Source organism: Candoia aspera, chromosome 2 (genome assembly GCF_035149785.1).
Source record: "Candoia aspera isolate rCanAsp1 chromosome 2, rCanAsp1.hap2, whole genome shotgun sequence".
Classification (NCBI taxonomy): domain Eukaryota; kingdom Metazoa; phylum Chordata; class Lepidosauria; order Squamata; family Boidae; genus Candoia; species Candoia aspera.
In genome coordinates this window covers 96945134-97064637 of record NC_086154.1, presented here as the reverse complement: position 1 = coordinate 97064637, position 119504 = coordinate 96945134, and the positions used below count along the sequence as shown (strand labels likewise).

At 39.5% G+C, this 119504-nt stretch overlaps 6 protein-coding genes and 1 non-coding gene across 11 annotated transcripts in view; 3 read left to right on the top strand and 4 right to left on the bottom strand.

The window, feature by feature from the left end:
• WDR83 (WD repeat domain 83) overlaps positions 1 to 5683 on the top strand; it is a 6690-nt gene extending 1007 nt beyond the window's left edge. The window contains exons 2-10 of one of the 2 annotated variants that reach the window (XM_063292486.1): positions 140 to 398; positions 733 to 853; positions 1440 to 1545; positions 2581 to 2629; positions 2718 to 2844; positions 3216 to 3283; positions 3753 to 3861; positions 4248 to 4362; positions 5178 to 5683. In XM_063292486.1, the coding sequence (XP_063148556.1) occupies positions 296 to 398; positions 733 to 853; positions 1440 to 1545; positions 2581 to 2629; positions 2718 to 2844; positions 3216 to 3283; positions 3753 to 3861; positions 4248 to 4362; positions 5178 to 5330 (951 nt within the window). In that variant the 5' untranslated portion in view covers positions 140 to 295 and the 3' untranslated portion in view covers positions 5331 to 5683. The remainder of the gene's footprint in view (positions 1 to 139; positions 399 to 732; positions 854 to 1439; positions 1546 to 2580; positions 2630 to 2717; positions 2845 to 3215; positions 3284 to 3752; positions 3862 to 4247; positions 4363 to 5177) is intronic. The other variant, XM_063292484.1, reaches the window with a different exon arrangement.
• An 11345-nt stretch (positions 5684 to 17028) lies between these two features.
• FBXW9 (F-box and WD repeat domain containing 9) lies at positions 17029 to 33557 on the bottom strand. The gene is made up of 11 exons (XM_063292500.1): positions 33415 to 33557; positions 31961 to 32392; positions 31167 to 31306; positions 29732 to 29860; positions 28709 to 28821; positions 22578 to 22669; positions 21513 to 21661; positions 18887 to 19000; positions 18685 to 18774; positions 17830 to 17895; positions 17029 to 17675 (listed from the first exon to the last, which is right to left on the bottom strand). Exons 2-11 carry the CDS (start codon positions 32388 to 32390, stop codon positions 17601 to 17603), a joined length of 1398 nt encoding a protein of 465 aa, XP_063148570.1. The 5' UTR covers positions 32391 to 32392; positions 33415 to 33557; the 3' UTR covers positions 17029 to 17600.
• A 1253-nt stretch (positions 33558 to 34810) lies between these two features.
• Positions 34811 to 74146, bottom strand: TNPO2 (transportin 2). Of its 4 annotated transcripts, none has more exons than XM_063292495.1 (25): positions 73961 to 74146; positions 71269 to 71384; positions 70648 to 70723; positions 68712 to 68861; positions 67438 to 67544; positions 66359 to 66492; positions 64027 to 64108; positions 62521 to 62643; positions 61838 to 61956; positions 60554 to 60614; positions 59387 to 59555; positions 58751 to 58903; positions 58370 to 58595; positions 57297 to 57468; positions 55208 to 55294; positions 54779 to 54886; positions 54075 to 54233; positions 52706 to 52793; positions 51523 to 51621; positions 49987 to 50082; positions 46875 to 46950; positions 45627 to 45726; positions 43687 to 43761; positions 37859 to 37989; positions 34811 to 37391 (listed from the first exon to the last, which is right to left on the bottom strand). In XM_063292495.1, exons 2-24 carry the CDS (start codon positions 71365 to 71367, stop codon positions 37882 to 37884), a joined length of 2667 nt encoding a protein of 888 aa, XP_063148565.1. In that variant the 5' UTR covers positions 71368 to 71384; positions 73961 to 74146; the 3' UTR covers positions 34811 to 37391; positions 37859 to 37881. The 4 variants fall into 4 exon arrangements, 3 of the variants coding, with proteins under 3 accessions (XP_063148565.1, XP_063148566.1, XP_063148564.1); XM_063292496.1 differs by having other exon boundaries at positions 73989 to 74146; XM_063292494.1 differs by lacking the exon at positions 73961 to 74146 and adding an exon at positions 73486 to 73714.
• LOC134492617 (small nucleolar RNA SNORD41) lies at positions 57627 to 57699 on the bottom strand. The gene has a single exon (XR_010067493.1). It is a non-coding gene; the product is annotated as a small nucleolar RNA SNORD41 (small nucleolar RNA).
• A 2957-nt stretch (positions 74147 to 77103) lies between the features above and the next one.
• On the top strand, positions 77104 to 92968 carry LOC134489686 (RING finger protein 11-like). The gene is made up of 4 exons (XM_063292502.1): positions 77104 to 77312; positions 81880 to 82049; positions 89467 to 89639; positions 91699 to 92968. The coding sequence occupies exons 1-3, from the start codon at positions 77181 to 77183 to the stop codon at positions 89636 to 89638; spliced, it is 474 nt and encodes a 157-aa protein (XP_063148572.1). The 5' UTR covers positions 77104 to 77180; the 3' UTR covers position 89639; positions 91699 to 92968.
• A 959-nt stretch (positions 92969 to 93927) lies between these two features.
• On the bottom strand, positions 93928 to 99100 carry TRIR (telomerase RNA component interacting RNase). The gene is made up of 3 exons (XM_063292503.1): positions 98810 to 99100; positions 96657 to 96734; positions 93928 to 96077 (listed from the first exon to the last, which is right to left on the bottom strand). The coding sequence occupies exons 1-3, from the start codon at positions 99065 to 99067 to the stop codon at positions 95970 to 95972; spliced, it is 444 nt and encodes a 147-aa protein (XP_063148573.1). The 5' UTR covers positions 99068 to 99100; the 3' UTR covers positions 93928 to 95969.
• A 334-nt stretch (positions 99101 to 99434) lies between these two features.
• On the top strand, positions 99435 to 115100 carry GET3 (guided entry of tail-anchored proteins factor 3, ATPase). The gene is made up of 7 exons (XM_063292501.1): positions 99435 to 99821; positions 101734 to 101881; positions 105953 to 106101; positions 107163 to 107313; positions 107695 to 107802; positions 112594 to 112791; positions 114132 to 115100. Exons 1-7 carry the CDS (start codon positions 99661 to 99663, stop codon positions 114261 to 114263), a joined length of 1047 nt encoding a protein of 348 aa, XP_063148571.1. The 5' UTR covers positions 99435 to 99660; the 3' UTR covers positions 114264 to 115100.
• The last annotated feature ends 4404 nt before the right edge of the window (positions 115101 to 119504 follow it).

Sequence of the window (119504 nt, the reverse complement as noted above, 5' to 3'; positions counted from 1 at the left end):
CTGTGTAACAAGTGTAGTCTAGATGTTTGACAGTTTACTAGATAGCCATTGACTGAAATGATCTATTTTGAAACAAAACTGGTTGCTTAAATAGTGATTGCAACTGACAAATATTTTCTTTGTGTCTCTTATTTTGCAGTAAGGTAGTGTAATTCCAGAGGCAACGAATTCCCAGAAGCAACATAGTCCTAACACAATCTGCATTAGGATATTCCTGATTCTAGAGATTTTGCTGTGGGTGTTCAGTATTATGCACATGGAAAAATCTTTTTAGTGATCAAGCTACGTCTGTGTTATGGCCTTTCCAGAACCCAAGCCCAAGAAGCCTGAGCTTCCCAAAAAATTGCTGGGCACACTAGAATGTAAACAAGGAGCTATAAGAGCAGTTAGATTCAATGGTGAGTGTATTTTTGATTCCATAAGATAGGAATAGTAGTTTTGAGTTATTAGAACTAGGGAAAACTGAGAAGCAAATTTATGTAAAAATAATAGTGTACAACTGTAAGCTTTTAGTAACTCATGAACAGATAAAGAAAACAGTTGTAATGATTGTGAAAAGATAGCTAGATGAGAGATGTATCTTGTTTGTTGGGTAAGAAAGTCTGAAATTGCAAAATGAACAGTGGAATCTGCATCATTCAAGAAGAAATGAAACAGACTGTTTTCTAGGGATTCCCTGGAATTTGCTCAAATAGATAGTGTATAATGAGGCTTGGCTTTTCTTTTTCCCAGTGGATGGAAATTACTGTCTCACCTGTGGCAGTGACAAGTCGCTCAAGCTTTGGAACCCACATAAAGGGACTCTCCTCAAGACGTATTGTGGCCATGGCTATGAAGTCCTAGATGCTGCAGGGTAAGAGCTAGGGGAGATGGATCAACTTTAGTAAAACAAACAAACAAACAAAAATTGCTGTGAAATACCTTAAGACAATTTAAGATAAATAGATGATGGTGAAGGGGGTCTACAAAAGATATTATTTTGCAAAATATAAATAGGTAAAATTCCACAATGAAATAAAAATATACTAAAAATAATCTTGACAATAACTACTCCATAATGTAATTGATAAAGCTAATTTATTTCAAAAATTCAGTATGAAATTAAACAATTTAAGTTATTACTCTTATATAAAACTGTTTCTATGAGGTTTTGGTAAGGAAAAAAAAAGAATGACACAATAATTATCCAGGAAATTCTACTCATTTGCCATATTTTTAAAATCTTGCCCACTCATTCAAACCTTTTTTTACTATCAAAATGACAGGAAACTTACATTTAAAAAACTTGAGAACCTCAGTATATGTTCTGCACTCACATATTACAATGGAAGACTTGCATATACAGCTCTTAAAAACAAAAGTACACTATTGATTTAGATGCTAAGGAAAGTTATTTCTCTTGCTTTTCCCATTCCCTTCTTTATCTCTGCTTTCCATAGATCATTTGATAACAGCCAACTTTGTTCATGTGGAGCAGACAAAACAGTTGTGCTGTGGGATGTTGCCACAGGCCAAGTGATTCGCAAGTTCCGTGGCCATGCAGGGGTAAGACATGTTTTGTCCTTTGAGATGCCTGGAAAATGGGAAGATTCATGTCTTTCTGAAACATGAATTTCTCTGAGTTTCCATCTTAGAGGATAACAGTAATGTGTTCTGCTTCTGAGAGCCTCAGAAGTCTTTTCAAGACTTACAAAGGGTTCATCTGCTCACTCAATGTACTTTAGTTGGATGATTAGGTCCTCTGTGCACAAAAGTCTTTGTCATGTGCCTGCAGCAATCTTTGGCCTGCTGTAGTATTTTAACTTTAGAATATGATTATGACAGCCTATTGATTGTTCTTTTCATGAGCATAGTTAAATGGAATATAAATAATATATTTCTGCTCAGTATACTTGTGTTTGTGTCTTATTGGAAAAATGTAAACCTGTAAACATGTGCACACCTGATACTGGGGCCAAGGATTATAGTGGGATTGGCAATAAGTAGGAGTGGTAAAAAACCTACAGTACCTGATGAAGAGAGTAGTTAAGGAAAAATATAATGCCTAATAGTTATGAAACTATGTAGGAGGTTTGACTAGCTGGGGTTAGGGATGAGATTACAGCTGTGCAAACATTTGAAGGATGCTTTGCAAGGTACATAGGTGTGAACAAAGCATCTCTCCTTGAAGTTGTTTTGTTTTACAGACAAAACTTCTGTGTCTGTTGGCAAATCAAAGTAGCTCTGAATGCATATGCATGCAATGACAACCAAGGAAAGATATTGAAGTAGTCATGCTGAACTTCCTGGTGGCAATGGTTGCTTCAACAGTTTGAGAAAGGATGCTTCATTCACACTAATGCATTTTGCTTTCAATTGCTTTGCACAGCTATGGATGAAATAATAATGGAGAGAAATGTCTGGAATTCCAGCTACTGCAAACGTTTGCAATACTTGAAATGAAGTGTTGAAGGACGGGGGAGTGGGAAGAGAGAATGTAGACTTGTACGCACTGTTCACTTCCAGGAATGGAAAGTCAGATATAACTCGGGAACAATAGCAATCCCTAATCTTTTTATATTTTCTTTTTCTACTGGACAGAAGGTAAATTGTGTCCAGTTCAATGAGGAGGCCACTGTAATTCTTTCAGGTAAGAAATCTTCTTGCCTTGCCTTACATGTTGCTTCTTGATTATTCATCCTAGCCTTTATTTAGCATGCATCTTTGCTTTCCTGCAGGTTCCATTGACTCCAGTGTCCGTTGCTGGGATTGCCGCTCACGCAGACCAGATCCTATCCAAATCTTGGATGAAGCCAAAGATGGCATCTCCAGTCTGAAAGTCTCAGACTATGAAATTCTTACAGGGTAAAGGATAGGATGAAGTTTGAATTGGAAGGGGTAAATTTGGTGCTTTGTTAAACCCAGAGTAGATCCTTTTAGAGAACATGTTAAATATTCTCAACCTTTCCATGTGTGCTTTCATTTTTTAAATAACTTTCTCCTTTTGGAACAGAATCTAAACCATGTGTCAGTTTCTGCTAAAAGATGAGAAGATTAAAGTATGGATTACTGTACTGGAAACTTTCAGAATTCCATAATCCAAACTCACTGATAAGCATGTGTTATGGTACAAGGACATGCATGTTTTGGTTTGAGAATGAGTATTTTTGAAGTGCATGGTTTGAGACTTCAGGGTCAGAGTATTCTCTTAACAGTGTTGCTGTGTTCTTTCCCAGTTCTGTGGATGGACGTGTCCGACGCTATGACCTCCGTGCTGGAGAGCTCTACTCAGACTACATTGGAAGTGAGTATCATATATGGAATATCTGCTAATCTGGTGAAGTGAGAACCACATTTTCCAAGATGTCGCTCCTGTTGTAGGATATAGTGCCTTTACCTGTCTTGTGCTTGACAAATAACTCACGTTTTTTCATCTTCTCTTTGGTAGATTTCCATCAGGTTCAAACTGAAAAGTGTCTGCAAGGATACCAATTGTATCTTCAGGCTCGCTTCCACATTTGGTGATTATGTGCCATCAAGTCACATAATCATTGTCACTGTCAACTCAGATTTTCTCCATGATGCATCCATACACTCTTAGACAATAGTTAGCACGTACTTGGCATAATCTCTGCAAACCACTATTCCTTCCTTTTTTCTTTTTGAGCAGATTCTGAAGGATTTTACCAAGTCTCTCTCTTCTTTATGCACATAGACCCTTATATCCACTGCTTGAAGCAATAACATCCAGCATTGCCACGTTTTCATTATAGGTCCCATTACCTGTGTATGTTTCAGCAAGGATGGGCAGTGTACACTGGCTGCTAGCTTGGATTCTACACTGCGATTGCTGGACAAGGATACAGGCGAGCTACTAGGAGAGTAAGCAAACACTTTTCATTAACTGTGATGCTTCCTTTAGCAGTTGGATTAAGATTGAATCCAGCTATTCCCAGTACAGAAGTATGAGTATGTGTTGAAGAGCAGGATGTAATTGCTTTAAATACACATAGATATTTTAAACATGCATAGACATTTTCCCTTAATTATTAAGTTAGAGAAAAAGATGTATTTATGCAATAGATTTTTATGTATATAGTAAAGATCTTCTGTGGCTATGAATCAGTTTGTTTCAAATTTTCTGTGTCCTTTTTTAAATTAACTTCCTACTTACCCAAGAATTGGTAGCAGCTTCAGGTACCTTACTAGGGAAAAGGGTTCTAAGATGGTCAGGAATAATTTCCTTGTTCTCCTAATTGTATCTCCAGCTACACCGGCCACAAGAATGTAACTTACAAGATGGACTGCTGCCTAAGTGAAAGAGACACACACATTGGGAGCTGCTCAGAGGATGGAAAAGCCTATTTCTGGGATCTGGTTGAGGTGAACAGGATTGGTTGGGAAAATCTAGGGCTTTCTTCTGAGGTAGTCATGTGACTTTTCAGTGAGCTGGTCATTGGGGCAGAACCAGAATTCTACTTGGTTGGACAATTTTTTCTAGAAACAAAGGAGGCAGCCCACCTTCTTTTCCCAGCACCCAGTAACCATCAGCAGGAAACATTAGACATCTAAATTGGGAGCAGGAATATCAGTTATTTTTATTGGTCTGTTTCATTTGGTCTTACTTAGTTGTTTAAATGGAATTACTTACAATATAAGCAGTAGAGTAGCAAAATCAATACAAGTTTTTAATCCAAGAGATAAATGACACTTGGCATAAGAGATCCAGGTATTATATCTGACGTTTATAAGTCGAGCATTTCTATGAAAATAGTTTATTTGGCTTGAAGCTAAGTGCAAGGCTTATATCAGTACAAGGTAAGCACTATTTATTTCTTTCCTGCCTGGTGAAGTTCTTGAGCCATGTAGCATTTCTTACTATTCAGCTAATTATCAAATGTGGACAATTTCTTCTTAATATTATTCATTTAAAATAACTGGCTTTGCTCTGTTCACCAGAATTTGCTGGAGATTTATCTTTCCTAGTCCCTTGTCCAATCCTCTTCTCTAAGCTCATGCTGGTTAATGAGAAGACACTGTCACAAGCAGTTGAAGGAAACTTACAACAGCCCTGGAAGCCAGCTATTCCCCATACTTGCCTATTTGGTGATGATAGTTGTGCAGATAATATATCTGTATGTAATCTCTGTCCTCTGTGGGTTTTGTGACCCATGTAAGTTTGTCCTTTTTTTCCCTAGGGCTCCCTTGTTCTGGTCTTGCCAGTGTGCAATACTGCTGTCCAGTCACTGTCCTTCCACCCAGCTGAAACCTGCCTGCTCACTGCTGCAGAGGGTCTTGTCCAGTGTTGGAGGGAAGAATCTTACACAGCTGAGGAAGGGGCACCTGCCTGACTAGCATTGCCTTCATTTGAGCAGGACTGCAGATGCAGGATTGTGGACATTTCTGACATACTTCTCTACAGCAGAGTACAGTTCTGTGTCCTTTGCCTTCAGGAGGAAGGATGGAGCATAGTTTGGACTCTACTTCTTCTGTAGAACCAGCCTGACTGAATGCCATCTGTAGGACAGGATCTCATCTTAGGGAAAATCCTTGCGCTTTCAGGACTTAAAAGTTTCCTTCCTTTAAGTGACAGTATTTTTTAATTCAGTCTATGTATTACAGCTGTTAGTCTGAGTAAAACATTCCTTTTTTTTAAATGGGGTGTTTCTGGATAAGAAGAAATTAAAATACAGTTTAAATTGTGTGTGGGCATTGTTTCGTTGTAAGCCTCTGGTTCATGTGCTTGAACTACATAAGCAAGCACTAATCTTAATTTTTCACTTGGACAAATACATTAATTAAAAGCATCACTGTAAGAAAATCTCAAAAAGAGAAGATCATTTTGCTTTCTGACCCTTAGATGTTTACCTGTTTAAGGATGAACAGGAAAAAACATTTTGATTGCTGATGTTCAGAAGTACTCAGGCACTGTTGGTCAAATCTGCTTGGTTAGTCAACTGCCACATGCATGTCTTTTTAACTTTGCATCTGAACTGGAAAAAATGTCTTGATGTCACAGATTGTTAATGACAATTATTGAAGAAAATGTCTTTAAAAGGTTGTTGTCTAGGAAAAGGGTGGATCAGCTGGAATGTGGCTTGAACCTTTCTAGGAAGCCCAACCTTCTTCAATAGCAATATAGCATTCTTAAATCAGGTGTTTCTGGATTAGAAGAAATGAAAAGGGTTACATACTGGGGGGCAGTGTGGAATTCAGGTTGAATTCCAGAAATGGAAGAGAATGGTGTGAACAGATCAAGCTACTGTTTTCCCGGGAACGTATTTGCTGCCTGTGGATTCAGACAACCAAAGCCAGAATTGTATATGTACTAAATAAATTAAAATTCTCCTTCCAGAATTACTACATTTCGAGACTTGCACCAGTTATGTAAATTAAGTAGAAACATATTTTTTTATTGTAGGAATGTATGACGTAGTGTCAAGAGGTATCTCCTCCCATGATTTCAAAATGTGGCTGTGGCTACCTGCATTTAAAAACGTGTTTTAACAGCCCACTCAGATGTTTAATTCAGAACTTAAACTATTGTTATGTGTTTGACATGCCTTTTGAGAAGATGGATCTCTTTACCTAGGCTACCTCTGCATTAAAGTTGGCTGAATTGTTTTTTCCTGCTTTTGTTTTCTTTTTTGTATATACTTTTTTGCTTTTGTTGTGTATTTATATCTTCCAAACTGCTCCAGGACGCTCTTCTATAGGAAGAAAAATAAAATTATAAGAAATAGATGTGTTCTTATTGAAGTGTTCAAATCTCATATTCATGCTACTCTCTGCTGCTCAAAAAGTACTTAGAAAGAGAACTGATCTCAGAGAAACCAGTCCAGCAACAAACTACTTAAGGTCACTATGGTATTTCTGCTTCAGCTATTGTGGTTGCTGTAATAATAACAAAAAAAGTTAAAATACCTAACATTCAGAGAAGAAGTCTTCCTTAATTTCATGCCTTTAAAATCCATTGAATTTACAGCTGTTACCATCCCCAGACACTATGACTAATCTGAAAGGCACCAGTTGAGGAAGGCTGATAGAGAAAAACTACAAAATGTAAAAGTATGCATCAAAATTGCACCACTATTATATCTAGGTTTTTTAATGCTAAATAATATTTATAGATGACTCTTTACTTCCGATAAGCTGAACAATATGCAGCAATCAGCTATGGCTGTGGGTGAGAAAAAAAATTCTATTGTGTGGTTCTCTAATTTCATAAATAAGATTACTGTGTAGAAAATACCAAATGCCCTCCAAAGCTGTTCTCTTGAAATGGTTTTACACGGAGTATCTTTTCCACCTCTACGTTAAAAAAAATGGCTACTTGCTTAAAGCAAATAAGCTTCATAGTTATGTAGGGATCCATCTCTGGTTGCTCATCTTCTACTAAATTTCTGAGGTTAATGCCACAGGTTGGCTCTTACGAATCCTAGTAGCTAATTGAACACAGGGAAAGGGATGGAATGCAATCTGAGTTACCCAACTGGGCAGTTTAGTCCTTGCATCATATCCTGTAGGGTCATGTGTTCTCCCATATTGTTTAAACTGACTTTACAGGTTTGGAAACCAAAACTCTGCTGCTGAGTCAGTGCATGATACCCAAAGGATTAGTTGGAACATAGGATAGTAGAAGGCGTGGCAGGGACAACAGGCATTCAATTAGTTTTTAAAAAACTCCCTCCACAGCACCGGCATGGTGACAGAGCTTCTACACTGTTGTTTTGATATCTCAGACTAGTCAGATCAGGCAAGGAAACAGGATGAAATCAACACACTCGGTTTCTCATGTCAAGAAAATGGCGGAGAACAGTGATGTAACATAGTATCCTTCAGCAGGACTGAATTCAGGTAGGGTCTCAGTGCTTTGGGCCCCTAGTATCGCCCTATGGCTCAAATAATATAAGTAATGGTTAATGGCAACTGCCCTCAGGAGCAATGGGCCTTCTAAAGTCACACTGACCGAGATTTGCATAACATGAAAACTGGTATTGTTCTAAGATTTTGTTTGTGGAGAGTAGGGAACTCTATCTAATTCAGGTTCTTCTACTTTGACTCTTCATTTAACACCAGGTGGATGAAGTAATCAGGAGCAAGAAGGGTATCAGTTCATTATTACGAGATAGGCCTTCTGTTCATGCCCTGATAAATGCTATTTTCATGTAGACATTTTGATATGTACATGCTAACAGCATTCAGAGGAATTCAAGATAATTGCAGAGACAAAGAGTGAAAATGTCATGATCACCGTTGCGATGCTTGTGACATCGCAACGGCTCGCATGACAATACAGGGAAATGGGTCCCTGGTGGATTAAGGCAAAGGCAACTATGAAACACAAAAGAAAGCAACAGGTGCAGGAAACTAAGTAACAACCGAGACCGGCGGCGCAGAAGACAGCGATACAAAGTTGCCAACAAGCAATTGACTAACAACAGGAGAGGCGCGCCCGAGCTGTCAAAGGATTAAGAGCCTGATCGCCCGGCAATGAATTACCGTTCAGGAAGGCGATCGAGGCGACGCCCGGGGTGCAAGGGGCTGAATGACCTCTCACCTGACAGGGACGAAACCGGTGGGACTCGTGGGACGCACCTGGAATAAGGTGGGGTGGAGCGCTGACTGGCGCGGGCTATTTAAATCCCGTTCCGGCGCGCTCCCCTCACTCTCAGCTTTTTAAAGGCATGCACTCTGTTCCTCAATAAAGCCAGAACCTAAGCCTACGCTAGCGTCTGTGTCTTTACTGGATCGCAGGCAGAGCCTGACAGAAAAACAGAGTAGAAGTAAAGATGAAAATGGAGTGGGGTGGTGGTTTTAGTTTAGAAAGAAGTATCTTTGTAAGATGCAGAATGTAAGGAAAGATGAATAGTTTCAGAAGACCAGGGGTTGCCATTCATACTCAAACGGTGAATGGGCTAATCTTTTTCTCTAGTTAATTACAGAAGTAACTAGACCTAAACTTGCCCTGTTCTCCAAAATCAGAAAATAAAGAGAATGTAAGACTATTTACCAAAAAGTAATCTTTTATCCTAGCCTGCAGCCCTCAGTGTCCTACCAAGATACAAGATAACTGTCAGGCTCCCCGATTAAAAGTTCACAGAACATCATGTCAGACTCGCATCCATCTTCCAGCAACCTGTGTCAACATGCGAATCAACCAGCAGGGAGGGGGAGCATGGTTGGAGTGGGAATCATCTTGTTTGGGCTAGCTGCTCCTTGCACCAAGGTCATCTAGGAAGAACCGTTACAGCCAGATGCTGGCACGAGGAGGAGGGACGCATACCTAAGAGGGCAGTGGGGGGGAACTTGAAGTTACTGTGATTTTAAAATGTAGAAATGCATGGGAAATTCCATTTGCAACTTTTTCTCTGTACTGAATGCTTCGCTTCATTAAATAGGTTTATAAGCAAAAGCTTATAATTGAGTGAATACTTGAGTGTTCCAGTCATCACATAAAGTTGCAAATCCTAAAACCTGTGACTCTATCTGGTTACTTTTGTACCCAGTTGAGTTGAGGAAAATGTCCAAAATGTCAGGACGGAGATTGAGAGAGTCCACACTCTTGGGAGACACTGACAAAACCATCCACTACACCAAAGGAGCAGAAGTGATGGGAGAGATGAGGAGGGACCCAGGGGGCAGCATAGCTGAAGAGCACCCCGAGGCACCAAAAGATTACATTGCAGAGTTAGAGACCAAGCTCATCACCCTAGATGTAACCCAAGAGCCCCAAGCCCCGGAGCCTTGGTACCCGACTAAGAGGCAGTCAGACTCAAGGGAGTCGGATTGGTCACCACGCAGAAAGCAAGACTGGATTGCGGGAGCTGAAGGTGGAACTGAACCAGGTCCACACCATCCCATCAATGCTTGGGTAAGGGTCCGACGACCTAGCTCCCTAGAGACTGAGAGTGAGAAGGGAGCTATGCCTCAGTGGATCCGAGGTTTGGAAGCCAGGATGTCAGCCATGGAAGAAATGCTGTAGCACATGTCAAAGGCCCTGGACTATTTGGTGAACCAACAGGAGTGTTGGCTTATCTCGATATCCTAATCTACACAGCAACAGAAAAAGAACATGTCAAATTGGTCAAAAAAGTTTTGTAAAAGCTGCAAGATGCCCAACTGTATGCCAAACTGGCTAAATCCTATGAAGAACGGCTAAAGGAACTAGGTATGTTGAGCTTAACAAAGAGAAGACTGAGGGGAGACATGATAGCAGTCTTCCAATACTTAAAGGGCTGTCACAGGGAAGAGGGTGCCAATTTATTCTCCATAGCACCTGAGGGTAGGACAAGAACCAATGGGTGGAAGCTTTTCAGAGGGCAACCTGGAAATAAGAATTTCCTGACAGTGAGAACTACTAAGCTTGCCTCCTGGAGTTGTGGGGGCTCCATTGCTGGAGGTTTTCAAGAAAAGATTGGACAACCATTTGTCTGAGATGCAAAGAATCCAAGGCAGAGGATTCCTGCCTTGAGCAGTGGATTGGACTAGAAGACCTCTAAGGTTCCTTCCAACCCTATAATTCCATGATTCCAGAATGAATTGTCAAACTGTGATAAGTCTTGCTATAGAGGTGAGCTTTAAACTGAGTTAAATGTTTGCTCTGTGGATAAATTAAGAGAAAGAGAAGTAATACATTTCTTTTTCAGAAGACACCAGTTCAAAACTGCCCATTCCTAGTCATGATATAGCTTCTTTCATCTGACAACCAAGATAGTGTCTAAAATGTCTTAATGCTATTATCTTCTGCTGCCATGCCAGCATATCTGTTCCACTGAGGAGGGCTTTGATATCAGCAGTCAGCTTAACCAGTTGCAGTTGGAGGTGCCAAGCATTAGAATAGCTGCTGGCTGCCGATGGACTGCAGAAGATACAGGTAATTACACATTATCATAAGCCTTCTAGGAATGAAGGTTTGAGAGAAACAATAGATTTCTCATCAAAAGATCCACATGAAGGAAACACCGGCCATTATAAGATGTGGACTAGGAAGCAGGCAAAGACTTCATGGGTAGAAATGCTGAATTTGTTTACTTAAATTTGCTTGGATTGGTTGGTTGAAAAATACTATTTCCTTTCTAGGAGAGAGAAAAATACTGTCAAGGCAGACAATAACTAGGAAAAAATAAGATTGTGGCACCAAAGAAACCAAAGGGTAACTATACCAAACATTATTTTTTCCTTCCAGACAGAAAGAGGGAGACAAAAAGAAAGGAGGAGGGGTATGTTTCAACCACATCACTAGGAATGATTAGTTGCTTTATTTTTCTCTCAAATCCTGGTTAATATGTTTTGCTGCTTACCCATGTCGTGTCTCTTTTCTCAGATCTATCCTATTTGTAATAAGGATAATATTCATATTTACTGCAACAATTCTATAAAGTAGGCATTATCTTCACACCATACTAGTCCTAATAACTCATGGAACAGCTGACCCAAAGCTTCTTGAGTTGTAGTATAAACTTCTAGTCCTACTCTGCTCTAGACTATGGTACTTTGAGTTTATTTGATGAAAGGTCAGAATGAAAGATGACTGTGATGCTTTTAAGATCCGTCATTCTAAAGAAGTGGAGGATTTCAACATGCACCATTTCTCCAACCAAGAATGGGTTTCTTTCTCCAACCTTAGTAGTAGTATAACTCAATTCTCTTGCTCTCCTTATAATTCTCCAAATTACTGCTTACTTGCCACAATATTGCCTAGGTTATGCCAAGAATGATCCACTCCTTAGTGGCATTGAGCCTCTAGTTTCCCTTCAGAAAAGAAAAAAAAAGTGCTTCCTTATGGAAAAAATCAGTTCCAAGTTCACATTAATTCAAACATATCTTTCTGGTCTTTATTTGCTGCTTTCTGCATTTAATAGAAAACAATTGTTTTCATGAATGTAAAACAATACACACTGTAAGAGGAAGACCTCATAAATGTACCAGGTCAGAGATAGTTTATTTATTTATTTATTAATCAAATTTATCACCGCCCATCTCCCAAAGGGACTCTGGGCGGTTTACAATAAAAGATAGATAAAAATATAAAACTATAAAACCCCATAATACAAATAGAATAAATAGAATAAAAACCTTGATGGTTAAAAGTTCTTTATGATTTGCAGGCAGAGCTGGGTCCTTCTAAGAAACTAACCATCCCCAGGAATGGCTACTCTCCCTCCCACCCCAGGCATAATTACAGAACCAGGTCTTTAGCTGTTTCCTAAAGTCCAGGAGGGAGGGAGCCAATCTCACTTCCGGGGGAAGGATATTCCAAAGGGCGGGTGCTATTGCAGAGAAGGCCCGCCTCCTGGACCCCGCCAGATGGAATTCTCTTGCAGACGGGGTCCGTAGCATGCCCTCTCTACAATTATTACCATACTAGATTATCCACTATATTCAGGGGAACAATACTTGTGAACTGTACTGGCCCATTCATTTTTTTTCTTCCTGAGTATTCTATTAAATCATACTGCTCATTAAATGAAGAGATTAGGAACAGGAAATGTAGTGCATGAATGTAACCCCATGTCATTTCTAAAACACTGCATGTTTAAAGACTGGATGAAATTTGACTCAAACCTGGAAGTATAAACACTGATAAACCTTAGACCCAGGAAGGGTGTGGGGGTGTGGGGGTGGGGAACAGGAATTTTATATTCTCTTCTATTGGGACAGGAATTTTAGCTGGCAAATGAAGTTGGCAAAGGGATGTTTGTCATCAATTAAACTTCTATTAAACATTCTATATACTTTCAGCCAGGTCCCACTCTAAAAAATCAGAATCCAATTTGGGGAATATTTGTTTACTGTCTGGAATCTACCCTACCATTTTGTAGTTTTTCAATCATTTTGGCAAATTCTGTGTACTTAGCAACACAGCCAAAGTTTTGTGCAAAAATTATTCTTAATGACTATATTTTAAGAAGCAATGCAGCACCACAAAGAAATGAATTAACATTCCCTTTGGACCTAACATATACTCCTACACAGACTTCCCCCTCAAAAACCTGTTGATAGAATAATTGGTTAAATCTTTTTTAAAAAAATAATTTTTATTGAAAGTTTTAAAAATAATAAAAGATAGTACAAACCAAATACAGGAGAGAGAGAGAAAGAAAAGAAAAATAATAGAAAGTGCAAGGAAAGAAAAAAGAGAGAAAAAGGAAAAAGACAAGAGAAATAGTTAAAGAAGTGACTGGAATCTTCATAGCAAGTACAGGCAAACTTAATACTTCTCTCCCCCTCCCACCCCAAGGTTGCATGCATGTATCTCTTCTTCCCATAGCCCATCCCTCATCCATTCACAAATCCATAAATCATTAACATTTTAGTCCAGTTGTCAGCAAAAAGTCTGTAAAGGGGTTCCAGAACTTCGTAATATCTTCTTTTAACACCAGTCAAACAAATAGGCTTTAAATTCCTTGCTGTTGCTTCTAACAATCTTCTTCTTCTTCTTCTTCTTCTTCATTATTATTATTATTATTATTATTATTAATTCAAATTTTTTGCCACTGCCCATCTCCCCCCACAAGAGGGACTCTGGGCGGTTTACAATAAAAACAATCAAAACAGCAATCATAAAATATAAATGCAAATGTATACGGTATAAATACAGTCATCACATATAAATATAAAATAAAAATAAAATCCAAGCGGCAGATGATCTAGCACAGTCCATGTGTGTGAGGAGCACTCTAAGGTGCCAGCCATCCCCAGGAGTAACTACGCCCCTCCCTGCCCCAAGCAAGGTGGCAGAGCCAAGTCTTCAGGTTCTTCCAGAAGGGCAGGAGCGATGGGGCTAGCCTCACCTCCGGGGGCAGAATGTTCCAGAGGGCGGGAGCTACTGCAGAGAAGGCCTGCTTCCTGGACCCTGCCAAATGGAATTATTTTACAGACGGGGTCCACAATGATCTCTCTGCATGATCGGATGGGACAGGTTGATGTAATGGGGATGAGGTGGTCGCTCAGGTAACCTGGACCCATGCCATGTAGGGCTTTAAAGGTGATAACCAGCACCTTGAATTGGACCCGGAAGCAGACTGGTACCCAATGCAGCTCATGCAGTAGGGGTGTTATATGTGCCAATCTAGGGGCACCAAAGATAACCTGTGTGGCTGCATTCTGGACCAGCTGTAGCTTCCAGATACTCTTCAAGGGTAGCCCCATGAAGAGTGCATTGCATTAGTCTATATAGGAGATAACAAGGGCATGAGTGACTGTTCGAAGGGCCTCCCGATCCAGGAAAGGGCGTAATTGGTGCACATCATGAAGCTGCACAAAGGCTCTCCTGGCCACGACTGCCACCTGCTCTTTGAGCAGGAGCCGTGAGTCCAGGAGGACCCCCAGATTATGCACCGGGTCTGTCTGGGGCAGTGCAACCCCATGCAGAACTAAAGATGACAATTTCCTGGATAGGGAGGAGCCTTAGTCTTTGATCCATTCAAATGCTGTTGTAGGTTTTGATCTTCCTTTTCTTTCTCCCATCTCTGAAGTTGCTTCAACGCTTTAACAACCCTCTTTTGTAAATCCATCAGGAAGTTATCCAGGTCATTATCTTGGCTTGTCATTTGTATTTCCACTTTAACTGCCATCTCCGTCTTGTAATCTTTATTTTCTAGTAAATCTGCATAAGTTCGTTTCACCTCTTCATCCTGTAGGTCTTTCAAAGCATTTTCTTTGATAACTTTCCTTTCTTCTTTTGTAAATAATACATTCCTATAAGTAAACATTATTTCGAACATTGTAGCTACAAGTCTCTGTCCCCATTCTTCAAAAGTGTCTAGAAATGACTCAAATTTCACGGCATTATCTTCATTTTGTACAATCCAATGCTTACTCTCCAATTCAAAAACAAGAGGCAGACTTTTTTCTTTTCCTGCCTCGAGTCTTTAGTCCCCTCTAGTGTCTAATTTCTGAAATCATAAAAGCTTGAATCTCTGTTGTTAGTTTGATAAGACAAAACAAAATGGTATTCCCATGAAGGTATTATTTATTAATTTAATTTCTGCCAAATTTTTAAGCAAAAGTCCTTAGGTTCCAAATTTTTCTGGCCCCTTAGTCCATTTATATCTTTCTTAAATTAAATTCTTATTTAGCTTTTTGCTGTTTGTTCCTATTTCTTAGTTCTTAAGCTTATAGTTAATTTTTCTTTTGTTCAAGAATGAAGGTAAACTCACCAGGTGGCTTTTCACTTGTCATTTTGAAGATCTCTAAGATCCTTAGTATAGTTAAATAGGTAACTTCCAAAAGTGATTAGAAAGTAAGGTTAGCAAACTCAGTGTCCTTTAAAAGGCTCCACCACGACTGAGAGCATGACAATTCCCTTTGTCTCTCAGCGCTCAAACCCATGGGAAACTGCTGTCCTGTGGTCTCCTGATGAGGAGCTGCCATTCAGAGCACAAGTGGATGTTTTCCTGTCCTCTCCTTATCCAGAGAGGTTCTGTGGGACTGGTCTACTTGCTGGTCCTTCAGTCTTTGCTGTGGTTGTCATCTCCGCTCAGTTGGAGACATGCTAGCTCACCATTCCTCACCCGGAAGTCAAAAATTGGTTACATCATATAGACAAAATATTATAGAAGTCTGGGGGGTGCTTTCTGGAGGAAGTCTGGTCTTGTCTTTATTTCAATTTAAGTGCTGCCTTACTCCAAACCAATGTTATGCGTATTGGGGGGGGGTAGCTTTTGTCACACCAATTCTGGGCGGTTCTTGTGGAGGGGGGGACTCAGACAGTGTGCTTTTCTATCTGCTTACTCAACAATAACTCCAGCTGGGCCTTATAAGTACTGCAGATCACATCATAAGTCCTGTACGTATTTCTGAAGGAATAATCTTTTTGGATTGTTTTCTGACTATACATTCTAATATCCACTCCTGCTTCAAAAAACCAGCAAACTGGAAATGAAGTGCTGAAGTTGTTGGGTTTTTGATGCAAAGGTAGAAATTGATGTGTCTGAGATGCTCACATGAAGTCAAGGGTATTTTATTATGGAATTATATATTAATTTTTATTTGCATTTTATATTTTACTACTGCAATTATTTCTGCTATCCATCCTGCAGATTATAATGTCCCTATTAAAGGTAAAGGTAAAGGTTTCCCTTGACGTAAAGTCCAGTCGTGTCCGACTCTAGGGGGCGGTGCTCATCTCCGTTTCAAAGCCTTGGAGCCGGCGTTGTCCATAGGACACTTCCGGGTCATGTGGCCAGCATGACTCACGGAACGCCGTTACCTTCCCGCCGAAGCGGTACCAATTAATCTACTCACATTTGCATGTTTTCGAACTGCTTGGTGTGCAGAAGCTGGGACGAGCAACGGGAGCTCACCCCGCCGCGCGGTTTCGAACCGCCGACCTTCCGATCGACAGCTCAGCGGTTTAACCCGCAGCGCCACCGCGTCCCTTTTAATGTCCCTATTACGTAGGAAAAAAAGAATGACACTGTCCAGCCCAGAGTTAGTGACATTTCTAATTCTGGCTGTAGTGCAGAAACAACAAGAATAAGAGGGAAGGATTTTAGCTCAACAATTTGCTTTTTTTAGATAATTCAAAAGCAAGTTTACGAGCATATATCCAAATGCATTCAAATTTAACCAATCCTTATATTTTTGCTTATAAAATGCCAAAGACCTGACAAATAAATAAACGATAAATAAATACAACAATTGACATTTGTGTTGCACCCCAGTCTATATTCCAGATTCTCATATTATGCCAACCCATGGTTTACTTTAATCATGATGTACTGAACAAGCCTCAGGGACTAATTCAATAATGCTAGACTACAAACCATGCTTTACAGAATACTATGATATGGTTCATACACAACACTAAAACAAAATGAAGCAAGCCATGTGGCTTGGCTCCATATGTCATTGAAGAGATAGTTCATCTTGCTCAAAACCTGTCTTTGTTATAATTCAATACTGACAAAGCTGAAAAAATGACTATACAGTCAAAATTAGTCATATGATCTTGTTTGGTGGGTTCCATTTCTTAATTCTAAATGAAATCCCATAAAGAATCATGCTTTGCTTGCCAGGAGGGGGAAAAAAAGGCAACGTAACTCTTGATCAGCCATTATGGCAGAATATTTTTAATTAAATGTAAACATTCATCAGACCAGGTTAGCTGGATAGTCTTTTTAACTTTCACCCTCCCCTCTGCCCATAATTCACACCTTCATGCTTAGAGCTGTGCTTATACAGACACATCCATTCACCTGATAAGCCAGTGAGTTCTCAGCCATCAAGCCACAGAGAAGATGCTGCTCCTGTATGTTGAGCGGGGCAGACCTGCCTAAGGGACCAGAATATGTAAAGGGTACACACACATGTATGTGTTTCAGCCCCACAAGGTGAAATGAGAGAGGTGGCCAACAAGGAAGGGCTAGGTTAAGGTTAGGGTTCAAACTGAATCATATGATGATACACTAGCCTCCATGCAAGCCTCTCTGTTACCCCTACTGGGGCAAGCAAGGCTGAAGCTTCAACATTTGACTACTCAGCCCCAAAGAACATATTAAAAAAACCCAACAACTCAACAGACATCAGGACACTGGAACCTGTGAGGAAATAATCCAACACACTGTACTTGATGACCCTGTACTTGTGAGCACGGATCACTATGTGACTTGTCATCAAACACTGAGTTTCCAAACCTCCAGGGACAAACCACCTGAGGCAGCTACTGCCATATTTCCTTCAACACTGACCTGCAAAAGAAAGAAATAATAAATTGATGATAAGCAAAGCCAATTCCATTTGACCCAAAATAGCAATGACAACAGTGAATGGATCCCTCCCTTTTACAGCTGCAGCATCCCTTTCCTAGAACATCTACCAGCATCTCCATTATGCTGTCCTTACCCCATTTAGCACATAGCTGTGTGTCTGTGAGCAGATGACCTTTGGTGGATCTGTAGGAACATGGATCTGAAAGAAAAATCCAAGAGGTTTAAGCCTAAAAGGTATGAGAATTTAACAAATTGAAAAAAAAAACTTATTTTACTTTGCTATATGTAAAGTCCAGAGTCCCAAAAGTTTGGGCCAATGCAATTATCTGGTATAGGCAACTCCCCAAAACAATGGTCTATGAGACTGATAAAACTGGGGAGTGTGCAGTGAAGGAGCTCATCTGTATACAGTGGTATGGAAGCAAAGTGTGAATAGACCATGAAATGGCCTTTACCATATTTCATCATCCTTATCTGAAGCTTTATCTAAGCCCTAGTCCTGGTGAAATAATCCAAAAGTTTTGGATAATAGCTTAAGCTTCACGGCAACAAGGGACTCATTCCTACTTTACTTTTCAGGAAAATATTTTAAAAGATTGTGGAGAGATATAATTTTGCTGCCGCTGATTAAGTCTACAGTGGTGTTTTGTTCTGTTTTGTTTTGCTCCTCTGTCACAACTCTACCTGAACAATTCTTCCAGGCGAAAAAATAATTCAGTTATTTTTTAGATTTTATTTCTCACCAAGAGAGCACCAACAAAATGTATAAAGCATGCGTAAGAACTAAACAGGCTTGGAAATGTGTATTTTGTGAGAAATACGCATTTTCAAATATATTTCATATGACCTTGTGTGGATTAAAAACAAAGTAATGCAGAAACAAAAGAGAATTGACTTTCTGATGAGCCCATGTGAAACAGATATAGACTAGAAGTTCACTGAGCTGTTCGTTCCTAGTGGAGAACTTAGATATCACCACAACTCTTACACGGAGCGTCTTGTCAGTGGAAGTTGTATACAGTGCACCCAATGAGTGTTGGACTCCGGTGATCTGAGAGCGATGACCCACATCAAAATACTGAGGAGAGAAAAAGCAGTGAGACTTTGAATGAACAGAATTGTTTTATGTGTGGAAATTTGAGAAGAACCATATGTCTCTGTCTCTCCATGATCTAGCATCCCCACCATACCCGAATGTGTTGGAAACGCCCTCCGTTGTTCTCAAAGACATACAGCATTCCATGATTGTCTCCAGCCCATAGTTGAGAACCCTGGTACGACATGGCAAGTAGGTATGAGTCCAGCTGGGGAAAGAGATAAATATTATTGTTCAGTTCTGCATGACACCAGACACAGGCATGGAACATCACAATTCCCATGCTTAGGTGGTTTATTATAAAACCTTTATATAAAAGTAAGCTTTCATATAAATTTTGTCTCACGTAAATAAATTCTACCACTTCCTTCTTCCTTACCGTTATTAGAAAAATATTTGTGATAACTTTAATTCTATCCTATTTCCTCCTTTTTAACCCTTATGTTCCCATCTCCTATCTGATTCTCATCTTCTACTTCCTAGTACTGTTTATTAGCTTCGCATTATCTGTTATCTTACTAATATAATCTAGTTCTATACTTTTACACTAGCTATTCTTCTCTAACTTCCTATATTCTTACTGTATTCCTGCACTCTAATGTCTGTCTCTTTCTACCAGGCTTGTTCTGTTTTTCAGACTGGTGTCCAGGGCCTTCCTAATTGCCAGTGTCCTGCACCTCCTCCAACAGTTGCAGTATAATGGGTTTTCTTCTAGTGCTGACAGTTCTTTGAATCTCTTCTATTGTGGTTGCCAGCACTCTGGGCCTCTCTGTAGCAATTGCTGCTGCTTGCAATGTTCTACGTGTTCCTTCTGGACTGCTCAGTTGCTTGCTCCCCAGCTCTATCAGTATAACCTCTTTCTCATGGTTACGCTACCTATATGTATATTTGGCAGTCCATCCATGCCAAATATCTCTGATATCTCTGTTCTATGCCTCTAACATCTCCATAGCCTTCAGCTGTTTCATTCCTCAGTGTTCTCTGGCCTCCTCTCCAGGTCTCCCTCTTCCAACAACGGCCCCACCTCCATGTCACAGCCAGCTCCTTTTAAAGGCATGGCTCACCACAGTTTGCAGGGGGTCCTTCAAAAGGATAAAGGAAGGAGGAGAGCAGACATAGACATTTTCCCAGTTGTGCCCTCTTCTTTCCACAATTATCACAATCAGAAACAAGAAGCTTGCAGGAACGGATTTCTTTAGTAAGTAAAACAGAAAACTCAAGTAAGTAGCTTAAATCAACTATCTTACTTTGGAAAGTTATCTTGAGCCATTTGCAAATACAATTAAGGGGAGGAGCAAAATATTTTCCAACCTAAATATGAAATCCAGAAGACTTGGGACTAGCTTGACATGTAATCTGAATCGCAATCAATATTCCCTCTGAACTGTATGCATGTGCAGCCATCAAATGTCTGCACGGAAGACTACATCTCCTGCTTGCTGTCAAAAACAACATGCTAACAAAATGTGTTTTTGCAAGCGAGGAAGCAAAGGAAGGACAGAAATGGAGAGAGAGAGAAAAAATTAAAAGCGGGGGGGAGAGGGAGAGAGAGGAAGAGAAGAGGCTTCTGGCCTGGGAGTTAGGCTGAAGCTCACAGACCTGCTGCTGAACTCCAGGCCAAAGAGGGATGGAACAGCATCAGGAAAGAAAAGGGGAAGCAAAGGGGAAAGCAAGAAAGAGAAAGCCCACTTGGAGGCTTCTCACCCAGGAGCTAAGCCAAAGCCTGGGCACCTTCTGCTGGACTCCAAGCCAAAGGAGGAACAAGCAGTGGTAAAGGAAAAATGAACAAAGGGGAAAGCTAAGGAGAGAGAGAGAAAGAGGTAACTTTTTTTAAAAATAGTAATTTTGGGTGCTTATAAATATAAATCATGCACTTTTTTTGGAAATTGCTGCCCACCCCCCAGGTTGCCCAGGCCAACCCAAGTGCTACTCAGAAGACATCATGACTTGTGCATCTGCTTCCTGGCTTAGATGGAACACAGTTTAGAATCCACAGCACAATTTGTACTTCTAGACCTACAACAGAAATAAGTTTCAAGTGAACGATTTGTTTATCTGCTAGGTGCTTATCACTGAGCTTTGTAAGTTCAGTGCCTTGATAGTAGTTTTGGCACCTTGAATCAATTCTTGAGCAGCCCCCTGAGGCAGAGCAACTCCCATTTCCATTACGTATCAACCTTCTGGGGCTGAGCAAAATTATAGTTGCCAATGATTTATGAATTGAGACACAATTGCCAAGCTATAAGTAGCAAAAGCTGCAATTCGGAAACCAGCTTTAGTCTATAGTATTAGATCAGATTGTTGACTTAAAGCAAATGACAGATTTTAAATACAAAAGGATGGTTTAGACAAGAAATCCATGGTTTCATGTCTTGTCTAAATATAAATGATGTTATGATAAATGATACACTTTGGACAAAAAATACCTCCTGGTAAAATCTGACAGTAGTTGGAAACAGTCAAATACAGGCCCTAGTAAGCCCCTTTGCTTAAAAAAAAAAAGGCTTATTGAATAAAATAGCTTTCAACACCATTGGGCATCTGCACATCTATGTACATTCATCATGAGCCAGGATTTACGATTACAAGTATTCTGCCAATCTAGGGAAAAAAACATGAACAATTGTATGGAAAGGTTAAGGATTCAATTTTTCTTGCTTTTTCCATATAACTGTTGACTAGTCTTATCAAGAAAAAGAGATCAAAGTTAAGTAGCTCACCTGTAGCCTTTGAAGCACACTATTGGTCCGCCTGTCAAAACATACCAGCGTTCGATCCTCACTGCCAGAGATAATGAAGCGTTCGTCAGCAGCAAGGGATAGGACTGCACTGGAGTGAAGCTTGCGGCTCTTCACTAGGGCATGGGCAGCTGTGAGAGAGGGCCAAGAGATGCATCACAAGAGCCCAGTCACCTGCACAAGATAAATCTTATAAAATCGGTGGCTTGCTCAACTATAATCACACACACACACACGCCTTCTCATTGAGGTTTGCCCTTTCATTGTCAGAATAACTGCAAGGAGGAGAAAACGCAGAGCTTCCTCTAGGAACTCTCTGGCCAGCTCCTCCCTATTTTACCCCTCCTGACAAATCTGGGGACCTCTCCTCGATTGTATACAGAAAAGTAGCAGGAGTTACCCACCAGAACAATTCATATTATTATTATAAGCCAATCAGAGCAACCCCAAGCAATTAGAGTTGGGAATCACAATTCACTGCCCCCACCTAATTTAATTTTTTAACAAGATTATACTAATTTAAACAATAAATAAATGGGAAACTGGTATGCTGCAAAGCAAAGTAGTCATTTACAGGAATACTGTACCTCCAGGCTTTACATTGGCCCCAAGGAAACTAAAAATGGTGGATGTTTGCAAACATATCCCGAAATGGACCTTCCTTTCTAGAAAAAGATAACTGTATGCTAAAGGAATGGAAACATCCTGGGTGGCTAGTGAGAATGAGGGGAACAACCTCAATAGTTTGCTTTCTGGTAAATGAGTGTTTTGTGACTGGTTCATATGTCAGACATTTTGTGAATGCAAAGCCTTCTATGTGACAGTAATTATTTGGGAGAGCCCATAACATGGCTGCCTAGCTCTGGCATAGAAAATTTCAAATGTCTAGATGGATGGAATAATCCTTTTTTTTTTCTGACAGCTTGCTCTTGCTCCACAGAGATAAGAAGATGCTGACATATGCCTTAACTCCAGTGACAATGATTGTTTGAAAGCAGGCAGTGGCAGGCTAAGTCTCCAGAATTCAAAGGAACAACTGGCACTAACCTCGTGGATCATAGACTGTCACCTTCTTGTCATAAGTTCCTGTGACGAGAATGTCAGGCAGATAAGAAAGGCACAACACAGCTGCTTTCCCCCTAGAATCCAAAAGAAAATAATCAGGAGATTTGTCAAAAAGCATTTTTCATGTTCACACATTCAAGTCAGTAAATCTTTGCTCAGCCTTAGGCTTTCCATTATTTCTAGACTGACACAATTTATAACAGGAATTAGCTGGTTCCCATTTTGCTGCTTTCAATGTCTATCTATTTAGCATTATCTACTAGAACAGACAGGTGGAAAAGCAACAGAAAAAGCTTCACTCTGACACCTGCTGCAGCATCAGCTAACAATTCTGCCTGCCTAACCTTACTCCCTGTGGCTGCAAATCAGAGGGGTGGATAGAGGTCTTATTTATAGTATATGCTGAATTATAGAGAATCTTCACTTCAGTGGACTTATTGAGGAAAAAGAGTATGTAATTCATAAATACTGATTAAATACACACACACATACATACATACATACATACGAATGTCCGTTAAATATGAAACTTTGCTTAATAGACAAGAATGTCATCTTGGTGATTTGTGGCATTTGCCTAATGACTCCACTCAAATGCCATAAATTGATGCAGATGATGCAATCTGCACCATCTACATAATGATATAAGTCACTGTGGCAGAGTGCTGGAAAGTGTTTGGCCCGAGAGATCAGAAAAATCACACACCAGGCATTTCTATAAAAATAAATGTATTTACAGAAAGCACAAAAACATATTTTTACAAGCTTGTGCATTCACATGCGCTCAGAGAGGACTGGGAGGAAAGCTGTGCAGAAAGGAAACCGAAACTAACAAGCCCAGGGAGGCTGCCTCTCCAGGGCAATTAAAAGCTTTACATAATATGGTCATCTTTTCACACCCAAAACTAAGGATACTTAAGTTTGATCTTCTGACTCTGCCAGAGTGATTTGTTACCATAGTAACTTAATGGCTTGCTCCTTGCAAAAAACAAGGAAATGCCAACACTCCCCTTTGTTTTACTAAGGAGTAAGACACAAACCAATTTTCTTTGTCAACTCTGTATGTCTTGGTAGAGCAAGAGGTTTGGTTAAAATATCAGCAATCATATCTTTTGATTCACAATATTTTAACATTATTTCCCCTTTGGCTATCATGTCTTTGATATAGTGATATCTGATATCTTTATGTTTTGTCCTATTCTTACAAGCTTCAGATTTTGCCATTGCAATGCAAGCTTGATTATCCTCATAAACAGTTATAGGCTGGTTCACTTCCATGCTTACATTTTTAACAACTGTTTAAACCATACAACCTCGTTACAGGTTTGTGCTAGAGAATAAAACTCTGCTTCTGCAGTGGAAAGAGCAACAAGTGTTTGCTTTCTAGAATGCCAGCCTAAGCTTGACCCAGCAAATTGAATTAAAATCGCAGAAGTGGATTTCCTGACATCAGCTCCCCAGTCAGAATTGGCAAAAGCCTGCAATTTCTCTGTTCCACAGGCATTTAGCTTCGAGCAATAATTCTTTGTTCCATGTAAATACCTCATTAACCTCTTCAATGCTGCTTTTCCATTGGATGTAGGCTTCTCTACCTGTCTACTTAAAATGGCCACAGAATTTGAGATATCTGGGCGAGAGTGATTTGCATTGTACAGTAAACTTCCAAGTGCAGATCTATATTACTCTGCCTCAGTTAATCGAGTTTTCCTATTTCTTTCTGAAAATCTGGTATCATAGGAGTTGAGACTGGCTTACAGTCTTGCATATTAAAATCCTCCAGGAGCTTTTGAAACAGCTACCATCCTTCTCCCTGTGTAATTCCAAGCCTAGGTAATTTGTTACTGTTCCAAGGCTTTTTAATGTGAAATGGCTTTTCATGCAGGCTTCAAAATCAAGCCTTTGTTTTTCTGTTGATGTGAACAGCAGCAAATCATCAACATAAATGCACAGATACATTTTCAAAGCCAGGGGTTTGCTGCATGTATAATTTGTGGTCTAAATCACCATAGAGAAATGCAGGTTGGATGTCACAGTGATGAACTGACATTCTTTTGAGTGCAGCAATTTTTAACAGTAATCTAATTGATTCACCTTTAGTAACTGGTGCAAAAGTCTTGTCAAAGTCTAAATCTTTCCTTTGAGTGAACCCTTTTGCAACCAACCTTGCTTTATATTTTTGGATTTTGCCATCAGCATCCCTTTTCAGTTTGAAAACCCACCTACAACCTAGACAGCGTTCATTGGGAGGTAGATTTACCAGTTTCCATGTTTTATTTTCTTTCAAGGATGCTAATTCCTGTTGCTTGGCAGAATGCCAATTTCATGCACTCTCAGGTGATAAAGCATTCACTTGTTCTAAGGACTCAGGTTCTGTGAATATGTTAAAAGCCTTTACTGTTTCAGCCTGAAAATGTGATGGAGGAACGCCTTTATTACTCCTCTGAGATCTGCGAGGTAATACAGGGCTTAAGTTTTGACTCGTATCACTTTCCTGAGAAGCATCTGTCTCATCAGACAAATCTTCAGTTTGTTTTTCTAGCTTAATGTCCTCATCAGGCAAAAGATCACTATAAGCAAGTCCTTGCTGTTCTCTTGTAGTTAAATCAACTGGAGAGCTAGAATTTAATCTCCCCCAGTTTTGCTCAGCAAAAGAAGTGCTTTTGCTAATTATCTATTTCTCTCCCACTATGAACCTGTAGCTCCTTTGGTTTTGTTCATAGCCAACAAAGATGGCTTTCTTTGTTGTGGGGCCTCCTTTCCTTCTCTGTTGTTTTGGGATATGAACCCATGCAGTGCTACCAAACACTCTTAAGATGGTTTACCTTTGGTTTCACACCATAAAACAAGTGGAATAGAGTGTCCTGAATCACAGAATTATACAGTCTGTTTTGCACATAACAGGCAGTGGACATTGCCTCTGCCCAAAATCTGAACGATAACCTGGAATCTTTAAGCATGCATTTCATTGCATTTTGCAAGGTTCTGCCCTTTCTTTCAGCAACACCATTTTGTTGAGGGGTGTAAGGGTTAGAAAGAATTTGTTCTATTCCCTTTTCCGCTAGGAACCTTTTGAATCTCCTCCTCTATCACATTAGAGTGCAGATACAGGCCTCGGGAATTTTCCATTTGCCCATGTTAACAAAACTTTTGAATTTCTCAAATGCCTCATCTTTATGTTTTAAGATGTAGATAAATGTTATCTTGAGAAACATCAATTATGGTCATTGCATACCTTGCTTGGTCAAGACTTGGAGCAAAAGGACCAATAATGTCAGAGTGTACAATTTCCAAAGGTCTAGTTGTAACTCTGTCACTGTGCTTACTCACAGGATCTTTTTGAGTTTTGCATTCTTTGCAAACTACAGAATCTAAGTATCTGTCACAGGGTTTTATCTTTAGGTCAGCACACAGCTGTGGCATTTGTGCTATATACCTGAAATTAGCATGACCAAATCTCCTGTGCATCAGGTGTACACATTGGTCATGATATGGAGTGTTGCCAACTGCAGCTTTGCAGCTCGGCTTCCTTGCATTTTGCACAATGTACAAGGAGTCTTTTAACATACCAGTAGCACACAATTTACCATTTTTACGTATCTCTCAACCATTTTTCTTAAATGTTATACCCTGTTGCAGCCAATTGTGCCACAGATAAAAGGTTTGACTGTAGATATGGAACGTACAACACACCTTTCAGTTTCTCCCAAGCAGGATAAATAGAAGTCACCTTGTCCCATAATTTTGGTCACAGACCCATCAGCCAAAGACACACTTTGTCAGTTTTAGACATTGACACAAAAGAGCTTTTACAATTACATAAATGACAGTTGGCCCCAGAATCTAACACCCATACACCAGAATTACCCTTCTCAGCAACCTGTGCAATTTGGGTTGTCTGAAGAGCCTTCTTCTGTGTTGCCCTTGTTTTTCTTCTTCTCTGTCTTTCTGCTCTTGGGTCTCAAGGCACAGTCTTTTTGCAAATGTCCAGCTGAACCACAGTTGAAACATCGCTAGCTGGCTAGTGCTGTTGCCTCAGCTTCATTTCTCTTCTTTTCCCTTGCTTTCTGGTGCTGCATCTTTCCAGAAGAGATTGGGGGGGGGATCTTTCCTCTCCTTTCTCCTATTCAGCGAGTAGGCGCTGTGTTACATACAATGGGGTGAGGTCTGCTTCAGGCATAGCCTCCAGGGTACAAATCAGCGTGTCTCGTGTTTCATTCAGTGAGGACAGCAGGATATAGGATTTTGTGAGAGGTGTAAATTCCATTCCTCTCTCCTGCAACTCAACAAACAGCTGCTGAATATAATGCAGGTGCTCAGGAAGGCGATCTCCTTCTGCTAGGTAGGCTTTGTACAGCTTTCTTGTCAGGGTAACTTTACTCCCTGCTGTTGCCTTTACATACAAGTCTCTCAAAGCATCCCACAGCTGCTTTGCAGACTGCATACGTCGCACATGCACTAGCTGATTGTCTTCAACTCCCAAGATAATGGTGGCTCTAGCCCGCTCATCCTGTCTAAGCCATTCAGCACTGGGATTTTGGGGGGTTTGCTCACCAATTGGCATCCAAAGATTCTCTCTGCAAAGATACATCTCCATCTTCAGGGCCCAGTTCAAGTAGTTGGTCTTTGATAGGCGCTCCAGAGGCATTGCTGAGGGCTGGGAGGCAGCCATGGCTTCTTCCTTCTTTTGCAAGTCACCTCAGCTGGCTTCTTTGTCCTGCAGACCGGCAGCGGCTGGAAAAACTCCAGGCGGCTCCAAGGAAAATCTTCACAGGTCTTTGCTACTTGCCTTTAAAAATGTGCATGTGGTGTGGAGCTGATCTCTCTGCTCTCTCTGGGGTTTTACTGGGCTGCTTACTGGGCCCATAACCTGTGGCAGAGTGCTGGAAAGCGTTTGGCCCAAGAGATCAGAAAAATCACACACCAGGCATTTCTATAAAAATAAATGTATTTACAGAAAGCACAAAAACGTATTTTTAGAAGCTTGTGCATTCACATGCGCTCAGAGAGGACTGGGAGGAAAGCTGTGTAGAAAGGAAACCGAAACTAACAAGCCCAGGCAAGCTGCTTCTCCAGGGCAATTAAAAGCTTTACCTAATATGGTCATCTTTTCACACCCAAAACTAAGGATACTTAAGTCTGACCTTCTGACTCTGCGAGAGTGATTTGTTACCATAGTAACTTAATGGCTTGCTCCTTGCAAAAAACAAGGAAATGCCAACAGTCACCACAACCTCCAACTCTCTGAATCCCAAGCCAGCATGGGTTATGCCAATGTGCGAATTCTTGAAATGTGAGATTAGAAAAGGTTGCACTGTTTTTACACAATGCGGTATTTATAGATATAATACATTTATGGACAATAACCTCCCTCCCTGTGGCAGGGTGAACTGCTGTGTATGAGAACTGAAATTTTCTTTGTAGAATTGTACCTATCCAAGTTAAAGATTTTTTTCCCCCTGAAACATCTCACAGCCAAGTACAAAGGGATGGGCACACAGACAGGGGAAAAAAATTCTATACTTTCTGGAAGCACCTGCAAGCTGGTACATATGCATATCAGAGATAAGGTATATAAGGTGAAGAAGAAAGAAGCTGAGAAGGCTTATTGTACATTATTGCACAATATTTACATTACTGTAAATGTAAACTGCAATAAATAAAATTTTAGTTGATCTTTTGGCTCTGTGTAGGTCTGCATCAGTTCCTATTCTTTCTCACCCTCTGATACTCCTTCAGAACCCTTTGTCTAGTGATACATTATATTGTTTCAATATGGTGATTATTATACAATGTTAATTGGAGATTATTAGTCTGGTCTTTTTAATAAATCCTTGTGAAATAACACAAGAAAAAGATAGATGAAGTTCTCTGACATCCTATATAACTCAAAACTGAATACTTGTAGTATTTTATGCCTTTTACCATAATCTGATGCTATTTTTAGGAAATAGGATGTTAAATCTCTCTATATTCCTGGGCCTGATTAAGGACTGATGCCAGTGCCTTTCCTCTCCAGTTATCATTACTGAAGCAATTTTGTTTCTTTGAATCCAATTTTGCCTTCTGCCATTTCGTCTTCTAAATAAATACAAGAGGATAAGAAGCAACAGTACCTGATTTCTCCAAACTGTTTCCCATCAGCCGCTATATCCCATAACTTCACTGTGCTGTCCCAGGAGCCTGAGCATACGCGGTTATCTCTTGCAGCCAGGGACCATACCCAACCCTAGGCGGTAAAAAAAAAAAAAAAAGAGCGACAAGATACATCACCATCCTTCAATTTTTAACAATACTGTGATGGCATGTATACATATGACAACTCCAGCTAATCCTTTTCAGTGACTACACACTTCAATAACAACAACAGCAAAACTATGAAAAACCTCTCATGCTTACAGTTAGGTCAAATTAACCTTTCCAGGTTAACCATAGAAATATCTTCTTCTGCTGATTCTTCATATTGCTTTATATAGCAAAATACCTGAAAAAAACTCTGGGCTTTCATTCCCTGAAGACAACCAATCTCCTGTTCTATATGAGATAAAATATAGTGGCTTAATAAACAGCCATAATTTTAGAACAGAAACACAGGTTCAATCTTGTATCACAATCCTTTGGCCTAGAAGACACTGTACTGAATCATCACAATCACAGAAGTGATCGCATTCCCCTCCTTTTCACTGGGAACAGTCACTCCCTGCTCAGAAGTTAGAGGAGGTTACAAGTTCTTCCAAAAACCATCTCTTTCCTGAAAAGGATAGGCCATATTTCTGCCAGGATAGCATGTACCTCATGTCTTCATAAGAACAATTTCCTTTGTAACCAGCCATAAAAAAACATGGGCCGTTTTAATTTTTTTCACAGTAAAAGACAAAGAAGGTACCAGGGAGCAATGAAGATTGTAAAGGGGGAAGGGTTAATGTTCAAAAGAGCGATGTACTGCTATTAAGTAGAAAATTCCCAAATCATGATGAGAGATGTCATACACATGTACATATCACACAGACAGAAAGCAGTTGTACTTTATTTTCTGGTTTAAACAGTGGAATGGGGGTTGGCTCTTAGGCAGATGGAAATTTGGGGGTTGATAATACAGGATTTCTGCGATTAATTTTAAACCTTATTTCTCCAGTTACCTTGTGTGTTCCATTGCGCTCTGTCCCCAGCGCCTTCACTAGAACCTTTTCTGGTGCTTTGCCCAGCTGCCTTAGATCCCACAAGTTGACATTTCTGTCTCGAGAGCCAGAAATACAGAGCTCCCCACCCTGGATAAGATAACAAAAATAACTGCTAATCAAAAATTGCAAGTCAGCGCCCCTTCTCTTTCAGAGTAGCATCACAAAGACAGCAAGCAAGCATCCAACTTCTTTTCAGTAAAAAGGAAAAATAACTGCTTATGCATATTCTCTGTCACTCATGCCCTGGTCACCTCCCAGATGAATTACTGTAACATGCTCTACATGGGGTTGCCCTTGAAGAGCATCCAGAAGCTACAGCTGGTGCAAAATGTGGCGGTATGGGCAGTTATGTGCGTCCCAAGATCAGCGCATGTTACATCTTTGTCCTCTGAGCTGCAATGGTTGCCAGTTTGCTTCTGGGTTCAATTCAAGGTGCTGGTTATGACCTATAAAGCCCTATAGGGCATGGGGCTGGGTTGTTTGAGGTACTGCCTCCCCCCCCAATTACATCTACCCACTCCGTCAGATCCGGCAGAAGGGACATGTTGTGGTTCCCGTCTACAAAGGAGTTCCATCTGACAGGACCCAGGAGGAGAGCCCTTTCTGCTGCAGTGCCCACCCTCTGGAACATCATGTCCCCTGAGGTCAGATTGGTCCCAGTCTTCTTGGCCTTTAGGAAGTCCCTGAAGTCATGTCTGTGCCATCAGGCATGAGGATCCAGTGGATGTGGGGAGCCTGCAAGATGGCTGCATTGCTTGTGAGCTTTGATTAGCACTCTCCTGCACTTTTATGGTGATCTATTGTTTAAATTGTTTTTCATTTTATTTATACAAGTTTGTTTTTTGCTGTTTTTACTTGTAAGCTGCCCGGAATCATGCAAGTGAGATAGGCGGCCATATAAATGGAAACAAACAAACAAACAACTAAAAAGCCATTGTGAAGACAATACCCGGAATGGTTTGACAAATATTTTAGCAGTAAACAATCAAGAATGAGAACAATGGGAGGGCAACAGTAGCAAACTACAAATACTTTTTAAAATTAAGTGATACACTAATGAAAGCTTATTTAAAAAAAATTAAAAGAAAAGAGCCACAGTTACCCTCTACTCAGCATTTAGATCAAAGAATCATTTCATGTAAAATGCTAACAAATACACAACCAGCTCCTATTATGACATCTGCAATTATAATGGAATATAACACCAAGGAAACTCTCCTAGTTGGCTGGATGAATTTTGCAAGTTACTTCTCAAAGTTTTGACAGAAAAACAAAACAAATGCAGAGTATTTTACAACACACTCCTTCTAACTAAACTTCAGTTGTTGAAGGACATACTTTATCAAAACAAAACTATATCAATAAAAGCAGCAAAGAGAAAAAAAGCTTTTACCTGAAGGAGCAGTACAGAATCAACAGAAGCAAAGTGCCCTTCAGTAAGGGAAAAGTACTCTGTGTTCCTGCCATTCTCTGCCCATTGTTGGAGGTGTTCCTCTAGTTCAATACAAGCAGTTGGCCAGTTAAAATCATCACCTGCCAATAGATAAAAGTGTAGAAAGAGAGAGTTTTTCCTTTACCTGGTACAAGAAAATAAATTAAGCAATGTAGAGAAGCTTATATATTTTATTTATCTTTATATAGTGTTTTATATAACGTTAAAATGATTTACAGAATTTAAACACCAAAAAAAGAAAGATACCAAGACACAAGATTTTTACATACAGAAAGCAGAAGTTGCAACACTGCAAAAAGGGCTTACGACCAATTCTAATATTCAATTTGGGAAATGATGAGATGTTATCTTTAAACTGTAAAGGACTCAGTACTATTAGCTCAAAGACAATATTACTGAGCTTAACTACAACGCTCCAAAAATGAAAGAAAAGGAAAATCCCAGTGAAGAAAGGCTAGGAAGGTATTTATTGATACTCCACCCAGAATATTTACAGCAATATTTACAAATTACAGCATTTGAAAAGTAGCTCATGGGTGTAACCCTCTATTCATTTTAGCTAGTGATATTCCCTCTTTTCAGACAAAGAAAAGGAAAACCTTTAGCTTCTTTCTTCCTCCCAACACCATCCACATTCAAATCACCAGTTCCACCCCTCCCTAAAAGCAAAAGTTAGAAGCTGCTTTTGAAAAACTAAAATATGGTCACCACAGTCGGAAAGAAAACCCACCCACCTTCTACAACTGGATAGCAGTTGCCAATTCTTTTTAACAAGCGAATTCTCCAAGTGACTTCATCTTGCACAATGTCCCTCAGTGTCCTGCAGACTAAAGGAAGGACATGCAAAACAAACCTGGCTTGCAGGTAGGAACAGATTTCTAAGATCAACTCTAGAGGAAGAGACAACAGCCCTGAAGTAGGTTCATCAATAACAGAAGGTTTTTTTAGTTCTAGAGGTGATCTGAGGTCTGATGTTCGGGCTCTACCACCTACTGAGAGTGACTCTGGAGGCAGACACTGGGTTGCCTGCCTGGACTGCCGTGAAGTTCCAAGAACACGCTCAATGTACTCCAGGGCCTGGGTATCTGGATCCCCTTTGCTTTCTGTGTCAGAGTCATTGTCAGAGCCATGATGTTCAGTAGAAGAACCTGGGATGGTTTCCATTGCTGCAAGAAGACAAGAAGCAAAGAATTCAGATAAGAAATGATAAAAATTGAGTCATACATTATTTTATTAGTAATATATATTTAAATTAATAATACAAAAGTTTTATGCAGAAACAGAGAAATTCTGAGTGCATGAATTATAGGTACTTTTAACTGAAATTTTTGGGTGAATATTTTTAAATGATGCTCAAGGTACAGAAATTATCTATTGGACATTCAGAGAATTCCTAGATAATTGACAAGAAGTTGAACTCCTGAATGACAAATGTAAAAAAAATCTTACTTGGTTTTCTCTCTTTTCAAATGACAGTGTTTACGGGTACAGAAAAGAATAGGATAACAAAAGTTGTTCCAATCCTGACTTCCAATCTTTCATCTGAAAATGAGAACAGAGTCCATGCAAATAAAACTGTCACAGTTTATCACAATGCTATTGTTCCCAATTACATCAGAAACGTTCTATTCGTACAAGTCCTATATGCAAAGCACAGTTCAGGGGGAGGAAAATGTGTATTCTGAAATGGCTATTATTTTTCCTAATGAATAAAACCAGAAGTATCCTAAGAGCTTCCAGAAAGAAGGAAGGATTATCCTTGGACACCACAGAAAGGCAGAGTACAAATCTCACAAAAGCAACTGCTTCTCTCTCACTTATTGTCACCAAAACTTAAAGCCGAATTTCCTATCTCGCTCTTCCCACGCACACACCCAAAAGACGATTCTGGCTGCTTTTTTGCTGTCCTCCTTTCGCTTCCTTCCCCAATACACGCTTATCATGCAGCTGTCCGAGAAATGCAGCAAGTGAACAATCCAGCCCTGCTGCCGAATGTAACTCCTCCGTTCAGGCAAAAATACCATACGAACAACGATCACGCCCGCCTTAGCGATGCTGAAAGCAGGGGAAGGTCTCCGTTCTGAAGATGCGGAGTTCGGCACTGTAAGAGCTTAATCCCAACACCGCCTCCTGTTTCCAGGCCCTTTGATCACAGCAGTGAACAAGCACTCCTAATCTTCGCGCCAACCTGCCTCAGCCGCTTCCACGGAAGGGAAGAACCAGCACCATCGATTTAAGGCTGCTTCTTCCTGACAGATCGCTCCTGACCGCGCCGCAACGCCTTCCCGCGTCCCGTCTCCAAGGAGCAGCCACTTCCGGCGCCAATTGATGACGCAACCGCGCTCCCGCCTCCCAGGAGCAGCCACTTCCGGCGCCAATTTGTAACGTAAAGCTCAGCTCTTTGAGGAGGCTGGCGCGTCCCCGGTTTCTGGGTACTAAGTTGGGAGTGTTTGCGTACACCAGTTTCCCAAGGTGGCAGCTTTTAAAGCGGTGGCCCTAAGGGATCTGCGAAAGCAAGGCTCGCTGAAGCGCTCTAGCAGCCTCAACCGTACTCCACTAGCGAAACCTAGTGGCAGTGTTTAGCAGGAACTCTTAAGGTCAGGACTGCTTTGTACCGTTTTAGAATACATGTACGAATAAATGGGCAAGATAATATAAATGTAGCATATTCAAGTATGTATTATAACGCTACAATCTGCAAATGTATGCATAAAGAATACCATCATTTTACTTTTGTTTAAACGAATAATACAACTGAAATGTTTTGGTAACCAAGCATTACACATGCATGACTACCGTCTAGTTTCAAAGGCCCTCGAGTATGAGGGACTAATTCACTGGATGTAAACACTTCTTGTCCAGAAGGATAAAGTACCAGAAAGACCTGGCAGTTGAATTGTGTGCATATGTAATCAAATAACAAATCTTTGTAGTGATTAGGTGAAGAGAAACAGTCTTCTCAGCAAAGGGGCTAGAGGCGCCTTAAGTACTGTATTAGTCAAGTTAAGGCACATTTAATACCTCATGTATGTCCAAGTAACAAGAGTTGCTACAACTTCCTCATATCAAGGACACAGCATGAGGCAGTTATTACCACCTCTAACTTCCCTCTCGTCTGAAAGCTTGAGGATTTGCATTAACCCAGTTATCTTACGAGCTCAGTGCAAAGTGCTAGTCGTCAATGCTAGAGGGGCTGCAGCAGCTTCAATACACTTAAATCTGTATTAGAAAAAAAAAATAATTTGGGTTTTTATGTAGTTTAGAATTCTAATTCATTACCCTGGTGCACCTTTAAAAAAGAGCACTTCATTCTACCAACAAATTGCATTATAATTTGAAAAGGCAAATCTTTCTACCAACAAACCAAAGTTACTTGAAGAAATAGCTTCCCCTTCCACAACAGAAGTACTGTCCTTTACAAGGCAGGCCAAAGGAAAAATTAATACAGATTGAGCATTAGGAAATACAGAATTCAGGAATCTTCAGTCTGGATGAATTTTTTGGACACTCTGAATCACTACATTGGAAAGTACAATGAAAGACTTGTAAGTTAAGATAAAGAAAGTGGTCAGAAGCAGGAAAACTGGAGTCACAGGAATTTTTTTAGTTGACAAAAAATTATACATAAAAATGAGAAAAATCTCATTAGAGCAAGGTGCAAGCAGCTGCTTCAACACTAGGTACACTGCAGTTCCACCATTGGAAACATTACGGCACATTTACAAATATACAAATCCAGGATTAACAAACAGGAGGCAATACTAGAAGCACTTGTACAAAAGACAAATTCCATTTCAAGAGGCAGTCAGGCCAAGTAGCTTAAACTTCACTGGATGAAGAGTTCACAGCCTTCTTTTCATATTCCTGGGCACTTGGTTTCAAAGCACAAGCCAGGACTCCACCTGCCATGTATGCATATTTCTTGCCCATGCATTTAAAAACCAATTGCTACCCAAATAGAATGTCTGCTTCCCCCCTCCCCCCAGGATAAGGAGAATACAGCACAAGGAGGAACACTTGTAATAAAACAATTAAAATGCAAAGAACTAGCCGATTGCTTTCAGAGACCTGCTCAAGTTTGACACTATTAAAAAGATGAATTCAGGAAGTTTACAATCTGCAAGTTTACTATTGTTTCTTTGACCTGCTATTTGAGGAGATGTGGAGATGCAAGGGTGTGTCCCTCCCACCCCCAGCAATCAAATCCAAAAATGAGAGCAGCAGCTTTCACTTGGGTATGTGCCATCTCCAAAGTGAAATGGTTTTCTGGCACGATGGTCCATATGGCAATGCCCCAGCAATTTCTATGTCAAAATTCCAAGAACTGCAAGCACTATTAATATATGAAACAGAGGCCAGAGATACAAAAAAAATGTAGATAGGTATATCAGTGAAGCTTAAGTTACTGGGCAATCTCACAAATACACTTTTAAAAATTCATACACAGTATCCAGAGTGTCACCATCAGTTACTGTCAAAAAGTATATCTTTAACCCAGAAAAGGGATGTCCTTTTTGTCACATAAATCTTCTTTAACATCTAAGTAGTCTCACCACTTTTGTTTACCACCATCAGAAGCAACGCAGGACACAAGGCACAGTTCAACCTAGTTGTCTGGCTATAAATCCTGATGTTGCCGAAGTTCCATTGGGATCTGCTAAGAAAGTTGGAGATGTGGCTCAGCTGACTGATCCTTGTCACCATGCTGTCTGTAGGCAAACACTACTTTGCAGAAATCCTGTTCTTGTTTACTCTTCAGAACATTCCTTTTGAGTATTTCCTCTCCTCAAGCATTACTCACTTTTCCAAAAGTGTGTTTCATTCTGTGAAGCAGTATTCCCTTTTCCCCTTATCCTAGCTGCCTTTGGGAAAATAGGCTTCTACTTCACAACCTTTTCATTTCCTATTAAAAAGCTATGGCTTTTACTAAGTTAAAAGCATTCAGCAAATACCCATTTTCAGAGAATAATCTAATTGGATCTAATGAGAATTTCTTAAGACAGCAACTCCATTAAGTATGCAGCAAAAGCTACGAGCTTTCACTGATCATGCATGGAGGGTCCTTCTTTAACCATTCTTCTATACTTTATGTTTACTATTTCTTTTGTAAGCCAGAGTGGTGAATGTGGCATAGAAGTTCCTTAAGACAGAAAATGTAAATTACCATTATGTAAAATATCACTCTGATCAGACGTGTGCAGGACGTGATATGCCATGAGCCATTCAAAAAACAAATGCACATTGTTTTCTGCTCATGTTTGGCCCATGGAGTCATTCCCAGGTGAAACTCAGTTTCCCTTCTAGCTCCTTCCTGCCTCCCGCAGCTGAAGTAATGTAATAGCAGTGTCACAAAGTAACAGCTGAACAACAGGGTAACAGACTCACTGCACTGTGGCATCTTAAAAAATAAAGACATGCTTCTCCAACAGTATTTCTTATGAAAAAGACTGCTCCCTAGATGGCTAGCAGGTCCCTGCAAGATCAGAGGCTGCCTTTGCACTGAGCATCACTTCTAGCACACAGTGCCATGGCAATTATGGCAAAAAGATTTTGTGGGTTTCCTTAAGATTCCTAGATGAAAATGCTTACACTTAGTCATTATGGGCTACTCACAGATTTGCTAATCTACTTCTTGGTCACCATGCAGTCTTGAAAAGGTGAAGAATAGCTGATCTCTTGAATCCCAGTGACTGGAAATATACAGTAGTATAACCCCCTTGGATTACATTTTAACCCTTCCCTCTTCATCAGCTGGTTTTAAAGCACTGTAGCTTTTAAATCCTTTTTAACATCTTAAACCTATCCTTTATTATTATTAGCTAGTTCTTTATGATGGCCCCTAGTTAGATCCCCTTCTCAAGAGTGTTGCAGTTTAAGTTTGCTCCCTTTGCTCAGCGTAGGGCCGAGTCCCACCCCACCCCACTCCACTATGATGGCCTCTGAATAAAGAGGCCTTTCCTTCTGCCAGTGAGATACCCTGATTTTTGTTTCAATTGGTCATGGAGGCCCACCCTCCCCCCCAACTTTGTAAATTTCAGGAGATGGGGAGCGGTCATTTTATGTCCCACAATGCTCTTCCCGTCCTCCCTAACCCCCCATTAACAGGGATCTGCAACACTGGGTTGTGGACGAGTCCCCAGTGTCCCTCCCAGCGCACACAGGAACCTGAGGAAAGAAACAGATTGTCAGAATTAAAAAAAAGTAGCCAATGACAGACTTTGAATTTACAAGACTGAACCACTTTCCACAACTCATATTATCAAAGGCATCTAGCTCTCATCATGCAGTCCACAATTAATACATTTAATTTAATAAATTAAGTTAAATTAATACAACCACAATTAGAGTTGCAAATTGGCCACAACTCAGGAACAATCAAAATCAATACCACTGGTTATGGTGGACTTTAAATTCTTATTGACATATTTGTTTCTTTTAATGCATATAGTAAAATGAAAAGGTTGGACCTTCAGCATCAGGATGGAGTAGATTAGAGTGGGAAGAACTATCCCTTTCTTTCCAACCTCTCTCCTTGGGAGACTGAAGTTTTTTTAAAAAAATGCTTTTCTCCTTTCCTATTCTTTCCCTTTAACTGTGGGGATGTAATCTTACTCAATGTTCTTGGGACTCACCAAGTATGGTTTTGCTGCTTCGCCTAAACCCCATAGAATGCAGCAAGCCTCTCCTTCAGAAGTGGAGGAAACTGCTCTGAGAACTGCTGCCAGTTATCTTCCCCAACTTGATCTTTGAAACCATGGAGAATCTGAAAAAAACACATTATCACCAATGGGGGGGGGGGAGGAGAGAAGAAAAAGGCACCCCATTATCAGTTCAACCCTACCTCCCACATAAAGCTGCTTATTACCTACAGCCTCCAAAAACTTGGGAGTCTAGTCCAGAGATATTATATGCTGAAAATATTACGAAGCTGGGTGGGCTTTGGGTTGTTTTTTTTTTGGTCCCTTCAAATCAGTTTTTGACCCCTGGCCTGTGGTTTTCTTGGCAAGATTTCAGAAGTGGTTTGCCATTACCTGCTTTCTAGGGCTGAGAGAGAGTGACTAGCCCAATTTACACAACTGCCTTTGTACCTAAGGTGGGACTAGAACTCAGAGTCTCCTGGTTTCTAGCCTGATGCCTTAACCACTAGACCAAACTGGCTCTCTAATGAAGCTGGTACCACACAGGTATTTTCAATTCAGGTAATCTGTAATCCAGACACAGCTCCTCTTCAATAAAGAGGTCACTTCATAATCAGAAATCCCTTCCCCTGGTGGTCAGACCTCTCCCCTTGTTTTACATTGTTTGATGGGGCACCCGGAGGAAGGGTAGTGCCCAGAACCAAATAGCGTCTGACCAATGCAGAATAAAACTATCAGTTCTCTTGATTTAGAAATCATACTTCTGTTGATGCAGCCTAAAACGGAATTTGTCATTTTTGCAATCACATCACATTACACAATCATATTCAGTATATAGACAACCACTTTCCAAGAATTTTTTAAAGTTTTATTACCAAGTCAAGTATGCTGCATTCTTCCAGTCCTACAATTCCCACCTTTTGAAGTTTTGCATATATTTGTTACTGGAGCTTCCTGTAGGCCTTACTGATACTTAAAAATAGTCTGACAGAACAAATAATGCCATCTGGTCCTTGTTTCATGTTTTAATATGCAAACGTAACCAACATGGCATGTGCAGATCACTCCACTGGAGTCAGTAATGGATTGAACTACCTTTATTGAAATAACTGCAACCAACTACTTCCTGTAATTGGTGATCAACCTTTCAGATCACCATGTAGAATTTCAGGTCCATTCCTCCATGGCAAACTGCTTTAACTCAGTAACATTTCAGTGTTCTGACAGCAACTACTTGATTCAGGTTGTGCAATATTTCTGTGAGGCTTAGGTCTAGACTTTGATTTGACTACAGTATTCTAAAATATTAATTGCATTATCATCTATTCTCTTGTAGACGTGCATGTTAGTTTGGGATCACTGCTTGTGTTCTGAATTTTATCTCTATCTTCTAGGGCATCAGCTACCACACCCAATGTTGTGTCACCTGAAAAACTGATAAGCATTCCCTCTATCTCATCATCCAAGTACTGAAGAGGACAGGTTCCAGGACTAAACCTTGTCATAACTCACAAAAATGGTTTGAGTCAGCTATACTGTATATCCACTTAATTACCTTTCTATCTAGCCCACTCTTAATTTGTTTGCTAATCAGAACGTATTAATTTTATGAAACAGACTTCCAAAATTGAGATAAATTACATCTACAGCATTCTCATAATTTATTAAATTATCCGATTGAAAAATTTGGCAAGGTTAATCTGCCATTTTAGATAAAGCCACACTTACTTCTGGTACTTACTACATTGTTTTTAAGTATCGGCAGGGTGAAGAGGTCGAACTTAATTGTCCTCAGTTTGGGTGTTAATAGCTGCATTGCCTGGGGGAGGGCAGCTTGCCTGGACTTGTTTTAGTTTCTGTTTCCTTTCTACACATAGTCTCCTCCCACTCCTCTCTGAGCGCGTGTGAATGCACAAGCTTCTAAAAATACGTTTTTGTGCTTTCTGTAAATACATTTATTTTTATAGAAATGCCTGGTGTGTGATTTTTCTGATCTCTTGGGCCAAACGCTTTCCAGCACTCTGCCACAGGTTATGGGCCCAGTAAGCAGCCCAGTAAAACCCCAGAGAGAGCAGAGAGATCAGCTCCACACCACATGCACATTTTTAAAGGCAAGTAGCAAAGACCTGTGAAGATTTTCCTTGGAGCCGCCTGGAGTTTTTCCAGCCGCTGCCGGTCTGCAGGACAAAGAAGCCAGCTGAGGTGACTTGCAAAAGAAGGAAGAAGCCATGGCTGCCTCCCAGCCCTCAGCAATGCCTCTGGAGCGCCTATCAAAGACCAACTACTTGAATTGGGCCCTGAAGATGGAGATGTATCTTTGCAGAGAGAATCTTTGGATGCCAATTGGTGAGCAAACCCCCCAAAATCCCAGTGCTGAATGGCTTAGACAGGATGAGCGGGCTAGAGCCACCATTATCCTGGGAGTTGAAGACAATCAGCTAGTGCATGTGCGAGGTATGCAGTCTGCAAAGCAGCTGTGGGATGCTTTGAGAGACCTGTATGTAAAGGCAACAGCAGGGAGTAAAGTTACCCTGACAAGAAAGCTGTACAAAGCCTACCTAGCAGAAGGAGATAGCCTTCCTGAGCACCTGCATTATATTCAGCAGCTGTTTGTTGAGTTGCAGGAGAGAGGAATGGAATTTACACCTCTCACAAAATCCTATATCCTGCTGTCCTCACTGAATGAAACACGGGACACGCTGATTTGTACCCTGGAGGCTATGCCTGAAGCAGACCTCACCCCATTGTATGTAACACAGCGCCTACTCGCTGAATAGGAGAAAAGAGAGGAAAGATCCCCCCCCCAATCTCTTCTGGAAAGATGCAGCACCAGAAAGCAAGGGAAAAGAAGAGAAATGAAGCTGAGGCAACAGCACTAGCCAGCTAGCGATGTTTCAACTGTGGTTCAGCTGGACATTTGCAAAAAGACTGTGCCTTGAGACCCAAGAGCAGAAAGACAGAGAAGAAGAAAAACAAGGGCAACACAGAAGAAGGCTCTTCAGACAACCCAAATTGCACAGGTTGCTGAGAAGGGTAATTCTGGTGTATGGGTGTTAGATTCTGGGGCCAACTGTCATTTATGTAATTGTAAAAGCTCTTTTGTGTCAATGTCTAAAACTGACAAAGTGTGTCTTTGGCTGATGGGTCTGTGACCAAAATTATGGGACAAGGTGACTTCTATTTATCCTGCTTGGGAGAAACTGAAAGGTGTGTTGTACGTTCCATATCTACAGTCAAACCTTTTATCTGTGGCACAATTGGCTGCAACAGGGAATAACATTTAAGAAAAATGGTTGAGAGATACGTAAAAATGGTAAATTGTATGCTACTGGTATGTTAAAAGACTCCTTGTACATTGTGCAAAATGCAAGGAAGCCAAGCTGCAAAGCTGCAGTTGGCAACACTCCATATCATGACCAATGTGTACACCTGATGCACAGGAGATTTGGTCATGCTAATTTCAAGTATATAGCACAAATGCCGCAGCTGTGTGCTGACCTAAAGATAAAACCCTGTGACAAATACTTAGATTCTGTAGTTTGCAAAGAATGCAAAACTCAAAAAGATCCTGTGAGTAAGCACAGTGACAGAGTTACAACTAGACCTTTGGAAATTGTACACTCTGACATTATTGGTCCTTTTGCTCCAAGTCTTGACCAAGCAAGGTATGCAATGACCATAATTGATGTTTCTCAAGATAACATTTATCTACATCTTAAAACATAAAGATGAGGCATTTGAGAAATTCAAAAGTTTTGTTAACATGGGCAAATGGAAAATTCCCGAGGCCTGTATCTGCACTCTAATGTGATAGAGGAGGAGATTCAAAAGGTTCCTAGTGGAAAAGGGAATAGAACAAATTCTTTCTAACCCTTACACCCCTCAACAAAATGGTGTTGCTGAAAGAAAGGGCAGAACCTTGCAAAATGCAATGAAATGCATGCTTAAAGATTCCAGGTTATCGTTCAGATTTTGGGCAGAGGCAATGTCCACTGCCTGTTATGTGCAAAACAGACTGTATAATTCTGTGATTCAGGACACTCTATTCCACTTGTTTTATGGTGTGAAACCAAAGGTAAACCATCTTAAGAGTGTTTGGTAGCACTGCATGGGTTCATATCCCAAAACAACAGAGAAGGAAAGGAGGCCCCACAACAAAGAAAGCCATCTTTGTTGGCTATGAACAAAACCAAAGGAGCTACAGGTACATAGTGGGAGAGAAATAGATAATTAGCAAAAGCGCTTCTTTTGCTGAGCAAAACTGGGGGAGATTAAATTCTAGCTCTCCAGTTGATTTAACTACAAGAGAACAGCAAGGACTTGCTTATAGTGATCTTTTGCCTGATGAGGACATTAAGCCAGAAAAACAAACTGAAGATTTGTCTGATGAGACAGATGCTTCTCAGGAAAGTGATACGAGTCAAAACTTTTGCCCTGTATTACCTCGCAGATCTCAGAGGAGTAATAAAGGCGTTCCTCCATCACATTTTCAGGCTGAAACAGTAAAGGCTTTTAACATATTCACAGAACCTGAGTCCTTAGAACAAGTGAATGCTTTATCACCTGAGAGTGCACGAAATTGGCATTCTGCCAAGCAACAGGAATTAGCATCCTTGAAAGAAAATAAAACATGGAAACTGGTAAATCTACCTCCCAATGAACGCTGTCTAGGTTGTAGGTGGGTTTTCAAACTGAAAAGGGATGCTGATGGCAAAATCCAAAAATATAAAGCAAGGTTGGTTGCAAAAGGGTTCACTCAAAGGAAAGATTTAGACTTTGACAAGACTTTTGCACCAGTTACTAAAGGTGAATCAATTAGATTACTGTTAAAAATTGCTGCACTCAAAAGAATGTCAGTTCATCACTGTGACATCCAACCTGCATTTCTCTATGGTGATTTAGACCACAAATTATACATGCAGCAAACCCCTGGCTTTGAAAATGTATCTGTGCATTTATGTTGATGATTTGCTGCTGTTCACATCAACAGAAAAACAAAGGCTTGATTTTGAAGCCTGCATGAAAAGCCATTTCACATTAAAAAGCCTTGGAACAGAAGCGAATTACCTAGGCTTGGAAATACACAGGGACGATGGTAGCTTTCTGTTAAGTCAACATTGTAAAATTCAAAAGCTCCTAGAGGATTTTACCATACAGAGTTGTCAAAGAAAATTGGTTTGTGTCTTACTCCTTACCAAAACAAAGGGGAGTGTTGGCATTTCTTTGTTTTTGCTCTGACCAAGTCACTGGGTTACCATGGTAATTGAGTACTTTCTTAAGTATCAGCAGGGTGAAGAGGTCGAACCTAACTGTCCTCAGTTTGGGTGTTAATAGCTGCATTGCCTGGGGGAGGGCAGCTTGCCTGGACTTGTTTTAGTTTCTGTTTCCTTTCTACACACAGCCTCCTCCCAGTCCTCTCTGAGCCCGTGTGAATGCACAGCTTGAAAATGTTTTTGTGCTTTCTGTAAATAAATTTAATTTTATAGAAATGCCTGGTGTGTGATTTTTCTGATCTCTCGGGCCAACCGCTTTCCAGAAATCTGCCACACCTTCTGCTCTCTTTTTTTCCCTCATTAGAATTGCTTACAATTTTATTTTAGGAACTGCCCAAATGTAGCACTCCTTCAAAGATCAGTCTCATCCAATAGATGCAGTTCCCTTACTGGCTGAGAACTGGGACATCTTCATTCTGTTACCTACTAATTTAACAGCATATGTATACCAACAAATACCATCAACTTACTAAACAAGCAAATTCTAAAATAATGAACACCACTAGTAATATATTGCCAAACAAACCTCTTCCTATGGTGATGACATACCTTATAAAACATATCTCTCAGGTCATCCTTTGGGCTCACCCACGAAGCAACAGCATCACAGAAGAAAATAAAATCCTAGAAAAATATGACAATTCTTCAGAAAACACCACAAATTATAGTTCAAGCCAACAAAGTCAAGTTTCTTATCATTCTACAAAAGTATAGGGCATGAAATCAAAAGTCTAACCAGTATGAAGCTAACAAAGCTGGCAAGGCTGCCTCAAGCTAAGGAAGATCTTGTACAACTACTGTAGGTAATATACTGGATATTTTTGACTAGTTTTCTACATATTAATGAGCATCTGAAAATACTACAGAAAATGGAACAGCCAGCTCTAATATCAGATAACAAGTAATGCAGGATCATAACAGATGGAAACTAAACACAGGACTGAGTAAATGTCTATCTAGCTCAACTTTCTGACTGTGTTCAAGACAGACTTTGCAAGAAATGTTCAAATATGAAAATCATCACTCAACATCTGGTAATTGTTCCTGTTACAAGGGCTAACCTTTAATGACATTCCATACATATGTACTTAACCATTTATTATACATTGTCACAGTTCCAAAGAGTTCGAGCACTTCATTATTTTAAACTTGTTAACAGTCAATTTTAGTATAAAAACTCATGGTTCAGTGGTGTGTATCAGCAATGTCCCTGTTCCATTCATTAATAACACTTCCCTACCCTTTATATTTTACCTTGTTTTGCTATAATCCTTTTGATATAGTCCAACTGAACAATAGACAATATTATTGTTGATGCATTAACTTTACTGTACATAAAAGTCAATCATAGTGATTCATGGGAAGAAGATTCTACACAATGTAAAGATAAACTGTTGCAGATTTAATTCCCTCCCAACATTGTGTCATACTAAAATAAGTTAGCTTAATTAACTTACATACACTGGAAACAAAGCGTTGCATTTTCAGAGCTGGAGGAATAAATAATTTCCAGTGTTCCTGAAGATTAGGTGTAATTTGATACCTACCACCTAAAGATGATGCTGCACTTAATCCACAAACTTTATTTTGAGACTGATTTTGAATTGTTGTAAACCTCAGTTTAGAGTAAAGCTGCCTTCAAGTTAAGTCAGACTCCCAGTGACCTAAATCGATACATCCATGCAGTTTTCTTAACAGGATAGAGAAGTGGTTTGCCACTGTCTTCTTCCAAAGGCATCTCAACTTCCCAGTTAAACCTAGTCTTAGACATCATAGGTCATACCTCATCTAAGTGCTAACCAGGGCCAACACTGCTTAACTTTCTATATCAGCAAGGTGCTCCCTAACCACCCCCTCCTACTCCCACCAGTTAAGTCCTGGTGACTTTATGGACATGTCCGTGAAATTTTCTGCACAACAATACAGCAGTAGTTTGCCATTGCCTTCTTCTGGTGTGCAACATCTGCCTAATTTTTGGACTTTGTTTCCTATCCTATTTTTATAACATTTTATCTGATGAAGAGTTCTGACAAACTTGAAAGTTTCTATCCCCATGCATATTATTTTGTTTACTCTTAATACGTCATTCACTTAGATATCAACTTTGGATTAAATTAATTGTGCAATACCTTTGGCTCCCTTAGAATGCAGCATATTCCATGTAATGCATCACTGATTACTATGAATTAGGCTGGCAGAGAGTGGGCAGAGTTCAAGGTAGCAGGATCAGTCTTTTTAGAAAAACTAGAAAAAAAATTTCTATTTGGAGTCTAATAAAGAAGACACACATCTAGAATTTAAAAATTGCTCATACAAAAATCTATTTCATAATCTGTCGCTACTATAGCTAAGCATTTGAGAGTCAAACATCCTTACTATTTATTGTAATACCACTCAGATTTACTAGTAGAGCAAGATCTACCTTCTTGTTTACCCCGGGACAGCATATATAACAATAAACAAGAATTTAAACTTTAAAGCCACTTTACTTGTACAACTCCACCAGGGTTTACTCCAATCATCATACAGATACCACGGAAAGCAGAGTCCTTCTCTTCATTATCACGAATGTTCCTCAGAGATGTACACCTGTGAACCAGAATACATCTTTCATATCTTAAGAAGGCAGAGAAGACCAGAAACAATGCATTCTCTCATAATTTTTTGGTCTAGTGGTTAGGGCACCAGGCTAGAAACCAGGAGACCGTGAGTTCTAGTCCCGCCTCAGCCATGAAAGCCGGCTGGGTACCTTGGGCCAGTCACTCTCTCTCAGCCCAAGCCACCTCACAGGGTTGTTGTTGTGGGGAAAATAGGGGGAGGAAGGAATATTATGTTCACTGCCTTGAGTTATTTATAAAAAATAATAAAGGTGGGATAGAAATAAATTAAATTAAATTAAATTAAAAAGCTTTTCCCCAAACCATGCAGTAGGACTGAGCCCATATGGAAGATCAATATTGATGTTTTTGGTGGAGGTAAATTATCAGATTTATTACATAGCTAAGTAACAGATTTCTTACACAAAGAATGCCAAGCATGCATTCTTACACTAATTATATATTCACATATAAGTCTTCACTTAGCACCCTTCTTTATGCAGGGCTTATGGTTCAATTTAAACTCTGATCATTGTTTGGAGCTAGACCACAAATCCTTCCCCAACACTATTCCTAAAAACTTTTAAGAGTTAATATCAAGAAGCAGAAAGACAGAATACGTTATAAATACAACTAATTTTAGGGGCTTTCCTTTCCATCCTGTAAGAAAAACTGTGACCTTAAATATATTTCAACTCTAGACTTTAAAAACATTGAATATTCCTCATTGCAAGTGGAAAACATAGCCATTCAGAAAACTGTCAGGTACTGGTGATAGGAGAGGAGGAAAAGAGGGAGGATAGCAAGACGGATAGAAAATGTTCTGTTGCTTCAGACAGAGATTCCATGGATGCCTATCTGCTTGTGCCACTACAATGGCAATCAATGGGTTAGCTATGTGTTATTTTCAAAATATAAAGTATTTGTATGCAATGCTCAGAAATGTTTTTATTTTGCAGGAATGCCACAACATTGAGGACGATGAATTGAGAGAAATAATTCACTGACCAGTCAAAAAACAACTGAAAAGAAATGCTCTAAGATGTACATCTATTCATTCTAGAGGACCAAATGGTTAACAAGTTGAGATGTCCCCAGTCTGCCTTAACCCCCAAAAAGCAAGCCCTTATAAACACTAACCAAGGTCTGATAAACTGCTGCAGCATTGGCGCCACTTCCTGAGGACAGACGTAGCCCAAGCGTCCAATTGTGATGGCTAGAAAAGAGAAAGAAACAAGCCCGTCACAAAGGCAAAGCAGCATCTTATCAGTTTGTAGTAACAAGATATGGGCAGACAGGATCAATGGAAGATATATGGCAATACACCACCTTAGCCATATTGTACTGCAGCACATGATATAGTACTAAAGATGGTTTCACCCCAGTAAATGGTATCAATACTCAAAAGCCAGGTTACTTAGCTATTGAACATAGACAAAAACAAAAACAAAAACAGAAGAAACTTCCTGATAAATGCGTATAGCTTTTTTATTCCATTAATCTTTTAGTAAGTCAATGGAACCTCACAGATCATTTGAAATTAATTAATTAATTAATGAAATGTTAGTGAAGGGACAGCCACAGAACCCCAAGATTTAAATGCATTTCTACCTGATGATTATGTGCTCTCATTATAACTAAGTCAAATCCTATTTTCAAAGCATATGTATGAAAATGTGCACACAAAGCCTGTATTTGATGATGATGATGATGTGCCAGCAAGTCGTTTTCAACTCCTAATGACCACATAGATAGATTTCCTCCGTGACGGTCTATCCCTAACCTGTTCTTTCAAGTCTCCCAATGGTGCACTCATCACCACCATAATTGAGTCCATCCACCTTGCTGCTTGTTGTCCTCTTCTTCTCTTTCCTTCCACCTTTCCCAGCATTAGAGCATTTTCCAGAGAGCTGAATCTTCGCATAATGTGTCCAAACTAGGATAATTTGAGCTGGTCATTTGTGTCTCGAGTGAGAACTCTGGGTTGATTTGTTCAATGATCCATCAGTTTGTTTTACTGGCTGTCCATGGTATTCTCAGGAGTTTTCTCCAACACCAAAGTTCAAAGGCATCGATACTCTTCCTATCCTGCTTCTCTTAAGTTCTACTTTTGCTTCCATAGAGTGTTGCAGGGAATATCATGGCTTGCATGATTCTGACTTTTGTAAGTAGAGACACATCATGGCATTTGAGTATCTTTCTTCACTGCTTCTTCCTTTACTCTTGATGGTTGATCCTAAGATGCAGAAGCTATCCACTGCTTTGATATCTTCATTGCCAATTCTAAGGCTGGTTATTCTACCTGTTGCCATTAGTTTGGTCTTCTTTGTATTTAATTTTAGTCCCATTTTTTCACTGTGCTCTTTGACTTCTACCACTAGGGCTTGCAGATCCTTTGTATTTTTGGTGATCAGGGTAGTGTCATCGGCATAGCGCAGGTTATTGATATCTCTTCCTCCAATTTTAAAACCACATTCTTCTTCTTCCAATCCAGCTTCCATTAATATATATTCCGCAAATAGGTTGAATAAATAAGGGGAAACATGCAGCCTCGTTGCACTTCGTTGCCAACCTGGAGCCAGTCTGTTCTGTGGCTTCCTGACCTGTATATAAGTTTCTCATGAGGACAATGAGATGTTCTGGGATTCCCATTTTTCTGAGCACTTTCCACAGCTTGACGTGTTCAACATAATCAAAGGCTTTTCTATAATTGATGAACACATACTGACTTTTTGGTATTCTTTGGCTTTCTCAATTATCCAGCATGCATCAGCATAAATGTCTCATGTTCCTCAGCCTTTTCTAAAGCCAGCTTGAACATCTGGCATCTGTTTTTCCATGTAGGGCTCTAATCTGTGTTGGATGATCTTAAGCATTATTTTGCTAGCATGTGAAATTAAGATATTCTATGATAGTTTGCACATTCTGTTAAGTCTCCTTGTTTTGTTATTAGAATGTAGACTGACCTCTTCCAATCAGTTAGCCACTGTGTCATTCTCCAGATCTGTTGGCATAGCTTGGTTAGAAACTTGACTGATTCTTCTTCTGTTGCTTGCCATATTTCAGTGGGCATGCCATCAGTTCCTGTAGCCTTCCAACTTGGTAATGACTGGAGTGCTGAACTAACTTCATCTTCTAGTACTAGAGGTTCTCGTAAGTAAGGAATATCTTCTAAGGTATCTTGGATGCTGACATCTCTATTGTATAGTGTTTTAGTGTACTCCATCTTCCTTTGAATTGGTTACTATCTCTCCATGGGCATCCTTTAGCATACCAATTCAAGGTCAGAACCTCCTTCTGAGTTCAGAGATCTTTTGAAAGACGTTCCTTGCTTTTCCATGTCTGTTTCCATCTTCAGTGTCTTCATACATGTTGTAATACTGCTTCTTGTCTTTTCTAACAGCTCTCTAAACTCTTTAAGTTCCTTTCTGAGATTTTTGTCTTTCTTGGCTTTGGCTTCTCTTCTTGGCAATTTCCAGTGTTCTGACATCTAGTTTGCTTTCTTTTTCATCATTTTTGGCAGTCTCTTTTCACATTCACCCTTAATGACCTCTTTAAGTTCATTCCATAATTCCTCTGGTTCTCTATCAATGAAGTTCAGGACTTCAAAGTGATTCCCGATGCTCTTGAAAATGGTGGGTATATGTTCAAGATCATATCATGGAAACTGAATGGATTTCTTCTTCATTAGCTTAACTTGGAGCTTGCACATGAGCTGTTTGTGATCTGTCCACAGTCAGCACCTGGTCATGACTTTGATGCTATAATTGAGCTCTTCAAGCTCCTTTTAGCAATAATATAGTCTATTTGATTTCCATATACTCCCATCTGTTGATGTCCATGTATAAAGGGATAGTTTTGGTTGTTTGAAGACAGTGTTAGCTATCAAGAAATCATTGGAATGGCAGAAATTGATGTCAGTCTCCTGCTTCATTTCAGTTTCCCAAGCCATACAAATTCCACTACATTTTCTTCTTTCGCATTTCCAATTTTGCCATTCCAGACTCCAATCACAAGCAGCACATCTTGTTTACGCGTTCTGTTGATTTCAAGTTGGACTTGATCATAACATCAACCTCCTTTTCTTCTGCATCGGTGGTTGGAGCATAAACTTCGAATGACCATCATATTAAAGGGCTGTCCATGAAGTCTAATCAATGTTAATAAGCCTGTGTTTACGGGTTAGTAAACAGTCATAGCTATCACAAGGATAACAAATAAATTTAAGACAAGAATCAGAATTCCATCTCACCTGTGTTTTCCAGAAGAGTTTTGGGAGTATTTGGCCTGTTGATGATCTCCACAAGGTTATTCAGCACCATCTGAACATATGGCTGCATTTCAGCCCCTGGTAAAAAGAAATTAGTCAATTAAGACATGCCTAGCTCAAGAAATCTAGATTCCATATTTGAATGTCTTCCAATTTAATATCCTGCTGCTTCTTCATGCATGAAAGAAAACTGACTTTTGATCCATTGACCAAAAAAGCTTGTGTCAGTCTTAACATAATTATTTAAGGCTAAAAATCAAATATAAGAAAAGGCTCCTGTTACAATTATGGGTAGGCCACAACTACAGGTAAATTAGAAATTGATGCTATTATTTATTTATGTATTTATTCAATTTTGGCACCACCCAACTCCAGACCAACTCACAATGTGAACAAAATAAAATAATATAAATAAAAACAAATGAAAAAGATGGGGAATCTGGATACATACCATCAAAAAACATACAAACCCATCCAGCAAGGGGCTCCATCCACCCTAACCCAAGCCTGGGAGAACAACCTGATCTTTAAGGGTTTCCAGAAAGCCATCAGGGTGGGAGCTACCCAGACCTCAGATGGCAGGCACCAAGACACAGAAGGCATGCTTTCTGACAAATGGCACTGTTTATCAAGGGGACCTGGAGAATGGCCACTCTGCCAGTTCTTACCAGCTGGGCAGAAACCATGAGAGATACTGTAGGTGGTTCCTCAAATAACCAAGCCCTATGCCACTGAGGGCTTTATAGATGATCACCAGCACCTTGAATTGTACCTGGAGGCATACTGGCAATCATCACAGCTCGTGAAGCAGAGGTGTTACGTAGGCATACTGAGGCATGCCCATCACTGCCTATGCCACTGCATTCTGAACCAGCTGAAGTTTCCAAGTGGTCTTCAAGGGCAGGCCCTTGTAGAATGCATTGCTATGGTTGAGCCTTGTGGTGACAAGGGCACCAGTGACTGTCTGAAGGGCCTCCCAAACCAGGAAAGGGCACAATTTATACACCAGGTGGAGCTGTGCAAAGGCCTTCTTGAGTCCAAGAAGACCTCCAGATTGTGCATCACTCTTGAATGGAAGTGCAACTCCATTGTAGAGTAAAGATGTAAGATCCCCAGATCTAGGTAGCCCCAACATCTGCCATTTGGTCTTGGTGGCATTGAGTAGGAGTTGGTTTCTTCCCATCAAGGCCCACACAGCCTTCAGGCACTGGGACAGCACCTCAACAAATTATATTATCGAATTATCAAAATCTCACAGCCATCATTAACAACAGTTGCATAAACAGCTCAACACTGTGAGAGTGAAAATCTCATTGGGGGACTAAAAGAATTACACATCAAGAACCACACTTAAATACAGCTTTCATGAAGAAATACATCACCCAAGCAACAGTAAGCCTATCACCATAAAATGATGAAGAGACATTTTTCTCACATAAAAACCAGAAAGGAATACAACTCCAAAGTGCTATCACGGTCTATCCACTCATGTTTGTATGGGCACTTTTTTATACTCACCCATTTGCATACATATTTCTCCAATAGCCCAAGTAGCATTATTGCACACAGAAATGAATTCTGGATTCAGGTTGGTCCCTAAGATAGGCATGAATTCAGCTAAAGAGAAAATATGTTTAGTCAGCTTTGATTAGCACCATAATAAAGAACCCTAAGAATGGATCTAGCATCTGTACAGGCGGAATTGACAATCTCATCACAGTGTTAGGTCTTTCAGTCTTAGTTTAGTAAGGCAGCCCTGGGTTTGGACTCTGGCAAAATTTGGATGTCACATTATTTTGCCTTGTAAGAAATCCTAGCCTTAGTTCTAAAAGATCACTCCATAACACTTAATTCTGAACCCCTACTTTATTCAAGTGCAAAGATTGGTAGCAGTGTGACACATTTATAATTTTTGGAGTCCGATCACTGATTTCCTAGCACTGGAAGCAGTAAATTTTTAAAATCATTTTTTTGCCAAATTCCAGTAACTGGACTGCAATAAAGTGCTCCATTTTAGCCTTTAAAAACAGCTGTCTTTAATGTTTCCTATTAAAGTCCCTAACGTGTAATAACTTCAGCATCAATTTTTATCAAAATCTTACTCCTTGATTTAGCAGACCTCCATCTTCCCTCCATATTACTTGTTAAAAACTAGTATGATTTAAATCATCCCTTTCTCTAACTTGTTAACCTACTTCTGTGCTAGCAGCACACATGCCAGAATAGAGATCAGTTATATGTTTGCCATGTTTTAGTCCTTAGCTCACACAAAACTGGCTGGGGGGGCTATCATTTTCTTTCTGAACACTTTTTTCCCCACTGAAGCAGGAAACTCCCTAGCTAGCTGTTCATTCCGTGGAACTTTCTTTAATCTAATGGAGGCTTCTTTTCAGTGGAATGGAAAGGGAAATGCTTGGAATCTGTACTTTTCAAAATGTCCCAACAACTATGAATTAGAAGGAGGGGAGAGGAAAATGTCAAAAATCACCTTTTATCAGAAGATTCTGATAGATCAAAAACCATTTAAGAGCATAGGAATACCAACCACACACAAGTTAATGTTAGTAATTAGCATAATATCCTTCTGACATTATGTTCGTTTGATGCTCTTCTTCTTACCTGGGATTTTAAAAAGCATCATTACTAAGACTGCTACTATTGTAACAAACATCTGCAGGTCTCAGGGCAAAAGGATACCTACCTATGCATGGCTTGACATGCATAAAACAGGCTTTGGTAAGATCTCCTAGGAGTGCAAAGGAGCTCTGCCGAACCTCCGGCATAGTATCCTATAAATAGATGGAGAAATACGAGAAAAACAAGTTCTATTTCTTATCTTAACCACAGTATGGTCTATAAAGTGTTCAAAACAAAAAAAGGACAAGATCCAATATGATGGATAAACTTTACGTGTGAATTTATCAGCTATAGGGTTATTTTATTATTTATTTAAATTTGTTATAGCTGCCCACTCCAGCAGACTTTTCCTAGATGAACAAAGCCAACAAGCTTCTCATAGAAAGTAGGAAGAAACCATCCTTTTCAAGAAGTATTATTTTATTTATACAATCTACTTTCAAGGACTAGTTTATAAACAAGCAAAAATAGGGGAAAAAGTATCAAAAAATAAATAAAAAAGAATAAGATAAAACCGTAAATCAACAATAGATATTACTCAGTATGGGTGACAATGAAATTTTATTTCAAACACAGCAATAGGACCTGCCTGGGCCAGCTTAGTTTAAGCCCTTCTACAGGCTCTTTGCCTTACTGGTATTACCACACAACTGCTGAATTTTTCTCACTTAAAAAATCTGCCATGTTCATATTAAAAGCTGACTGGGAGAAATACCTGTATCAATCCATTCTAAATTCCCTTTTTATGACCTGATTTTGTTAAGGGTTTTTTGGGCTCACTTAATTATAAGAATGAATGTGTATTTCTAAGTTACTTTTTTAATCTACTCAAATTCCTGTCAGATGAAATCATTTTCTCACTTCCTTTTTAAAAATTAATTTTAATTTGCCTCTGCTACTCAACTGGGCTGTTACTATTCAGCATACATTGCTTTCCCCACTTTCAAAGCATTGCCTGGTAATTCTAATCCATTCTTTGTTTCTTCAATATAATGATGACATTTTTCTACAGACACAGACGGACATTTTTTCCTCTCTCTCTCTAATAACTTTAATATGCTTTCAAAATTATCTTGAAGTGGTAGATATACCAAAGCATTTACAGAGATTCCATTTTTTAGAATGCTTTTATAAAGCAACTAATTACTCAACATGTGATGCTAAACACTTGCACCCAATTTCCTAAAACCCTCAAAATGCTTCCTTCCCATTACTGGATAATATTTTATAAGTCTTCACGTATTATACTGCAACCCCTTTCAACACTTCCTCTGAACATGTCAGTCTTTCAATCATGTGAAGAGACATCATAATTACCAGCTCACTATTTTCTACTGCAACATTTAGACTAATATTCAAGCCTTGTGATTTTTTTCAGCCCTGGGAGCTTATGTGCTGGCCTAAACAGCCAAACATGTAAGACGTTCACCTACTTGCATACACTGGAACAGTAGAGTCATGATATTGCTGCGGGCCACAAGCTGCTCAACATGACATCCAAGACCTTCAGCTAAACCACTTAGCAGATCAAGAGCAACTATCATGAAGTCTTTATCAGGCGCTTCATACTGATCGGGGTGTTGACTGTACATCTAAGTTAGAGAAAAAAATATCATTTACTGCAAAGAAAATGTGACACCTCAACTAGACTTCAAATTTTCTTGAACAGATTGAGAAGAATAGTTCTGCTACTAAAGGAGATGTTCAATTTGTAACTTGTGCAGCTCCCAGAGGCCCTCCAGAAATTTCCACTGAATTGTAATTTTTGACATGACAGATGAAGAAAATTAGTAAAAATACAGGACTATTCAGTGTATTTATCTTAATTTCAATTAAATCTAAATAAACTCATCCTTGAATTTTCTCTTAGTTCCACTACAGAATGCAACCCACACCATCTCTCTCTAAACCAAATAGCCCTTGGCCTGAAAAAGTTTGTGCACCCACACATAAAAGCAACAGACTGGGAAGTTAAGTTTCAGGCAACCAATGGATTGAAGATTTTTTATGATGAATTAGTCTTCTACCATTACTTCTCGTCCACTAGCAAGCCCCAGTGCCAAAACAGAAACAAGTTTTGGAAACGTAGAGCAGTGTCTGAGAAGTTTTTTCTATGTATAGTAAAGTACTACCATACCATTGCTTGAGCCAGGGTTTTCTGCACAAGTGTTACACAGCGCTGGTAGACAGGTTCACAGTATGGAAGGAAGCCACTTTGCAGAGCAGTTGCTACAGATGACAAACACTGTAGAAGTGAACAGACAGTGACTGAAAGACATGCATGAAAGATCATGTTGCACGTACATTTCTGTACTTAAATCCTGAGTTCAGGAATTTGAGTTCAAACATGAAAGTAAGTAAGTATCAGTTTTCTCTCAAGTTGCTAAAATGACACACCAAGATGTAGCTCCACAGAGAATAGGACCTATAGGCAAGGGTAAGACACTTACCTTTAAAGTTAAACAGAACGTCAGATAAGCCAGTTTTTCACACACATAGACATTAATCACGTCATCTGAGGCACTAAAGCCCACCCAAATAATTAGTAGCTGACTAGCTTACTTACTTCTAGGAGAGGAAAAAGATCCTTATCCTCATCCTTCAACTCATTCCATTTCTGGATCAGTGGAGGCATCAACTTTTGGATATATTCCTGGGGAAGATAAGACAACTTATAATCGCATTTCAGTCGAAACAATTGCTAGCACCAGCCCAGAATCTTTAGAACTGAAAATCATTCGGTGTTTTACGGATTCAAATGGTGTGTATTTTAATTTGTCATCAATGTTTGTGGGGTTAGGATTTCTGCTAGAATTCCAATTAAAATGAGTAACGTTTACCAGACTTGCAAATGGTACCAATCACACTGATAGGGGTATCTTTTCATAAAAATATGAATAGCAGACAGAAAAAAATGTCTGGAGAAATTTCAGTTTTTACTTATAGCATCTTACTTTTGAGATTTTGATTATGATGAGTTAAAAGAGAAGTGATTAAGCAGCTGTCCAGGAAGGATCCCAGCAACTGAAAGTTGCTGTTACCTCTCATCATGTATACCTGGAATGGGAATCTGTAGCCCTCAGTTGTTTCTAATGACAGTGACCCCTCCACAATCACTATTGAAGGATGTTTTGAATTGCAGTTCAGCAACATCTGGAAGGCCACAGGTTCCTGATGCATTTTATACAGAGTCAGACCACCAGCCTATTCAATATAGTCTACAGGTAGTCCTCGACCTATGACCATTCATTTAGCCACCATTTGAAGTTCCAACAGTGCTGAACGAATGGTGGTTATTAACGGTTATGACTCTTGCGCACCCCTTGCACACTCCCCGACCCACGCAGCTCACATACCTTCATGCACCTTCCCTGACCCACACCTCTCGTGCACCCCCTCACGCACCTTCCCTGACCTGTGCCTTTCATGCACCCCCTCACACCCTCTCTGATCCATGCCTCTCACACACCCCCTCCTTGACCCTTCTCCGCAAAAACCTCTCGCTCCCTCTCCCACCCGGCAGCAGCCACTTACCTACCTGCCAGTCTGGGACTTGCAACTTCCTGCTGGCTTCCCCATTGACTTTGGTTGTGGGAAGTCGGCAGGAAGTTGCTTTGCCTAATGACTGTGGGATTCAGTTAACAATGGCAACCAGGACTGCAGGGATTACTGTCAGTAAGCAACGCAGTTGTGCTTTACGACTGCATTGCTTAGCGATGGAAATTCTAGTCTCAACTGCCACCGTAAGTCGAGGACTACCTGTATTTCAGGATGGGCAGAAGGTAAACTTTGATCTATTGATAGATCTCTGAGTGATTTGCAATAGAACAGCAAGGATTTCCAACTTCCACTTATTTAACATTGGCAATAACATTGGTCCTCTCTTGCTCTAAACTCAGCATAACTATACAAAAAGCTCATCATAATTATTATTTTTTTTTGTATGGAAGAACTATGAAGTTCATTCTATCCTGGTGCCCAAAAAGATTCCTGGATTCAAGAAGGGATTTTTTTTTCTAAATATGTATCTTTTACCTCAGACTCTGTGTAATCCTGGTCTACTCTACCTTAGAACCTGGACTATCTTGAGATCCTTTAACTGAAGATGCCAAAGATAGAGTGTCTGCACACAGGGTAAGATCTCTTCCATTGAGCTACTTCCCCTTTCCATCAAGTTCTTCCAGTCACTAGGAAATCTCCTTGTCTTATCTGCAGCGTCAACAGTCGTGAACTGAATATTTTTCTGCTTTTCTTTTCCAGAAATCCCACCTGTGGGACATTAGCATTAAGGAAACAGGTTTGGTGGAAACCCATAAACTGTAAAAGAGGCACCCCACTATGGTTTACCCTCTTTTGTTTGAGTCAGATGCCTGCCTATACTACCACCAAAGTTTATCACGGAAGAAGACTACATTTAATTTAAGGATTTCTGTTTCAAAGAAAACAGGTTTTAAGTAGCAGATCTTTTTTCTCCTAATGTTATGCTATTGAGCAGAAAACAAAAAATTACAGCCTGGATTTGCCTATATTCAAGAATCCTGGCGCTAATGGTATTTTATTCAAGTGAGAAGAAATAGGGAGACAGGTCAACTAATCAGTCATTAAATGCTAGCAGTTTCTGCTGACACTGCTGCCAAAAGGAAAGTAGTACTAACCGGCTGGTTGAGGTGGTGTCCAACAGAATCAGCCAGAGTGCCAATTGCATCGTACAGGATCAGCAGGTTCTTGTGCTGGTATTTTCCAAAAGCAAAAACCAAAGTATCCAGAATGAAACTGAGATATGGAACCAATTCTGTGCAAGCTTCTTCCTCAAGGGTGGCAAAAGCACTAAAATGAACAATATAAAATAGTAAGAGGTGAGTAGAAACCAAAAGGAGGTGAACAGATAGAAATGAAAAGTTAATCCAATACCTGTCTGGATAAAAGATTAGTTGTATTGTACCAGCCTAATTACTATCTTTGATGTGAAATATAAGGGCATTTCTCTGAATCAGACAGTACGAATATATGAGTCATCACATGATAGAGCTCAATCATCAAATTCTTCATCATATCCAAAGAAAGCCTTAAGATGACAGGAAAAAGCCTAACATGCTTTCAGACATGCTTTAGAACATGGGTGGCCAACCCACACAACCCATATGTTCTGGATGCAGCCTGGCAATGGAACAATTATTGTTTCCCCAGTGCTTTTCTTTCTCAGGACTGGTAAGAGGCAGGCAGAATGACGCTATCTTCTTCCAAGAACCCAGCATAAGATTGCTACTTTCCAGCAGATAATGGCAAGTGGGAGTCATGATCTGAAGTAAAACTGCCAGGAATAAAGGGCATTAGAATACGTAGCACCATATGCAGCATTCAGGGTCCAAAAAAGTCAATTCATACTACAGAACCTTGTTTTGTTCAAGGCTACAAATGGTGCGTCAAGGTGTGCAGATACCCTTCTTAAGCATTTTAAATCTCCCCTTCAAGCCTAGCAGACGAAAATCATCAGCTGGGACTCTACAAAGACATTTGTACATTTAAACAGAGAGAACTATAGGTGGCAAAGGATTATCAGTGTTCCATTTTGTACATTATTAACCACTTTCATTACAATTTAATAGAAAGACAAGAGATAAATAAATGAATCAGAAAGGAAATATATTTGTGCCAATGAGGAAAAAAAAAATCTTAGTCGCCAATGCTGTCCTTCACCAATAACTGAAGCATTCCAGGAGCAGATTACCTGCAAGCAGCCTCCTGCACTCTTTTGTTACTGTCAAGAATCCTTTTGAGCAACTCTGTCATCAGAGGCTTGAGATACATGTCTGGGGGTTGGCTTACAACCCAATGTGCATAGCGGCTCAGGGTCCAGCAGGCAATGGAACGCACTAGGGCCTTCTTGTCCGACAAACATTGGATCAAGTGGGGAATCAGCTCAGGAAGATAAGGAACCATGCCTTGCATGCATCCTAGAAATGCAAAAGTTGTCTTTAGTACATGATCTAGACTTACTCAGGCAAACTTATTAAAACTGTTAATTCCATGTTTTTTTAAAGTGGTCACCAATATCCTTGTCCCTCAGCAGAAGCAAACCCTGGTTTAAGTTAATAACTTCAGGTTTCACCTTCAGCAATGGCCCCTAGGACAAGGATTCCAGACTCCTTGATGACCCACTCAGGATGGAAAAGCAGCCCCTTGAGTAGTGGGAGCAGATGTGGGAGGAGCTCATCTCGAAAGACATTTGCCAACACATCAAGGGCAGCAGCAGAGCACTTCCCTGTAAAAGAAATGGGGCCATGTGGCAGAAATGGCACAAATTTGGAAAGGAGAGGAACTTTTTACATCAACAACAAATAGAAAAATCTTCTCCACTAAAACCTGTTACTTCAGCAATTCGTTATTATTTCAACAATATGCATAATGGAAATTCATTAAAGATATATGCTCTTATCTCAAGCCCCATGCCAGGATGATGTAAAATTAGTTAGTGATAAAAAGAGTAGCCACATAGAAGACTAACAACTGGTTCCCAGTAAAACTTGTTTTCTATATCTAATTATCATCTGATTCTATACAACAGCTGAGTAGAAAAAAGCATAAACCATTTCACATACACAGGATTATAGTTTCAAGTTCAAAAATGGTCAAACTACAGCACTCTCTCCATTTGACCCTGGTGCACTACTTGCCATAATGCATATCCCTGGCATTTTACGCCTCCCAATCCTAGAGCATGGCTTCATACTAATCCCCTACGCACTCAGATTCCAGTCAGACAGTGTGTCATCGTCATCATCCTCATCCTCTCCATCTTCCTCATCCTGCAACCGCTCCTCTTCATGCTGCAGAGTAACTGTGCGTGATTTATGAAAGCGAGGTTTGATATCTTGCTCACTATCTGGGATGGCTTCATCCTCTTCCACATCACCCTGCAAGTGAAGGGAAAGAGCCTATGGAATCCCATTTGATAGGGAATCTTCCTTGCTAGGAAAGCATTACCTTGCAAAACACTATATAGTATTTCAGTAGTTCCTCAACATAGGACTTGAATTATTCTCTGAAACCTACATGGTTACTCTTTGTATAGAATAGATCCATGTAAGAAACCAGCAAGACCAATATCATGTTCAGTTTCAGCCATTTGTTTTTGACTGGTGGGAAATCAAATTATGAAAATACTTCAATGCTGATGTAAACTTTGATAAATTAAAGGCTTCTCAAGAGGCTTCAGACAATGCTTCTATGGATCAGACAGTACGAATATAACAACCCATCACTGCTGTCAGGGTGAAGGTCATGCATCATTTCCATGAATGCATTTGCTCAGCCTTTTCCTTGTATATACATAATAATTTATCTTTAACAGGTGAAAAGCCACAATTTCTGACCTATAGCAAATAGTACTTTTTTTGTTTGTTATCTGGTATATAAATTAAGAGCCAGTTTGATATTGGTTAAGGCACCAGGCTAGAAATTGGGAGACCGTGAGTTCTAGTCCCACCTGAGGGCCAGTCACTCTCTCTCAGTCCTAGGAAGGAGGCAATGGCAAACAACTTCTGAAAAATCTTGCCAAGAAAACTGCAGGGACTTGTCCAGGCAGTTGCCAGGAGTTAAAACTTCCTTGAAGGCACCTCTGTGTGTGTGTGTGTGTGTGTGTACACTACATATACACATACAGCATTTTTTCAGTTTCATAGAAATTAGTGTCTACTATCTTTTTTTTTAGTATACCAGCAAGGATGCTCAGCAGTAACAATGGCATAAAAAGGAATTATGTCTTCTGAAGCTACTACAATACAGAATAATATCATTTTAATTAACTTGGCTTAGTAAATAACTATGAGTGGTGACAAAGTCAGAAAAGAGAAAATATCAAGAAACTAAGCAACACAGTATTCCTAAATTGTTTGGATGGTCAAAGAAATACCTTTAACAATATGATGTCAATTTCTGAATATTTCATGCCATTCACCAAAATAGGAATCAGTCTGTCAAGAGAAAATAAGAGAGCAACTTATCAAGTGAAGTCTTGACCCAGAATGATGCAGATAACAGCAGCTTTGTCAAATAGGAATGAAAATGTATGGTTAGCATTTCAATAGCTTCTGAGAATTCAAAAACACGATAAACAACTTTTTAAAGCAAGGAAGTATTCAAACAAAATGCCATGGCCTTTGTTGCTGGGCAAGCAACTATGTAATAGTAAATTATAAAGCACATTCAGGCTTCAGTTGTGATTTTAAAAAAAGCCATAAACATTCTAGGGCAAAACCAGATCTAGTGGGTTAAAACTACAAACAAGATGGTTCAAGCCAGATTATCAGGAGTACTTTGTGACTGTAAGAACTGTTAACCAACAGTACAGGCCACATTATGTGGTGATTTCTCCTTCACTAAACAGAGGTTTGATGGTCATGTATCAGAAATGCTGTAGTGGATTCTGCACTGAGCAGGGGATTGCTTTATGATATTTCTAACTGTCTGAGTCTGTAAATCTACAATCAATTTATACTAATAAATGAGGTGACTGCAGGAATATAACAACTATACACACAAATTCTTGGGCAATAGTCTACCAATTTTAAAATATTTTTCTTCTTTCCCGTTCTGGAAAGAGTGCTCAAGTCTTATGCTCATTTACAGTACATCCTATATGAAGTACGTAGTAATCCAGTTAACTTGCCCAGATGAAGAAGTTCAATTTCATTTGATGAAATATGAAGATAGATTTTCTTAGAAAAGCATGGCCAACCACCTCGCTCCATCTTTGTGATTAATAACTAGTTGAGAGAGAGTTGGCTTGATGAAATCTAAAGTTTAATTTATGAAGAGAGATACTATCCATCTGGAATAAGGTACTTGTGGACTATTTCTCCTGAAAATACTCCTTTGGACCAAAGGGACATATATTAACTATTTTCATTTTTATATTCTGTTAAATTTTATTATATTAGTTTCTCTAAGGAAAGACCATAAGCATATACATTAAACTATGAAGGCGTAGCTGAACCTCAGATGGGCAAAATTAGCTTAGCAGCAGCCAAGTCTTCATTGCTCCTCCTTTTTACACAATTCTTCTGTTAAGAGAGGATACAATAGCAGAACCATCTGCAAGCTTTCACAATGTAAATATCAATTACTTTCTACATGAAAACAAAATTAATGGATCAAAAGATAGACAGTTCATTACTGCTGAAGTTAAATTACTCACTGTACTAGATGTGAAGACAGCACTTCTTTGCAGATGGGTTGCTCAGCCAATGTCAGCCAGAATTCACATGCTTCCAGTGCCACATTTTCATCACTGTCCTGAGTCCTCTGCAGCATATACTGTAACAGACAAAACCAGGAACATAAAAGCTTTGATTCAAGTAACCACTGCCTTTGCTTTATATTTGCTATATGTGTCTTACAGAATACTGAAATTACTGCCAGTTTGGTCTAGCGGTTAAGGCAACGGGCTAAAAACCGGGAGACTGGGAGTTCTAGTCCCGCCTTAGGAGTGAAAGCCGGCTGAAGACCTTGGGCCGGTCACTCTCTCTCAGCGCAACTCACCTCACAGGGTTGTTGTTGTGGGGAAAAGAGGAGGAGGAAGGAGTATTAGGTATGTTCACCGCCTTGAGTTATTTATAAAAATAATAAAGGAGGGATAGAAAATAAATAAAATTAAAAATAAATAAATAAAATGCAATATTTGGTTGTGACTTGTCGTATAAGTAGCATAAGCCAATAAGAATGAACCTTTCCTTAGACTAGTGGAACAACACAACCAGCTAGCACACACTATCCCTTTCTTGTCTCTGTTCCCATAAAACTGGTAATCAAAAATCAACCATAATGCAGGTCAAGACAAAGAGTTTAGAGGGACCAACTTTGGAAAGCAAGAGTACTTACTTGGATGATACTATGCATGTGAGGGATCAGTCGGTCAATTCGCACCTCTAGTAGCATTACTAATGCTCTGCAAACATTTTTTCGAACCTCAGGATCTTCATCTACTGCCAAGGCAAACAAATGCTGCCAAGAAGGAAAAAAATAAATTATTTTAAGTCAAGAATCCAACACCATCCTCAACAACTGGCCAAATACTTGGATATTCTAGAACTGTTGCATCCTAGGGAGAAAACCTCCCCTCCTATGCAGAAAAACATTACCTTCTGTGTTCTTTGTCAATGACACAGGAATGCATTTATTTTGCATGCAACTCAGGTTCTTGCCAAAACTTAGTATCTCTGACATGTGGACGCATGGTGATGATGAAGTTAGTAAAGCAAAAACAAGTGTGTATAAGAAAAAAACAGTAAAGCAACAAGGAGGGGCAGCTTATACAAGGCCTACCATTCAAGTTTTTCACAGACACTGTCTGTACATTTTCAAGTACAGAGCGAGCACAATACAACAGAAACACTGATCTCAGGAAGCATAGCTAGGGCCATATTATATTTATTTAAGTTTAGGGAAAGGAATACATTGGTATTAAGAACCAAATACCTTTCTCTTTGTACTGGACCCTGTACATGGCTGCCTCTGGCCATGGATATGTGACTGCAGTAAAAAGAAATTACTAAGACATAGAAAGCTAAGGATGCAAATGTTAAAATCCTTATCTTTCTTTTAAAAAATCACATTAAGCACTACACAAAAAAAAAACAAAAAAACAAGACCCGCTACTGCCTACAATTACAGTAGTAGACAAATATAACATCAACTACAGAAGAAAATCTGATCATATGTTGCTAGGTTCTGTTAACTTAATTCAGTGACATTTGAACTATGCTCTGCAGAATTCTGGCATTCCTTAGGATTTTCCTGAGGCCTCCTCAACTTCACATAAGTCAGTAAATGCATTTCCAAAAAACAATTCCATTATGTACTACAGCTTTTTCCCATTGTTGTACAGATACAGGGAACATTTGGTGTGTTCCCAGTTTCAGGGAACTGATCCAGAAACCACAATAATCAGAAAGAAAACCTGTGGAAGATGTTTACAGACATTTTACTTAAGCTGAAGTGACTTCCTCTCCCCTAAAGGAGGGGAACTTACTTGGAAGTGGGAAAGTTATAGAAGTCAGTAGTTGGAAGTTTTCCTTCCCATCCATAGAGTTGCAGTGAGTGGGACAGTGTTACAACATTATCAGAGGACTTTTGCCTTGATTTTGAGGATGCATTTTTAATTTTTAGAAGTCTGTAAAGTCTATCAGAAGCTTATCAGTTCGCTGTAGTTGCTCACCAAACTTACACAGGAAGTGGTACAAGTTGGAAGGGATCTGGGAGTTTCAAAGGATTTGGAGACTACCCATTTGTACTCTAAAATTATAGTACTGGTGAATACATAAGTAATCGTGGACTATAACACTTTGACCTTCAAAACAACCATTGGCCTAGGTTAATCCCCCTCACCTCAATAAAAGTGTCTATGTTATCCATCAAGGCCTGGGCCCTCTCCATGATGAACTGATTGACACAAGCAATAGCATGGGACCTAAGGAACAGAAAAAAAAACCAGCTTTAAAAATATTTGGTTTAGTCATTGCTATTCTTCAGTAATTTACTACCAACATGATATAATCTCAAGTACAGTTCTGGCCAACCAATAAATATTTTGCTTTAAAAATAGATCAGACTTAACAAAACAGACAATTTTATTTACTGACTTCTATTCTCTATTCAAAAATGAAGTTATTTGCTTCCAACCGTTGTCTTCTTTCTCCCAAAAAGCCTTCAAAATTAAGTGAAACTAAGATCAAACCAGTCCATACTCCAGGAAATAAAGCCAGACTGCTCACTTGAGGGAATGATATTAAAGGCAAAACTGAAATACTTTGGTTACATAATGAGAAGACAGGACACCCTGGAGAAGATGATATTCTAGAGGTGACAGACTCGTCCCTGGGGGAGCTGGGGGTATTGACGACCGACAGGAAACTCTGGCATGGGCTGGACCATGAAGTCACGAAGAGTCGGAAGTGACTGAACAAATAAACAACAATATTCCTTCAAGCACAACTCTAATTCTACAACAGGAGAAATTACCCTAATTAATTTTACAAGTCCTTACATAATACCAGTGTAATCATAATGTATGTTGAGGGGTTTAGAAATATTCCATCTAGAATAAAGCAGTTTCCAAGATAATCTCATACAATGAGAAATGAGAAACAAATCTAACTTTAAGAAACAGCAAAATTCTATTAAGATCTGAACATTTGTTAAGTATCAAATTTCTACTCCAGATGAAGTTGGACACAACTGAGTTTGCTTACTGCACAAAGCCATTGTGCAATTTACTTAGTTATGGCTTTGCATGCAAAGTGAGTTTTGATTTATTCAGTAAAGTATGCTTAAACAATTTCTAAGCATGATGTGCAAATCTGGCCAACACGGCAATTTTAGAACAAGCAATGGGTGTTTGTTTCCCAGCAGACACCTTCAGAGGAAGGAACCATGCTTGTCAATGTCCACTGCATTCCACTAGAAGAAAGCAAGATGGGTAGAAGGAAGCTATAGAATACCAAAATGCAGTGCTTATTTGTAATTTAATCAATCACGGTGTCCTATAACATAAAGTCTGAACTAGGGCACAATTTCAAGAATTAAGTATCAGTTTGTGATTTTTCTCATTTATTTTAATTGCTGCTATACTATTAAAAGAATTACAGGAAAACTGGCAGTCAAAACAAATTGATTGATACTATTAAAGCCTATCAAGATAGAAAATATATTTTTACATTATTAAAAGGGTAACTATGTTACAAGGATAGTTCCAAAGAGTAAAATGTCACTATATAATAATAAATGTTCTTTTCCACACTTGGCACTCTGCATGGAATGCTTAGAAAAGAATCCTGCTTATGCAAGCCTGGATATGACAAGTAGCACTTTCTATGAACTTTGCTTCTCCATTCATGTAATCAAGACACCTAGCCAGAAAACTGCAATTAGGCACATCTTCATAAATTGAAAACTATGTATAATTTTTCCCAAGCAATCCAGGATGCAAAGCCCAACTGTCATGTATCTTCTATTGTTTACTAGCAATTTACTCTATCTCCTGTTATGTGCAAACTAGAGACATACAGTTAATGGTGGCTCCTATTTAGTTCCATTTCTTGTATGGAAAAAGCAAAAAAACAAAAACCCAGGGACAAGGGAACTGCTTGCACCTACACTACTCATGTACTTCCTAATTTATTTCAGCCAGGACTTTTGGCGTAGAGTTATAAACTTATACAACTTCTATCTAGATACACACTACACTATCTGATGTTTGGTTTTTTTTTTTTAATATGACTTGGTCACTGTAGTTTGTAAATCATTGTTTCTGGATTAACAACATGTGAACTTAGGCAACTGCGGCTGAATTATCCACAAGTATTGTGATTAACTACTGTGATGAATGGACCCAGACTGTCAGCACTTTCCAAATGGGTAAACATAACTCACAGAATTCCCTGTTGAGCACACCTAATGCTGAGAAACCTGAAAATTGGAAGTCAACACATTTGGAGGCCCCCAAGAATCAGAGAGACTGGTTTAGATACCTGTGCTACTTGCCAAGCCTACTACTAATTTTATGACTGACAAAATGTTTGAAACTAGAAAGCAGCACGATTTTGATTTATTCCATCAAAAAGCAGTAAGCATATTACATCCATCTTTAATTGCTATCTTTAATTAACCCAAAGTGGCAGATTCCACTAAATGTTTCATTAATATTAGAACAGATACATGCCTAATTTTGGGGCTGCAATGCTTGAAGAACTGAAGGAACTTTGGGATCATGACATTAAGGGGCCGGTTGAGAGCATCGCTGTCCAGGAGCTCAGCGGAATCTTCACAGATCTTCTGTAAGGCACCAAATGCCCCCTGTAGAGCATAGTAATGTTTAGTGCCAAATATATGAAATTGAAAAACAGGCGAATAGCACCTAAAATTCATTTGAATGCCTGCAGTTGCAGTTTGGCTTTGCTATTCAAATCGCTTTTCTAAAATGGGCTGTATTCACTTTGTGCCAGAGAAAAGTGACAAGCTGCCAATTTGAAAGAACGAGTTGTTCTCCTACCCAGAGCCAGACTTCCTATGCAACAGCCTGGTTATGTGCCATTCCAGTGGCTAAATAGCTAAAGAGATTGCAGGAGAAGTATCAATTGGATTGTTCTTAAAAAAAATAAAATCCTCACAGTATTTTTTTATCAGTAAAAACTGGGAGCACTCTGATATATTCTTATGATAAACATAAATTGAAATTTGTTTTACAAAGTACCAGCTGCATCTGATATTGCCCAACAACCTCCTTTTACACACATCCTATCTCAACTATGTAGTTTAATAAGGGTGATAAAAAACTGGACAAGTCATTATCAATAAAGCAACAGTACTACCTGCATCATATTGCATACAGCAAGAACACATTTCTGAAACATCATAACTACATCTCCAAAAATCTCTGGACAATATTTAATACCAACTAGCTTTTTTTTAATGTTAATTTAACTTCATAAGATTGGAATCCTTCAAACGTGTTTAGAATCAATGAACTCAGAATAGCTGATTACTGAGCAGAACGTCATAGAATTCCACTGAACAGAAAGTGATTAGTATGTTAAAAGTTCAATATGTTAATACACTATACCTAGCAATAATTGAAAAATCTTGAATACACTAAATAAAAAATCAGACATGCCGTGGCTTCTGGCATGTCTTACACCAGCCTCCCTAGGAGTATTTCAGTACCAAATCTATACACTCTATAGCCACAGACTATCTTGCTGGCTCAAGCCATCAATTAATTCTATGAAGTTCCCCACTCACTTCACATGTATTATAATCTTCAGAATTAAGTAAATTGCAGAGTTGGGGCAGAAGCTCCGGCCACATCTGCAGCTCTCCTTTTGAAGCAATTGTTGTTATAAGAATACCTGTCAAAAGAAAGAAGAGACTACAAGATCAGCTTTCAAGCCCATTTTAGATCCAAGAACTTTGATTTTATAATGTTTGCTACTAAAAATGATAATGAATTTTCTAACTAAGACCCTAATTATGACACAGCTCTGGGCTCTACTAGATGCTTCTGTCATCTATTGTTCAATGGAACTGAGAGCTGTTGTGATTCCTCAACTAATGAGAAAACATTGCTATGACTCTTAAAGCCACTAACACACACTAAGAGGAACTATTATCTATGGGTAACTAAAGTAAAGTGTGCAAATCCTTTATGCTACATACTGATTTTGGGAGAGCCAGCAGTTGGGGAAAATAAAACTTTTACAGCTTACATGAAATCAAACATTTTTGCCATTAGAGAGATACTCCATCAATGCTATGACTTAGGTCTGTGCTGAAAATTCCAGCTTTACACAGTCCACTTGCTTCACGTCTCATGAGCCCTGTCATCTACTCTATAAAAGCACCTATACACAGAATAGAGGGAGGTAAACAAGTTTCAATTTGCATAGTTAGCTAACAATTGCAAGAATTGCATCTGTTACTAAATAATTCTGCTTCTAGTTAAAACACTTTCACAGTACTAATTTTGAAAAAGATATAACCCTTCCTTCCTAAAAACAAACTAAGAGTAGTTCTTCAGAAATAACGTGTAAAAGATGGCTGGGTTTGGTCTAGTGGTTAAGGCAACGGGCTAGAAACCAGGAAAACATGAGTTCTAGTCTTGCCTTAGGCATGAAAGCCGGCTAGGTGACCTTGGGCCAGTCACTCTCTCTCAGTCCAACTCACCTTACAGGGTTGTTGTTGTGGAGAAAATAGGAGGAAGAGGGAGTATTAGGTATGTTTGCCGCCTTGAGTTATTTACAAAAATAATTAAAAGGCAGGATAGAAAATTAAATAGATAGATAGAAAATGGCATCTATCTGAAACTCTTCGAAGTACCTATGTCTCTACCCAGGATTAGTATGTATAGCTGCCATCTGTAGTTTCAATACAATTCTGGAAAAAAAAACGCAGGTACTGTACAGAGTTGCAGACAGATACTATTTTCAGATATGCTCCAAAGCACTTTTCAGATCCAAAGCACTGCACATGACTAATCCTAGTTAGTAATTCATCCTCAGCTTCTCACCACAACTCACCAATGGTAGCTCTGATAAGAGAAGAAGCATCCCCTATGTTATTAAGACACTCTTGCTTAATAAATTCAGCAACCGGCTGGGGAAAACTCTGGTAGTGAGCTTTCACGTTGTTCTTCAGGATCAAACCACTCAGAGAACGGGTAGGTTCATCTGTTTTAAAGAGATCAGTTGGATTAGAACTCAATTTTACAAGACATGTTATATAAAAAATATGGAAACATTTTGTATTTTAATACCTAAAACAGAGAAATAAAAGTAGTCTCAACAAAGACACAGAAAAAAAATGGATTCAACAATTGCCATACACCAAAGTTGTGCATATCACAAAAGTAATGCAGTCTAGGTATGCATACACATTTCATGACCTTCCTTGTGAATGTCTTATACACCGATAAGGTTATATACCTATAATACTCTGATATACTTTTGAGTGCAAAAATATGTCTAGACTCTAACATCTGATCTTGCTATAACTGGAGAAAGTTCATTAACCATGCTGTATTGGAAAGGGTCACAATCTGATCTCCTATTCAGCCAACAAATTTAGAAGCATTACCAGATTTTAGCTCTATAATGCAACTCAATGTTCGTGTTCTTTCTTTAGTCTTATATGATATATACATTTGCAGATTTTAAGAAATTTGATACCATTTTAATATACTGAGCTGGGTTACATGAATTTCTATTCATGAGTTACAATGTTTTTTCATGATACATGTTGTTAGACACTAGCATTTTAAAGTTCTGTATGAATACAAATTAATGTTTCAGTTTTTTGCAATCAAGGCTTTTGATGATCCTCATTGGTTCAGCTATACCTGATGACTTCGGATACATGATTTATATTAAAGCATGCTCACATATGTTATAGCATTCCCCCCCCCAAAAAAACCTGCAATGAGAGATTTTTACAAGACTTAGGCTATAATTCATAGCAATGTTGAAGATCATAGTACTTTAATTAGTTTTTAAAAAATCACGATTCAGGGATTATTCAATACAGTTTTTATTTTCAGTCTACTAAAGTTTTATGGCTGATGGGGTAAACACTACTGCCTGGATACCAAAGATCAAAACTTAAGAATCAATACTATTAGCCTTTTAGTAGATCAAATTTTGTTGAAAAGGAATGGAAGATGGGAGACCATAAGGACAGCTGGTGCTATATGACCCCAGTGATCACAAAATAAATGAGAGCATTTTAATGTACCAATAAAATCTATTAAAAGATGCTTTGTTCTTAAGGCATCCAACAAAACTGCCAAAATTTTAAGGAAAAAAAATGTAAAAGTATAATTATTGCAGTTATTTCATTCAGGACTCTTACTAAATCCCAGTACAAACTTTGGCTTGTCACAAATTATTGTAAAGATCCAAACAATTTCAATCCTTTTGGTATACTTAAAAAATCAGAAACTACTACAAATCTTTGGTCATCAGTCACAGAACACCTTTATCTACAAGATCTCTTGCATGTTAATTTATATCTTCACAATGGGCTTGCCTTCCTCTTACACTGTTCTAGATTCTTTCACTGGAGCTCTTCCAAAAGCTCAGCCTATTAACCCTTGCTCTACCCTGCTGAAGAAGGGCATATCTCTAATAAAATGAAGGATGACAGCATGAGCTGTAGTAGACAAAACAAAAGAAGCCAGAGCTTCTGAAATCCTCCTTTGCTTGCTAAGCCATAGAGAGGACCGAATTACTAGTCTTGCACCAAAGGAATGGGAAATCTTCTTTAAGCTGTAAATCAGGCAGTTTTCCAACATTAGTCAGAAGCTGAACATGCCACTTAAGTCAAAATCTAATTTTGCCAAAATATTCTAATGGCCACTTGATTTAAGCAGACATTATAAATTAGATGTTGTGTCCCAATACTATACAGACCACATAGAGCTTTTTGAAACTTATATTGTAATAGATTTAACGGACATACCCTCAGACTTCAGTCGTGTCAGGACAAATATCAAATAGTTATTGAAATCAGGGAACTGGTTGAGTTGTTTCAGTTTCTGCAGCATTAGTTAAGAATTCATTCTTAACCTGTCTTGTCACCAAAAGTCTCTAAAAGCCCACATAATATTTTCTTCAGCCACAGATGTAGTAGTATAAGACCATATTGCCTTATGAGAGCAGCTTTCCACAGCCTGGTGTTTGCCAGTTGTGCTGGAATGCAAGTTCCATAATCCTCCAGCCATCCCGTTAGGAAGGCTACAACAAGAATAAGACACTGCCAGAAGTACTGCTTTCAGGTTTGTTTCTTGCTAGCACTACTTTAGAGCAGCAGTCTGTGATATCCTCCAGTGACCCAGGTTACAAATCCAATCAGCATTACTGCTGGTCCATAAAGATGATAGTTGTAGTCCCAAATACTTGGAAGGAACTAGGTTGGGAAAGTTGTTCTAAAGTGTTTATCTCACTAGTATATTATTCCCCAATGTGACATATAGTTTTTTCCCTTCTATTCTTTAAGTACATTGCAAATGAGAACTGTATTTTGTCCTCTCTCTTAAATCTCAGGCACTTTCTGTAGCAATGCTAATTATTTCAAGGATACATCTTGCACAATACGCTGGGTTGCTGTGTTTGGAGACTGGGAATCTTTGAGTAACTGAAGAACTTGTTGGAGGCCCTGTTCATCTGGCTGCCAGTCCATGATGGAAAACTGCCTATCTGTAGTTAGAAAAAGAATTATTAACATTAAAACATAAATTAAAAGTAGTTATAAACATTACAAGCAAAGCTAACAGTAGACTTCCTTAAGAATGCAACCTGGATATTAATCTACATGCAAAATTACATGGCTACACACATTTGATCATCATTTTATAAACCAGACATAGGAAACCCAGATAAACTTTACTTCGGCCCAGGCATCTCATATTCAGGAAAGAAAGGATACAATACAGATCTGAGATTTTGCTATCAGGGCTTAAAAATACATTATATTAGTAAAGAAAGGGGACAATTTAATTTCATATTTTTGTGGTGTAGGACATGCTGAAGACGAACTACCAAATTTCACAGATGGGAAGATTTCATATTTCATCAGCAAAATACTTTTATACAATATAATAGTCTGTATGACTTTATAAGTAAAATTACTATAGTTCCCTATGAAAACAGAATAAGCAAGACAGAATAAATGAAGCCTAGCAAGGACTTTTATCTACAATATTGCATCTAAGGCAACATTTCTTCAAAGAAAAGCAATTAGAAGCTGCTAGAAAAACAGTATGAGGCAGCATGGTCAAGATCGACTTATGACTCAGCACAGAGCATCTAGTCATGGTGGGGCAGAGCGGGCAGGGAACTATTGCTTCCATCCCTTTCTCCCACACAGAGAGATCCAGTAGGGACTTACACTGAAATAAACAGAAAAGATTTTACGTAAAGACAGCAAAGGAAGTTAATGCAGAGGATGATATGGGATGAAAAGAAGCCAGATGCCTTAATTTACCATCTTTAAAAAATGGTAAATTAAAGATTAAAAAGCACTGTAAATTCTCCCAGACCCATTAACTTATTTGACAGCTCCCCTCCTCCAGCTTCACTTTCAGGCCTTTGGCTAAAACTTTTGGTAGAACTGCTTCCGCACTCCAATACACTTCAAGGACCAGCGTTGCCATGAATATAAGATTTCTTTTTCAAATATTCCAGACTATTTGAGCACATACACTCATACATGTCAAATGTGTATTTGCTGCAGGCAATCCAGTTATCTCTCAAGTAGTGGTTCAATGATTTCAAGGCTCTGATATTTTGTATCTCAGAGGAAAAAACCCAATTATGTTTATTTATACATAGCTGTAGGATTTCTACATATACCCAATATTCTATGATAGAGTACTAAACAACAAAACTATAACTTGACTGTGTTTATGTGTTTATTTAGTTTTTCTTTACATTTCAGTCAAGACTGAATGCTTTTCCTACTATAAAAATTAAACTGTGAGAGCTGCTCTTCCTCCTTAAAAAGTCTTTTCTTCTGCTGTTTTGTAAGCTTTTTATGTCATATGTTCCAAAACACTTATCCAATTCTTTTTTTTTAAGAACAGTATTGCTATGACCTAATGCAAGGCAACTTTCTATTACTTTTGAACTAAATAGCATGATACTATTCCAAAACAGGGACTAAAAGAATTACAGTAAGACCCAGTGTATTGTTGGAAACAGGTGCTTAAGGATAAGCTATTTATAAAGCCTTCAGTACAGAAAATACAAAGCAAGCAGGGCTATGAAAACCATTATATGGAACCCTCAATTCTAAAGGATTATATAGAAGATTCAAGACTTGCTAATGGCAGACATCTGTACTTGAAAACTGGCAAAAGTTTCCAACTTCCAATAATTTTAAATACTGTAGTGACAAAGAAAGAAAGCTTCTATTCTTCCTAATGTAAGCTCCTGAAACCAAGCATTAATGCTTAAAAGGAGCCCATACTCAGAAAAAAAAGTTGTTCTACCAATCTACAGCAGATATTTTTATGGGGCTTCTGGGGAAAAAAAACCACACTGAATCAATCTAAACATCTGACAGCAGAACCCAGGAAACCCTTTTTCTTTTATTCCATGATTCCGCAAGGCAACAATCGCTAACGATTAAATGGGGCCTCCATGTTAAAAAAATTATCTCCGAATACCGGGAGGAGGGAGAGGAGGGCCTAGTAGACAATCGTATAATAAGAGAAAGCAATACTTTCTTGCCACATCTGAGCTTTTCGAAAGCATCTGGGCGGTTGTTTTCGGAAATAAGATGTTGGACTAATCGAACCTCGGCTCTCGATCAGCCAGGCTTTTGTCTTACATTTTTGAAGCACATTTCCGTGCAGTTCCCAACGCATTTGCTTCAGTCTCCGCCCGCCCGGGTTCCGCAGCATCACCTCCTACACAGAGGCACCATGGAAAGCAGCAGCCACTGCGGGGCCCGAGGGCCCCCCTAGAAAAGCCACAGTCGCTCCCGAGACCGGAGGGCCCCAGAGCCGCAACTGAAGCTTCTGGGTTCCTCTCCACCAGTCACGCTGGGCCAGACACCCCAAGAAGCTCAGCCAGCAGCGTCGCGCCCACCGGCCCACCCCGTTCAAGCATGGCTGGCGTCTCCTCAGACAATCAGAGGATCCGCTCCACTCCCGGCCCTCCTCAACATCCGACCGCAGCACCTTCAGGCCAGCCTTGGTCGGACTTCTGAAGGCTCTCCTTCAACCCAACTCCTGCCTAGGCCGAAGCTCGCGCTATCGCCTCATACTGACCCTCCACCGACCACCCCCAACAAGGTACCTGCCCGGTCCCCGCGTGCCCAGGCTGAGGCCGCGGCGTCAGCTCCGAAGGAAGGAGAGAAAGAAGGAAGGAAAGGGGCGGCAAGCCAGAAGCGAACGCTACACGCGGACGGTGAGCCGGGCCGGCCGCCGTCTCTGCCTGTCACGTGCCCTAGCGCAAACGCGAGAGGAAGCCGAACCGCTTACGCGCGTCGGAAGAAGAAAGCACATCATGTAGTCCAAGAAAGGGCGGTAGCCACGCCCCTTCTTCTGGAGTCTGGGTACTAGGTCGTGTGGCACAACCTTCCCGTGCGGGGAATTGTTCCAAACCGGAACGAATGTTATTTTCGAATGGCTTCCTAAAACGTTTAATTTATAATAAGCAAGCAGTTTATTTTCTTTGTACAGGTGATGATAGGCCCTGTCTTCATACCAAATGTTAACCCATGATTAACGGAACCATGGTTCACTTGAATTAATCCAATTTCCTGCATCTGTACAGCACACTGCACCACAAAGTAGCCAATAAAAATAGCCTAAAGTACTGTACAGTGCATACTCAGGCACTTGTTACAGCCTTTCTCAACCTTTTGACCCTGGAGGATCCCTTGAATTATTTTCCAGGCCTCCAGGAACATTAACAGTGTCCTTAAACTAAAAATGAAGAATGAAACCTCTTTAAAGTGTAGTTGCTTGAATTTGAAATAATTTTTTAAATAAATTGTGATCTCCCAGGAAATCCCTAGTGACCTCTCAGGGAACCCTAGGGTTCCACAGAACCCTGGTTGAGAAAGCCTGACCTAGAATATTGTGAGAACTCAACCTGCCATGTTTGTTAGTACCTACTTTTTGGTTCAGCATGCCATGGGTACTATATAACCACAAAATATATAGCAGGCTATAGCAGGCTATGATACCAAGACTTTCAGAATCTGTCATCACAAGAAAGGTTAAAAAGCTGTGGAAGATGGGTAATATTGCCCCAGTACTTCCCATTAATACTTCCATATATTGTACAATCTTTAGTTCTGCAGTCCTATAGGGAAAAATCACAGTGATGTGGCAGTCTTGTATAAAAAAGCATGCTTCCACATTTTTTATTCTGAATTGATTTAACAGCATGTGTATTTCTTTGGAAAAGAAGCATTCAGTATATATTATGGAACATCTGTTATGAATATTGATAATCAAAAGATAAAAGAATTGGGAGCAAAAAACTCACAATGGGAGTACTCTGTGCAGATAATGGGTACTTCTAGTTGATGGCAGACCTATTATCTGAGGTTGACCTCTCACTTTATACATATGGGTACTGATAGCAATGACCTTCTCACATCTGAAATAGTGTGGTGTGCGTGGGATGATTATTTTGTTTGTACGAGTTCCATCACCTGCTCAGCAGATGTTGGATACACCTTTGCTCCTTGCATCATGGATGGGGTTGGTGTGCAATGCCTAATATGGCTGAGTTTCATGAAATACATAAAAATGTTTAACAGAGTTTGTTAAGCATTTTAATTGCTACAAAATTCCTTGTTTTTACTGAATATTGTAACCTGCTGCAGGTTTAAACTATGTGAACAGATAGTGCTTCATATTTTATACTGTTAATGACTCTGAGTTCCTGGGACAGGATGTTTTAAAAATAATGGTGTAATCATGCCATAGTTAATTTAGTCATTTGGGTTCACAGAACTCATTGAAAGCAACCTAATTTTAATTTGACCTGTTGCACAAATGCTGATAAAGGTATGGCCTTCCTAAAGTACTAAGAACCAAATACCTGAAATTACAAAGTTTGGAGAATGTTCATATGTAACTTAGATTATATCCTATTTAAATTAGAAGTGTATTGCCTGTGCAGTGATTAACATATGGAGTTTTTAAATTATAAGCAAAAATGTATGGACTTTCTTAATAGTTAAAATCTACTGAGTGTTCTTAGTGATCTTCACTATTTGACCTTGCTTCTGTAGGAAACAAACTTGTATGTAAAAGTTAAAATCATATTTTGCCTCCAAAGAACAAACTTCTGAAAAATGAGAAGAATAAGACAAGAAAAAAAAGTTGGACCAGAAAGTCAGTGCAAATATCTCCAGAATACATGGAGGTTAATCAAAGCCACATTAAATAAAACATTAAATAAAACAGAATTCATACATTATATACTGTGTTGGTGAAATAACATCACATCCATAAGGCTGCTTTCAGGAAACAGAAGCCTTGCCCAGTCTAAGAGGAGAAAAGAACACAAAATTCACAGAAAAGAGAGAAATACACAGTGAGGGATATACCCTCCTCCTCTTAAAGAACCGTAACATTAAGACCTGCAATCCTGTAATCCAGTGTTTTTCAACCTTGGCCACTTTAAGATGTGTGGACCAACTCCCATACATCTTGAAGTTCATACAATTTAAAGTGGCCAAGGCTGAGAAACACTGCTGTAATAATTTAAGAAGCTGCCTCATATAACATACCAATAAAACCCTCTCCTTTGTGTCAAAGCACTGACAGTGTTACTTAGATTGGTAATGAAATGTTCACAACAAAAAAACCAAGCTCAGTGAATACCAAGATCCCAAGGTGACTGTTGGATGACGGGAGAGTTATAGAAAATAGGAAAACAATTTATGCATTGCAATAAACATTTGTGGGAGTTGATGGTTCCATGAAGTGTCTGAGGAATTATAAAGATGAAGTTCTGCAATTTCTTAACAAATCGTTAGATCAGATGTTACCCATCAAGAACATTACTTAAACCTCAGGGGTGAAAATACTTCTAGCAAAAATTTGTAATGCATGTGATCGCCAAGACAGCACTGTTGACTTCAGTAGTGTAATAAATTTATCTCAAAAATCAGTGGGAAGGGGGCTGTTTAGTAGCTTTATCACTACTACGCATATAACTACATGTACTTTTACAACTATACAGTAAGAACAGATAACTTACTGCATGGCGGTGCTCGCATTATTCAGTGTCAGCAAGGAAGCTCAACGCGTTCTGTACTGTACCTATTTACCTTCACCACCCCACCCTCAAGAGAACGAGTTCTTTCGTATTGCGCAAGCGCAAACTCCCAGAGCTGAGAACTACAATTCCCGTCAAGCTAGGCGAGGCCCTTTTTTTCCCCCTGCCGCCACTCCCCCCTCCCTCCAGAGCTGGTGGACGGAGGTTGCCCGGGCCGGTCCCGGCAGCGGCCCGGAGCGGGCGGGCATGGGGGGCTGCCTCTCCTCGCAGGCAGCTGATGACCTGTCGCTACTCAACGATTCTACCGGCGATGGGGCGAGTCTTGGGCCTGGAGACACACACCCACCACCCCTCCCTGCCCCGCCGCCCCGCTACCAGGTACGGCGCCGGGTGGGGAAAGGAGCCGCGAAGAGCGTGAAGCTCTGGGGCTGGTGATGCTCCCATGCTCTCGCCAGTTGGGGTCAGCTTTGAGTAGCCCGCGAGGGGTAGCGTGCCGACGAGAGGGGGGAATTCGGGTGGCGTTCGGGAATGTCGCGACTCAGGGGCAAGTAACGCGAGATGGGCTGGGGGTGGCCGGAGCCATGATGGAGAACTTGACTCCGTCCACACGTGAACTAGACCGTAGGAGATAAGGACAGGTCTTGCTGCAGTGTTGACCACTATTGTCCCGCAGATGCTGCAAGGATGAATTCATTTAGCAGCGACTGGCTTTGTTGCACAGTATTGACCAAGGCGTGGAAACATGTTTTTAAACTTGGGGTGGATCTAGAGGAGGCTTTTATTGTGCAGTTGTTGTTCTGCCTCATTTGTGAAAATTGTCCAGAAAATGACGTCTGCTATTTGTAACCTTCCTGTGTTTTCTCATTGCTTCCTGTTTTTTCTCCCTTATTACGGAATATCTTTTAAGGAGGAAAACATGAAATATCAGCTGCACAATATGTCTTTGTGCTGGGAACTCTCAATCTGAAGCACCCTTGGTTGAAGAGAAGGCTACCGCCTTGTTAACACTTGGTCTGCTGTGGGTGTGGGCTAGTCTACATTTGAACTACTTTAATTACTCTTCTCTACCAGAGAAAAAACTATGAAACATAAATTAATGGAATCAGGCTAAGATGATGGTCAATATTCTAAGTAAAGAACTAGGAACCGTCATGCAGCTATGGAAAAACACCAGATTATTACAAGACATGGGAAATGGAAAGTTGCTGGAGTAATTTATTAGTGCAGTGGACTGTTGTGGTGGGGAGCTTCCATACAAAGACTCCTAGTGCTATGAAGCAAAGAAATTGTGCAACCTTTCTGTCTTTTATTTCTTTGTGTATTTTATGAAGTAGGAAAAAAAGAAGGCAGTAGAAAACACAGGAGAGTTACAAAAGGAAGCTGGCATTGGGTTTCCTATAAGTTTCATGAATGAGACAGGGAGAAAGACATATCCCTTTGGGTGCATTCTGTGGGAGAAAACCAAGAATCAAATGCCTCTTCATCCATGAACAGCTTGGTTCATGTTTTTTTTTAGAACTGGGTGGATTCAGCTCTAAAACTAAGCTCTTTACAGTTTAAGATGTGAAGTATGAAAGCGAGAGCAGATGCTTACATATATACTCTGTGTGTGTGTGTGCACTTCTCAAAGAATCTGGCTTGACTACAACTGCATCAAATATACATTGCTAGCAAACCTCGGTTAACATACCATTTGGTCTGCACTGAAATAAACCATAATCAGCATAACATACCCAACAGGCTGGCTGTTTATGAGGCTAAAAGGGATATTGTGGAAGTATAAAACACCACAAAAAGCAACTCTGCCTTGGAGGAAGTAGCCATACTAAGGGAAAGGCTGCATTAACTCTTCCTGTCTTGATTTGCTGGGTGAAAGTATGCAGTCTTTTTCACCTATAGAGGGGCAGCTTCTCACTTAAAATTATATAAGGTGGAGATGTAGGTGTCCAGGGTCTTGAAGAAGTGTAAGAACATAACAGTAGCCCCGCTGGATCAGCCATTCACTTTAGTCCAGCGTTTTATTTCTTGCAGTGGCTAATCAGATACCTTTGGGATGCTTGTAAGTGGAGAATGGAGATAGACCCTTCTGCCACCATTATTCCCTTGTACCTGGCATTTGGAGGCATGATCCCTCTGATCCAGATCTAATGTTGAGCTTTCATGACTGATAGATCTGTCCTCCATGATTTAGCCAATTCGCTTTGAAAGGTACCCAAGTTAGTGGCAGTGTCACCTCATCTTAATGAATTCCACATAATTATGTACTGCATGAAGTATTTGTTTTGTCTGTCTAAATCTCAAGTCAGCAACATTGAACGATTCCTAATGCTGGTGCCTTGAGAGATGGAGAAAAACGTCTTCCTATTTCTGTTTACCAATCATGATTTTATATGCTTCAGTCATGTCTTCAGTCACCCCCTTTTTTAAACTAAGGAGTTCCTAAAGTTCTAGCCTTTTTTTTTTTGCAAGGAAGTTGTCATATCCCCTCATTTTTTAAAATTTACTTCATTGCTACCTTGCCTTTCATATAGCAGCTCAAGGCAGCACATGTAGGGCTCCAACCTCCTATCAGTCTCTACAACCACAACCCTGTGAGGTAAGTTCAGTTGAGAAGGACTGTCCCAATGTCACCCATTGTACGTAGTTTCCATCAACTGTGCCTTTTTCCAGTTCTATTATTTACATTTTAAAATGTGAGACCAGAACTGCTCATGGTATTCCAGAAGTGGATTTGTATAACGGTATTACAATGTTGGCAGTTTCATTTTCAACCCATTTCCTAATGATCCCTAGCATTAAATTTGTGTTCTTTGTGGCTGCCACACACTGAATCAACAACATTGACAATAACTATCTACTATCCACTTCTTTTTGATTACTTACAGATATCTCAACCCCCATCGGTGTATATATGAAGTTAGATTTTTTTTTTGCCCCAGTGTTCATCAATTTACACTTATGTAAATTGTGAATTACTTAGTCATTTGGTTGGCCATTCACCCAGTTTAGAGAGATCCCTCTGGATTTCTTCATGATCACTTTTAGTTTTTACTGCCCTGAATAGTTCTGCATCATTTCTTATCTCTAAGTCATGATCATTTATGAACAAGTTTAGAAGCACCAAGTCCTTGGGGGACTCCACTTCTTCTGTCCTTTGAAAGTCCTCTCATTACTGCTAAATTTACTCAAGAGCAAATTCTCTCAAATTTGAATTGCAAGTGAAATTGGATAGAAGGAAACCGGAATATGAATCATGCTATAAAAGTGCTAGCAATCAGGGACTGTTTGCTAAAGCAAAGGAAGATCTGAACCATGTGTTACGCTTCCAGCCTATTTTTATGTAAAATATGCACACCCTATTCCTAGTGAATGTTCAGAAAAGAAATCCTATTGACTTCACATGCCACTATCTCTTTCCAGAGATAAATTATCTCGCACACATAGCTTGGTGACACTCTTTGAATAGTTTTCCCAGCTGCCTCCGATTTCTATTCCTTGTGTTTGAGATTTGGGAGCAATTACATTTTTCTTTTACATTTTTACAAGTTGTCACACATGAAGGCCAGTTTTTTCCAAATTGGTGTAGCTGTTCTATGGAGGAAGGAGAGGCAGGGAAGACTGAGAAATAAAGGGTAGTTTTATCCTGTATGTTACTTCAGACCTGACTGAAATTGGCTATATGCTAATTCATGGTTAACTGAGTCACAGCTTACCCAATTGCCTGGATTCATACAACACACTGAACCATAAATTTAACTATGGGCTGGGTTCATGTATCATCCTGAGCCAAAAACTAGCCATTCGCTTTAAGCTAGGCATGAATAATTTGTGCAGTAAGGAGCAGGGAAATAGAATAAAGCAATAACTTCCTTTCCATTGCTTATAGTGGATGTTTAAAAAGAGACTATATGTGTGAGTAAAGATTTACAAGCACACTTCAACAATCTGCTGAGATAACTAGGCAGAGATTAATAAAGCCTGATGTTTAAAAAAACCAAGACCAAGCTAGCCATAGAGAATTCATTACTACATAATTACACAGCATAGATTGTTTAAAAAAAAAGATAAATACATCTTATAGTCCCAAGAGCCCTGTTTAAATGCAGTGGTTGTATATGTCAGCCTTTTCCAGCTTACCTTCCATAATTGTTAGACTATGACTCCCATTATTCCCAAAGCCATGCTGACTAGTAATTGTGGAAGCAGAATTCCAACATGTTGGGAAGGCGTCAAGTTGGAAAAGGGTGATACATGCACCTGAAGTTGACTGCTAGTGTAAATGTTGCTTCTGACATTCTTGCTCTGCAAGTTTTAGTTAGCGATTGTTGGACAACCTACGCAGTTAAGTGGACTTCAGCCAGCATTGTAATTCTTGGGTCCTCCTGAAATTCCGAATGGAGCAGTACTGTTTAGGATGCTTGTGTGCAACATGGGAAGTATTTGTACATTTTTGTTGCATATGTGACTCATTTGTGCAAAATATAGTGGTTCAGGAGAAATGGACCTATTGGTACCTGAAAGAAATTGGGAAATCATCTTTGTATGCTACCATACTGCAAGTCCAAATGTTTGTCTGTTCTAAATACTAGTTAAACAAGCAGGGGGTCCAATCATTTAATGGTGAATTAATGGACTGTATGGATCATAACAGATGTGTGTATAGAAAAAAATGGGCTTCTGTGACATTTGAAAACAACAGCTGATGGAGTCCTCTAGAAAAGCTTCAGACACTTTAAATAGCTGTGTCTGTCAGGATAGGATTTTTCTGGACTATTTTCATTTGTTACATTAGGAACATGTTAAATGAGTGGGTATTTTCAATTTTCTAGCTATCTGGAAGAAAAGAGAATTGTTGCTTGGATTACTATGTGTAAACATGGATACATGTAACAGGCTACTTATGAGAATAGCAAATGCTCAGCCACATTGTTGTCTGACTTTCTAGGATCACACTCCAATTCCAGTGTATCATCCAACGCCTAGCCAGGCACGTCCTGCCACACAACTAACAGAAGAAGAGCAAATCCGGATAGCTCAAAGGATTGGACTAATTCAGCACCTTCCTAAAGGAATATTTGATCCGGGCTCAGAGCCATCAGAAAAGAAAATCAAAGAGTATGTTTCCATGCTTTAAATGTCTTTTGTTACGTCAGAACAAATCCTGAAAGTACTACAGTAATTAATTGCTAATGAATGCAAAAATAACCTTTATAATTCATTGACTTGGTATGCAGAAATGGCCCTTCAAAATGCAACAGGAATATACCATACTTTACCTTCTTTGTTTTTAAAAAAACAGATTAACACTGCCCTGAGAAAAACTGCACTTGGTTTAGGTATTCTGCTAGATAGCACAGGATATGATGCAAAATAATATGGACATTGGCATGTATTTTTTATTGTACTGTTGTGGATCTTTCCAGAGGTTGTACTTAAGTCTCTTGAATCCACTTCTAAAACTTGAGTAATTCACTACACAGAATGATAGAACTGAATTATTGTAGAGAGCTTGAAGAAAAGACAGCGCTATTTTCATTGCTGAAAGTGGAAGAAACGGCTAACAGATTTGTCTTTAAGGGAAAGTTGGAAGAAGTGGACAAAATCTATGCATTAAAAATTGTGATATGCTTATCCAATTTAAGAATTAGATATTGATGTCCCTGTCATCAGTGTAGCAAAAATGGAGATAGAATAAATGAACACAGATTCGGGGTGTGAAGGGCCAGGCCAGGCATGCCTTGTCAGAAGTGGCAGCAAGAAGACAGTGAAGATTAGCTGGGGCGGCAGAGTGCAGGGTGGCAGGGGTCTTGGAGTGCAGGATGGCGAGGGTGACTGTGGCTGGGTCTGGGCTGGGGCAGCTGAGGCTTCCAGGGGCAGCTTTGTGGTGCACCAAGAAGCCCCTGAACCGCAGCATAGCAAGCAGCCCCAGAGCCATGCTGTTCTGGGGCTGTTTGCTGCCCCGCAAGTCAGGGTGCAGGGTGGCCAAAAAAGGCAGGGTGTAGGGTGGCCAAAAAAGGCAGAGATGGGGAGATAGGTGGGTGGGAGGAGTTGGAGGCAGTCCCTTACTGAGGCTCAGGGCTAGGAGAGACCAAGCCCAGAATGGCTTGGATTGGGGTGGGTCCTCGGCTAATGACTGGTGGAATTCGCTTAACAGCAATGGGGGGTCAGATTGCCATCACTAAGTTATGCAGTCACGTGAGATGTCAGACTTTACATCCAGTGCTTAGTGATGGAAATTGTGGTTGTAAGTCAAGGGCTACCTGTACAAATGGACATGTTCTAGGAAAGAGCATGGCTGGCTGAAATCCTGAATAGGAGCATTCCATCAACACTGCAGCGCTTTGTTATAGGTCTTATGCTTAACTATTAGAGAAAATAATTACAGGTAGTCCTCATTGTGACCACAATTGGGACTGGCAACTCCGTCACTAAGCGCGCAGTCACTTAGCGTAAAATCATGTGACAACAACGGGCTTATGATGTCACTTCCCATTTGGTCGTTAAGCAAATCACCCTGGTCATTGAGCGAGACATCACATAACCGCAACTTTGATTTTACTTCTGCATTCTCCATTAATTCTGCTTGTCAGAAGCTGGTTGTGAAGCCTGCAAATGGTGATCACGTGACCACAGGACATTGTGATGGTCATAAATCACATCTGGTGGGGTCCAGGAGGCAGGCCTTCTTTGCAACAGCCCCTGCCCTTTGGAAATATCCGTCCCCCGGAAGTGAGATTGGCTCCCTCCCTCCTAGACTTTAGGAAACAACTAAAGACCTGGTTCTGTCATCATGCCTGGGGCGGGAGAGAGAGTAGTCATTCCTGGGGATGGTTAGTCCCTTAGAAGGACCCTGCTCTGCTTGCAAATCACAGAGAACTTCCAGCCATTGGGGTTTTTATCATATTTATTTTATTATGTATTACAGTATTTTACAGTTTTATATTTTTCTTATTTATGTTTTATTAAATCAAATAAATAAATAAATAAATAAATAAATGTGCACCAGTTGTGAAGCGCTCAAGTGGCGATCACATGACCATTGGACATTGTGACGATCATAAAACAGCAAAGCTAGTTTTTTTTTTTAACACCATTGTAACTTCAAATGGTCACTAAATGAGGCAGTCTGTAAGTGAGGACTACCTGTAATGAGCTGCATATTTCTGAACTTACTTTCTGGCAAGGACATCAAGCAAGCAGCCTTTCCCTATTAAATTTGGTGGTGTACAATTCCCATCATGGATGGTCAAAATGATCCAGAAATTTGGACTGTGCTTCTCTGCACTGGACCAACAGAACAGTATTTATTTCCAAATCTCAGAATTACCGAGAACATGAAGGAAGATATGATGATTTTATTTATTTATTTATTTATTTATTTATAAATTTATTTGCCGCCCATCTCCACCTCATGGGGTACTCTGGGCGGTTACAATAAAATGCAGTTAAAATTTAAAACGATTTCAATACAATACAATAAAATAAAAATATAATAAAATCTAAGTGTCAAAAGATTTTAATCAGTCTGTGAGTGTAACCTCAAAATCACTTAGGGCGCTAGCCATCCCCAGGTATAATTATTCCCCCTCCCATTCCAAGCCTGCTGACAAAACCAGGTCTTTAGTCCTTTTTTGGAAGTCCAGGAGCAAGGGGGCCTGTCTGACCTTTGGGGGGAGGATGTTCCAAAGGGTGGGAGCTACAGCAGAGAAGGCACGCTTCCGAGACCCCGCTAGATGGAATTCTTTTATAGATGGGGTCCGTAACATGCCCTCCCTGCCTGACCGGGTGGGGCGGGTCGATGTTATGGGGATGAGACGGACCCTCAGGTAACCTGGCCCCATGCCATGTAGGGCTTTAAAGGTCATAACCAACACCTTGAATTGGACCCAGAAGCAAACTGGGACCCAGTGCAGCTCATGCAACAAAGGTGTTACGTGTGCAAATCTTGGAACGCTTAAGATTGTCTGCGTGGCTGCATTCTGAACCAGCTGAAGCTTCCAGATACTCTTCAAGGGTAGCCCTGTGCAGAGCGCATTACAGTAGTCTATATGGGAGACGACCAGAGCATGAGTGACTGTTCGGAGGGCCTCTCGGTCCAGGAAAGGGCGTAAGTGGCGCACAACATGGAGTTGAGCAAAGGCCCTCCTGGCCACAACTGCCACCACTCAGTGTATATTTAAAGAGGAAAAAAATCTTTTCATCACTACTTTTATATACAGCTGTAATCGAAATTATTCAACCCCCATTGCAAATCAGGTTGATTGTCACAACATACAGACTTTCAGCTGTTTGCAATGAACAACTCAAACAAGAGCAATTGAAATAGCTCAACACAATGAATGCTTCAAGTGGTGTCCCCAAATTCAACTGAAAATGCAACTTATCATGACTTCTCAAGTCTCAAAATTATTTAACCCCTTCATGGCAAGCATCTTCAGTACTTAGTAGAGCACCCTTTTGCTGTTATGACCTTCTGCAAACGAGATGCATAGCCAGACACCAGCTTCTGGCAGCGTTCCTGGGGAATCTAAGCCCATTCCTCATGAGCAATGGCATCCAGTTCAGTAATATTCTTGGGTTTGCGTGCTGCAACTGCCTTCTTCAAATCCCACCAGAGATACAGGGTTCAAGTCAGTTCACAGGTTCTACTGTGATGGCCACTGTAGAATCTTCCAGGACTTCTTCTGCATCCAAGCCTTAGTGGAATTTGAGGTATGCTTGGGATCATTGACCTGTTGGAAGGTCCAATGACGCCCAAGCTTCAGCTTCCTTACAGACGGCATGACGTTTTCTCCTAGGATTTCCTGATACTTCAATGAATCCATCTTGCTGCCCACAAGCTGCAGGTTTCCGATGCCAGAGGATGCAAAGCAGCCCCAGAGCATCACCAAGCCACCACCATGCTTAACTGTAGGCAGAGTGTTCTCTTCAGCGTATGCTTCATTCTTCTTCCTCCAGACATACCGCTGATCCATCAGGCCAAAAAGTTCCAGTTTTGTTTCATTGCTCCACAGAACAGAATCCCAAAACTTCTGTGAATTATGTATATGATTTTGATATTGGAGCCGACTTTTCTTGTGCTTTTGGGTCAGTAGTGGTGTACGTCTTGGGAGTTCTGACATGGAAACCTTCTATGTTTAGTATGAGCCTTACTGTGCTCACTGAAACCGCAGTGCCTGTTGCCACCAAGTCTTGCTGCAGGTCTTTTGCAGTCACTCGAGGGTTTCTGCCTTCTCAGAAATCTGGTTGCAGCCATTGACAGCTTCCTTTTTCTGACCCATCCAGGTAGTGTAACCACTGTTCCTTAACTTTGAACTTGCGAACTATGCTTCCAACGGTGTCTCTAGGAACATTCAGTGCCTTCGCTATCTTTTTGTATCCTGTTCCGTGTTTGTGAAGGGCGATGATCTCTTCTCTTACCTTTTTGGACCATTCTTTTGACTTAGCCATACTGTATTTCTAAAATGCAGTCAAACGTGACACTCAACAAACCCCTAGCCACTTCAGGTATTTCATGTGTTCCAGCTCAAGCACAACTGGTGCAACTACTGAAGCCCTTGATTAGTTGCATCAGGTGTGCCTGAGACAACACCTGTTTTGCATACTGTATGTGTGCTGTTGTGATGGATTCTATTCAGGGGGTTGAATAATTTTGAGACTAGAGAAGTCATGATAAGTTGTATTTTCAGTTGAATTTGGGGACACCACTTGAAGCATTCATTGTGTTGAGCTATTTCAATTGCTTTTGTTTGATTTGTTCATTGCAAACAGCTGAAAGTCTGTACGTTTTGACAACCTGATTTGCAATGGGGGTTGAATAATTTTGATTACAACTGTATACCTTAGCTTTGATGTTCTTAGATATAAGGATAATGTATGTTTTTAAGGATAGAATATATTAATAGGATGAACATTATCCATTTTTAGTTCAGCTAATGCTCTAGTTTAAGGGTGATGTAGGTAAAAAGATGTTTTGAACTCCCTCAGTTGAAAAACTGAAGAAAAGGAAGGGCTCTGCCTATAAGTATCTTGCATGCTTTGTAATACAGGTAGGCTTTGCTTAACTATGGTAATAGTGACCGGCAACTCCATTGCTAAGCAACGTGGTCATAAAGCGTGAAATCACATAACTTACGATGGCACTTGGGGCAGTCCCAGCTGCTGTCATTAGACGAATCCTGCACAGTTGCAGCATCCCGCAACCACGTGATTGCCATTTGTGACCTCCTGCCAGCTTCTCCATTGAACTTTGTTTGTCAGAAGCCGGTGGTGAAGGTCATAAATGGTGACATGACCAAGGGATGCTGCGACCATTGTAATTACAAGCCAATTGCCAAGTGCCTGAATCATGATCATGTGATCGTGGGGATGCTGCAACTATGAAGACCCATGTAAGTCCCCCTTGTTCGGTGCTGTCATAACTTTGAACGGTTGCTGAACAAGTGGTTGCTCAATGAGGACTACCTCTATAGCAACAAGCTCTGTTCTTAGTCTCTGAAGATGAAGCCCATTTATACTATTAAAGCAGATTTACGCCTGGGAATCAACATCCACAGGGAGGAGAGGGAGCACTTCTTGTCTCAGGAGAAGACCCTCAGGGTTTGAAGAGTGTGAGGGAGACCCTAACATCTAAGAGGGCAACCCTCATGATGCTGGCAAGATTACAAGGATAATAATCACAACTCTTGATTCAGTATCATAGGCCCAATTCCATTCCAGATCACTCCAGTGGCTCCTCCTCCCATTCTAGACACAGTCCCATCTGCACATGACTGTGCCAAGCAAGGTAACTCAGTCATTGCATTGGTGGCTAATCATAGCCAAAGTGGCACAGGGAAAGCCACTCAGAGAGCTTTCTAATCAGGTAACCGCAGAAGCCATCCTAATAGAGTGGAGAGCCTAATTCCAAAACAGATTGATGAAGAGATGATGGTCCCATCAGATTGGCACTGCCTATTAACAAACTGAAATTAAGGGTAATATGAATGGCTCTGAAGGCATCTCCACACAAGAGAAATTGGTGTCAGATAGACAATATTATGACCAAAACCTATGTAAACAGGTAGGATGGATGGAAATCATGAGGTGTTCAGAAGAATGCAATACAACTACTGTAATGATGTAGACAAAGAAACATCTATGCTCCATTTCAGCAGAGATCACTAAACACTATAGCCAACTGGCTGAGTCATCACTTGAATTAAGGAGAGTGGATCCTACCGAGATTTTTTTTACTAGATTTCAGAAAGATCGGGATCCCCCTCAGGTAACCCTGAGTGGACAACAGACAAGTAAAGTGTTTCTCCCAATTTTGAGATAATAGAGCAGAGAGGATCAGTGACCTTGCGGCTTCATGATCAGAAAACTAAGCTTGACTGACATGGATTCAAAACTATCCAAAGTGATATTCAAGGTGAATATGCCAAGGCGGAGCCACAGTTCTCCATCCAAATGGGGATGAGTGAAGATTGCATATTATTTCCAAGCATTCTGAAGTTCATTACCTGGTTACAGACTGGCTACAATGTTACATCTAGAAATTTAATGGAAATCCAGCTACCACTAAGATCTGTCAACTGACTTGGTGTGCTTTTGAGTGGTGGTATAAAAGAGACTTGGACTAGCAGCAGGAATTCCAGAACTATTGAAATTCATACAAAGGGGGCTGAGAGGGGTTCTGTGTGTATTCTGTCAAAACAAGGTGTGCTAACATTGGATCCCTGCTTCATGCCTAAAGTCAATTCCAAATTTCACCAGGCACAAGAAACTGTACCCCAATTTCTGCCCAGACCTTTCCAATTATAGAGAACCAACCAACACAAAGTAGCTGTGTGCAGGGAAGGGCACTAAGAATATATCTCAAACATACTCTAAAGGGATAGAAGATCAATAACCAATTTGCCGCCTCCTATAAAATAGGAATCCTGGAGAGACAAGTTAAACAATCCACCATCGGTCAGTGGGTCAGAGAATGCATTGCTCTGGGATATATAGCTAGCGAGAAGCCAGTCTGCTCTGGCATCACAGCACAGTCAGTCGGGAGATACTTGCATCAACAGTGTTAACAGCTGTTTTGGATAAGACATATTTCTTAGTGATTTTTGTACCTCATTGATAGCAAGGGCAGGGGATGAGAGGGATTTAATCAGTGATATTCTGATCTCCTGGTCAACAGGGTAAACTGGAGGTTAGGAACCCTACTATCAAGTTAACAAAACCCACCATCCTTTGTGGCAGTTTTTGTGAGGCTAGAACATGTTGCTTATACATGGAAGAAGAGCAGCATAGCTCTTGCAAGTTTCCACCTGAAAAAATAGGGTACTTTCAAATACCACGAAGTATGTTCCGTGCCAAAGGGTGATATTATATTTAAAAAAGCTGAGTGTATGGCAAAACAGTATAGCAACTAGTCTTTTACAGCTGTATCTAAACTTACCAAGCAGCAAATTGGGCAAGAAATAGAAGCAAGATGGCCTGCAGACCATCTTACAGCACCTTCGAATTAGCATTGTTTCTCTTTCTACTTTTCCAGGTGTGTTATCTGTATGCTGGATTTTGTATATGGAGATCCCATCCGATTCTTGCCTTGTCTACACATCTACCATGTAAACTGCATTGACGACTGGCTGATGCGATCATTCACGTGTCCTTCTTGCATGGAGCCAGTTGATGCTGCTCTTCTGTCCTCCTATGAGACTAACTGAGGTGGCTCTCGGCCCTGCTGTTGTTCATGCTTCCAGGCTGTGGATATATGGGGAGCCTGGGATGAGGGACATTATTTGCACAATTCTGGGGTACACCAAAGAAACCGGTCCCAGCCCCTTCAGACACACAGAGCCATGCTGGCTGTACTAAAGGATGATTTGTGCCATATTTTGAGTGTTGCATCCAGTATATTGGGTGTGTGTGGAAGGAAAGAGGGAATGGCAGAACTGAAATTTTCCTTCCACTCTATTCACAATTTAATTTTGTAGAAAATCAAGATTCTTCTTTGACCCAATTATCTACCCTCATACCATTGTAAGTCCCTGTTAAGCTACCAAGTACAGTTGTAGGGCAATGTAGTGGAATTCTAACTTGTTAATGAAAGAGACAGTTGTTTTAAGCTGATATTGGAGATAATCCCTTAAGATTTTAAAAGTAAATAGAAATTCTAAGACTATTATACCAGCTCTGGCAATTCATGGGAAAAAATAGTATTTAAAGCATTTCCCATCTACCCCACAGAATTCATTTAAAGAAAGTAAAAAAAACAAAAAACAGGCATTTTATGTTTGGGCTACTGTTGAAAACTCACCTAGCAGCACAAGTACCGCAATGCAAAAAACATGCCTTAGAAGCTAGATAACTACCTACCCAGGGTAGCTTGAAGCTGAACATTTGCTGAGGAAAGAGACTGAACCTGTTCTTGTTGCTTTTGGAAATGCTTCTTTTTAAAGGTTGATGTTTCAGTTAAGAGAAAAGGATACTATTCCTTTGTTCTCTTTTTTTCTCCATCAAATAAGAGTTTTATCTATTTGGAAGAAGTGTATGGTGCCTCTTCTCAAACCCTTGTAGGGCAAGCAGATTCTCTACCTGATGCTTATACAGATTCACCAGACTAGGAGAAAGTCATGTGGATGTAACAGATTTTGAAAGCAATAGTTTCTCAGTTCTCATTTGGGTGAAGTTCATTGGAAGGAGCAGGGATGGGGTAAGCACAGATTATCTGTCACAATGTGAAATTTCTGTCTTTCCACTACATGGAAACAGTATTGACACTTAGATATGTTTAGCTTGCTTAAAGTAAGAGATATTTTTATGGAAAGTTTATGATTCAGTATGGTAAGATCCCTCTAGATGCTGGCTGTGAGTTAAAGCATCCATGTATTCTGAATTGTGAAGAAATGTTTATTCGTGGGCAATATACTGTTTGTCCACAAATAGTATATTGTGGACAAATTCAACTATTGCCCCATAAGAAACTGTTAGGGCAGGCTGTTATTATGATGCAGCAAGCCCAGCATTTGGAAAGGCTTTCCTAAGTCATATTGTTTATTGCCTTGCAAGTAGAGAAGTGTGAAAGTGCTTTTCTGATTATGTATTGTTCATAGCAAAGATCTGGCACTTGAAGGATTTAAATCTGATGTACATTGCATTGAAATGGAAAATAAATAGATTGTCAGCAGTGCCTTCTAAAATATATACATTGGCCAAGGTGACTATAGAAATCTTTTCTATTAGTGAAAGTGAGTAGAACCCGAGGATGAGGTACTCTGAATCAATTATCAGTGATTCTGTTTTGCTCTAACTTTTATCTTACATAGAATTAGAAACTTGCTGCCATCGTTGCAATCAAGCATGACTCTATACAATAGTAGGATCCTATATTGCTATTGTGTGGCCCTTCTGAAGTTTCTGAATGGAACTCCCAGCAGACCTATCATAAGGAATCTTGGAAATTGCAAGCTGGCAACAAGGAAGTCACACTGGGTTTGGGAATGAAGTCATATTTGCCTTCTAAGCCACACTACAAATAATCTTTTATTTGTGATTCCAAAGTTGGGAGGGAAAGAAACAGCCCAATGCTCAGAACAGTGATTTGGCTTTGAGAAGATAGTATAGAAAACTGAAGGAATAGGGGCAGTCTAGGAGTAAGTTTAAGGCAAAAATTAAAGTAGTTCTTTAATTTGGAGGTTCCTTTAGATGAAGGTAATAAGGGGATATGCGTCAACAATACCTTTTTATCCTTCCCTTCTATTCTTCTGTTTTCTCATTCACACAGCCATGGCCCCCCGTGAAGCACACAGTGAAAGACCACAAGAAATAGTTACTTGCTTGTCTTGAAGCCATGTAGGCTCTCTTCTCATCTTTTCAAACCACACTGCTATTGCTTATGCGGTTTATGCTTTCAGAGAAGTAACAGTGCTTTGAAAGGGCAAATCCCATTAGATGTGAGCACTCAGTGGACTCTTCATCTGCTCAGAGTGAGAAGAGGTAAGGTTTTCCTTGCCCGTGATACCATTTCTGTGATTGAAGTCAATAGGATCCATATTTTCAAGTGCATTTCTTTGTCTGAATGCACTTGCCCTATGCTATCTCATCCCTTGGTACCCCCTGTATCCTCATTCTCAAGTTCACCACACGCACACAAAGTGGCGGAAGTAAAGATGGAGCACATTACTTATTAGTATACTCTAGCCAGCATGTCCTATTGTTATCTTAACGTCTCATCACTGTTTAGAGATATGGGAAATATTAAGAATGCTTCGCACAGATGACCCAAATCTGTATCTAGAAAACCGTAACGTTGAAGAAATAGGAAAACAACAAATAGCATATCTTTCAGGCCTAGCAGAGTCTGCTATACAGTGTGGTGCCAAACATTTCACTTGATCCAAAACAGAAGTGTATTTTGGTAAGCCACCTAGAGTCATTGGAGTAGTCAATATATAAGTACCTTAAAGAGTGGCATAGACATGGGGTCACTATCTCCAGTGGTGCACAGGAGGATAGTTTAAGCCATTTTCTTTACTGATTTGGAAAATCAAAAGGAAAAGGGGGGGACAAAAAACAGAGTAACAGGAAGATGGGAATCTGCTATAACGGACTATTACTTAAGGAGAAGTGGTACCAACGAAGACTTCTGTTTTAAACCCCAAAGAATCACTTGGCAAGATAACCGCTCCATTAAACTCATATAAAATCCATTTAGAACAGAATGTCAGCACCTTCAATTATACGTAGTATGATTATGCCTAGTAGCATAACCCCAAATTTTAACATTGATACGAAAATACCTTGAGCAAGTGGAGATGAAGTTACTTCTGAATAGCAGCAACCATCATTTAGTAAAAGATCACGATTATTTCAAAATACCGAAGTATATGCAGTAGTCACAGAACTTCTGGAAAATATGAGCAGTTTACAAGCAACAGCTTATGTACTGTGAAAGGAACTTCGTTTTCATGCTCCACTTACTATGGGTGTTGACCTGTTTTTTTAACTGCTATCTTTTTCAAAAGCATGGTAAACGTAACTCAGAAAGGGGCAAACGTATCTTGTTTTTTCATTGTAATTGAGAGCAAAATACAAAAATTCACTGGTTTATAGACAGAGGTGCCATTCTTCCCATTATGTAATTCTAGCTAGATTCATGCACTGTGATAAACTGTAGTATGGATTACCACATCTGGGCTTAGCACTGTGCACAAACTCGTGTTTATGCATGCGTAAACATGATTTATATCCAGCTGGTTAACCTAAACCCCCCCTCCAAATCATTCCCAAGGAATGTGGCCATCAATATAATTGCCCACTTCTGATTTATGGTTTATTGCTATATGGCTCATTCAACAAACCATGATTTAGTGCAGTAAACCCAGCCCACATGTGATCACATGGATATTTTTTACGCAACTGCAACTATCTTCTATAAAGACAGCTGCTAATTTCAAAAGCTAAAATGATAAAAATGTCAAGTTTAAGTCATCAGTTCACATTCATTTTCAGTCAACCTATAATCTGCTTCAACTATATTACTTTCAATTAGAATGCTAATTGCTTAATCACCTGAAACTGAAGTCAACTCAAAGACAAGTGTTTCATTTTGCTGAGGGAAAACTAAGTTATACTATAAGCTATTTCTCCCCGTCTATTTGTCCATATGAAGCATATAATGCAAGGTGGACAGTTTAGAACTAAACGTCTTTATGGAAGTTCTTGGCTGCACAATTGCAATAAGAAAATTAATCCATTCTCCCTACCTTTACAATGCATATTTATGGAACAGCAAGTGCAGAACAACTCTTCTCTTGAACCCTTTATTATCTTTCAACCTTCTGTCTGATAGCTATTAATCACTATCACTTGTATTTAAAGTTAAAGAATTCTTCTTACCCCATAAGCAAAGAAAAATCTGTTTGGAAGCTATGCTTTTATCTGCAGTAAACAGTTTTAATGACTTTCTATGTATATATAATGTCATCTAGAAAACATATATGCAGGAAACATATCAACAAATCAATATCTGCAACAAAATTTTATTAAAGAGCTATTTTTAAGAATGATTATTAGTGCTCTAACCTGGGCTATGGAGGTCAAAAGCAATGAAGAAGGAAGCCTGATCAAGTGTAGAACAAAGAAGCAAATTGCCATCACTTTACAGCAGGCTGGAAATCAGGTACCAGTGAAAAAGTTACCTCCATTTTTTTTCAGGCTTTTAACAGCAATCTCTCATATGACATTACTTCAGACTAAATGCATTGGAGAGGCAAAAAACAGAATTATGTTTTTGTTTTGTCTAACCACTCCCTTGCCATATTGAGTAGTAGTTTCTACAAGCTCATTGTTGTGTGTGTGTGTGTGTGTGTGCGTGTGAAAAACTTATGTGACCAGAGTTCTTAGTTACACTAAAGAACACTCACATATTCAGAGGGACATTTTTTTACTGAAGAGTCAGTAGTGAGGGAAGCAACTACTCAGAAGAAAAGTGGAATGGAGCCTGTTTTGTGTGAAATTCCAGGAAAAGTACTTAAAGATCCCTGATGTAAAGAAAGCATTGTTCTTCAGATGCATTACACAAGGGCCCAAGATGTACTGATTGTGGAAACCAATGGCCTCTTCATGGCAGAAATTATTTATCTAATAGATATGGTCCAGTGGTGAACCTTTACTGAATAAAAAATTAGGCCACTCCCAAATAGTAAGACCAAACCTCGGCTAGCTTTTCTTCAGAGTACAAATCCATCTCTATGAATATCACATTAATAGCGTAGCTCAAAAGTCAGCCCGTTCTATTAAAAGGAAATGACACAAACTGGGTAAAATTTAGAAGTGAAACCCAACTGCAGCACAACAAAAAATGGCTTCTATACACCAGCCAGAAAACAGAAGATCTCATTAGTGTTTCTTGACTTGAAATCAATTGGTGGGAACATACCAGAAGCCCTTATATGAAGTTGTCATGCCCAGTCATATTCAGTGCTCAAATTCATGTCACATGCTTACGTTTCCATTTTAACACTATTTTGTGGAAAGTGTAAAATAACAAACTCAACATACGTAAAGAACAAAAGTGATGAAGGAGTACGGGTCCCATGCATGCAACCAACCATTATCAATACAATGGCTGCAGACCCCAGTTCTTACTCTCAAGAGGCAAGGAATTCTGCTCATAACACTTAGGAGTGGGGCAGAGGAGCAGTCAAAGGCTTGAATTATAGTATCTGGAATTTAATTCATTCCAGGGAACATCTATAGCAATTTTAGTGATTGTTTTTCTCGAATATGTAATACTTGGTACAAAAAAACAGACCAAGTGTTTTGCTTCTTAGATAGTAGACAGGCACAGGATATTCCCCAGTGCTAGATTGGAGCATGCGTAGGAAAAGGCTAGGAAAAAGCTTAAGCAGCAACAGCTGGAATTAAGAATAAAACCCCATAATTCACTGCAATATGCAGTGAAATTGGAGTAGGGAGAGAACAACAAGGGCAGAAATGCAGCTACAAAACTGCCAGACATTAAGCATATCAAGAGACCCAGAATCACTTGTCTTTCATAGTGGACAGAGAGGGATTATTTCATGCTCTGGGATTATTACAGTCTGCAGTACTGATTGGCTATTTGCAACCACATTTTAGATTTATCTTCAACAGTAAGAGGTACTGAATTTGATAAAGAAAGCTTCTTAGCATGTCCCATAGTAGAAAGTTCAGGTGTACCGAAAATGTTAAGCAAAGGCTCAGTGCTGAAAGTTTATCAGCAAAGGTATGTTGCCTGATAATTCTGGAAAGAAATGTCAGACCAATCCCACTATTTGGAGAGGGGGGTGTTACAAATTAAAAAAAAATCTGGCAACTAAGTCAAAGTTCTTAGCTCTCAGAAGAAGGGGAAAACAATAAATCAATCAGTGAAGGAGGTTCTAAATTTTCAAATATAAAAGTATGGCAAGTCACCTGCTGCCATGGCAGCATTCAGTCTTGTGGGGCAGCACTACTCCTTTGATGCTTTAAATAATTATGTACATCACAGACAGTCCAGGCCGGAGATAAAAGTTATTTCACCAAAGGCCGGGTTTTATCATCATCACTGCACTGGTGGGCTTTGTACTTTTTCACTTCAGCCATATATTTCGCCCATGCATCTCCTTTATTTGTCAAAACCTACAAAACAAAAAAAAAAAGAGCCAATTATGGAATAATACACGTTTAAACAATTTAACTTAAAAACATATTATTATTAGGGCACCAGTTCTCATGAACATCAGCCTACATATCAATCTAGGAAAGCTAGTGAATTGAAACAGAGATTGTAATTTTACTAGGGAGATCAGCCACAATGCTTACTGCATGGACTTTTGGTTATCATGTGTCATTCTAATCTGTCACACAAGGTGCAGTTTAGGACGACAGGATATACATTGCTGTTTTGATCTCTTTGGAGCTAAATTCATTTTATAGACCAAAACTAGACCCAAGAACTTAAAACAGATTTAGGAAATGAATCCTAATTGTTCTTATTACAAGTGAACTAGGAACGAGTCCTATTTTTTAAGTCCACAGGGCAGACCCAGCTGTGATATCAATGTTAAACTTAGGTAACATGAAGGTGGAAGAGCTCAGCTTTACCTTCTAGAGTGCTGAAATGGAAACCACACCACTACTTTCTTCAGTGAAACTTTTAGCAAGCCTCATGCTGCCCATGATCTGTCAATGTATTATTCTCGACATGTCCCAGCTTACCTCCTCCTCTGTCTTTTGTTTCTTGGCTACCACTCCTGTCTTCAGGGCTAGCTTGCTGCCCCCTCTCCGCTTGCCCACCTGGGTGAAGGGATAGAAGACTGCAACCGTTATACGAGCCTGGGAGCTGCAAGGGGAATGTTGCCCACTATATAACGGTATAGGGAGTCCTTCAATTAGATCATCTTAGCTCGCCATCACACCTGTCAGTCAGTACAGAGCTGCCGAGCGTTACCTACACCGCTGTGCTAGGAGGGTAAAAGGGCACCTTAGCAGTGTTCACCAATACATCTGTACAGTTAAGCCCAAACATAAAAAGACATTAACAAGTAACAAGAAATGGAAGTATTCCAAGTTCTTTTCAGGCTTGCTGCCTGGTGGGAAATAGGAACACCATTCTAGTTTTATTTCCCTACAATATAACAATCTGGAATACATTATATGAAGCACTTTGGTTTCCTCAAAATCATGAAAGCAATCAAGTTAGCAGAGTCAATACAACATTATTTCGAAATAATTCTTTTTCATGGTCTCGGGAAGTGTTTATATGCTAATGTAATCCTGGATACACCTGCAAGGTCCTGCTGCATACATTTTAAAAAATGGTATTTCCAATACGTAAGCATATATGTGACTCAGTTTTTATGCTGAAAAATAGAATTTTTGTTCCTCAGTTGAAGAGGACAGTTTAAAAATAGAAAATGTCCATTTCAGTTAGCAATAAAGAAACAAAACAGGGATTCCAATTATCACTTTTAGATGATATAGCACCCCCTCCCCAATCATTTCTGGAGCAATGCCACATGCATTGCAAGTACAAATTGTTTTATATACAGTGATGGAAACACACGTTGGAAAACAATTTATACTTAGAAACTTCCACCCAACATTTTAAAGATTGGAAATAAAACATTTTTATTTGAAATGTTTAGGCTACAATGCCTATAGATATCTAGGAGTAAATTCCACTGAATTCAATAAGAATTACAATGCAACAAATATGGCCAGGATTATCATATTATTTCATTATAATGCAGAATAGGCTTTCTTCCTCGTGTCCAGATTCATAACTAGTGCTTGATGTAAAATGAATAAAGTCATACTTGCAATATTCCCTAGCCACTGCAAATAAAGATGGCTCAGTATATTTTAGATTTACTGTATTACATTAACAAGGAGAACAAAAAAATTTCATTTGGGTCCCAAGAGACACACGGATGACTTTAAAACTGTCAACACAGAAAAACAATGTGCTAAGCAAAGAAACTTTTGTTACTTACTAGGAACAACTTTTTATGGGGGGGAAGCAATTTCATTTTAAAAACATTTTCATAGAGTTTAATGCATTCCACTTTATTTACTTGATAATAAAGGCCAAATCACCCTAAAATTAAGTTTTCCAAAGACAACTAAAAGCAAAGTATATTGTGATACAGTATGTACTTGCAGATCAAAGTGTTTCCATCTGTACTGCTTCCATTTTTAAAAACTTCTACATTATATGCATGCCAAGAATGGCAGCGTCACATTCTCAGGAGGAAGACTTACTTGGGACATTTGTCACCATGGATTAATTATTCAGCCAATATTACCAAGCCCAGCAAACCCATAAACCTGCACAGGAATGAATGGTGTTGAGCATAGCATCACAGTCCTGTGAACAACTGTGAATAATTAAGTTCATTTTCTACCCATATTTTGGGGGGAAAAAATCCTAGTACACTAAGGGAGAGGGGAAAAATGTACTAAATAGCCGCCTGTACACCACACAAGCTTAGAAAGATGGGTCCAAAATGGGGCGGTTCGAAACAGGCTGGGGAGGGGGCGGAGTGAACAAGAAAGTTCAGAGGGAAAAAGAAAATGTAACATTGCTCCTGCTAACATCATACTACTATAATAAAAAATAATCTCTTGTATAGGGGAGCAGGGACACAAATACTAGGGGAAAGAAAGCGAATATTTTATAGAGGCGGCTAAGACGAGGCACCTGGAGAATTCCTGCCTGTGAAGTATTTATTACAGACATCCTATTGTCGAAAGAAAGAAAATTGACAAAGGGTTCTGCGCCTCGGTCCTTTGGAGAAGGCCAAGGAAAAAGGAGAAAGAAACAAGACACCAGGGGAAGAAGAGAAAAGGTCAGTGCCCAGATCCCTTACGAAGCTGAGGGCGCTCCCGCTCCGCTTCTTTCCCGGCGGCTCTTGGTCCCCGGGCGGCTCTGGCCGTGATTCGGTCTCTTTCTGCTTCTCGGCCCCAGCTGCCGCCGTTTCTGGTCCACTCTTTCCTCCCGATGCAGCGGCTTCCTCCATGCGCCGCTTGAACAGTTCAAGAAACGAACCATCGTTGGCGAAAACGTTCACGCCGCCCGATCCGGCCGCCTCGGAAGCCGGGCCTTCTCCACCTTGCACCCCAGCCATCTTTCACCCCCTCTCTGCCCAAGTCTGCACGACCCGAAGAACGACGGGAAACGATTACGAAGTCATCTGCCGCAAAGCATCACGGGAAAGCCTGTGTTGCTAGGTTGGCCACGCACATCAAAGTGAAAACTTTGCTAGTTTAGGCACGCGGTGCTCCAATGGCGAAGAATTGACAGCTCTTCTGACCAATCACAAAAGATTACTGTAGGTTTTTCTTTTTTAAATCACCGATTAAGACGAATTGACTTTTGCTAATCAGAGAAAGAAGAGGTGGGTATTTGAGTCTTCTTCCGCTATGCTGAGGCCAATCAGAAAAGGAATCTATCGGCCAATCTGGTAAAACAGAACAAGTCTTAGGTAGGACTGTACCAGCCGTCTAGGTAGGGGTGTATTTTGTTCTGGTGTCAGATCTGTTTGTGACGCAGTGATTTGAGGTGACAGTATTAAGGATTAAGCTCATGGCTAAACAAAGGAGGCAGAAGGGGGCGAGTGCTATTTCTCTCCGTGAAGACGTTAATACGCCGGTTGTTAAAATTAGAGTCCCACTTTAAAATGGTGTAGCCTGGAATCTTGTCACGTGATTTTGTTCCAAGATGGCTGCGGTGGCGTCTGGGCTGGCGGCTGAGGCGGACGAATTCGAGGATGCGCCTGATGTAGAGCCTCTGGAGCCGACGCTGAGCAACATTATTGAGCAACGAAGCCTGAAGTGGATTTTCGTTGGTGGGAAGGGCGGCGTGGGCAAAACTACTTGCAGGTGAGCCAGACGAAGAGAAGTGGCATGATGGCGGTTGCTGCTTTTCCTTTTTACGGGCAGGGTTGCTGTTGCTATTTCTGCTTTCATGAGTTGTTGGGAGGGTAAAGATGAAAGAAGTGCTGCTGCGCTCCTTCCTGAGAACCTCACCTGTTGAATTGCTACCTGGTTTTTAGCTGGCAGAGGAAGCCAGGTGGCGGGGAATGGTGGGACCTTGCAATAAAAGAAAACGGAAATTTTTTCTGGGCGAGAGAGCGGCTGAAGAAATTGGAATGGCAAGGAAGCAAGTAGGTAATAGGCTAATATTTGCCAGGTCACAGGGTTGGCGTTATTTCCTCTCAAGGATCATTGGCTACGTTTGAAATCTGAAAGAAAATTAAGGATTGAGTGCCTTTTTTAAATTCAAGGTTTAACTATTCTTACTTACAGCTCTGTAGTCTCTGGTTTTCCTTACTTAATGGCCTTGAATGTATAGCAGTCCTTGATTGTAAGTGTCTGTTAGAGCAGGTTGAAAATACTATCTGACATGTATATAAAAGTTTTCAAATTGTAAGTTTAAAAATGCCCTATTTTAGAAAATCCCAGATGAACTGAAGTGATTAAATTAGGACCTGGCATTCTCCTTGGTTCCCCATCCCAGTTGTTGAACTCTACCGACAGCATTTTTATATTTTTAGGGACAAGCAATGTGGTTTGTGGTAGGTTTGCTATTGTGGAATATTTCTGTTCCAAGTTTTCCTGGAATCATGAAACAGAATTTATGATAAAAACATTGAAAGATAGTGGCATGTGGTGTTAGATTTAAACATGGGTTTTTAATTAGTCTAACTTTACTGTGGTCATGTATAATTGATTGATTATGTGCCATTCATAAATAAACTTATGTATGGCACATAATCAATTATCAAATAATGGTGCTGTTTTTCATGACTAGTTTATCCTGAGAGAGGGATGTGATAGGATAAAGCTATAGTCTATAACTGTGTGTTGAGAAATGAGTGTAAGAGGGCTATTCTTATCTAAATGCTAAAGTTGCACTTTTTCAACACTGGAAGTTTTCCAGTGAATTTAGTAAAGTAAAATTTACAGTATAAAATAAGTATCCATGGGATAATAATTTATTATCAAAGTCAAAATGCCTTCAAGGGTAAATAAAGAGATGTTTCACAATTACAGTATTGTTCTATTAATGTCTGCCACAATGACTAACAGTGCTTTTATTGAGTTAGTCTTGGGTACTAGTAATCCTTTTACTTTTTTTAAAAGTCTGAAATACATATAAACTGTGCAAGGCACACTTCTAAAAATTTTTATTGAAATCTTATTTTATGCATTTCTTATAACTTATCTTTCTGATTGGTAAATTTCATACCATCTTCTTAAGATTATGACCTTTACAAACTATTTGCAAATATATTGAAAACATATATAGCAAAGAACTTAGAGAAAATTAATCTCAAATATAAATAGAACTAAATATAAATATTACAATATTTATGTTCTCAACTATAGTACCGTATTATATAGAAACATATCCACAACTATGGCTTGTATCAGAAAAAAAACTTAAATACAAGAGTATATCAAGCATAGTAAAATGTCTCAAATTATGTCTAGTGTTTAATCCTATTGTTACAAATTGCCCTGTTCAAAATTTCAACTGTTTTAGTCAATCAGAAGATCACAAGCATAATGAGATCTATTATCTCAAATTAGTCTCTCCATAAAAAAGCATGTAGTAATGACATGCTATTTGTTAGTTTACACTTGTATTTACTAAATAGCTTTGGATAAATCTTAAAAGTCCTGCATATAGTCCTTCAGTATGGGCAAATCTGAACTCTAGGAGCTTGTCCTATTTGTTGCTTACGTGCTTGTATTAATAACTGTTTGTTGCTTCTTTTTCTGGGCCCAGTTGTAGCTTAGCTGTACAGCTCTCCAAGGTACGCGAGAGTGTCCTCATCATCTCTACTGATCCTGCTCATAACATCTCAGATGCCTTTGACCAGAAATTTTCCAAGGTTCCTACCAAAGTAAAGGGCTATGATAACCTTTTTGCCATGGTGAGTTTGCATCTGTCTTGTGTACAGAGAAGGGTCTGGGATCAAGTTTATTTTTCCTTAGGTTAGTTCTTTTGTCTTGAATAGTATGCTAACACTCAGAAATTTTCAAGAAAATGCTATTTCAGTTACAATCTCCATACTAGAAAAGGCCTCTCCTCATAAAAGTTTTGTAAATATTTGGGCATTCTCTTAAAAGATGGACTGCCTTATTACAGTTTCATTGAGATAAGATGAGATGAAATAGAGGATGGGATAAGAAACATTTAAATAGAAGGGTATTCGGGTATTGCTTAAATACAGTAAATATAGAGGATACTAAAAATGAAAGTACAAGCGAAGTGCTTATTTTCTGTGAGAACCAAATTAAGGATGCTTCATTTCAGATCCTCAGACTAAATCACAGTGAATATGATTAGTTAGTTGGTGATTAAGGTGCTGGCCTAGAAACCAGGAGACCATGAGTTCTGTGCCTGCCTTAGGCATGAAAGCTGGCTGAGTGACTTTGGGCCAGTAACTTTCAGCCCAGTCCAGCTTACCTCATAGGGTGGTTGTTGTGGGGAAAAAGGAGGCAGGAGTATTAAGAATGTTTTACACCTTGAGTTATATATAAAAAAGGTGGGATGATAATAATTCAAATATCCCCTTGGTCACCGTAAAAGGTTATAAAAATTATCATAGTATATTCTCAATTAATACCTCATTTAATGCACATTCTAGCCTGCACATTTAGGTCTAGTTAATACAAAAATATGTAAAGAATAAAATCTGTCACTTATTAACCTTGAAAGAAGAACTGCCTTGAGACAGTTGCTATCATTCTGACAGAGAACATACACTGTTCGAGTAGTGAAAGTTCTCAGAGGGACCAAAAAGAAAAGCTAGAGAAATTGTGGAAAAGATATTGAAGATTGTCAAGGAGATAGTGTAATTTTTTTTATGAGGATGGGCTGGAGGTCTTATCTCAGTAAATTCTTAAACTGGAGGGCTAATTACTTCCAAGGCCATAATTTATGCATATCCTGGGGGTAATGGAGCAATTTGTAATTGCTTGTTTGTGAGTTGAGGATCCAGTTTGGGACTGCTGCTGCCAAGACACTTGTGTAAAACAACAGTCTGTATTTTGGGGGGTGGGTAATGACATTATTTGAGATTGGAAAAGGGAGTAATTGGATCAGACAGTTTAAGAACCACTGCCTTATCTGAAAGAAAAATGAAATAAGGTAGGGAAGACAGAATTTAATTATGCATCATGTGAAGAATATGGGTAGGAAGAAGTTCTTCTTTATCTCTCTCTTATTCAGTCATGTGAAAAAGTAAGTACACCCCATTGAAATTTTTGACTTTTTCAACATATTTCAACATATGGATATTTGAACTTCATTTCAACAATATTGATAGATAAAGGGAATGTAATGTAACACATATAATGCACCATTTATATTTTGTGGTCCATTGTGTAATTTAAATAAATGCATGTTCCACATGTGGAAAAAGTAAGTACACCCCTACATTTATCGCTACCTCAATTACTTAAAATTAGAATTAGGTGCACCAGATCAAGTGCAGATGATTAGAACATTGTTGGAGATTATTTGGGAGGAAACTGTCTTTAAACCTCAGAAATTTACTTTGATTTCCTCTTTGTTGTTGAAGTGTATGGTATCACGATGCCTAGATTGAAAGAGATCTTTGAGGCCTTCAGAAAGACAGTTATAGATGCCTATGAGTCTGGGAAGGGATTTAAAAAGATTGCCAAACAATTGGACATCTGTCATCAGTCCCAGAAGATAATCTCCAAGTGGAGATTTCAAATAACTGCCAACTTGCCCAGGCCAGGCCATCCCAGCATGTTCAGCCTGAGAGCAGAATGCAAGATGCTGAAAGAAGTCTCCCAGAATTTCATCACATGACCTACAGGTAGCCCTTGCCACTTCTCATGTCAAGTGTGTGAATCTACCATTAGGAAGAAGCTGCATAAATTAGATCTTCATGGAAGCTGTGCCAGGAGGAAACCTTTGCTTTCCAGAAAGAACATCAGGGCAAGGCTAAACTTTTCTCATGAACATGTAGACAAAGACCAGGACTTCTGAAACAGTGTGCTCTGGTCAAACGAGGCAAAGATAAGAGTTGTTTGGCCACAGTACCAGAAGACATGTTTGGCGAAAACCAAAGACAGCATTTCACTAGAAGAACCTGATATCAACGATAAAGCATGGTGGTGGAAATGCTATGGTTTGGGGCTGCTTTGCTGTATCAGGGCCTGGGCAGCTCACCATCACAGAATCCACTGTGAATTCTTCATTGTACCAGAGCGTGCTTGTGGATAATGTGAGAACATCTGTCAGAAGATAGAAGCTCAACTGAAAAGGGACCTTCAAACATGACAATGGCCCTAAATGTTCCAGTAAATCCACCAAGGAATGGCTGGAAAAAAATAAAGAAATTGAAGATTCTAAAATGGCCCAATCAACGCCTAGATCTAAATCCCAACAAGATGCTGTGGGGTGATTTGAAACGGGCTGTGCATGCAATAAACCCCTCAAACATTGCAGAGCTGAAAAAATTCTGCATGGAAGAGTGGAAAAAATTCCTCCCAGTCAGTGTCAGAGACTGGTAGACAGTTATAAAAAACACCTACTTGAGGTTGGTTCTGCCAAAGGGGTAGCAAAGTATTAGAGCAAAGGGTGTACTTATTTTTTCCATAGAAGAAAATAGCATGTCTGTTCATTTTTTGTTGAATCAATGATTTGAAAGTCAATTTTTCATAGGGGTTTTTTTTCATTTACATTACCATTATATTTATATACTATTTAAAGATAAAATATTGATGTGTGACCACATATGTCAAAAAAGAAAAAAACTTTACATGGGGTGTACTTTTTCACATGACTGTACTAGAATCTGGGATAATTCTATGAAACAAGAAGTAAGAAGAAGAAACTACTCCTTCACAGAGTGTATAATTAAATTTTGGAATTGGTTCCACTATTGGTATAGTGGTGGATGCTGAATAGGACTGCTTTAAAAAAAAAGAGCTGACTTTGTGCAGGTTGGGGGGAATTGTCAGTGAGTAATAGTTGTGATTTCAGTTACTTCCAGTAGCAGTTATCTGTAATTTCTAGTAGCTGAAGAATGACACTCCTGCTCTTTTTTTTCATGTCCCTTAACTTCCTTTAAGTTGTGTTCTATAAGAAAAGAATGCTGAACTGTATTGCCTTTTTCTGTAGTCTAATTCAGCATGGTCCTCCTTATGTTCTTAAGATTTGTTTTAACAATTGGCATTATACCTGTGTTTACAAGATAAGCTCAGTTTATTCTTGGCATTTTATTTTCACTTGGAAAACTTTAATCAGGGCAGGCTGAGGTCCTCGAGTAGCTTGTGTTTCCTGAATCTCTTTTTTGCAGGCCCTGTAGGATGCACAAATGTTGCATATTGGCAGAGTAGTTTCCCATTTTAAGAAATGCATAAGTATCATATTAAAAGTTAATGTAGATTTCACACAGTTTTTAAAAAATCCCCCAGTGCGGAAAAAAAGGAAGATCCTGGCTCTACCTAATTAAATGCATTCCCTATCACAGATGATCATTTGCTCTTGATAAAAAAGTGGCAAAGCAAGATATTGAAGTGCTAATAATATAAATGGGCGATTTAATCATGTGCATAACTTTCTTTAAAACAGTTGTGCCTTTTTTCAGGTTCTGCACCCACGTGAAAACAGGTGCAGCTGTTTTAATGAGTCATTTTCAAAGTATGCACAGATGTAATTTCTGTAAAGGTGCATATGGTGAATTTCTCAAACAGTGCTAAAGCTTTAGCCTTACTATAATGGTTATGTGTGTATATGCATCTTGATTTAAAAATAGCAGCCTGGATCCAAGTAGTTTGATAATTTGGTGACAGTTTTGAATCCAGCATAATCAATACATCTTTGAAAACTGCTGTTTGTGATAAGAGTGCTATTTCCATATTGTAAATTCTGTTTTTTCATTTAAAGCGTTTGTATTGAATGGCTTAATGAGGCAGCTTCTACATGGTGGTGTTTAACTATTCTGTCCATAATTTATTATTAGGAGATTGATCCCAGCTTGGGTGTGGCTGAGCTTCCAGATGAATTTTTTGAGGAGGATAACATGCTAAGTATGGGCAAGAAGATGATGCAAGAGGCAATGAGTGCCTTTCCTGGTATTGATGAGGCAATGAGCTATGCTGAAGTGATGAGGTGAGAATTGTAGCTCATTATTCCCCTGCCAAGTGTTTGAGCCTTCACTTTGGAAGCAAAGGCTGAACTTTTTTTCCTGTGTTTAGTAGTGTGACATGTAATATAACTGTCTTTAGGAATAGTCCAACATAGTAAATGATTGTGAATGTGTTGAGTTCATATATTTGTGATCATTTCATTTATGTTACAATCTCATGGTCTGCTGTGAATACACAGTTCTCACAGGGAAAAAGATGTCACTACTATAACTAAAAGGACATATGTGTTGTGGATTATGGGGTCTGACAATATATACAGGTAGTCTTCACTTACCAACAGTAATTGGCACCAGGAACTTCATTGCTAAGCGACACGGTCATAAGGCGCAATATCATGTGACCGTGCCGACTTAATGACAGCAGTTCCCGCAATCCCAGTTGCTGCTGTTAGGTGAATGCGACATGGTCACAACGTCCTGTGGTTGCGTGATCGCCATTTGTCACCTCCTGCTGGCTTCCCCATTGACTTTGTTTGTTGGAAACCAGCAGTGAAGGTCGCAAATGGCAATAATGTGACCATGGGATGCTGCAGCCTCATAATTGCAAGCCAGTTGCCAAGCACCTGAATTGTAATCACGTGGCCATGGGGATGTGCAGTGGCCACAACTATGAGGACCCATTGTAAGACCCTGTACGTTCAGCCCTGTAACTTGGAATGGCTGCTAAACAAGTGAACATTACACAAGGACTACCTGTATGCTGACATATGGACACAAACCAATACTGTGTTTTGCAACGTACTTAAGAGCTTTGCAAAATACAGTATTGACTCTTGTAGATATCTTGTGTTGGTGTAGTGATCAGAAAAAATTGCCAAGATTCTGCTGGAGCCCTAAAAGAACACAAGGACCGTTTTCATTGTTTGGATGACAAACCTGTAGAAGAAATTCATATTTGTGGACTTCAATTTGTGGGAGAAAGATTTGTAGCTGTATTTTAATTGGTGGCTACATCAACAGAAATTAGCAATCTGGGGATACTGTTTTTGGAGCATGCTGACAGTTCTCTCTCTGGCCTGAACAGGTTGGTGAAAGGAATGAATTTTTCCGTGGTGGTGTTTGACACAGCACCCACAGGACACACACTACGGCTGCTCAATTTCCCCACAATAGTGGAGCGGGGGCTCGGTCGGCTGATGCAAATAAAGAACCAAATCAGTCCCTTCATATCCCAGGTAAAAGAGGAGAATGAATCAACAGTGTAAAAGCGTAAGATTTTATTGTTTAAAAAAAATCATGCTACACATCTGACTTGAGTTCTACCTGTGGTCTGCTCCTGCCTGAACTCCAGTATCATTCTTCCAATATTAGGGAACACTGTATAATTATCAACTCTGGTATGTGACATTGCTTCTAAGATGCAGTAGAAATCAAAATGCTGTTTATTCAGTGAATGACTAGCAAGATGCAGTAGCACTAATGTATAGTGCTGGGCTGATTATTTTGCCCTGAGTTGGTTAGCCTGTTCAGTTCCTCTTTACTTGCTTTGTGGTGTAATTATGATTTGCCCTCTGTTGGTAGAAGCCCACCATTGCAGCCTCTTTGTTCTTCACTAGATGTGTAACATGCTTGGCCTAGGAGACATGAATGCTGACCAGCTGGCCTCCAAACTGGAAGAAACACTCCCTGTCATCCGTTCTGTCAGTGAGCAGTTCAAGGATCCAGTAAGTATATGGCCAAAGCAGAGGGAACAGGGAGAATGTAATCTCTGAGCATAAGCAGATCTTAAAAATACTCTTCCTGGAAATTGGAAAAACTTATTCACTGTAGTGGTGGTGAGGAAGGGTGGTGCGGAAACCCTTCATCCTTGCTGCATATAGATTCTCAAAGAATGACACTTATTAAAACTAGAAACATTTTTTATTCACGAATGTTTCACTAGGTTAAATGAAGATTCAGTTTAAGATGGAAGTGATTGGTGTTTTTCACTTGCTGACTTACCACAGATAAGAATAAGACTTAATAATTTGGGGCAGGGAATTCCACACATGGGCAGTGCCACTGCTATCACATGTTGTCACTCTGTTATTGAAGGCACCAATTCATTCACGAGGGACATAACCATTGTTTTTAGGGACATGCCAGCTGACATGGAAGCATTCCAGATAGCCAAGTTCTAATCCATTCAGGGCTTTAAGAGTGATAACCAGCATCTTAAAATGCATTTCAAAATAAACCTGCAACCAGTGCAAGTGATACAAAGAGTCATGTGATTTGTATGCTTTTCTCAGGCACAATTCCATATTACTTGAAATTTTTGAGTGGTTTTAGGGGACAGTTCCAGGTAAGAAATGTAGATAAAATTACAGTACATCAGTTATTAGAAGTGTCATTAATTTATATAGGCTGGAGCTAAGTTATTTTCATGTATGGAATACAAAGATTGGAAACCTTTTATGGACTTTTTGCTGAAAATGGAAAAAAAAGTGAAATGGTGATTTCTGGATTTGATGATTGAAAAAGGATTGAATAAGGGGCTGAAGGGATGACTCTAATGTTAAGGAGGGAGGAGGGATAATGAGTTTGTTTGTAACTGCTCTAACAAAGGGTGGAAATCGCTTCTTTAATTATCTTTTCTTTAACTGCATTGTTTTCTGCACTTTTTCTCTTTTTTCCTCTCTTTTATATAGTTCTGTATTTGTCTTTTATCTATGTAAAACTCTTAATAAAATTTTTTAAAAATCATACATGGAATGCATTTGGGTGGTACGCTATCCAAACTGAGCAAAAGTACTGGTGCCTGGCCATCAAGACTAGTTTATAGGGTTACAAACCAGCTATTTTGAGATATAGCAATGCCACCCAAAACAGGCTAATACTTTAATTAGTTCCCCTGAGTCCAAGATTTTGGATAATCTATTTAACATTTCATTTTTATGGTACATTGGAGGCACCTTATACAGAACATAATATCTTCCGGGAGTGAAAAAGAACATTGAATTCTAGGTGTTATGTTTTAAGTACTTACCCACTTTGTTCAAGGGAACAGCACCAAGATCAAGTCAAAATGAATGTCTTTCAAAATTAAACCAGAGGTACAATGTAGGATTTTACTTAGGAAAACTACTCTCAAGCAGAATTTCATTGAGAACTCCCCATTAGCAGAAATTGGATTTTTTTCACTGTATCCTCTGGGCAACCACCTCCACTCCTCAGTTACCAAAACCTTCAGAGCAGATTCATGGAGAATATCTGTGTGGTCACTAGGAGTCAAAAAACACTTGATGGTACATAATCCAACGCAGTATAGCTCCCTTAGATCAAAAGGCTCTAGTTGACAGAATTAGCTATTCTCTCTACCTGAGGCTTTTACATGATCCAACCAACTGACAGTACTGCACATTGATATGGGAGTATACAGTTAAAGATTTTAGAGGTGAAGTTTAAACAAGTTTTTTGGAAAAGTCTAGTTCTATATTATTAGTATGGTAGAGTGAATTTCTATGCTGTGTAACATGATATCGGATACTTTTTTTTTTTTTTAAATATAGGATATTCCATGGTGATCCCCACTAGATAACAGTTCTGCTTTTCAAAAAAGTAGCAGATACTCCCTCCCCACCCCTCTGGTAATAGGGAGAAACATTAGCCAGTTACAAGTAAATGCAATTAAGCTGTTTTTCATATGTATTGCTTATTTGAGTAATTTACTTGATCTTTCTAAGTGTAGCCGAACAAGCTTGAAAAGAGAAAATTCCAATTAAAATATAGATGTGATCTGTTGCAAAGAAAGAGTCCTCAAGCAGGACTTTTTAAAAATAAGTTATTAGAGGCTGGGTCAAAAATGTCTAACAGAAGAGCTATCTCACATGCTCTCTCTTGCAGACTTTTTCTGAGATTCTGCATTGTACAAATTTGTGGCTTTGCTTCATGCTAACTCTACTGATGGTGTATGTTTATACGGAAGGGAAGCTGTATGTTTTAACTAAAATACTTTTCAACATTAGTGGTAGAGTTAAATGTGCTTCAGCATCATAGTTCAGACTTCCTTAAATACGAACTCAGTTTCATCTCTTCAGGTTCTCTTGATTGTCATTCATACACACACACACGCACACTCATGTATTAGCTGTTTTATTGTATGTCACTCTGAGAGTTGTTGCTATAAGGCAATGAATATATTTTAAGAAAGAATAAAATTGCTTCACCAATGTTGTAAAGTGGTATGCTTGTTCCAGTCAGTTTAAGTGGGATGAGCTCCAGTTATTTGTTCTGGCTTTTAATTGCAGAGTACGAGCTTCAGCTTGAAGTACAGCCATCACTATTTCTTGTGCATGCTTCTCCAACCAAAGTGCTCCAAGGCTAGGTGTGTTATTTCATTTGTAAAAATGTCTCTTTGGGACCCAGCTGGCAAATATGTGGCTACTGCAAAGCCAATCTTCCTCAGAGGCTTAAAAATAGTATGGTTCATTTGTGAAATATTGAAGGCCGCACTATGAAATAAACCATTTAAAAGAAGTTCTTATGCATATTTATCCTCCTCAGGAATAGCACTCTCTTTAATAATTTTATGATTTGGTTTTTGGATGAGGATGCTAGCAGGTATTTTTCACTTCATAAAAGAGTTCCTAAACCTTTGGGAAATAAAAATAAATCATAGCCTGCTCTGTTAATGACTTGAAATTTTCCCTTGTAAAGAGGAAAAAAGGACTTCAGAGTAAAGAAAATATAACATGATATACCCTTATGTACACCCAGCATATCATGCTTTATTCCAGGAGCTTTACATATGGTGATGAATTATGTTGTAAGATACAAGAGGTGAAAGTAGGAAATCTTATATTTTGATCACCAGTTTTACTACTAATTATACAAATGTGTGTGATATAAATTGCACATTGTATTTAAGTGTAGTTGGAATAAATACTCAGTTTGTAATGACCTTCAAAATGGAGAGCTTAATTTGACACCTGGTGAGTTTTATCCTCTTTGGATTTAAGAAATTTTAAACAGAGGCTTAAGCATTTAAAATAATATACAATTGGTAAAAAGCAAAAATGGATTTTAATTTAAGAAAGTTTTAAATGGATTGGGAGACCAGAGAGATTTGGAATTTTGGCTATTTTTGCTGTAAGATTTGAAAAACAAATATATAATTAAATAATACACTTGTAGGAAACTACTGAAACAGAACTAAATCCATATTAGGAACTGAGGCTTGATGAAGGTTGCACATGGACACTAGAGGGAACTAAAGGACCAGGCAGAAAAGAGTTAAAAATTGCTAAGCCAGCTGTAATGTTTTCTTATCTTAAAGAGTTTTTTGACTGAGATATTAATAACTAAATTTTCAGAAAGGATACAGATTTCAATGGGTAACTTTTTAGAAGATAGTAAGAAAATTTTTTAAAAACTTTCACCTGACATAGACATTATAGAGTTTGAAGGCATGAAAGACAATAAAATTTAGATCAAAATGGGAATACAAAAGACAAATCAAGAAAAGGATCTGGACATGGAACAGCTGTGACAAGAAATCCTGGACAATGCCTCTGTATGGGATTTACGAAGTAGGCTGGTGAAAGCACTGAAGACTCTTCTAGAATATCAAAGATTGATTAAAGATCAGATCCTGTGGTGCCATTGGAATGATTTAAAGGTTAAGATTGTGAAGAGCAAAAAGAAGGAATATGAAGTTGGACTATTTGATCAGGGATAAACTATTTGCTTGATATTTCTGGCAACTCCTAATGGACTTTTTGCTGAACCAGGACTGAAAACATGATGATTTCTGGATTGTGTATAGATAAAACTTAGGCCATGGGGAGAAGAGGTTTTTTTTTATTTGTAACTTTAAAAGTGGGTGAAAAGTTATTACGTTCGCTTATGCTCAGTGTGATGAAGGTTGGAAGCCACTTCTTTTTTATTGTCTTTGTTGCCTTTTTTCTTTTCTCTCCTACTTTTTTTCTTCTTCTTTAGTTTTTCTTTTTTCTTCACCTTCTGAACTTTTATTTTTCTTTTTTCTTCTAGTTTAGTTTGTATTCGTTTTTACTATGTTTATTGAAAACTTCAATAAAATTATGAGAGAGAGAGAGAGAGAGAGAGAGAATTGATAATGAGGATAATCACCTACCTTCTGAGCAGTCTCAGAGTTTAGAAAACAGTGGGAAGGAAGCCTTGCTGTATTTGCAGCTACCCTAAGCATCTCTTTATTGCCTTCACAGCTACCTTTTTCCTTGAGAAGAGGAAGAATATTTACTCTTCTGTCTGCACAAGGGTATCTAGGGGGTGATGGCAGCTGCTTAGAAAAGGGAAGTTGTTTCTGTTCCATTCTCTTCAGGTCTGATTTCTGGTGCTAACTCTCTTGTTTTCTGAAACATGATGTAAGGCATGAGAGGGAATGGAAAAATGGAATCTGCAGTGACGATGGGCTCTGGGGAAAGCAAGTGACATGAAACTATACTATGCACTTCCATTCACATCACTAAACTAATTATATCTTGTTTCTGTTACAGGAACAAACCACTTTCATCTGTGTTTGCATTGCGGAGTTTCTATCCCTGTATGAAACAGAACGGCTTATCCAGGAGTTGGCCAAATGCAAAATTGACACCCACAACATCATAGTCAATCAGCTGGTCTTTCCTGACCCTGACAAGCCCTGCAAGATGTGTGAGGCCCGGCATAAAATCCAGTCTAAATATCTTGACCAGGTATGATTTGAAGCACTGCAAATTCCCTGGTATCCTGCAAACATATTAATCCATATCAGGCCTGCACAACATGCGGCCCACAGGCCACATGCAGCTCTCCAAGCAGTCTTGTGCGACCTGCTGGCATTTTTTAAAAACTCAGTAAAATTTGCCGCCCCAGCTCCGAAAGACTCGCTGCCAAGCTCCTCAGCATCTCCGGGCCACCACCAGCCCGAGTGCTGCCGCTGCTCCATTAGCCGCAGAACAGCTGATTGGCACACCAGGTATTTCCTTGCAGCCTGCGGTGATTTTTAATTTTCAGTGTGGCTCTTTCCTCTCTACATTACTCTACAAGTTGTGCCGGCCTGATCTGTGTGGTAGGAATTGCTTTATATTAGGAAAAACTGAATGGCTGAAGCTTAGTGATTCTATTTTTGCCTTCAGGGCTTAAGTATTGTGCTTTAAAACATTCTCAGCATTTGTTTCACAGTGAATGTTTAGTCTTTCTGAAGGTATGTAAAATCCAGTTGTCCATTACTCATTAGCACTTAAAATTTGACTGATTATGAGGTGACCAAAGAAGGCATACAATGTTTCAGCTGTTTTTCTATATACACTGTTCTTTAGGATGTCAAATCTTTGTCTTGTTTTATATGCCTGTTGTATATGCAGATTTTCTTTTCTGTAACTCTGCTATGATTACATATATTTTTAGATAATGTAAATGGGTGTAGGTAATAACAGATTTGGATGGTAGTTTGTGTCATATTAAAATAACAAGTTAGGGCCCAATTGCCTATTTCTCCACAGGTTTCAAAGAATGTTTTACACCTTGTTTTTAGTCCCAGACCACTTTCCCCTCATGTGTTTCTCTAATTTAATATTTTCTCTCCTGAATTCCCTTTTTTCGCCTTTATATGACTGCTCTTATTTCACTAACCTTGCTCTGAGGATAACTGATCTCAGCTAGAACTTCCCTGAGCCCAGCATTTAAAGCCCAGTTTTACTCTGGAAGGAATAATGATGATGATGATGATGACCATCTGGTCAAGAGTTAAAGTTGTATAAGTGGCATTGTACTCAGGGTAGAAACTTTAGATCTACAGAATAACTTGAGGTGCACAGAAAAATTAATCTGCCATAGAATTTGTAGAAAACCTCAAATTTAGCATGCTAAGGTATTAAAATATAATATTTAGAATTTTAACCTAACATTGAATTAAGTGGTGATAGAGGTGGTGCAAAAAAGATTATAAAGAATGAACATAGTGAGACTTCCTAACCTAACAGGATAAACTGAGACAGAAAACGTTGTAATTCTTAGGATTGTTTGACTGTTCCATTTTTTTTCCTTTATCCAGATGGAAGACCTTTATGAAGACTTTCATATTGTAAAGTTGCCACTTTTACCCCATGAAGTGCGAGGAGCTGATAAAGTCAATACCTTTTCAAGTCTTCTACTGGAGCCCTATAAACCACCCAGTACAAAATGAACCCCTATGGATTGACTCCCCCTAATTGCCCCCTCTACCATTCCATGCCTGCTGTTCCCTATTCTTTTCCTGATGGAATTCCATCTTTTCCACTGGCTTCTCATCTGTTGAAATTGTATGACCGACAGTCTTGTGGTGGAGCTAGAAGAAGCAGAATTGGCATTCTCACTTATTTCTACTCTGACACACTGATTATTTAATTCCTTGGGACATCTCAAAACCAGATACAATATTGAATCCATTCTTCTCACTGACCAACTACCTAACTTAAATGTGTGTCATTTTTTTTTTGTTTATTTCTCTGTCACTTGCTTTCTCTTTGGATCATATCTCCTGGGGCTAATGTCATTCTGGTTGAGGTGCCAGTCAAGTGCTGTGATGATGATAAAGAAGCTGTCAGTTCATTTACAACATCAGGGTCATCAGTGCTAATGAGAAGTATGTAAATAAATTGTAAGGGAAATAATTTCACTGCTTCTTGTCACTCAAACTGTCAGATTGATTTATATTGGGAATTGTCAGAGGAACTTGAGGCAAAACTTGGAAGTTATTTGACGAGGGGATGCTTGCTTTTAGGGGAGTATAAAGCCACTGAGAAAATCATCTGCTTAAATTATTTGCTTGCTTAAGGTTACAAAAGCATTAACAATGAGGACTTTATATTTCTTAACAGCTTTCTGACTCTGGAAAGCATAAGTGTGGAAAACTGGGACTGAAAAATGGGAAAGGGAATAGAAGCTTGGAGTTTAACAGATTATAGGTAGTTAAAATCTTTGGGTATATGTACAGGTCATTTTCTAGTCCCCTTGGGTGCCCATTCCTTCAATCAACAAAAACCACCTGGTATTAAAATGTCAATGTATCACTATTTATAAAATTCATATGTGTTTGTGTACTGGAAAACAAGAGGAGAGAGTGTAAATTGGAACAAAGCAGTCCATGGTAGAGTTGGACTTACTGCTTATTATTTATAACTGAGCTCTTCCAGAGTTCAGAAGTGTCTTAATATTGTATCTATGGAATAATTTAATTCTAAGAACATTAGAAAGGAAATGACTACATGGCTTTGCAATCTTTCAGTGGGTACAATGTAAAATGGAGGAGGGGAGGCTGGGTGTTAGTAGTTCATGGCTCTAATCTGCTATTTTTGTGCATGCCCCATCACTTCTTGGAGGTTTAGGACTGGTCTTGATGACTGAGTTAAGCATGAGCTGATTGCCTAAGTACTTTGCAACTCTGAATCTTAAACCTCAGAATACAGAAATTTCCTTTTGTAAAATAGATTGAGTTCTCTCAAGACTTTCATTCATTTGTAGACAAAGGAGTGTGCGTGTGCGTGCCCCCACAGTACACTGATTTTCAAAAGACATGGAATTTAAGAACTTAGATCAGATCTTTGAGTATATGGTATTTTCTTTGATACAGGCTTCAACTTCTCAAAGCAAGGAACTATGGAATCCTTTTCTGGCTTCTTTCTTAAGTAGAATGGGTGACTGAGATGAAGATGCATGTGGCAAAAGTGGATTTTCTCACTGAAAAACATTGACTCTCACTGCTTTCTTTTCCTGTGGCAGAAACAAGTGTGAGGGTACATTTATTTTTAAATTTCAGATTTTTAATTTGTATAAAGTGTGGTACAACAATTGGTTAAGTAAGTAGTACTTGAGAAGATACCTGTAGAATAACAAAGTTAGTAACCTCATAGCTTCTCTAGGTGATTCCTCAGTTAATAGATAGAGACAGGTCAAACTGCTGTACTTCTGAAAGCCTTCCTAATAAATCTTTCTCTTTTTCCCTTTTAACAATTTTATAATGTAAGCTCTGAAAATCAATCTTGAGCAATGTTTCTGCTCAAATCTGCATCGGATTTTTTTTTAGAGTTAATACAGCTGTGAAGAGCATTGCCAGAAACGTGTCAACTGCAATATGTTGTATATAAATCTTTTTCTGATGGGAGGAAATAACTGCTTGTTCAGGGGCCAAAATTCAGAGGTTTTCTTTGGGAGTGGACCAAAGCTTTGAAGTTCCCAAATTAAGTAGGGCATTCCTACTTAGAAGAATTAAGCAGATGGTGAAGTAAAAGACTTCTTGAGACCCTGTCAGATGGAAGTCAATAATTTTAGTCTCAATAAGCTAAAAGTCTGGCTTGGTCTAAGGCAATACTTTTTATTCATCTACATACAGATATTTTGGAATAACTGAATATAAGTACAGCTGTGTCTACAATGCTGGTTTCCAAAACACAGTTTACATATTCTTGTCAGCATGGATACTAAACATTGTACAGGTATATAAAAAAGTATAACTTGCGAGGCTGTGCCTCTTAAAATGATATCTAAAGTTCAAGTAAGTGTAATATTAAATGCTATGCACATTGCTGGATGTGGAGTAACTCCATTCAGTGCCCAACTGTATAGTCTGAAATACCTACATAAACCTTATAGATGAAAGCCATGGATGGCAGCTTGCCAGGAGTTCCATTGAAGAGATTTAGTCTGTCATAGTTGTGCTTGTTCTTGATATTTCAGGGTTCTATTTTCCCCAAGTTAACGGCAGAATACAGTGGTGAAAGTTTGTGAACCCTTTAGAATTATCCATAACCCTGCAGTATTGTGGCCTACAATGTGATGTGAGCTTCATCTAAGTCCCATTAGTAGTTAAAGAGGTTCTGGTTAAATAACATACAAACCTCTGTCCTATGTCATGTTTTTATGGACCATTCACTTTTTGTTGGAAACAATATGTGAAGCTTTAGATTTAGTAACTGGTGGCATCCCCTTTAGCAGCAGTGACTTCAACTAAATGTTTCCTGTACCTCTTGATCAGTCCTGCACATCAACTTAGCAGTATTCCAACCCATTCCTTTTTACACCCAGCTCATGTTTTTGGTTTTTTTTAATTGTATGGCATAGCAGTTTGGTGTTCATTTGGTGCAATGTAGACTAGCCTCCTCGTGGTGTACCCTGGGCAACGTGACTTGTCATGGCTAAATAGTCTACACATCTGGCTGCTGCACCTCACAAGGATTTCCCGGCAAGAAAAAGCAGCATGAACCCCCCTCTCCCCTGCTCAGGTGTAAGGCCAGCTTTAGTGGTCTGAGATGTGACAGCCCTATCCTGTTGCAGGTTAGACTGAGGGGCTCCAGTGATGTTAGGGGTCACCAATATTGCTGACTCAGTGGCTTCAGGAAGTCCAGAGGAGATTCCAGGTTAATTGTGTTCAACCACCTTGGGGAGGCAAAGTGACTGGGAAGGGTGTTTTAAATGAGAAAGTCGGGGGTGAGGACTGGTTTTGGGGCACCAGAGAGTGGGTGCCTATTTGCCATGAAAGTCTTATGGGTTTTATAGAAGGATGTTGATTGTAATAGAGGGTGCAGTTGGTTAGCTTGAATGGCTCTGCTAGCTGACTGGTTGGTTGGTGGGGAGGTTGGGGGGAAGCAGTCATGATGGGTTAATGGTAGAAAGAAACTTGGACTACAGGAATACAAGGGAAACAGTCAAATCTTGTTTGTATTAGGTTGAGAGAGACCCCACAATCCGTTTCAGAATAAAGGAGATCATTTCGTTGGTAATCTATTTCCAACCTGGTGACCTTGGCCTCAAATTGCTGGTCATAAACAGATTCATTTACTATAGGTTTTTGTTCATATCTAAGTGTGTGGTGGACAAACAGGCAGACTTGTTACTCATTGCCAGAACCTGGATGGGCAAAGGTGGCAACATTATCCTCTCAGAGATTTGCCCTCCTGAGTTTCACAGCCTCAGTGTCAAGGTCAAGTGAGGTTGGGGTGGGAATGATATTAATCTTCAAAGAGACCACAGGTTGTCTAGGAACTCTGCCACTGAGATGGTTGAGTATGAGTGCTTGTGTGTTAAGTTGGGCTATAAGGACAAGGCAGGAAACCTACTGGTATAACCATCCTGGGTTTCTGGTTTCTGGGTTGGTATTGGATTCCACTCAACAGTTGGTGCTGGGAGGCTTCAACTTACATGCACTGAGGGCCAGGATAGCTCAGGAATTCATGACTTACATAATGGCCATGGATCAATTAGATCTGTCACGTTTGAGAAGACACATTAGACTTCATATTTCCCTTGAAGCAGTTTTGTGATAGGGATATGGAGGGTATCATCAGCCCTTTCCATGATCAGATCACTTCCTGGTTCAGTTGACTGCCAAATCCTCTTTAGGATGAAAGGGCCCATTTGGAGAGTTTCTGGGGTCTAATGGAATCAAATGCTTTTTATCAGATGCTTGCAGAGCCTCCCAGTGGTCTGCTGGGCAATTCTATCTTGTCTGTTTGGCCACTAGCAATAGGAGGCTTCCCTGGCACTAAATGTCATTACTCCCAAGCAGTGTCTCTCTATTAGCTGGACCTGTGGTGACAAGGGGGTCAAAGCACCTTTATTCTCTTCATTGAATTAGCAGGGTATTTTCCAGCGGTCTTGTTTGGAAATGGGAAATTCCAATTTGGCAAGGACCAGCATGTAGATCTGCCTGGCCATGGTGACCACTTTGCCCAGGATTTTGCTGATCAAGTCACTCAGATTTTTCAGAGATGACTTCATGGGCACAGTCTGATGTGATTGTGGTGACGTGTGGTGGTATTATCCAGGGATGTCTTTTGATCAGTGAACTCCACTGAAATAGATAGGGTGCTCTCTATAATAAGCTCTGCTGTTTGCAGGCTTCATCCATGCCTTTCCTAGCTCCTTCAGGGGAGCTGGTGGGGGCATGGTCAGTGGATCTGGAAGCTCATCAACGTCTCACTTTAGAAGAGTATGATGCTATCAGCCTTGAAAAACGCTCTGATGGCCTTCCCCTCCCCAAAGAAGCCTTCTGTGGATCCAGCTGTTTTGGACAATTACTGTATTGCCCTTTCTCCAACCTCCCTTTTTGGAGCAAAGTTATTTGATAATCATGTCTGTAGGAACACTACAGTGTTCCTAGGAAAAGCAGATTATCTGGACCCATTTCCATCAGAGATCGACCCGGGCATTGGATAGAGATGACAACTGGTTGCTCTAGTGGATGATCTTTGTCAGGTCCTCAGTTGGGGTAGTGTGCCCCTGCTGGTCCTCTTAGACCTCTCAGTGGCCTTTGATACCATTGACCACAGTATTCTTTTGGACTGTCTGCAAGGGTTGGAGATTGGAAGCAGTGTTCAGTGGTTCCATTCCTCCTTTAGAGGGCATTTCAGTCAGTTGTGTAGGGGAGAAAGAGCCTGGTGGCCATTTCCTT

What these genes read in the sequence shown, in the direction of transcription:
- TNPO2 (XM_063292494.1), bottom strand. Translation starts at nt 73,591, where the DNA reads ATGCTGCGGAACCCGGGCGGGCGGAGACTGAAGCAAATGCGTTGGGAA. An exon ending in GACACGACTGAAGTCTGAGG is followed by an intron (nt 68,862 to 70,647) that starts GTATGTCCGTTA and finishes TCTTTAAAACAG; the next exon opens with ATGAACCTACCCGTTCTCTG. An exon ending in CATTGCAGCCCCAAAATTAG is followed by an intron (nt 64,109 to 66,358) that starts GCATGTATCTGT and finishes TCTGTTCCTTAG; the next exon opens with GTCCCATGCTATTGCTTGTG.
- TRIR (XM_063292503.1), bottom strand. Translation starts at nt 99,067, where the DNA reads ATGGCTGGGGTGCAAGGTGGAGAAGGCCCGGCTTCCGAGGCGGCCGGA. An exon ending in GCGGGAGCGCCCTCAGCTTC is followed by an intron (nt 96,735 to 98,809) that starts GTAAGGGATCTG and finishes CCCTTCACCCAG; the next exon opens with GTGGGCAAGCGGAGAGGGGG. An exon ending in AACAAAAGACAGAGGAGGAG is followed by an intron (nt 96,078 to 96,656) that starts GTAAGCTGGGAC and finishes TTTGTTTTGTAG; the next exon opens with GTTTTGACAAATAAAGGAGA.
- GET3 (XM_063292501.1), top strand. Translation starts at nt 99,661, where the DNA reads ATGGCTGCGGTGGCGTCTGGGCTGGCGGCTGAGGCGGACGAATTCGAG. An exon ending in GTGGGCAAAACTACTTGCAG is followed by an intron (nt 99,822 to 101,733) that starts GTGAGCCAGACG and finishes TTCTGGGCCCAG; the next exon opens with TTGTAGCTTAGCTGTACAGC. An exon ending in TCAGTCCCTTCATATCCCAG is followed by an intron (nt 107,314 to 107,694) that starts GTAAAAGAGGAG and finishes GTTCTTCACTAG; the next exon opens with ATGTGTAACATGCTTGGCCT.
- FBXW9 (XM_063292500.1), bottom strand. Translation starts at nt 32,390, where the DNA reads ATGGAAACCATCCCAGGTTCTTCTACTGAACATCATGGCTCTGACAAT. An exon ending in AAACAGTTTGGAGAAATCAG is followed by an intron (nt 22,670 to 28,708) that starts GTACTGTTGCTT and finishes TTTGGATTCTAG; the next exon opens with GGGGAAAGCAGCTGTGTTGT. An exon ending in GACAGTCTATGATCCACGAG is followed by an intron (nt 21,662 to 22,577) that starts GTTAGTGCCAGT and finishes CCTCTCTCACAG; the next exon opens with CTGCCCATGCCCTAGTGAAG.
- LOC134489686 (XM_063292502.1), top strand. Translation starts at nt 77,181, where the DNA reads ATGGGGGGCTGCCTCTCCTCGCAGGCAGCTGATGACCTGTCGCTACTC. An exon ending in CCCCGCCGCCCCGCTACCAG is followed by an intron (nt 77,313 to 81,879) that starts GTACGGCGCCGG and finishes CTGACTTTCTAG; the next exon opens with GATCACACTCCAATTCCAGT. An exon ending in TCAGAAAAGAAAATCAAAGA is followed by an intron (nt 82,050 to 89,466) that starts GTATGTTTCCAT and finishes CTACTTTTCCAG; the next exon opens with GTGTGTTATCTGTATGCTGG.